This window comes from Podarcis cretensis (assembly GCF_951804945.1).
Source record: "Podarcis cretensis genome assembly, chromosome: 6".
Lineage (NCBI taxonomy): Eukaryota > Metazoa > Chordata > Lepidosauria > Squamata > Lacertidae > Podarcis > Podarcis cretensis.
In genome coordinates, this window is record NC_137175.1 from 50499315 (window position 1) to 50643493 (window position 144179).

General features: G+C 42.3%; 5 protein-coding genes across 6 annotated transcripts; 3 read left to right on the forward strand and 2 right to left on the reverse strand.

Annotated features, from left to right (window-relative positions):
- Positions 1-725: 725 nt before the first annotated feature.
- On the forward strand, positions 726-10846 carry LOC307218284 (embryonic pepsinogen-like). Its single transcript, XM_079980501.1, has 9 exons — positions 726-810; positions 1221-1377; positions 4038-4155; positions 5186-5304; positions 6034-6215; positions 7588-7701; positions 8274-8397; positions 9317-9415; positions 10475-10846. Exons 1-9 carry the CDS (start codon positions 755-757, stop codon positions 10613-10615), a joined length of 1110 nt encoding a protein of 369 aa, XP_079836627.1. The 5' UTR covers positions 726-754; the 3' UTR covers positions 10616-10846.
- Positions 10847-15696: 4850 nt separating this feature from the next.
- On the forward strand, positions 15697-29272 carry LOC307218281 (embryonic pepsinogen-like). The gene is made up of 9 exons (XM_079980496.1): positions 15697-15791; positions 17131-17290; positions 18449-18566; positions 19737-19855; positions 20811-20995; positions 22383-22493; positions 23202-23331; positions 27615-27713; positions 28905-29272. The coding sequence occupies exons 1-9, from the start codon at positions 15736-15738 to the stop codon at positions 29043-29045; spliced, it is 1119 nt and encodes a 372-aa protein (XP_079836622.1). The 5' UTR covers positions 15697-15735; the 3' UTR covers positions 29046-29272.
- Positions 29273-32265: 2993 nt separating this feature from the next.
- On the forward strand, positions 32266-41822 carry LOC307218275 (embryonic pepsinogen-like). 2 transcript variants are annotated; one of them, XM_079980486.1, is made up of 9 exons: positions 32266-32353; positions 33205-33367; positions 34079-34196; positions 34910-35028; positions 36002-36201; positions 37038-37154; positions 38051-38195; positions 40111-40209; positions 41497-41822. In XM_079980486.1, the coding sequence occupies exons 1-9, from the start codon at positions 32298-32300 to the stop codon at positions 41632-41634; spliced, it is 1155 nt and encodes a 384-aa protein (XP_079836612.1). In that variant the 5' UTR covers positions 32266-32297; the 3' UTR covers positions 41635-41822. The 2 variants fall into 2 exon arrangements, with proteins under 2 accessions (XP_079836612.1, XP_079836613.1); XM_079980487.1 differs by lacking the exon at positions 40111-40209.
- A 1794-nt stretch (positions 41823-43616) lies between these two features.
- LOC307218220 (adhesion G protein-coupled receptor E3-like) lies at positions 43617-68149 on the reverse strand. Its single transcript, XM_079980313.1, has 21 exons — positions 68104-68149; positions 67495-67554; positions 66137-66207; positions 65815-65885; positions 60046-60122; positions 58962-59021; positions 58230-58286; positions 56893-57045; positions 56028-56107; positions 54687-54794; positions 53670-53847; positions 51297-51416; positions 50546-50742; positions 50020-50190; positions 48951-49145; positions 48572-48807; positions 47895-47961; positions 47057-47148; positions 46557-46730; positions 45698-45791; positions 43617-44285 (listed from the first exon to the last, which is right to left on the reverse strand). Exons 5-21 carry the CDS (start codon positions 60074-60076, stop codon positions 44223-44225), a joined length of 2076 nt encoding a protein of 691 aa, XP_079836439.1. The 5' UTR covers positions 60077-60122; positions 65815-65885; positions 66137-66207; positions 67495-67554; positions 68104-68149; the 3' UTR covers positions 43617-44222.
- Positions 68150-80503: 12354 nt separating this feature from the next.
- Positions 80504-109529, reverse strand: KCNA10 (potassium voltage-gated channel subfamily A member 10). Its single transcript, XM_079980392.1, has 2 exons — positions 109463-109529; positions 80504-82272 (listed from the first exon to the last, which is right to left on the reverse strand). Exon 2 carries the CDS (start codon positions 82193-82195, stop codon positions 80642-80644), a length of 1554 nt encoding a protein of 517 aa, XP_079836518.1. The 5' UTR covers positions 82196-82272; positions 109463-109529; the 3' UTR covers positions 80504-80641.
- Positions 109530-144179: the final 34650 nt, after the last annotated feature.

Consider the following 144179-nt stretch of genomic DNA (forward strand, 5'->3'; position numbering starts at 1 on the left):
TTTCCTTCCTGGGCTAAGAGGAGACTAGTAGCTCCTCCAAGCAGATCTGGCCTCCACAGATCACATGGCAATAGTATGAGGAAAAGCCACAGAATTCCACTGCAAGCAAGACAACTTCACAAAGACAACAAGCATGCAAACTTTGGGTTTGTTTGGTGCTCAGTTCACCTGTATGAATTGCTCCAACATTAAAAAAAATAAATACATTATTATTACATGATTTTAATAATTATAAAAATTATTATTAAAATAATTGGTTTGCTCAGTCATTATTTGTCTGGACTGGTTGAATACCACTGGACTACACTGACTGTCATTGAGTCTCCAGGGTGTCAAACAGGAGTTGGAAATAGAATGCATGGCAACATATTCAATGGAATTGTTTATATTTACAGTGGTATACGCCAGGCATCCCCAACCTTTGGCCCTCCAGATGTTTTGGCCTACAACTCCCATGATCCCTAGCAAAGAGGACCAGTGGTCAGGGATGATGGGAATTGTAGTCCAAAACATCTGGAGGGCCAAAGGTTGGGAAGCCTGGTATATGCTGAAATCTTATGTGTGATTTCCACATATTTGCACAGAAATGTGACTGATCAGTTCTGGTTTCCTGGAATGGGCTGAACTTTCTGTGATGAAATATGACCACCTGTTCTTTAGAAAATTGTGGTTACTTCTCAAGCAGCTATAAAATAATGGAGTTTCTAGAGCAATTAGCAGAGAAACTTGTGCAGTCTCTTGATGAACTAGCAGGATGAAGTGCCTTGCAATTCTCTTCACCTTTGTTGCTCTCTCTGAATGTCTTGTTAAGTAAGTGATCATTAAGTTGCTAATATTTACTTTATTGACAGCTGTGTTTTCTGATTAAATAATAATTCAACAACATCTGGAGATCTACAGGTACTATAACCCCGAATTACACCTGTTCAAATCCTGTTGAAGTCAATGGAGAAGATGCATGAATGACTGTGTGCAAGATTGTAATCTATATTAGTCTTTATTGATACTGAGAAAGACTTTGGTCATGTTGAGTAGATGTGACCTTTAAGTTTCATTTCCGACATGCCTTAATTTTGGAAATGCTTAGACCTGGTAGTTGAGAATGTTTGGATGTGGTGATGGCATTAAACCTATTAATTATGAAAGGCTGATTTCAAAATAAGCACATTTACAGGAGCAGAAAAGAATCCAAGCATAATCATTCAATTATTTTGTACCAGGATTCCATTGCAGAGAGAGAAGACGCGAAGAGGGATGCTCAGGGAGAAAAACTTGCTAGAAGGTTTTCAGAAAACCAATCGGGACATGGATACAGAATATATCACAGCCTTTTCTAAACGTGGCCGATTTAAGAAACCACTTAAGAACCTCCAGGATGTGAGTCTGCTTTGCTTTTATCAATTTGCTGCGCCATTGAGCAAATTTTCACCAATGTTTTCCTGATGTTTGATTGAAATACCTCATATTTCTCCTGACACCCAGGGGGTGTCAACATAATCAGTTAAGCAAATCACACCCATGATTCATTCCCACTAAAAGCACGGAAAGGGGATTTAGCCATGGCTAGATCAAAGCCCCATTTATTTCTATGGGACGAGTTGCTGGATTGCACCCAGTTAAGCACTATCCAAAGTTAAGCACTTTGGAACCCCATTGAAATCGCATTGGCCAGATGCAAAAGAGATCAGAGTTCTCGCATCTGTAATATCTGTAGTGGTGTAGAATACAGTGCTTCAACAGGGGTGGTTTGTCGTCTTGCAAGCTTCTACTTGCTCAGAATCTCTTTGCTAAAGACCCTTAAAGGTTTGTCAGCCCTGCCAGCTAAATCAGGTGAGGGGAGCCGATGGGTCTGAGGCCCTTGGTGAGTTGGGAAAGCCATTTCCGAGCTTGGGAGGAGAGGGGGTTGCGGGCTACCCCCTCCCACACACGCGGGGGCTGGCCTTTTGCCCCCACGAGAACCAGGGAATCCCTGGGCGTGCCTTCGACCCTGCCCGCCAATTGGCGGACTGGGAAGACATGGCCTAGCCTATTTAAGGCCAGGCACGCCCGGTGACCGCCCTCTTTCCCCTTTCCAGCTGAGCGGTTTTTCCCATCCCACCCACCCTTTAGGCTTAGCTAGCTATGACCTTGCTATGGACTCCAGTTGGTCGCCGCAAGGGGCCTGGTAGGAATTTTTTCAATTTGGCGCACTTCCAGCCTTTTGGTTTTTTCGCCTACCTCATAGCAAACGTCACAACTTCCACGGTATTGGCGGTTAGGCATTGGCAGGGATTAATTGTTATGCAAATGAATGGGGGGGGAGGAAGCACCATCACCTTCCCCCAATGTAAAGGGTAGTCCGGTAGAGGACTCCGGGGGGTGTTGCCTTGTCCGAAACCTAGGGAGGTAAGGGCCCCCGGCACGCCCCCGAGCAGTGACACCCACGGGATCCTAGTTGGCATACTTCAACAGGACTCCCACTGCTTGTGGATAACCCTTCCCGGTCTCCATGCCGGGTAGTCGATAGGAGCCAATGCCTAAGGCCAATACCTTTCAATTCTGTAATCAATAAAGTTGTGGCCTTTTCATGCCCATTAACCTTAAATAATGTGTCCAGTGTCTTCATTTCACATGGGGGAGGGGACTTGCCACGCAACATCCTCTGCATGAAAAGACAGGCTCTGGTGGATTGAGCGGATGAGACCAATAGTGGGTGGAACTGTCAAGAAAGCGGTTTCTGTACATGCTGTAGAACAGGGGTTGTTAATCTGGTCCCTACCGTCCACTAGTGGGCGTTTCAGGATTCTGGGTGGGCGGTAGGGGGTTCTATGGCACAAGCTGAATCCTCCTTCCATTGAGCACTGATGAGCAGTAAGGAAATTTTTACCATCAAGAAAGATGCATTAGTGGGTGGTAGGTATAATAATAATAATAATAATAATAATAATAATAATAAAAAATTTTATTTATATCCCGCCCTCCCCAATCAAAATGATCCAACATTCTAAAAACATTCATTATAAAATTAATTAAAATCAAATTGATGGCAACCATTAAGCAAAATTCTGTGCAGATTGCCAGAGGAGGGGGTCAGGCTACGCCCTGACCAAAGGCCTGGTGGAACAGCTCTGTCTTGCAGGCCCTGCGGAAAGATGTCAGGTCCCGCAGGGCCCTAGTCTCTTGTGACAGAGTGTTCCACCAGATCGGAGCCACAGCCAAAAAAGCCCTGGCTCTAGTTGAGGCCAGCCTAACCTCTCTGTGGCCTGGGATCTTCAGGATGTTTTTATTTGCAGACCGTAAATTTCTCTATGGGACATACCAGGAGAGGCGGTCCCGTAGGTACAAGGGTCCTAGGCCGTATAGGGCTTTAAAGGTTAAAACCAGCACCTTGAACCTGATCCTGTACTCCACCGGGAGCCAGTGCAGCTGGTATAGCACCGGATGAATATGATCTCGCAGTGAAGACCCCATAAGGAGTCTCGCCGCGGCATTCTGCACCCGCTGGAGTTTCTGGGTCAGTCTCAAGGGCAGCCTCACGTAGAGCGAGTTACAATAATCCAGTCTGGAGGTGACCGTCACGTAGATCACAGTGGCTATGAAAAGGTTGACTACCCCTGCTGTAGAGGGAAGTGAGGGGCAGATGGTGCTTGTTAACTTGGGAATGTAGCCCATCTAGGAGAAGGAAAACTCAGAATCTAAACCTCTGCTGCCTCTGATTCTAAGTTTTTTCAAGAGAAGAAAAGGCAAAGGATTAAGTGAGATAAACGGTATTTATTGTCCATGCACAGATATACATGGGAAGGGCATGTCAGCTTTACTGCTGCATCTTTCAAGTTTCAACAATTTATACTGTTTATTTTTCATTTATTTGAACAAGGTCCTTTCCACATTACCCTATGAAAGACTGTAATTTATTTCTGCCTCTCCCCCACCCCACCTCTTAGTTAAGTACTCAGATTTACAGGATTATCTTGCATAAGTATGAGGAACTAAAATGTAAAGCCAAAAGAGAGAGTCAGGGTAGTGCTGCAATGCATATTTGTTTTATAAATCTACAGCTGACATACTATGGAACTATCTACATTGGAACCCCACCACAGCCGTTCAAGGTTCTGTTTGACACTGGATCATCCCTTCTCTGGGTGCCATCTATCTATTGCAAGGAGAAAGCATGCAGTAAGTAACTGAGAATGTCCAAGTGTTTAAGCATGTTAGCCAGGTATACAAAAGGAAGGAAACAAAGTGGCATAAAGGAAATAGTTCATTATATCGTAACCAGCCTGGTTGAGGCCTTAATTCTATTTGCCTAAAAGTAAGACTCATTGAATGCAATGAGACTACTAAATAAATATGCATAGTCTGCAATCCTATATGCTCACTTACCTGAGATAAATTAAACTCAATTATAGAAGTTACTCCTGAGTAAACACGTATTAGAGTATACAATAAATCGAGTAGATTTGGTTTTGTAAAACCCAGTTCCCATCATTGTGCACAGTCATTTTTAGTGACAGGTACAAAATGATAATGCTAAAACAATGTGGTTCTTTGAAATATATATGGTGGAAGAAGAAACAGAGCTGGCCCACCCATGAGGCAGCGTATGGTAGCTACCCCAGGCAGCAGAAGCAGAAGAGGTGGTACCCGTGGGTGTCCTGTTGGCCGGCGCCAGCAGCAGCACCAGTTTCTGGTGAGATCCCATGAGATCTCATGGAGCATGCAAGATCTGGCAAGATTTCGGAGAGATCTTGCTAAATATCACTGGAACCAGCTGTCATCAGTGCCCCCACACAACCCAGGTAAGGGTGGCAGTGGAGAAGGGGTGGGGTGGGGAGGCAGGGTAGTAGAGTGGGGCACATCCCATTATGCTTCAAGTGGCAAAAAAGGACACTCCACTGCTGGAGAGAGATAGATCTCAGTTTTCAATGATCAGGGTTGGGACATATTTCCTTAGTAAAATAATAATATGTCCTAGCTCCTGTTATCTATAATAATTTAATAATTATAATAATAATTTATTATTTATACCCCGCCCATCTGGCTGAGTTTCCCCAGCCACTCTAAATGTTTCCCTAGTGTTTTCCAATGTCCTTTTATTACAATTTTTCTCTTCAGAAAATTTATACCTTCAGTTTGTTTCTGCTATCAATCACTGATTAAAAACTGTTTTTATATTAATTAAATTCTGATTTCTTTTTACTTTTAGTAAGACACCAGAGATTTGACCCACGTAAGTCTTCTACCTTCCATGGAACAGGAAAGCGATTCCCCATTGAGTATGGGAAAGGAAGCGTGGGAGTGATCTTAGGACGTGATACAGTCAAGGTAAACTAATACAGTAGTATTTTATAGATACAGGACAAGTTGGGAATACAAACTTATAAATAATTAACTGTTCTGTGTATTTCCAAGGCCAATGCATGTCAATGTTTTTGAATCCTGGAAACTTTAAAACAGTAAAAACAGAATCAGCCTATTATATTACTTGGATATATTTATGTATATATTCATAGAATGGCTGCTCCTCAAGGAATTCCGAACACAATATGTGGTAACCAAGACGTTGATTTTAAATTGTCATTGTTAGATTCAAAGTAGCACAAATTAAAGCTGCAGTACTAAGGTTATGCAATCCTGAAGTAAATATCAATGAAATTGATGAGACCTACCTCTGAATAAACAGGTTTAAAACTAGGACCTAATTTGCTCTTGCCCACTCTCCATAGGAGCCAGTTCTTATGGGCCATGGTCCCTTCATCCCCCAAATATTATATGATGGGGGCCGCCCCTCAAAGTTAATGGGCTTTGCCATTCAAATGGTGTGCATGGACTGTGTCTTGTGATCAATTATGCAGGATGGGACTTACCTGCCACCCCCAATATTTTATTACCTGCCACTATCCATGTTTGAATATTATTGTCTGAAAAGTCAAATGAGGTTTCCTTTCATGTTAACATGCACAGGATTTTAGCCTGAATGCATCACTTGTAGCAGCCTGCTCTGTACTTTACAGCATGATACAGAAGTAAGGGAATATTTTGTTTTTCTCCTAGATATCCAGTCTTACTATTTCTGATATAGAATTTGGATTGAGCACCAGTGAGTCAGAAGACTTTAACAAAAAAAAATACGATGGGATCCTCGGCTTAGGCTCTGGGAGGACAGGTTCATTCATTGATAACCTGATGAAGAAAGGCTTGCTTGAGAAAGACGAATTTTCTGTTTATCTCAGCGGGTAAACACTATTTTGCTTTACTGCTAAGATGATTTGTTGTGTGTACTTGGAGGATTCATGGAAGGAAAATGCACCTGAGATTATTTTACAGGTTGGCTATTGCTTTGCCTGCTGTACAATTCTGTCTGCCACTGTGCTTTGTTTGCACAGAGGTTGATGGGTAGAGGGGGCTGGAACCCCCATCCTCAAATTGGTCAGAATGCCAAGCTTCTCCAGGGATGAATAAGCTATTGTAGTCAAGGCTACTTGATGATGAAGGAGAAAAGGTCCCTCTGGTTTTCTAGTACCCAGCAGTTGACTGCACCCCCCTTGCAGCTTGTCCCTTGAGAGCAGAGCAGAGCAGGAGCCAAGCTCAGGTGAGCTAAGTGTTAATGTGGGAAGAGAGGGAGGTAGACAGAGTTGAGGCAGAGAGTGAAGAGGCCAACCCCCCTGCTTCTAATTCTTGTACTATTCTGTAATGCATGGAAATACGGTACACACACACACACACACACACACACACACACACACACACCCATGTAGCTACCTTCACTTATGATTTTAATTTAATACCTCTGGAGTCTTTGCTCCAAATCAGAATCCTACCTCATGCAGAATAATTGGAGGACTGTAATGCAAAGGCAAAGACCTTTTCACCTATTTTGGGAGTAGATCAATAACGATAAATCTCTCCATCACATTAGGTGGATAATATGCAACTCATCCTGTACATGTCAGCTCTACTGTTGAGTAAGTGTGCCCAGCACTGCACACTTAGTGGTTTTGTGAAAGGAAGGTAATAAGCCTTTCTAGGGCAGAAGGCACTAAGGGAAGCAGTAGGTGGAAGTAGAGCCAGGCACAAATGAAGCCGGCCAATTCTCCCTTTCTCTGCATTCTCCACCATAATGAGACTGACTAAAGTGGAGGAATCTGACAGACAGTGACACGCCCTGGACTGGGTGCAAGCAAGTCAGCAGGCAGGTGAGGCTGGCTGAAGGTAGACTGGGGTTGGTGGAGTAGAATGGCCCCCACTGCCCCAAACTGGCTTGCTTAAAATCACAATGAAAACCAATTAGAAGAACAAAACCTATGAAGATTATGAAGGGGGAAGTCAGTGTGTGATATACAGAGCTGAACAGGAAGCATGGTGATATATAGAACAAGAAAGGAAAAGTACATGAACAGCATTCACCTATCAAAATCTTAGAGCCTTCATTGTCCAGTGTTCACCAGTAGATACTGGTGCACTGCAAAAATTCCTTTCTCTCTCTCTCTCTCCCTGTCTAATTTGGACAGAGGTATGAGAACATGGTACATTCACTCTTTTAATATGCAGTTTAGCTTATTCTGCATGAATGACTTGACAACAGCACACTATATATCTATGTTTCAGAAAAACAGATGGGAGCATGATCATTTTTGGTGGAATTGATCAATCCTATTTTACTGGTCGTATTAACTGGATTCCTGTCAAATCTAAATATCCGTGGTGGATTGCCGTGGACAGGTAAGCAGGAATTATTCTTATCAGTAGTATTAGCAACATTATTGTTAATCTTAACATATTGACTGGGTACAATAAAACTGAAAAGTTTTTCTGAATAATTTTAATGGCTAGTTAGCTAAACAGGAAGAGATGGAGTGCAATAAAATGTAAATACGAATGTGCGACTTACTCTGTGTTTTCTAGTTGTCCCTTATTAGGATGACTTATATAGAACCGTTCTTGTAAATGGCATTAACAGAGTATATGGTTGCAGGCCCTTGCCCTGAGCAGCTTACAATCTGTAGTTCATGTGTTTTGTTTTATGCCTTCTACAATTTCCAATGCAACTTCCTGAAAGTACTTATCACATCCCACTCTCCATTAAAAAACCAACAACCCATGTTTGGGGAAGGGCCCTACCTCAATGGCAGATCAATTGCTTTGCAAACAGAAGGTCACAGGTTCCATAACTGATATCTTCAGGCAGTGCTATGAGAATTCCCTATCTGAAATCCTGGAGAGCTGCTCCATAGTGTGGCTTTAAAATGTTTCATGTCAGAAACTAAAGAATATAATGATTTCCAATTTCTCAGCATTCTAGTGAATTCTAAGAAGATTGCGTGCAGAGATGGCTGTCAAGCACTTCTTGATACAGGGACGTCCTCATTGCTTGGTCCAAAATCTGAAATTAACCAAATCCAGCAAGCCATTGGCAAGGTAAGATTGACTTTTGCTGATTTTCTTCATACTGTAGCTGAAAGAGGCCCTGTATCATCCATATCACTCTAGTGTCCACACTCCTTACTCTGTTAGACGGAGCTCCAGTTTCAGAGGCGCACAACCAAAGGTGGTGAGGATTAGGCACTGGTACAAATCCGCATCCAAGGCCTTGCAGGGCCTCCCAAAGCGACATTCAGGAGAAACCGGAAGTCATGTTGGAGGTTTTGCGAGACCTCAGACATGACCCCGGAGATTGCATTGGACATCATAATGTCAACATGTCATGTTACGTCGCAAGTTCCATTGGGCACCCATAATCTGGGGCCCAAGTCGGTGCCCCTGCCTCCTGGGCTACAGCTGCTGGTACCTCAGTGTTAGCCTTCATGGTTCTTCATGATTCCTACTGCACATGCATGCAAATGTGAATGAGCATCCAAGCTACAACAATGGAAATGGCAGGAAAAGAAAATAAGCTGTGACATCCAGTAAAGGAAGGGGGAAAGAGAGAACACTGCTGTCATTTCGTACTGTAGTCTGTCTGCAAAATACATTGGCTTTGTTTCTTCCAAACAATATCTCTCAACACAGATTGTACATCAGCCTGCCATCAGCACCCATTTGCATCATCTCCATTGCTTTAGACTGTGAAGTTTAGATGTGAAGTGTTGAGATGATTTATTTGTAATATTCAGCTAGATGGCGTGCTTCTGTGCTACAGTGTTCTACATTGTGCTGCTCAAACCTGTGAGTTACACTAGATGGTTATTAAGTTCTCACTTAAAGCGGTACGTTTGCTTTCCTGAGATCAGCTCAGGGACAAATCCACGACATTTCATGAGCAAACTTGAGGTTTGCTGGTTCATTTCCTTCATGATAAGAATAATGCCCAAACTCAACTCTTCCTTATCTCTTTCAGCATTCCTTCAACTGCAGAAACCTCCACAATATGCCAGATGTTGTTTTTGTAATCAATGGAATTCAATATCCTTTGACTCCACAAGCCTATACTCATAAGGTATATGATAGAACTGGAATACTATCTACTTGCCATAATAATGCAGGTTCAAACAGTTTAGGGCAGATTAGAAGTGCAAAATATTTATGAACACATGGGCTAAAGACAGGGGGAAATGGAATACGTTTTAGGGCAGAAAGCCAATTAGATATCCTGAGACGGTCAGAAGAGCTAGACCCAAACCTGCATGTCTTATAGAAAAAAGGTCAATACAAATTCCCCACCAACATACTGGTAGTTTCATGACAGTTTAGTATAGTATCTCTGACTACAGATGATTCCCATCCCAGGAAGGTTGCCTCTGACATGTTGTATAACATGACCCCAAGAAGGACTTAAACCTTCCATCACATATAGCAACATATATACTGTATGCAGCTCTCAGGTGTGTTTGCTTGGCGTTTGCAGATATGGAAGAATTTTGAAACAAATAATGTTCTTTCTCCCCTCATTTCCTCTTGTAGTGATGACACAATCTAGAGAATTTTGAAATCTCACTCTCGGCACCATCTTAATACACCACATGTAGCCCCGAAGAAGGGCTTCTATTGGCAGAGGGACACAGTGATCCTATCCTTTATAGCTAGCAGGAGGTGGAGCGAGGAGGAGATGGGAAATAAGTCTCTTGTGATCTCCACTGACTCCATAGGGAGGGGCCATAGCTCAGTGGTAGGGGATTTGCTTTGCAAATAGAAGTTCACAGCTTAAACCTCCAACATTTCCAAGTAGGCTTGGCAAAGATTCTTTGTCTGGAACTGATTCTATCATCTTTAAGACGGCATATTCCGGGGATAAGATGACATTTCGATGCAATTATTTCTTCCAACAGAGCAGAGCAAAAAACATTTTGAATTGTGGAGACTGCCTATAATTTTAAAAATAGTTTGCTAACTTGTACAATTGGTTGTTCATTATTAAGGTATTGTGCTAATTATTATAGACTGAATACAGAATTTACAATATTGTGCACTATTACTATTGTCCTAGTGTTACATCTACAACATTTATCTCCTTTTGAGACTTAAGGATATCCTTTCCTTTCCTTTCCTTTCCTTCTAGGATGATGACCATTGCGAGAGTGGCTTTAGCTCTGGCAGCAAAGATTATGATCACTTGATACTAGGAGATATGTTCCTCAGAGAATACTACAGTATATTTGACAGGGGGAACAACCAAGTTGGACTGGCAAAGGCAGTGTAAAAAAAAATATGCATTTAAACTATGCAAGTGCTGTAGTTTCTCATTTAATCAACTAATGCCAATGTCATCCTAACTTCATAGCAATGTATTTGAACAAATACTATCACTCGGTGTCCTATTAAAAATTATATTTGTCAGATGTCTTTAAAGAAGATGCAGGTGGTAGCGTTGTTGTGGCATATATGATCTGAAAATTATGTATTTCATATTAATAAACTGTTCCATGGATAAGCTTTTGGATGTGATTCGTGTACAATACCCTACAGCTAATGTGAGTGAAGCTGAGGTGCCATTTCTGAGGTCAATGAGGAGGGAAAAGGCAAAGGAAAAGGGCCCAGTCTCAGGATAGTCAAGTTTAAGTTATGGAGAGAAAGAGAGAGTAAAAAGCCACCAATGTACATTAACAGTATTTTTACTCATTTATTTCTTTTTTATGCCCTATAAATAATACACAGCAAGTACTGTACACTAATACCACGCACAGAACTGGAGAGTTGTCAGAGACACAAGCACTCATCCTGCAGGGACAGGGAACCTGTGGGCCCCCAGATGTTGTTGAGCTGCAGTCCAGCCCCAACCTGCATGGCCAGAGTTCAGGAATGATGGAAACTGTAGGGTCAAAAGTTCGCCATGCCTGCCCTTATTGATAATCACATATTGTCCTAAACTGGGTAACAGTGAAAGGACTGTGCCCCCTCACCATCTAGTGGTTTCTTTGGAGCAACATCTGTTTTCACTGCCTCCTTTCACAATTTCACATTCTGACCAGATGAGACATCTGATTCAAGGGCCAAACTTGGCAGCCTTTTCAACATGCTAGAACCTGGGTGAGTCTTTTGGTCAAGGAGTTTTTAGGTTGCTTCACCACCCACTGACTGTATACTACAGATCAGGAAAGATACCATGAAAGCCCAAAGGATACCAGCATGGTTAAAGAGCAGAGTCAAATAAGCTACTAGAGGCGAAAGGCTTCCCTTAACAAATAAAGTCTTGTCCAAACTGAGAACAAAAATAACACAAACTTTGGTGAGGGGGGAAAGAAAAGAAAAAAGTGCAAGCAGACAGTAAGCTGGGGGGGCTGGGGGACCGTGGCCCTGGGTGTATTGCTTCGGAGGGGGTGCAACCAAGTGCCCCCATGACAGGCTCACTCAGTGGATCCTCGTGTAAGCTCCACTCCCGGGTGAAGCCTGACCCAGGGGCGGAGAGCAGGAGAGTTGGCTGCAGTGTTGCCACCTCCCTCCTCTGCTTGGCTGCGGAATGTGAGTGCGTCACATGTGCCACTTTGCAAGGCAAGCTGCAGTGGGCTTCCTCTGTGCCCCACCACCCTTGAGGGTTTGCCCCACGCACCCACCCCGGGTAATTGTATCTTACACTCCATCACTGCAAACATTGGCCAAAAAATAAATAAATGTGCAGGTACACCATAAGGGATGCTAGAAAGGAAATTGATGAACACACATAAAAAATTAAGACTAACAAGAAGAACTTCAAATATGCAGGGAGATGGCTGGGCTAAAGGGAGTCAAATGAGTGCTAAAGGAGGATGAGGGAATCATAGAGAAGCTGACTGAGTTTTCTGCTTCAGCCGTCACAACAGAATATTTTGGGCAGATCCCGGAACCATAATTTAACTTTTGTAGAATCAACTCTGAAGAACCGATGAATGCTGATAAGAAATGAAGTTCTAAGCCTAATAAACAAAATAAAAAATGGACAAATAACTGAGTCTACATGGCATCCACCCAAGAGTTCTCAGTGAATGAAAATGTGCAATCACTGATCTTCTAACAAAAACATGTTACTTGTCCCTAAGATCAGCCGCCATACCCAAGACCTGGAAAGTAGACAATGTATCAGCAATTTTTAGGAAGGGATCCAGGGGGACTCCTGGAAATAGCAGGCTGCTTGCCATAACAATTATCCAGGGAAAACTGGTGGAAAGTATTATTAAGGATAAAATGTCCAACCTTGGGGTGTCAAGTTAAATAAAATATTGGGGGAGGCAGGTAAGCCTCACACCACATAATCAGTCATAAGATGCTGTACCCGAACACCATTTGAATGGCAATGGCCATCAACTTTGGGGTCCACAGGTCCACTAAATATTTTATGGGGGGGGGACCTCAGCCCCAAGGAGTTGGCTCTTATGAACCAAGCAAGGCTCCTCCAAGGGAAAGAGTTGTCTCACAAACCCTACTAGAGTTCTGAGAAAGTGTCAACAAGCACATAGATAGAGATGATCTGGTCAACAAAGCATACTTGGACATTCAAAAACCTTCTGACAAAGTTCCTCATCAGGGACTCCTGATTAAGCTTGGCAGTCATAGGCTAAGAGGAGAGGTCCTCCTCAGCATCAGGAATTAGCTGGGAAGCCGGGAGGCAAGAGTAGGAATAAATGAACAGTTCTTCAAATGGAGATATGTAGAAAGTGACATTACAAAATGACATTACAAAAAGCAAACTACATAAGCAGAATAAAATACTTTATACAGTTAAAATAATTTTTAAAACCAGGCATTCTGTCAGATAAGAGTTTGCTCTCCTGAAGAATTTTTTCTCCTTAAAATTGCTGCTCTGAAGGCAAAACAAGCCACTTTTTCAGAGGTGACTTTTGTCCTTTCATAATTTTTAGTTTTTCTTGCACTGCCAGTTGACTAAAATTTTTCAGAAGTCTTCTTAACCCTTGTTGTGTTTGAGACAATTGAATAGCACACACTTGAAAGACATTTACCCATCAGGTTTGGACTTTAACACCTTGAAAGTAGAGCAGAATTCAGGATGTTGTGCAGAAAATCATCACAGGTCATTCAGATTAGGTGCAGATCCATGAGAAAAAATTGGTTCAGATATACCCTAAACCACTGAGCCTCTTGGGCTTGCTGATCGGAAGGTTGACAGTTCAAATTAACGTGACGGGGTGAGCTCCCGTTGCTCTGTTCCAGCTTCTGCCAACCTAACAGTTCGAAATCATACCAGTGCAAGTAGATAAATAGGTACTACTGCAGTGGAAAGGTAAACAGTGTTCTGTCACGCCAGAAGAGATTTAGTCATGCTGGCCACATGATCTGGAAAGCTGTCTCCAGACAAACTCTGGCTCCCTTAGCCTGAAAAACGAGATGAATGCTGCAACCCCATAGTCGCCTTTGACTGGACTTATGCGTTAAGACTTAACCTAACACACACGTGCAAAAGTTATTGAGAAGCTTATCTCATTCCATTTTGAGCAGCTTATCAAATTTCCATTAGAATGCTTAGTCCAATAGCAGTGTTAAATATGTACATTTGTTATTAATAAGACATCAAAGTGATTGTGTTCAAATATATGTGTTGAGGACCTCAGATAAGAGTGGTAAATTTGCTCTTTGGACATACAATGCCTGTAGGTATACCCATCAAGGGCATGAGAACACTGGCAGATAACGTAGGTGTACTAACAGCTTGGATCTGTATAAGGTAGATTTCTCTGTTCCTAAATGGCTGGTATATCACCCTTAAGGAAATGACAACCCCCCAAAATAAGATTGATTCATTTCTTTTTGTGCAATTTCAGGTCCTTCCTGGCATCCCTTTTTCTTCTTTTTTCCCCATTCATGGTGATTTGTGCTCATGGCTATTGAGGTGGTCACATGTGGTCATGATTTTAATTATGTTTGCACATGAAAAATTTCTTGAGTGTCACAGTGCTTCATTTGCAAGCAGTGCATATTCTGAGATACACGCGCGCACACACACACACACACACACACACAGTGGTACCTCGGGTTAAGTACTTAATTTGTTCCGGAGGTCCGTTCTTAACCCGAAACTGTTCTTAACCTGAAGCACCACTTTAGCTAATGGGGCCTCCTCCTGCTGCTGCTGTTCTCATCCTGAAGCAAAGTTCTTAACCTGAAGCATTATTTCTGGGTTAGCAGAGTCTGTAACCTGAAGCGTATGTAACCTGAGGTACCACTGTTTGTATATATATATGTGTGTGTTCTCTCTCTTTTGTTGGACATTCTTGCTCAGGTAGACCTTTCTAGAATAACGTGTGGCCTCCTTTTTCTTTCTTCAGTTGTTCCTCGCCTGCTCTTCGAGTTTCTTGAAGTGCTGTAATATCAATGTTAAAACATTGCAGCTCCCTTGCAGTGATGGCAGTTCTCCGCTCAGGATGCTCATGGTCTGTGTTACCCGACAAAGCCCTTATATTGCATGTTACTAAGTTCAATTGTCTTTTACGACCACTGGGTGGTGGCCCCACTGGGCATGGTAATCCAGTCAGGAGAAAAGGGAGGCAGACTATGTTTAGGGCAACTTTTCTAGCCTTCCCCTTTTCGGGGTAAACAGAGTGGATCCCATATAGAGCTGCTCTATCATGGATACAGCTGCCGAGCTGCTCAGCTGTCTCGTTCCTTGAGTCGGAGTGACTGAATCTGTATCCAACACCCATGTGCCAGTTCATGACTAGGGGCTTTCAGATTTCATTGTCCTGTCCCCATTACTATTTGCCAATGGTCATGGGACTTTGGGGGTTTGGGTTTGGGATGGGTTTTTGGAAGAAACCTGTGTGTGAATTTGTTTTATGTATGTAGATCAGTGCATGCTGACCAACACTCAGTCTTCACAGTAAGGCTCTATTTCGATGGCATGAGTACAACGACAACCGGTAGATTCTTATCTGCTGCAGCCTTCATCCACCTTCACAGCCATTGTAACATACCTTGTTATTTTCCACCTGTTCAGCTTTTGAGGACTTCTTGGATCATTCTTTGTCTAGCTCCTCCCCTTTGACCTTACCGTCTTGGGTGACTCTGCTGGGAGTACGAGACTCCTGATGGTTTTGCTCACAAGGGTCATAGGAACGTGCAAGCCCACTCACCCCGACAAGGTGAAAACCCAGCGAGTGAGTTATTTACCCTATTATATGCTGAATACATGACTTCCTCTTACCGGTAGGTATGATTTCATTGTGTTTACAAAGCAAGGTGACTGATTACTTCTCGTTTCCAAGTATGGGCTGGACTTTCTGTGATGAAATATGATCTTTAGATGATGGTGGGCACTTCTCAAGCAGCTATAAAATAACAGAGTTTCCTCAACAAGCAGCAGAAAAACTAGAGCAGACCCACTGGACAAGCAGGATGAAGTACCTTGCAGTTCTCTTCACCATTGTTGCTCTCTCCGAATGTCTTGTTAAGTAAGTTATTGTTTTGTTGCTGATATTTACTCATCTGACAGCTACACTTTCTGATTAACTAATGAAGAGGAGAGAGAGTGTGAATTATAACTTCAAATCTTATATAATTGTTCATATATATATAAACACATACACACAGCTGAGAGGAGATTAATAAATGCAAAATGGTCCTCTGGCCGCAGTTACAAGGGTAGAAGCACATAGACTCACTGAAAAAAGCATGGCTAATGTCTAATTTGAGATGGAACAATATTTTGGGGCATTTGTGTGTGTGCTTTTTTTATCCCTTGCCTTAAGTAGCGTAGTAACAGGATGACTCTCAGCACCTGAAGCTCACCACAGCATGTCCGAAGTGACAAGAGAAAGTGGAATTGTCAAACTGTTCTTTGTAATCAGCAATTGAGGGCCCAATAGCACACTTTGAAGGGCTGCTGACACTAATAGAAACAAAAGGAGTCTTTAAAAATGGGCTGCAAAGAATTCATTTTATGTCAGTCAAATATTAAACACCCTACACACCTACAGTTGTTTTTTTATTTTCAGCTATCTTCCTTAAATTAATTGAGAGATAAAGGAGATTATCATCCCTGTCATGCATTATAGCAGGAACTAGGATTCTAACACTCCATATGTTGCTGGACTTGAACCCCCACCATCCCTGACTATTTGCCGTGCTGGTTGGGGCTGATGGGACATGGAGCTCAACAACCTCCGAAGATCCACAGGCTTCATTCCCCTGCATAAAAGCTGTTCAAATCCCACCCATGTCTATGGAAAAGATGCATGAATGAATGTGTGCAAGATTATAGGCTATGTTACTATTTCTTGATCCTAAAAAAAGACTTTGATTGCATTGAGTGGGTGCGGACTTTCACTTCAATTTCCTAAGTCCCAAATTTTTGGAATAGCTTAGATCTAGTAGTTAAGAGAGTTTGGAAGGTGTGCAGGGCTGTAACTAGAGGGTGGCAAGGTGGGCCCCCACCAGGGACGCAGGCTAGGGGGGGCACAAAATTGGCTAAAATATGTCCATAAATATGTCCATAAATATGTCTATAAAATTATTGATTATTGCCTCATTAGAAAAGGTTTTAAATAGAGGGTGAATTGAAGGGGGGATGGAGGAGAGGTGGAAAGAAGAGCTAATTTGTCAGTGGCTAAGGGGCACAATCTGGACAGTTTTGCCAGGAGCGCAAGATTACCTAGCTATGGCTATGATGGGATGGTGATATTAAGCCTATTATTATGTTTGGAGTTATGGAGTGGATAGACAGGTTGCAAAATAGCAAATTTTAGGGAGGCAGAAAATCCAAACCTAGTAATTTTGTTTCTTATGTTCCAGGATTCCCTTGCAGAGAGGGACAAAAGTAAGAGACACATTCAAGGAGAAAAATCTGCTGGAAAACCTTCAGAAATACCGTTATGACATTGGTACAAAATACAACTCAGATATTTCTAATGCTGCCCAGGTGGCTGAAGAACCACTTCTGAACTCTTTTGAGGTGAGTTCAAAAGAGTTTTGCTCTTATCAATTTGCTTTGCTGCTGAACAACATTTCCTCAAAGTTTTCATGATGCTCAGTTGAGATACTTCTTCATATTTCTCCTGACACCCAGAGGTTATCAACATAATATGTTAGATGCAATTCAGCAAAACACAGCCACAACTCAATCACACAATCGGACTTAGTCATGACTATCACAAAGCCCTCTTGTTTTCAACATAAGAAGTTGCAACTTACTTTTGCTGGATAACTCCCATAGAGGAGTTATGATCCAGCCAAAGTTAATTACATTGAAATCCCACTGACACCTAGCGTAGCCAGATACAGTAGAGAACAGGGTTCTTGCACCTTTAATAGTTGTGTAGAAGAGGGAATTTCAGCAGATTGTGGCTTTTCATTCAAGTTCACAGATGCTGAGCGCCCCTTTATTACAACTATTCAAGGTATGAGAACCGTGTTCTTTTTTGCATCTAGGCATCTTATTAAAGGGCAGAGCAGGAAAATGATGAAGCCAGGGTGTTGTGTAGGCCAGAAAAATAGTACTTTAGCTTGCTTTTTGTGGTGAACATTGTGAGAGCTCTTCTATGGCAATAAATGGTACTTACTTGTTTTTTTAAAAAATAATATTTATAATTTTCAATTATAACAAAAAGGAAAACATTTCACAAATCAATCAACAGTAATTCTTACACTTTGAATCTTGTCTTCCCTCCCCCCTTTTCTGTAGTTCCTTAAAATTGTTTTCATCTTTCCCTGCATATCCCAGATTGTCTCAATCTATTCTTTTTTAAAAAATCTGTTATTATATATATTTTTAGAAACTGCAGGTTTTTACAATGGCACTTATTTCTTATGCACAGAAGTTATTTGAAGTGGGGGAAATGTCAGTTCTGCTGTATTTCTCCTGTTTGTGAGTTATGTTAAAGCACATACTGCTTTTACATTGTGTCATTTATTATTTGTTTATTTGAACAATTCCCTTTTCACATTATCCCACTTTTGACAGGAAATAAATTTCTCCTTTCTAACTATTTTTTTTTTAATGTAGCACTTAGATTTACAGTGATTACCTTGCATATCTGTGAGGAAGTAAAATGTTCAAAAGCCTAAAAAGAAGGAAAGTTTTGCAAATTGTGTTTGTTTTATGAATTAACAGACTGAATACTATGGAACAATCTACATTGGAACCCCACCACAGAAGTTCACTGTTGTGTTTGACACTGGATCATCTACTCTCTGGGTACCCTCTGTCTATTGCAGTAGTCCAGCATGCCGTAAGTAACTGACTATAAAAATGTCTTCAAGCATGTCACTCTGATATTAAAAATGACCTGGGAGGGCCTATGAAGTTGTGTAAAGGAATGGATTCATTATTTCACAATCCAGCATTGCAGACTCAGGTCATAATTCTATTTACATATGAGTAGGGTTGATTGAACTCAGTGATGCCAACGTCTAAATAAATATGTGTGGAATTTGCAATCCTATACCCATTTACCTGATGTGTCATCAGTGTCCCCACACAGCCCAAGTAAGGGGGGCAGTGGAGAGGGGGCAGCGTAGTAGAGTGGGGGCACATCCCATTATGCTTCAAGTGGCAAAACAGGGCACTCCACTGCTGGAGAGAGAGATCTTAGTTTTCAGTGATCAGGTGTAATGATCTCAGGCAGGCAAACAAGCTCCAAAAAGAAGTAATGAGTTTCTTGGAAGATTTACAGTAGTTTACAATTAATACAGAGAGAGCAGCATGAGCCTGCCATTCTCAGCTACAAGGTGCTCAATCTGAGTCCCCACCTTGTACATAGCTGTCAACTGCCAGATTTGAAAATAAGGGATCAGCAGCCTCACCTGTCCCAGTCTTTTGCTGTTTAGTCATTTAGTCGTGTCCGACTCTTTGTGACCCCATGGACCAGAGCACACCAGGCACTCCTGTCTTCCACTGCCTCCCGCAGTTTGGTCAAACTCATGCTGGTAGCTTTGAGAACATTGTCCAACCATCTGGTCCTCTGTCGTCCCCTTCTCCATCTTTCCCAACATCAGGATATTTTCCAGGGAGTCTTCTCTTCTCATAAGGTGGCCAAAGTATTGGAGCCTCAGCTTCACGATCTGTCCTTCCAGTGAGCACTCAGGGCTGATTTCCTTAAGAATGGATGTGTTTGATCTTCTTGCAGCCCATGGGACTCTCAAGAGTCTCCTCCAGCACCATAATTCAAAAGCATCAATTATTCGGCGAGATTAGTAAAAAAATTGTGTTTGGTGAGATTAGTAAAAAAAGTAATACATCCCAGCTCCTGTTATCTAAATGTTTCCCTAGTGTTTTCCAATGTCCTTTTATTACAATTATTCCCTTCAGAAAATTTATACCTTCAGTTTGTTTCTGCTATTGATCACTGATTAAAAGCTGTTTTTGTATTAATTAATTTCTGTTTGCTTTTTACCTTTAGAAACACACCATAGATTTGACCCACGTAAGTCTTCTACCTTCCAAGGAACAGGACAGCCATTCTCCATTAAGTATGGGAAAGGAAGCATGGAAGGGATCTTTGGACTTGATACAGTCAAGGTAAACTAATAGTATTTTATAGATACAGGACAAGTTGAGAATACAAGCTTATAAAAATATTGACTCTTCTGTGCATTTCCAAGGACGATACTTCTCAATGTTTTTGAATCCTGGAAAATTTAAAGCAGTAAAAACTGAATCAGCCCTTTATATTCTGTGGAGATATGCACAGTACATATACAGTGGTGCCTCGCAAGACGAAATTAATTCGTTCTGCGAGTTTTTTCATCTAGCGAATTTTTCGTCTTGCGAAGCATGGCTATTAGCGGCTTAGCGGCTATTAGCGGCTTAGCGGCAAGACGTTTTCGTCTTGTGAAGCAAGCCCATAGGGAAATTCGTCTTGCGAAGCACCTCAAAAACGGAAAACTCTTTCATCTAGCGGGTTTTTCGTCTTGCGAGGCATTCGTCTTGCGGGGCACCACTGTACATTGATGGCTGCTCCTCAAGGAATTCAGAACACAAGAAGTTTATTTTAAATTGTCGTTGTTACAATCAAAGTAGTACAAATTAAAGCTGCAGTACTAAGGTTATGCAATCCTGAAGTAAATATCAATGAAATTGATGAGACCTACCTCTGAATAAACAGGTTTAAAACTAGGACCTAATTTGCTCTTGCCCACTATCCATAGGAGCCAGTTCTTATGGGCCATGGTCCCTTCATCCCCCAAATATTATATGATGGGGGCCGCCCCTCAAAGTTAATGGACTTTGCCATTCAAATGGTGTGCATGGACTGTGTCTTGTGATCAATTATGCAGGATGGGACTTACCTGCCACCCCCAATATTTTATTACCTGCCACTATCCATGTTTGAATATTATTGTCTGAAAAGTCAAATGAGGTTTCCTTTCATGTTAACATGCACAGAATTTTAGCCTGAATGCATCACTTGTAGCAGCCTGCTCTGTACTTTACAACGTGATACAGAAGTAAGGGAAGACTGTTTTTCTCCTAGATATCTGATCTTACCATTTCTGATATGGAATTCGGCTTGAGTACCAGTGAGTCAGAAGACCCGTTTTCCAGAACTAAATATGATGGGATCCTCGGCTTAAACCCTTGGAAAAGAAGTTCATTCTTTGAGAACCTGATGAAGAAAGGCTTGCTTGAGAAAGACGAATTTTCTGTTTATCTCAGCGGGTAAACACTATTTTGCTTTACTGCTAAGAAGATTTGTTGCATGTTGATGGAGGACTCATGGAAGGAAACTGCGCCCGAGATTACTTTACAGGTTGGCTAATGCTTTGCCTGCTGAATCTTGTAGAACGGGCTGTCTGCCACTGTGCTTTGTTTGCACAGAGGTTGATGGGTAGAGGGGACTGGAACCTCCATCCCAAAATTGGTCAGAATGCTGAGCCCCTCCAGGGATGAATAAGCTATTGTAGTCAAGGCTACTTGATGATGAAGAAGAAAAGATCCCTCCAGTTTTCTAGTACCCAGCAGTCGACTGCACCATCTTGCTTGTTGTGCCTTGAGAGCAGAGAAGAGCAGGGGCCAAGCTCAGGTGAGCTAAGTGTTAATGTGGGAAGAGAGGTCAACCCCCCTGCTTCTTTTACTATTATTTAATGCATGGAAATACGGAATTAAAAAAAATATTGTATTTCATCCTTTTCATTTTAATTTAATATTGTACCAACTTGAAACCTCCCCCCAAAAAACACTTCAGAGATTTGGAGTTTTTGCTCCAATTCACTATCCTACCCCATGCAGAATAACTGGAGGATAGTATCACAAAGACCATTTCACCTGTCTATTTTGGGGGTAGATCAAGAACTGAAGGGTATAAATTGCTCCCTCCCATCGGGTGGCTAATATACAGCCCATCCTGTACATGTCAGCTCAGAAGTCAGTGCTACAGTGCCTGGCACTGCAACCTTAATGGCTTTTTGAAAGGGAGGTAGCAAGCCTTTGTAGGGCAGAAGGCAGGAAAGAAAGCAGTAGATGGAAGCAGAGTCAGCCACAAATGAAGCCAGCTGATTTTGTCCGCATTCTCCACCCAGCTGAGGATATAATGGTAGCAATTAGACTGACTAAGGAGGGGGAATCTGACAGACAGTGACACTCCCTGGACTGGGTGCAGGCAGGCAGGCTGGAAGTAGACTGAGGTTGGTGGAGTAGAAGCCATTTCCGCAGAATGGCCTCCACTGCCCCAAACTGGCTTGCTTAAAATCACAATGAAAATCAATTAGAAGAACAAAACTTATGAAGATTATGAAGGGGGAAGTCAGTGTGTGATATACAGAGCTGAATAGGAAGCATGGTGATATATAGAACAAGAAATACAGAGTTGAATAGGAAGCATGGTGATATATAGAACATTAACAGCATTCACCTTTCAAAATCTTAAAGCCTTCGTTGTCCAGTGTTCACCAGTCGATACTGGTGCACTGCAAAAGTTCCTTTCTCTCTCTCCTTTTGTCTAATTTATACAGAGGTACAAGAACATGATACATACATTTTTAAATATGCAGTCCAGCTTATTCTGAATGAATGACTTCACAACATCATATATATATCTATGTTTCAGAAAAACAGATGGGAGCATGATCATTTTTGGTGGAATTGATCAATCTTATTTCACTGGTCCTATTAACTGGATTCCTGCCACATATAGGAAATTTAAGATTGAAGTGGACAGGTAAGCAGGAATTATTCTTAGTAGTATTAGCAACATTATTGTTAATCTTACCATATTGACTGGGTACAATAAAACTGAAAAGTTTTTCTCAATAATTTTAATGGCTTCTAGTTAGCTAAACAGGAAGAGATGGAGGGCAATAAAATGCAATTGCGATTGTGCGACTTACTCTGTGTTTTCTAGTTGTCCTTTGTTAGAATGACTTATATAGGACTGTTCTTATAAATTGCATTTACAAAGTGCTCTGAGCACTTTACAATCTGTAGTTCATGAGTTTTGTTTTATGCCTTGTACTATTTCCAATGCAGCTTCCTAAAAGTACTTACCACGTCCCACTCTCCATTTAAAAAAACCAACCCATGTTTGGGGAAGGGCCCTACCTCAGCTGAGGATCATTTGCTTTGCAAGCAGAAGCCTCCAGGGACATAGCTATACAGCTGCAAAGAAAATGTTTTAAGTGTGTTTTAAGTGAAATATACAATGTGACGCTAGATGTTGATGGTGAGCCTTACGGAAAATTCGATGTATTTTTAAAATCTTTTTTTAAAAAAATAGAATTTTTTATTCCACCTAGGTTGCATAGCTGATATTTCCAGGCCGTGCTATGAGAACTCCCTCTCTGAAATCCTGGAAAGCTGCTCTATACAATGTGGGATTTTTATGTTTCATGTCAGAATCTAAAGAATCTAATGATGTCCAATTTCTCAGCATTCTAGTGTATGGTCAGGCAATCGCCTGCAGAGATGGCTGTGAAGCACTTCTTGACACGGGGACGTCCTTCTTGCTCGGCCCAGCATCTGAAATTAGACAAATTCAACAAGCCATTGGAGTTACAACAGTAAGATTGACTTTTGCTGGTTGTCTTCATACTGTAGCTGAAAGAGGCCCAGTACCATCCTTTTCACTCCAGTGTCCACACTCCATACTCTAATTGTTAGCCAGAGCTCAAGTTTCAGATGCACATAACCAAAGGTAGTGAGGATTAGGCTTGACCTAGGATATCGCCTGGACTGCAACTGCTGAAACCTCGGTGCCAGGCTTCATAGTTCTTCATGATACTGCACATGCATGCAAATGTACATGAGCATACAAACTATGACCATGGAAATGGCAGGGAAAGAAAACAATCTGGGAGGGTGACATCCCGTGAAATAAACACTTCCAGTGAGCCTGATACAAAATCCACACAATTAAATGAAGTGATGGCCTTTTTTTAATGGGCTTATTGGCTCTTGGAAGATTGTTCCCCATTGCTAGATCCTGATGCAATGAGAGTATGATCCATGGAAGCTTCTCTCTGACTGATGGTGATTTCATGTGTGACCTTGCCATTTTTATATGACATAACCTGAGAATGTCCCTTGGGTTTATTGTACTGTTGTATGTGCTTTGGCCCCCCCTTCATGGATCACTGCCTTGCTGTGGCAAAGGGGCTTGAATAACTCAGAGAAGCTATGAGCTATGCCGTGCAGGGTCCCCCCAAGATGGACAGGTCATAGTGGAGAGTTTTGACCAAACGTGATCCACCTGGAGCAGGAACCAGCAAGCCACTCCAGTATCCCTGCCAAGAAAACTCCATGGACAAAGACAACAGGCATATAAAAGTTATGACGCTGGAAGATGAGCCCCTCAGGTCGGAAGGCGTCCAGCATGCTACTGAGGAAGAGCGGAGGACAAGTACAAGTAGATTCAGAGCTGATGAAGCGGCTGGGCCAAAGCTGAAAGGACGCTCAGTTGCGGATATCCCTGGAAGCGAAAGGAAAGTCCAATGCTGTAAAGAAAAATATTGCATAGGAACCTGGAATGTAAGAACCATGAACCTGGGTAAGTTGGATGTGGTCAAAAATGAGATGGCAAGAATAAATATTGACATCCTGGGCATCAGTGAACTAAAATGGACAGAAATGGGCGAATTCAGTTCGGATGACCATCATATCTACTACTGTGGGCAAGAATCCCGTAAAAGAAATGGAGTGGCCCTCATAGTCAACAAAAGAGTGGCAAAAGCTGTACTGGGATGCAATCTCAAAAATGATAGAATGATCTCGATACAAATCCAAGGCAGACCTTTTAACATCACAGTAATCCAAGTTTATGCACCAACCACTGGTGCTGAAGAAACTGAAATTGACCAATTCTATGAAGACTTACAACATCTAATAGAAATGACACCAAAGAAGGATATTCTTCTCATTATAGGGGATTGGAATGCTAAAGTAGGGAGTCAAGAGATAAAAGGAACAACTGGCAAGTTTGGCCTTAGAGTTCAAAACGAAGCAGGGCAAAGGCTAATAGAGTTCTGCCAAGAGAACAAGCTGGTCATCACAAACACTCTTTTCCAACAACACAAGAGACGACTCTACATGTGGACATCACCAGATGGGCAGCATCGAAATCAGATTGATTATATTCTCTGCAGCCAAAGATGGAGAAGCTCTATACAGTCTGTTAAGGTGCTGTTAAGGTGCTACACTCAATATGCCAGCAAATTTGGAAAACTCAGCAGTGGCCAGAGGATTGGAGAAGATCAGTCTACATCCCAATCCCAAAGAAGGGAAGTGCCAAAGAATGCTCCAACTACCGCACAATTGCACTCATTTCACACGTTAGCAAGGTTATGCTTAAAATTCTACAAGGCAGGCTTAAGCAGTATGTGGACCGAGAACTCCCAGAAGTGCAAGCTGGATTTTGAAGGGGCAGAGGAACCAGAGACCAAATTGCAAACATGCGCTGGATTATGGAGAAAGCTAGAGAGTTCCAGAAAGACATCTACTTCTGCTTCATTGACTATGCAAAAGCCTTTGACTGTGTCGACCACAGCAAACTATGGGAAGTTCTTAAAGAAATGGGAGTGCCTGATCACCTCATCTGTCTCCTGAGAAATCTCTATGTGGGACAAGAAGCTACAGTTAGAACTGGATATGGAACAACTGATTGGTTCAAAATTGGGAAAGGAGTATGGCAAGGCTGTATATTGTCTCCCTGCTTATTTAACTTATATGCAGAATTCATCATGCGAAAGGCTGGGCTGGATGAGTCCCAAGCCGGAATTAAGATCGCCGGAAGAAATATCAACAACCTCAGATATGCAGATGACACAACCTTGATGGCAGAAAGTGAGGAGGAATTAAAGAACTTTTTTAATGAGGGTGAAAGAGGAGAGTGCAAAATATGGTCTGAAGCTCAACATCAAAAAAACGAAGATCATGGCCACTGGTCCCATCACCTCCTGGCAAATAGAAGGGGAAGAAATGGAGGCAGTGAGAGATTTTACTTTCTTGGGCTCTATGATCACTGCAGATGGTGACAGCAGTCACGAAATTAAAAGACGCCTGCTCCTTGGGAGAAAGGTGATGGCAAACCTAGACAACATCTTAAAAAGCAGAGACATCACCTTACCAACAAAGGTCCGTATAGTTAAAGCCATGGTTTTCCCAGTAGTAATGTATGGAATTGAGAGCTGGACCTTAAAGAAGGCTGTTCACTGAAGAATTGATGCTTTTGAATTATGGTGCTGGAGGAGACTCTTGAGAGTCCCACGGACTGCAAGAAGATTAAACGTATCCATTCTTAAGGAAATCAGCCCTGAGTGCTCACTGGAAGGACAGATTGTGAAGCTGAGGCTCCAATACTTTGGCCACCTCATGAGAAGAGAAGACTCCCTGGAAAAGACCCTGATGTTGGGAAAGGTTGAGGGCACAAGGAGAAGGGGACGACAGAGGACGAGATGGTTGGACAGTGTTCTTGAAACTACAAACATGAGTCTGACCAAACTGCGGGAGGCAGTAGAAGACAGGAGTGCCTGGCGTGCTCTGGTCCATGGGGTCACAAGAATTGGACACGACTAAATGACTAAACAACAACAACATGTGCTTTGGGCTATCTGGCTATCCTTTCCTATATGCAGGGTTCTGAAAAGAATCCACTATACAGTACATGAAAAGTGGTCAGATGCAAAACACAACAAAACTCTTGCACCTTTAATAGTTGTGCAGAGGAGGAACTTTCAGCAGGTATTAGTTCTGCTGAAAACCCCTCTTCTACGTCCAAGTCCCATACATGGACAGATAGAGGGTGCATTTCATCCTTATCACTCTAGTGTCCACACTCCATACTCTAATTGTTAGCCGGAGCTCAGGTTTCAGAGGCACACAACCGAAGGTGGTGAGGATTAGACTTGACTTTGGATACCTCCTGGCACTGGTACCAACTCCAGGGGGACCATGGGGTCCCAGGCACCACACACAAAATTGTGGGTGTTTGGCACCCACACTGCGGAGCCTCCGATGTGATTTAGGGTGCTTCACAAGACCCCGGAAGTCACATCCAAGGCCTTGCGGGGCCTCCCGAAGCACTTTCAGGAGAAACCGGAAGTCACATTGGAGGCTTTGAGAGACCTCAGACATGACCCCAGAGATTGCATTGGAGGCCTACCAGGCACTGCTGCAGCGTGTGCAATGTAACGTGACATTGGGCACCCATAATCTGGGGCCCAAGCCGGTGCCCCGCCCTGCCTCCTGGACTATAGCTGCTGGCACCTCAGTGTCAGGCTTCATGGTTCTTCATGATACCTACTGCACATGCATGCAAATATGCATGAGCATCCAAGCTACAACAATGGAAATGGCAGGAAAAGAAAATAAGCTGTGGGATCCAGTAAAGGAAGGGGGGAGAGAGAGAGCACTGCTGTTATTTTGTACCGTAGTCTTTTCTGCAAAATACATTGGCTTTATTTCCTCCAGACAACATCTCTCAAAACAGATTCAGTACATCAGCCTGCCATCAGCGCCCATTTTAGAATAGGGAATTTGGTCTCATAGCAGACTTTAAAAATGGATTGGATCATCTCCATTGGGTTAGATGTGAAGTGTTGAGATGATTTATTTGTAATATTCAGCTAGATGGCGTGCTTCTGTGCTACAGTGTTCTACATTGTGCTGTTCAAACCTGTGAGTTACACTAGATGGTTATTAAGTTCTTACTTAAAGCGGTATGTTTGCTTTCCTGAGACTGACTCAGGGACAAATCCATGACATTTCTTGAGCAAACTTGAGGTTTGCTGGTTCATTTCCTTCATGATAAGAATAATGCCCAAACTCAACTCTTCCTTATCTCTTTCAGCATTCCTTCAACTGCAGAAACCTCCACAATATGCCAGATGTTGTTTTTGTAATCAATGGAATTCAATATCCTTTGACTCCACAAGCCTATACTCATAAGGTATATGATAGAACTGGAATATTATCTACTTGCCATAATAATGCAGGTTCAAACAGTTTAGGGCAGATTAGAAGTGCAAAATATTTATGAACACATGGGCTAAAGACAGGGGGAAATGGAATACGTTTTGGGGCAGAAAGCCAATTAGATATCCTGAGACGGTCAGAAGAGCTGGACCCAAACTTGCATGTCTTATAGAAAAAAGGCCAATGCAAATTCCCCACCAACATACTGGTAGTTTCATGACAGTTTAGTATAGTATCTCTGACTACAGATGATTCCCATCCCAGGAAGGTTGCCTCTGACATGTTGTATAACATGACCCCAAGAAGGACTTAAACCTTCCATCACATATAGCATCATATATACTGTATGCAGATGTGTTTGTTTGACAGTTGCACAATTTTGAAGCAAATAATGTTCTTTCTCCCCTCGTTTCCTCTTTGTAGTGACAACACAGTCTAGAGAGTTTCTAAATCTCACTCTCGGCACCATCTTAATACACCACATGTAGCCCCGAAGAAGGGCTTCTATTGGCAGAGGGACACAGTGATCCTATCCTTTATAGCTAGCAGGAGAGGTGGAGCGAGGAGGAGATGGGAAATAAGTCTCTTGTGATCTCCACTGACTCCATAGGGAGGGGGCATAGCTCAATAGTAGAGGATTTGCTTTGTCAATAGAAGTTCACAGTTTAAACCTCCAACATTTCCAAGTGGGCTTGGCAAAGATTCCTTGTGTGGAACTGATTCTATCATCTTTAAGACGGCATAATTCCAGGGATAAGATGGCATTTCCATGCAATTATTTCTTCCAACAGAGCAGAGCAAAAAACATTCTGAATTGTGGAGACTGCCTATAATTTTAAAATAGTTTGCTCACTTGTACAATTTGGTTGTTCATTATTAAGGTATTATGCTAATTATTATAGACTGAATACACAATTTACAGTATTGTGCACTATTACTATTGTCCTAGTGTAACATCTACAACATTTATCTCCTTTTGAGACTTTTCTTCCAGGAAAAATCCTTCCTTCGCCTTCTTTATGTTGGAATGTTACCTTATGCTAGGGTTTAAAATATGGCAACCCTTCCTTGTGCATTTTTACCTAGATTAATTTCTTGGTTGATATGGATGTCGAATCACACACATCTTAAGGATATCCTTTCCTTTCCTTTCCTTTCCTTCTAGGATGACGACCATTGCAAGAGTGGCTTTAGCTCTGGCAGCAAAGATTATGATCACTTGATACTAGGAGATATGTTCCTCAGAGAATACTACAGTATATTTGACAGGGGGAACAACCAAGTTGGACTGGCAAAGGCAGTGTAAAAAAATTTCTGCATTTAAACTATGCAAGTGCTGTAATTGTTCATTTAATCAACTAATGCCAACGTCATCCTAACTTCATAGCAATTTGAACAAATACTATCACTCGGTGTCCTATTAAAAATTATATTTGTCAGATGTCTTTAAAGAAGATGCAGGTGGTAGCGTTGTTGTGGCATATATGATCTGAAAATTATGTATTTCATATTAATAAACTGTTCCATGGATAAGCTTTTGGATGTGATTCGTGTACAATACCCTACAGCTAATGTGAGTGAAGCTGAGGTGCCATTTCTGAGGTCAATGAGGAGGGAAAAGGCAAAGGAAAAGGGCCCAGTCTCAGGATAGTCAAGTTTAAGTTATGGAGAGAAAGAGAGAGTAAAAAGCCACCAATGTACATTAACAGTATTTTTACTCATTTATTTCTTTTTTATGCCCTATAAATAATACACAGCAAGTACTGTACACTAATACCACGCACAGAACTGGAGAGTTGTCACAGATACAAGCACTCATCCTGCAGGGACAGGGAACCTGTGGGCCCCCAGATGTTGTTGAGCTGCAGTCCAGCCCCAACCTGCATGGCCAGAGTTCAGGAATGATGGAAACTGTAGGGTCAAAAGTTCGCCATGCCTGCCCTTATTGATAATCACATATTGTCCTAAACTGGGTAGCAGTGAAAGGACTGTGCCCCCTCACCATCTAGTGGTTTCTTTGGAGCAACATCTGTTTTCACTGCCTCCTTTCACAATTTCACATTCTGACCAGATGAGACATCTGATTCAAGGGCCAAACTTGGCAGCCTTTTCAACTTGCTTGGACCTTGGGGAGTTTCTTGATCAAGCAGTTTTTAGGTTGCTTCACCACCCACTGACTGTATAGTACAGATCAGGAAAGATACCATGAAAGCCCAAAGGATACCAGCATAGTTAATGAGCAATGTCGAAGAAGCTAGTATAAGCAAGAAGGCTTCTTTAAAAGAAATAAGTCTTGTCCAAATGGAGAATAGAATGGAAACAAACCTGGAAAGTAGCCAATGTATCACCAATTTTTAAGAAGGGATCCGGGGGGCTCCTGGAACAAACAGGCTGCTTACCTTAACAATTCTCCAAGGAAGACTGGAGGATAAAAATAACTGTTAAGGATAAAATAACCAAGCTTATTGAAGAGCCAACCTGCCTTTCCTTCTTTCTGGGGCAGTTGAACTGCAGCTCTGAGCTTTGAGTTGGAACTTACAAATTTCTCCAGCATAAAGGAAATTACACCTATTTGCTGTCTTCATCCTCACAGCTGTTGATTTTGCAAAACTTCTTCTGAAGAAACGAGTGATTGTGAAAGCTATATCACCTTCCTGATGTTGCACCATTAATGATCACACCCAAATAAAAGTGATTCATCTGTTTTGGTGGAATTTAGATTAGGTCCAAGTTTCCTTGTTTTTCTTGCTACCCAATTCTTAAAACACATTAAGTTGAAAGTTCAGTCCCATGTTAGGTCTGAATCATGATAGGTGAATGAAGAACCTAAGAGGAGACTAGTAGCTCCTCCAAGTCGCTGTATGGAGGGGGGCTGCTGAGGAGGCAGCAGATCTGGTATGCAAGGAGCACATGGCAATGGCAGCAACAGCAGGCGATGCATTCCTTGGAGGTGGGATCTGCTGCCCCTGTGGATCTTGCTGCCTAAGGTGGTCATCCCACCTTGTCTCATGGATGGGCTGGCCCTGGCTCTACCTCTGTATGGAGCAGAGGTCCTTGGTTCACTTTCTAGCCTGTTTCTGTGGCCTTCTGGACTCCTCCAGGAATGGAATGATGCTGGAATGCAGAAGTGTCAGTGGGAGAGCTTGGCTGCCCATTTGCTGCCATGATGGCATCCTCTGGACCCTACCAGTTATGGATGGCAGGAATCTGGTGGTTGAAGGTGATAAGAATTGGAGGGAGCCGGAACACATGTTTATGCCAACAATACTCCCAGCAACCTGCAATAGGACTGGGTGAAGGGAAAAGTTCCTTGCTGGGCAGAGAGAAGGGATCTATTTAGAGGTCTCTCTGTTCAGTTGTCAAGTTCCTAATGCCTCAAGTGGCCCTGTTGCCATTCACCTTCATCCTGTTTCATATGTACCCTTCTCAGGGTATCTGGTCAGGTCATATGCCCATTTCACCCAGCCTCACACCAGCACTTTTATTTTTTTAATGTTCTGGTGAGCTACACATGAAGAAAGATGTGCTAAACTTTCCATGTGCATCAGAAGTAGATTTACGTGTGTGAAGAAGGGGTGGAGAGATGATTTTAGCTAGTTCTTATTGGGTCACAGGAGCATGATGGAATGGCTTTGAATGCCTATAAGAAAAGCAATAAAAGCTGGTGAAAGAAAGTAGAATAAGGTGAGAGAAAGAGAGGACTCCACTGTGTGATTAGGTAAAAAGAAGGTAGACGAAGGTGTCAACAGAGAGGGAAAGGGGACAGGCAGAGAGCTGACAAAGGGAAGAATTGTGAAAGGAAGGAAGACCTGTAAGTGGCAACAGAGAAAGGACTAAGAAAGCCCAGGAAGGAGGCTATAGTCACAGGGGGCAGGGGTGGGAGAGACAAGAATAAGACGGTGAATGTTATTAGTTAATGGCTAACATCATTGCCCCCACAATCAATCAAAGAGACTGAAGTTAAAGCAAATACAGATTTCAGCAGTAGTAGGCACTTCAGTTCAGATGCCAAGTCTGGCAGAAGCTGATTGAATTGTATAGAAAGCAATGTTGCCATACTGGCAAAATTCTCAAAGACAAACAAACAAGCAAGCTCAGCCCCAGTATTGGAAAGCCACCATATTTCTCTGTAAGCAAGACCACAAAGACAATGAACATGCAAACCATGGGCCTGTTCAGTTTGCCTAGATGAATTTCTCCACTATCTCTAGTCTTGAGTCTGGACTGGTTGAAGACTACTGGCCTACTTTGACCATCAGCACATCTTCGTGGTTTCAAATAAGATATGAAAATATAATGTGTGGCAATTTATTCACTGCATTTATTTATAACTGAAAATCTTTTATGATGAAGACACACCTTAGGGAGAATTTCAGCGTATTTACAAAGAAATATGACTGGTCAATTTTGGTTTCCTGGAATGGGAGGGGCTTTCTGTGATGAAATATCATAATTCACCCTTTCAATAACATTGAATACTTCACAAGGAGCTATAAAAGAAGAGCATTTCTGCAACAAACACTAGAGAAACTGGAGCAGCCTCTGCTGAACAAGCAGGATGAAGTGCCTTACAGTTCTCTTCACCATTATCACTCTCTCCGAATGTCTCTTTAAGTAAGTTATCGTTATATTGCTGATATTTACTTCACAGACATATGTGCTTTCTGATTAACTAATCAAGCAAGAGAGAAAAGGAAGTGTGAATTGTATCTACAAATCTATGAATATATATATATATATATATATATATATATATATATATATATATATGAGAGAGAGAGAGACAGAGTATGTGTGTGTGCGTGTGTATAATGTGTGTGTGTGTGTGCGCGTGTGTGTATACACACACACACACACACACACACACTTATATTTGTGTGTATACATAGATACACACTGCATCAAACTTATTCTTAAGTTTTGGGCTATAGAGTGGAAAGACTAATTGCAAAATAAGCACATTTCCAGGAGAGAAAAAATACAAGCATAGTCATTCAGAGTGTTGGTGCTGACCTTTAAAGCCCTAAATGGCTTTGGCCCTGCATACCTGAAGGAGTGTCTCTACCCCCATCATTTTGCCCGGACACTGAGATCCTTCTGGCAGTTCCCTCTTTGCAAGAAGTGAGGTTATGGGGAACCAGATAGAGGGCCTTTTCAGTAGTTGCACCCTCCCTGAAGGAACGAGGCAGAGGGCCTTCTCGGTAGTGGTGCCCGCCCTGTGGAATGCCCTCCCATCAGATGTCAAGGAAATAAACAACTACCTGACTTTTAGAGGGCATCTAAAGGGAGCCCTGTATATGGAAGTTTGAAATGTTTGATATCTTACTGTGTTTTAATCTGTTGTAAGCCACTCAGAGTGGCTGGGGTAACACAGTCAGACAGGTGGCATATAAATACGTTGTTGTTGTTGTTGTTGTTGTTGTTGTTGTTGTTGTTGTTATTGTTATTTGTTTCTTTTGTACCAGGATTTCTTTGGAGAGGAGGAAGAGTCTAAGAAAGATTCTTAGGGAGGAAAACTTGCTGGAAGATTTTCTTTTGAAACACTGTTATGGCTTCTTTTGTAATCAATACCTCCCTTTTACAAAAAATGGCCAGGTGTCTAAGGAACCGCTTCTGGATTTCTTGGATGTGAGTTCATGTTCATGTTCATGTTCACGATTTAGTCATGGCTAGCTTAAAGCCTTGTTGATTTCTATGGGACATGTTGAAACTTACTTTGGATGGATTGTACCCATGATCCACCCATAGTTAAGCACTTTGAAATCCCATTGACAGCTAGGGGGAGCTAGATGCAAAAGAGAACAGAGCTCTTGCACCTTTGATGTTTCCAACAGGAGTGATTTCTCATCATGCAAACTTAACACCTGCTGAAATGCCCTTTGCTAAATAACAACCCTAATTCTACACATCCATTAAAGGTCTGTGAGTCCTGACTTCCTTTGCATCTGGCCACCCTACTGAATCACATGTAGGGCAAGTTGGGGTGATGTGAGCTAGAAAAATATTATTTTACCTTACTGACTATGCACAGAAGGACACTGGGGAAAATTGGTAGCCCTACTGTTGTATCTTTGCTGATTGTAGGTTACGTTTCTGTGCATTCAGCTTGAACATTTTGATGTTTATTCTTCATTTATTTGAAAAAAAACCCTTTCTGGATGAACCAATTTTTGCCAAGAATCTGTTTCCTGCTTCCACCCTTCAGTTAGTTATGTGGCACTCAAATTTACAGTGATTAGCTTGCATATCTGTGAGGAACTAAAATTTTCAAAAGTTTAAAAAAAGAGACAAGTAGCCAAAATAAGTGTTACAAAGTGTATTTGTTTTATAAATCAACAGCTCGAATACTATGGAACAATCTACATTGGAACCCCGCCACAGAAGTTCTCTGTTGTTTTTGACACTGGGTCATCCGATCTCTGGGTACCATCTGTCATGTGCAGTAGTGAGGCATGCCGTAAGTAACTGAGTACCTCAATGTAGTCAAACATGTTAGTCAGATGTAAAAGTGGTGGTGGGGAGCTATAAGGAATGGGCTCATTATTTCACAACCAGAAATCCGGAGTCTGGTTGAGGCTATAATTCCAGTTACCTAGGACTCACTGAATGCACAGGGACTTGCTTCTGAATAAATATGCATTGGATTGACAAGTGAGCCTCCAATCCTATATACCCACTTTCCTGGAAGGAAGTGCCATCAAAGTCCATTAGAGGCATTACTTCTGAATAAACACGCATAAGAGTATACAAGAATATCAAGTGGATTTGGTTGTGTGAAACTCAATTCCCACCATCGAACACAGACATTTTTAGTTAATGGTACGAAAATGTTAGAATGAATATATGCATGTGTGTGTGGGGAGAGAGAGAGAGAGAGAGAGAGAGAGAGAGAGAGAGAGAGAGAGATGGGGGAGGGAAAGAAAGATTCAAGTTTCAATATCAGGGAATCATTTTGTATTGGGTAAAATTTATTCAGTTAAATAATAATAGCTCCCAATTTTATCTAAATATTTTCTGCAGGTAGACTAACAAGATTGCTAGTATTTTCCAAACACCCTTTACTTTAAAATTTTACAATAGTTTTATTTTATACTGTGATTTCTGCCTGATATCTATGATTAAACACTATTTTTATATCTATTTAATGCTTTCTTTCTTTTTTACTTTTAGTAAAACATCGGAGGTTTGACTCATCTAAGTCTTCTACCTTCCGCAGAACAGGAAAACACTTCCACATTAAGTATGGGACCGGAAGCATGAAAGGAATCTTGGTATTTGATACAGTTAAGGTAAACTAATAGTATTATACAGGTACAGTACAATGTTATACTCAGCTATTGGTTCTGTGCATTTCCAAGGCCAGTGAATCTCAGCCTGTTTGAATGCTGGAACTCAAACTTCAATGCAGGAAAAACAAAACAGCCCATTATTTTCTCTGGACACACACACACACACACACACACACACAAACATATATACATAAATACATATGTAGATCTACATATGTAGATTATATGCTGCAGATGGATGCATATAAAGGAACTCAAAACAAAATATATTTTAACTTAATAGCTTTGTTTTGTTTTTTGTTTAAAAAGACTTTACTGAGTAATCGAAACATTATACAATACAACAAAAAAGAACCAACTGGTGACTTACTAGGATAGTTCTGTGACACATACTTAGATATCACTTCATATCATAGAAAGGTTCAATCCAATATCAATCAAGAAAATGAGAATTATTATTATTATTGGAGGGAAGCAGAAAGGGCTACTGCCCAATAAAATAAAAAATGGTGGGAACATACCAACCCTGAGCTTGATTTTTAATATACATCAAAGCATTCCCCACATAGCAGCATAGTCCACTGATTTCTTGATTTTTAATTGCCATTGTTAGCATCAAAGTAATACAAAATTGAAGCAGAACAAAATCATGGGATCCTGAAGTAAATGTCAATGAAATTGTTGAGATTTACTTCTGAATAAAGACGTTTAAAACTGGGATGTAAGTCACTCTTACCCGCTATCCACATTTGAATATTATTCTCTGGAAAGCCAAATTCCATACATGTTTAAAAAGAAAAGCAAGACAGAACACTGCTTGATGAGGTTTCCTTTTTGTTAACATGCACAGGGCTGCACCTTCAATACATCACGTGTGTGTGTGTGTGTGTGTGTGTGTGTGTGTGAATAAGCAGATGAACATCACTAGTAGAACCCTGCTCTGTACTAAGGAGATACTTTGCTTCTCTCCTAGGTATCCAGTCTTTCCATTTCTCATCAGGGATTTGGCTTGAGTACCACTGAGCCAGGTAAAGCCTTTGTCAACATGCCATTTGATGGGATCCTGGGCTTAGCCTACCCCTCCCTTTCTGAAGAAAAAGCAACTCCGTTCTTTGATAGCCTGATGAAGGAAGGCTTGCTTGAGAAACACCAATTTTCTGTTTATCTCAGCAGGTAAATACTATTTTGCTTTACTGCTAAGTTGATTTGTTGACTGCACCATCTTGCTCTTTGCTCCTTGAGAGAAGAGCTTTGCTTTAAGAGAAGAGCCAAGTTCAGGTGAACTATGTTGATGTGGGAAGGTAGAGAGTTGAGGCTGAGAGTGAAGACGGAGAACATTCTATAATTTATGTAAATGCAGAATAGGAAATTAGATTATATCTCATCAGTATAGCTCACATCACTTTTGATTTTAATTTAATATTGGATCACCTTGAGACACTCCTACCTAAAAACACTTATGGAATCTTTGTTCCCAATTGCAATGGTACCCCATCCAGAATAATGGGAGGACAGCATTACAAAGACCTTTTCACCTGACTATTTTTAAGGTCAAGTGGTCAGCAAAATGTATTGTTATGAGTTGTGAGAGACGTAGGCTGTATGGCAAGACCCTTTTAATTCCTGGATCCAACAAGTGTTAAAATCTAATCGAGGATTCGAATTCCTGGAATAGCTAGGCTAGCTTCTTTGCTGAAGTGATAGCCTAGGTGATGAGTTATCCAGGCACTGCTTTGTGTGATGTACAAAGCAGAACAGGGAGCATGGTGATATGGAGAACAAAACAGGAAACGTATACAGTATTAACAGCATTCACCTTTCAGAATCTTAGAGCCTTCATTGTTCACAATTAGATACTGGTGCATTACGAATGTTCCTTTCTTTTTTTCCTCTTTCGGTAGTAATTTGCACAGAGGTACAAGAATATGATACATTCGTTTTTTAACATGCAGTTCAACTTATTGTGAATGAATGGCTTGGTAACAGCACACCATATATTCATGTTTCAGAAAGAAAAGAGGAAGTGAGTTCATTTTTGGTGGAATTGATCAATCTCACTATACTGGTCGTATTAATTGGATACCTGTTAATTATCAGTCAGGTTTTTGGCAGATTGCACTGGATAGGTAAGCAGAAATTATTATTAGTAGTTGATGTTGTAGCATTAAGGTATTCTTAACATATGGACTGCCACAAGGGAAAGTAGGTGCCGTCTACAATAACACTGGAAATTTTTTGTGACTAATATTCATTGGCCAAATCTATACTGGTCAGTTATAACATTAAAATGTGTTATAAAAATATGACACCAGCGCTGTGCTGCAGAGATGCAATCAGTTGGCAATGAGAAATTACATTGAGAGCTATGTAAGTTTAAAATAAAATCCTTCAATGGCGTTTTTACATATCAGTGCAGATCCAGCCCTAGTTATTGGCTAGCTAAAAATATATGGCACAAAAGGAAATGAAGAGAAGGATTTGCAATAAAATGTAAATACTAATATGTAGTTTACTTTGTATTTGCAAGATGTCAGTTGTTAGGATGAATTGTCAATGTTATTATCATTTTATTTATTTATTTGTTTATTTATTTCTTATGTTCATGGTGATCTACAGTGTATATAAGGACAGGTTCCTGCCCTGAAGACCTTACAAGCAATAGTTCATGCATTTTGCTTTACTACCGTCTACAGCTTCAAATATGTGATGTAATACTGGCTAGCACAATGGAGAACCTAAGCTGCATAGGGATGGATAGCTTCCTGAAACCACTTATCATATCCCACTATCCATTTTGTTTTAAGTCCATGTTTGGGGAAGGGTTGTATCTCAGTGGTAGGGCCTATGTTTTGCATGCAGAAGATCCCAGGTTTAATAACTGATATCTCCAAACGTGGTTAGAAGAACCCCGCATTTTAAATCCTGGAGAGCTGCTGCCATTCACCATAGACTATACTGAGCTCGATGGACCAGTGGTCTGATCCAATGAATGTTCTATGTCTAATGATTTCTCATTTCTCAGCGTTTTAGTGAATGGTACAGAGATTGCCTGCAAAGGTGGATGCCATGGAATCGTTGATACAGGGACATCCCTCTTGCTTGGCCCAAAATATGATATGATTAAAATTGAAAAAGCCATTGGAGCCACTCCAACGCACTTTGGCATGGTAAGTTTTACTTTTGGGCCATTGTCTTCACACAGTAGCTGAAAGAGACCCCATATCATTAGCTGAGCTCACATTTCAGATACATGCAGAGTAAGGTGCTTAAGATTAGCCTTGACCTCGGATTCCTGCTTGCATCCCAGTCCTAGTCTTCACAGTTCTTCATGGTATTGCTCATGGACACTAATGTGCCTGAGCATAGGGGATATGGCATGCAAGGCTTTGTGAGTATGTAGTGAGAGTGCAGGAAGGAGAGGCAATGGTAAGAGCAGGAAAAGGAAACAAACTGGAGTTCGGCTGGACCAGTGTGACATCCAATGAAAAAATGGGCCTAATGTTGAATTAACAAAGTTAGCTGAAGTGAGGACATGTTTTTCATGGGTTTATTGGCTCTTGGCAAAAGAGGACCTTTAAGAGTTATGCAGAAGAAGGAAGTTCAGCAGATGTACCTTGTCATGCAACCTTAAACTTGCGGAAGGTCCTTCTTCAGTACAAATATGAAAGGTGCACAATTCTTTTGCACTCCATCTGCAGAGAGAGGGGGGCAGGCTTTGCTATTATCTAGTACCATTGCCTCTCCTCAAAATAGTTGTATTCCCAGTTGTGATATCTTTATTTTCCCCAAACAGAATATTTCAAGAAAGAACAGACATACAGATTCAGTATGTCAGCATGGCATCAGCATCCCTTTAGAATGGGGAATTTGGTCTCAGAGCAGAATTTAGAATGGATGGTTGTATCATCTTAATTGAGAGGATATGGTTTTGGATATGAAGACTGGACTCAAAGCTTTGAGTTTATTTGTTTGCAATCTTCAGCTAGTTGCGTGTCGAGGTCCCCAATACACCCCAAAGGAAAACACAATTGACACTTAATTTTTGTTTAATTCTTTTGGCATAATTTTGGCCACAACTTTATTCAAATACAGCAATGTGAGTGGTTGCTTAGGCATTGGTAGCACTAACTGCCCCCGCACGGGGACAGCTCTGACATTCACACACCCCGCGAAGTCAGGAAGGGTAAGTCACCTGGGGAGAGAGACGGGACTGGGAACCATGCCTCACCTCTCCCCAGCATGCTCCCAGGGGCTTGCGTGGCCCTAGCCCCTTGCCAGGGGATTTCGGACAAAAGCTTGGGGGAGCCCCTGGGTTCCTTTAACGGTAAAACCCTTCAGCAGCAGCAGCATTTTGGAGGGGCAGGCACAGCCGAATCCATACCCCTCCACCAGCAGCAGCATTTTGGGGGGCAGGGACAGCCGAATCCATACCCCTCCAGCAACCAATTCCAGACCAATGCCTAACCGCAAACCTTACAAGTTGTGACGATTTGCTACGCGGTAGGCGAAAACCAAGTGGCACACACTAATCAGCCAAATGGCAAAATTCCTACCGGGCCCCTGCCCCAAAGCAGACGACCCCATGACAGGCAATAGCAAGGTCAAGCAAACAGCCTAACATTAGGGAAGGGAGGGCAGGTGATCCGAAGCATGTAGCGAAAGAGGACGTCCGTTGCTGCGTGCCTTGTATCTAACAAATAGGGCTGTCAATCACTAAATGGCAACATCTAAATTTCCCCAGGACTGCCTGCTCCCGCTTACGAGTTGGCCAAACCATCTGCCCAGAAACAGCAAGGTGTCTTAGAATCCCCAACCGCAACACGTGCTCTCCCTGATGGAGAACACGCTATGCCCTGTTTCTGTGCTACAATGCACTCACTGTTCAATTCACTGTTCATGTGTGCTACATTAGATGGTCTGAAGGGAAGTCCAGAATACTCAAGTTCTCTCTTAAGGTTCTTTCCTGAGATTGGCACTGGGACGAGTCCACTGCATTTCTTAACCAAGCTTGAAGTTTGCCAGTTCATTTCCTTCATCATCAGAACAACACAAGAACTCAGCTCTCTTCCTTATTTTTTTCAGAGTGAAATCAACTGCAGTAAACTCTCCAATATGCCAGATGTTGTTTTTGTAATCAATGGAATCCACTATCCTTTGCCTCCATCAGCCTACACTCTAAAGGTACATAATCATTCTCGAATCTCATTTACTTGCCATAAGAATGCAAATTCAAAAGGAGTTGGGGCAGATTTAAAGTGCAAAATCTTTATGGACACATGGGCTGAAAACAGAAAAAATGGAATAAATATTTAGGGGGAAATCATATTAGATATGCCGAAAATGTCAGAAATGCTGGGCTAATACATGCATGTCTGATTGGGAAAAAATCAGTCCAAATTCGGATAATGGCTCTGCTCTGCTGACCAGCATCCCGATTCCATACCAACATGATTTATTGATTGTATTGTATCTCTGACTACAGAATTGTATTATACAATACAGTACAATTGTATTGTATCTCTGACTACATATATTGTATCTCTGACCACAGAATAATTATTCCTATCCCCAGAATGTTGCCCCCATTAGTGCAAAACCTGGGTGCCCACTTATCCTCAGGACGCATATTACACCTTCCATCAAAATGTAGCAATGTATCTATGGAGCGCTCAGGTGTTCCAAGTATTTGCATGGAAGTTGCAGAGAAGACAGAAGCTGGAAGCAAACACTATTTTTCCTCCCCTCATCTCCTTCTTGTGGTGATGATACATTCTAGAGTGTTTCAAAATCCCATGGCCCAAACAGGAATGTGGATGGGCCCATGCTGTACATCTGTACCGTCACTGCCTCTTGCATTCACTTGAATGCTGCCTTTGTGGCAGGGGGCAAGGCAGGGGAGGAGATAGGAAACCATTCTCTTGTGCTCTTCATCAGCTCCACAGGGAGGAGTCATAGCTCAGTGGCAGAGCATTTGCTCTCCTGCATTTCCAAGTAGGGCTGGCTAAGATTTCTGCATGAAACTCAGTCAGTCGAACTGTAGACAATACTGTTCTAGAGGGCCAGTGGTCTGACTCAGCATAAGGCACCTCCCTGTGTTCCCATGATTCCAATGGGAGTGTTCCCCACCCCCACCCACTACCTTTGTAGGCAAAAAGCATTTTGGAATTGTGGAGGATTCCTATCACTTTTCAATACTTTGTACAATTCTCTGGTTTATATTGATTGGGAGATCATCCTGTTGATTAAGAGATCAAATACATAATGTACAGTCTTGTGCACTATTACTATTGTACTGTTGTTGTATCTACATTATTTATCTCCTTTGGAGACTTTCAGGAGAATTTCAGGAGAAATTCTTTCTTCTTTGTTCTGGAATGTTACTGTATGCATTGCTACCCAATTACTTTCTGGGATTATATTTTTGTAGAACTTCCTGCATGTGATGACTATCCCTTTCCTTCTCTCTAGGAGAAACAAGTCGGCTGCTTTAGTGGTTTCGGATACACATTTGATGGCAGTTGGAACCTAGGAGACGTGTTCATCAGAGAATACTACAGTATCTTTGACCGGGAGAACAACCAAGTTGGACTGGCAAAAGCAGTCTAAAATAATTGTGCCTTTTAACAACAGCAAGTGCCGTAATCGTTCATCTAATTGACTTACGCAGATAGCATTTTAACTTTATAGCCATGTATTTGAGCTAAAAATAGCAACTCCAATGATGTCCTTTAAAAAGTAATATTTGTCTAAAGTTTGTAAAGAATCTGCAGGTGGTAGCACTGTTGTGGCATATATGATCTGAAAATTATGAATTTCAAATTAAAAAACTGTCCAAATCTTCTTCTTTTTTAGTGATTCATGTACAAAATCATATAACTAATGTGAGTGAAGCGGGGGTGCCATTTCAGATGTCAGTGAGCAGGCGAGGGGAGGGACAAAGGCCAACTCTCAGAATCACTCAAATAGGCTCATCCACACTTCTGCTTTTCCCATGACTAGAAAGCACGAGTCCAAATGGTTTTCTGCTTGACCCATGCTTACTAGGCGTGCTTCAGAGCATTTTTTCCCCATGCCCCATTCCTTTCCCAGAGAAAACCCACTCTTTAGTGCCAAATCAGAGCAAAGATCAGCCCAGAGAAAACCCAAATTGCCGTTTGCTCCAACTGAGCACTAAACAGCAGTTTTCCCTGGGGGAAAGCAGCAGGAAAATAGGAGTCTCTGGTTCCTGTAAGCTCTAAATTCTGCAGAGATTTTGACTTGGTTATCTCTCTCTCTCTCACACACACACACACACAGAGAGAGAGAGAGAGAGAGAGAGAGAGAGAGAGAGAGAGAGAAAGAAACTTGGAGCAAAGCAAAGTACTTTCCTGTCTATTCTTTATATTTTTGTGGTTTTTTCACAATTAATCTAATACCAACAACATAGACAACTTCAAAACAGATACATATTATCTGTTTTTCTATATTCTTTTCCCATGGATAATGGATAAGCATGATAGGAGTTCCAGTCCAGTAACATCTTCAAGGCCACATCGTCTCCCTGCATTTTTCTTAATTAAACAATTTTGAGCATTGGAAGCATAATCTGAGTAAAGTGTCATAAATCCTCCTATCCCTTACTGACCCCAGTACACAAAAGGAAACCACACAGTCTTGCAAAAGAAAAGCACAGATCTTCTCAGGAAGGAGATGTTGTGGCCAAACATGGTTTCAGTTCTTAGGAAGCCTTACCTGTGAGGAAGTTGGTGTCACACTGTCATTTTCTCAGAGGGATGGTGGAAGGCTGACTCCATCACTGAGCAGTAGAAACTGTTGTGGTGATTTAAGTGATCCCAGACATATTTAAAGGTCTAATATTACTCCAAGCATGAGAAGAAAATCATTTGCTGGCCAACTAGTGGTTCCAGTCAGTTGGGAGTTAACTCAATTGTTGGTAGGATAGCTGAGATTTGTCAGTTGAGGAGAAAGGAGGTGATAAGTTATTTGTGAGGGTTTTTGGTTGGTCAGACTGTCCAAGCAGTCAGAATTCCAACCAGAGGAGCTTTGTGGTTTGAGGATGGATTGTCCCAAGTGGCTAGCCAGGGTTCTGGGAGTCTTTGGCTCAGATATAGGTTTTGGGTATTTGGACTGAGGTTTGGGTCACTCGGAGGCTCATGCTGGCAGCAGTGTCTCAAGTCTTCAAAGGCTTTCAACAAGCACCTTTGAGAATATGATAGTACATTTGACAGGGCAAACAGACAGGTTTTGGTGCCAAGGCAACCTAGAATAATTGTGCCTGTTCATGTAATCAGCTTATCCAAATTTCATTTTAACTTCATAGCAAGATATTTGAGCTAATAGTAGTGATTCCAATTGTGTTGTTTTAAAATAAGCATCTGGATGATGTATTTTAAGAACCTGCTAATATGGCATAGAGTATACAATCTGAAAATTATGAATCTCAAATTAATAAACTGTCCCAAAGCTAAGGTTTTGCTTTTTGCGATTCATGTGTGAAATCCTATAGTTAATCTGAGTTAAGATAGGGCGCCATTTCCGATGTCAACAAGGGGGGCAGGAAAGGGAAAGAAAATAAATAACAACAAACGTTTTCTGTGTTTCCTGGTGTTTTTCTCTCTCTCCACACTCAAGAATCATCGTATTTGTGTATGTATGCATATATGTATACATATTTCATCTCAAGTGACAGCAGGTGAAATTATTAGCTGAGCTTTTCTTCTGTTCCCAAATATTTGTGAGAACCTGGGTTTCGAAGGAAAATTTGCCTCAAAGGCCTCAGCCAGAATATGAATATGAATATGAATATATAGGTACAGACTTGATCAGTGCTACCTAAAGTAAGTAGTTATTGCCATTAGGGTACTGTTGCCAAGACACTATGAAGCAGTCCCAGTGACAGCCATGAGTCTTTTCCTCTGTTCAATGTCCATTGCTTTGTTAAGCTCATCATGTTCTATTACCTAAAACTTCAACGGGCAACAGGAGTGTTTGAGATCTACAGTGTATCGTAATAGCAATAGGAAATGTCTTGAAAATGAGGATTTCCATGGTTTTTTTAATCCTGGTACCTTAAAAAGCTGGAAGGCAACCAAACAAGGAATAATTGCTTGGATATGAAAAATTCCTGTAGTTCGTCCAGTTTCATTCAGTTGTATTTTGGATGCAGAAGGAAGAGACCAAAACATGGTATTTGATTATGGCTCTGCCCCCCATCCCACCATCTGTTGATTCCCTGAAGCAGTGCTTTCCTCTTTCCTCTGGAAAAGATAAGGAAAGAAGTTCCTTAGGTCACAGGCTATGATACATAAGCAAAAGAAATTCAGAATATGTGAGTCTGTCTACCTTTAACACAGAAACCTATTGGCCACTTCAGCCTTTAAGAAACCAGCATTTAACAGCAGGGAGAATTTTCTACAACACTCAACCTGCAACTCTAATAGTAAAAAGCAGTCCTTTTAAAAACTGTAATCCATAATATCTGAACACATTTCCTACGAAACATTCCATGAAATACTGGATCTATAAAATCTGTTGCATCCCAAGTTGGCTGCACTGCAATCACGCGGTGGTATTGGGACTAATTAGGGCGCAATTGCTGTGCGAGCTCCAGGCTGCACAATGAACATGTTCCTCCCACCATGTTCCTCTCTGTTAAACCCTGCAAGGCAGTGATCAGTACTAGGGTTATAAACCAAATAGTTTATTAAAAAATGAGCCTGAAATTAAGGCTGGGCTGAAATTCCCTTCCATTGGGTGTGGCCATTGGGAAGCTGCAGTAAGAGCTTTGCACCATTTCAGCAGAATGGGATTAAAATTTTAAAAAGCTTGTAAAAAAGAAAACCTTTGGCCACCTGATGAAGTTAAAGAAAGGAAACCCCTCTCAAAACTTCCAAGAAATTTCCTTTCTCCACCCCCATGATATTTTGGGAGTCTTAAATTCTCATGCAATGAATGGTTGAAAAAGAAAGTTTCAAAATGCCCAGCACAGCACAGGTCAAAGTGATGTTTTTTATTACAGGCAGAGCTCTGATTGCTCTCTAGAGTTCATCGAGGTTGCTTCAAGGTTTCACTTGACTCAGCAATTTACTGCTGAACCAGAAAGGTAGAGAAAAACTCCCAGAAATGAAGGTACAACATCATGCACAGCCTACACCAGCATTGCTCTTTCTGGCCAGGTATATAAAAATCCCACAACAGCTCAGCTATCTGTGAATAGATGGCATTTCATAGTAGGAGGAACAAATGCCCTGGAGAAGCAAATCTGTCACCTATAATGGGCAGATGTCCGAAGAATGTGAAATTCTGTGAATATTAGGGGCTGAGAGATGCAAGCTTAACCATATCACTGCTGGTTAGAGAAAATGTCTGGATCATGCATCTGTCTTACCATGGGGACACTGACAGGTACAGAAATCATAGACATCTCAGAACCTGCACCAGCATTACTCTTTCTAGCCAGGCATATGATACCCAGATGATGGCCCAGCTATCTTCTCCCAGCTACAATCTGTGGAGAGATTATGTTTCTACTAGGAGGATGGCATGTGCTGGAGAAGCATATCTGCCCCCTAAATGTGTAGATATCCAATGGAATGCCATGAATACCTGGCAGAAGCAAGGGTAACCACATTATTATTGCTAAGATATCTGGATTATGCACCTTTCTTACCATGGGATTGGTGATGGGGACAGAAGTCATTGTCATGTCAGAAGCAGGAGGCTTGACATCTTTCTTGCAAGAAATCAAACGCCAGTATGTTTCTCTCACCTGAGGATTCAAAATACAAAGCTACTAGGAAGAGATTTCTAGTCTCCCCATAAAAACACTAAATCTAATTCTGTTTCTTTGGAGTGAGTATTGCAGGGAGCAAGGAACAAAATTGTCCCTTGTTCAATGGTCCACAAACCAGGAGTCAGCCTTGAAAATTTGCACTAAGTTATATCTTGTTGTCAATTTGCATTTCTTAGTACAGAAACTATTGATCTGATGTGTAGAGATCTTTCCTATTCTACTTAGTTCAAGAGGATTCTGGAAGCTTCTCTGTGTGAAAGAAACTTCATGATGTTTGAGAAGCTGAGTACAGCTGGTTTAAACTGGTTCTGTTATCTCTTTCTGTCAAGGTCATGCCGACTATAATAGTAGGGCCAGAAGGAGCCTGCGTTTCACTTACTTTCTCTTTCTATCTCTTTTCCGTCTGGTGTGGTGTTCTGTGGGTTAGTGTTAAGTTTAAGACTTATTATAAGTATTGTAAGTTTAAGTTAAGTCTGCTGCAACTGGATTTCTTATGGACAGTGCCAATCCCGAATGTATTGGATTTGAGACCATTATGCTCATTTGCCTTCAATAGCAGTAAAGCTCTGCTGGATGAAATATTCATTGCCTCTGGTTTAAGTTTTTACTCCGCTAACTGTATGTTGGAATCTGCTCTGGATCAATATTGAGTAGAATTTAAATGACACTTGTATCCTATTGCCCACATTTTATTTGATATTGCTTGCTCTAAGTACTACCCTCTCTTGTTCCATACATTACCTTCTTGTTCAGCAAGCAATGCACCAGGAAGATGAAGAATCCCTGCACACTGTTGGTGATTGTGAACAGGTATGCCATTACCTCAGCCAGAGGGCCAAACTGAAAGAGGCCTAGACACCAAGTCACACCAAGGATGAAAACATGGGCCATTGCCTTAAATGTCAGTGACCTACAAAAGAGGAAGGCAACAGCATGGATGCCATGAAAAGGTAAGGGCAGTACTGGGAAGTTGTATTATCTGAACAAATCCCAGACAACCCTCTTTTTCTCAGTGGCTGTCCTTGAAAGTACATGTTCTTCACTCATGTTTAATAGAAGGAAACCAAAGCTTCATAAGACTTGGAAAAGTTGTGGGTAGCGATGAAAAGCAGTCAAGATTTGATATAATGTCTGAAGTGTTCCAGTAACTCAGGTGCAAATCACCAAGTCCAGTTTTTAAAATCACCACTTAAAACTAGGCAGATGGATTTTGCACTACTATGTGGTTTATCTTACCTGGTATTTCTGAGGGTAGTGATCTCAGAATTGAGAGATGCAAGTTTCTTATGCAAGATCATCAGAATAAGGCAGAAAAACATAATGTTGATCTGAGAAAAAGAAAAATAATTTGAGAAAGGATAAAAAGTGCTCCACGGGAAAATGTGAAGCATAATTCTTAGGACTGTTGCATTTTGTGAGTGGGGTTCAATTGCAAAGCAGTAAATTTATGTTGGGCAATGAAAACAAATTTGGTGCTTACATGCAATAAACCCGCTTGTAAAACATAGACACACACACACCAGACCTTTTGCAGGAAATAAAATGATGGGGCAATGTACTGGTAACTCATGTAACTGCTCCATGAACTAAGCAGAAATAATAAACTGGGTGATTGTATAACCTTCCCGCAAATATTGTGAAAACCAATCAGGATGACATTTCAATGAACAAACTCTCTGGAATTTACTTTATTCATATCCAGCTTCTAGATGAGTGATGCAGATTCACTATCAGTTTGAAAAAGTTTCTAGTGACATTGCAAAATTATTTGTAGCCCATATCAGTGTAGCAAAAAGGAGATATTGCACATTATTGATAACTAATTAAACTGAAGGCATGAGGGCAAATATAGAAGTAACTCTCAGGACTCCTTTCAAGTATTAGATGAAGCCAAAGACCTGGCCTAGATCTGGATGACAACAAGAATTATGAATTCTGCACCTCAGCCCATAAAAGATTTCCTTTCCTTTAGCAGTTATAAAGCAGGGAGATGTTCAACAAGCAGTCTGTGTTTTCTTGTGTTTTTGCCCCATTTTCCTGTTATTTTTCGAGAATGAGAGCTATTTTTACTGACCACGATTATGGCACAGACAGGTCCCAGGAAGCTCCAGATAAAACCTTTCTCATGGTTAAGCCAGCAGCTAAGGAAAAAGAAATACCATCAACATAACTTTTGGAAAACCCACAAACACCAAAACTGCAGTTACACCTGAAAACACGACTACATGTACACAACATTATATCGTCTACATTCAGTGTTCACTCAGTTTGTTTGTTTGTTTGTTTTCCCCTAACTAGTCCACACAGTCTGGAACTATTCCTCACTATATACCCCTCAAAAAAACTTTTTCATAAATGTAGTTTCATTCTGAAAATAGAAACCCAATGCAGATTGATTCTGTTTTATGTCTAATGCCCAGTATGTCCATTTGAATATAGATGGAGGAGGATCCAGCGATTGCAGGGAAGGTGGGATCCACATCTGCCCAGTGACGTTCTAACTAAGATCACAGTTACCACTTCCTTATTGTGTTGGGGTGTGTGGAAAGGGCTTGGAAAACCTTAGCTGGTCTTTGTGTCTGTTAGCCCACAAACCTGGGTCTGTAGAGTGATAATAAAATCCATCAGAAAATACATTCAAGATTGAGGTGCACTAGTTACATGGGCAATCCAATTATTTTAAACAGAGGACTTCAAAGGATGACCTTTGCGGATCTCCCTGCCTCCCTATATTCTAAAACGGACACTTACTGATAATGGGTCCCATAGGACCCGGGTGAAATTGCTGCAGAAATGCCAACTATCATGGCAGGGAGCCCATAGCCACAGAGGTACATGGATATCTTCATGCACTTGCTAGTACCGCCGTAATTTGCCACTTTCAGGTTCTTGACGATGATGAAGAGGTTCACACCTTCCAAGAACATCCACACAAAACAGGCCAGGAAGAGGTACTGCAGAGTCCCAGCTATGACCGAGCACAGGATCTGGAATGGAAATAAAAGGCACCCTTTTGTCAGTACTTAGTACTAGAATCCTGTACTGCTTTGGATCAGAGTGCATGACTGGATGGGGTAGTGAGCAGAGTTATCGAGTCTCTGCCATATCCTTCAAGGATGTGCCAAAATACCTTGTTGTGTGTTTTGTCAATTCCGATTAAGAAGATGAGGTCTGCAAAGAAGAGGCACAAACTCAGCTGCAGGTGGATGAAGGTGCTGCTGTTTTGGACGGAGCGGCAAAAGAGAAAGGTAACAATGGACAAGAAGAGGCAGATGAGCGAGATGATCAGTCCAATGTAGCTGATAATGGAGAGGATCAGAGCTCCCTGTAACACAGGACAGTGGCTCTCAGAACCAAAAACTGACTTTTGATAAACATGGTTTTTTTACACTGCATCTAGCAGATTTCGATTCCATAAAGGAACAAAATCCTCAGCTTCCACAAGCTCCAGTGATTCCATAAGGGAAATTAAAGTGATCCTGAGCATCTTGCTGAAATGTCTGTCTTTCTATCTATCTATCTATCTATCTATCTATCTATCTATCTATCATCTATCTATCTATCTATCTATCTATCTATCTATCTATCTATCATCTATCTATCTATCTATCATCTATCTATCTATCTATCTATCTATCTATCTATCTATCTATCATCTATCTATCTATCTATCTATCTATCTATCATCTATCTATCTATCTATCATCTATCTATCTCTCATCTATCTATCTATCTATCTATCTATCTATCTATCATCTATCATCTATCATCTATCATCTATCATCTATCTATCTATCTATCATCTATCATCTATCATCTATCATCTATCATCTATCATCTATCTATCTATCATCTATCTATCATCTATTAAACCTAATAGTTATGCCTTAAATACAATAAAAAGTTGGTGTGCAGCACCTCAGCCTGATTCCACCCCCTCACCAGTGTGGCACATCAGGTGTCTGAATTGCCCTTTTAACCATTAATGATAACAGAGAAACCTGCAGCAGTTTGCAGAAGTATTCTATGAACGTGTTTCTCCACCACTAACTCTGGAGTAGCCTCACACTATCTAATCCATGAAATACGGTACTATAACAAGACCCAAAACAAATGGATTAGTGGTGACTTAGGGTCTGGTCTTTCACTCTTTCCTCCAACAGGGAACTCAGACATTGTCAGGCCTAAGTCTGACTTACCTGCTTGGGAGTGGGGGCCATCAGCACAGCAAAGTTGGACAAGTACTGACAGCTGCATTCTGAATGAGTGCTGTTAGACTGGAGGAGCTGGCAGCCCTCAGGGGACCAGGCACCACTTCTGCTTGCAGAGTCCCAGTGGACACAAACCACTTTTTCCTGGGGAACTTTATTCTGTAAGAAAGGGGAAGGGTTGGAGGAAGATCCGGAGAAAGTCCACTGAAAGTTATGCGTCTTTCTGATGCAAAGAATAGGAGCCGCAAAGTAACAGGTAAAGATTACATGACAAACAGAAGGAACTATGGTATGTCTACGACAACATTTCTGATAAACTAGGATACCTGCCTGTGAATCTGAGTGTCAGGGAGCAAAGCTTGGATGTATACAGGGAGTTCAGCTGAGGGTCTTGTCCCAGCTCTACATTTTCCTTGACATTGGGGGAGGGGTCTCTCTCACGACTTAATAGATATTCACAATATGAACAGAAAAAACACTTTCCTGATCTCCTCTCCAGAATTCATTTACACACCTCAAGGTGACGAAAGGTGAGGTTGACAGGGCTGGAAATATTCCTCATCCAGCGGCTGGTGGAAGCGCTTAGCATCCTGGAGTTCATGCGGAAGACTTCTCCCAGAATTCCCCTGCTCTGCTGAGTCTCATCCAGAAGAATCCCACTCAGGAATGATCCCAGTCCACTGTATGACATAAAGGCCACAGCGACAGGACCTGCAAGAGACAGAAAGAATATCGGAGGCAGAATAGTGAAAATACATGTCACATACCAAAGATTCCCTCGGTATACACACATGTACTTTTCTTTGGTAGAATAAAGTGTTGCAGGAGTAAGAATCTGATTGTCCCTTAGGCAATTCCACACATATAAATTTCTCATGCTGCTGTCTGCACAATGCACTGTTTGTCCCTGCACAGGGACACCACATCCACAAGGGATAGGGAGTCATATTTTCTAGTTGTCCTGCCACAAGTCCCAGATTCTCATTTCCCAGCCAGGGCCAGTGGTTTGTACCTGAAGACTGGACCTCCTTCTCAAATATGTACAATTAGGTTGCACTTTTTTAATGCTGAGAAATACAGGTCAAATTGATGCTGACAGTCAATGAAACTAGTTAAAAGTACATGGTAAAGATAGTAAAAAGTTTGGTGTGTTTGAAGAAAGAGAATATTCAAGGCACTTTTCTAAGGGATTTAGAAGCACTGTGATAAGTGGCTATTTTTTTATCTTGAACAAGTGTTATCTGAGAAATGAGCAGAAAGCATACCTTGGGTGATCCTGTCAATCACTGCTCTGGGATCAATGGTCATTTGGTCTTCTTGAGCCTCTAAATGCAGAGCTTCATTTTTTGAAATAACCTCTTCACTTATTATGTGGGTTTGAATCACTACAATGAGCAAAGAAGGGACATGAGTTCTTAGATACACATCATGATGACTAACAATGTGTTTGTGGGACAATGAAAAAGCAAATCCCAGAACGGACTGCAACAGACATGAAGGCAGGAGCACACATGTCATGAAACACAAACCATGAAACACTGACTTTTCCAAACACTAACCATGAAAGTTCACAAAAAGCCTAGCTCATTCCCGATCTAGCCATTGAGAGCTCACCCATCACTATAAATGACTAGGGGTGTATGGATCAGCTTATTTCCATTTAAGTCGGTTTCACATGCATTCAATAATAAGTCTGTTCCATCCCATTTACTGCACCTTTTTTTTGAAGAAAAATGTTTGTGTGGTTTCATCCATTTTCTCCTAATATACACATTTTGTACTCATCCCCCAACCCCCTTTGTATGCAGGGGAGTTTTTAACTGTGTTCCACTCAATGTATAAGTCTGTTAATTGCAAATCATGTATGTTCTGTTTAAAGTGCAGACCAAACAGAATTCTCTTCCATCCCTATGTGCGACAAATCTCTCAAAATCTCCAAACCTTCCTTCTCAAACTTCCAATATAGTTGGTAAAAAATCCCCAATCATGGCTTTCTGTTAGCATCATAACAGAAATACAAGGAAACAGAAGGAAGGAAGGAAAGGAGAAGCAGAATTTTATCCACTGGGTTTCAGCAATATAAAATGAAGACAAACAAAACATTTCTCCTCCTCCTCCTGCTGCTGCTGCTGCTGCTGCTTTGAAAGCCCTCTTAAATCTCTGTTGTTGTTGTTTAGTTGTTTAGTCGTGTCTGACTCTTCGTGACCCCATGGACCAGAGCACGCCAGGCACTCCTGTCTTCCACTGCCTCCCGCAGCTTGATCAAACTCATGTTAGTAGCTTCAAGAACACTGTCCAACCATCTCATCCTCTCTCGTCCCCTTCTCCTTGTGCCCTCCATCTTTCCCAGCATCACAGTCTTTTCCAGGGAGTCTTCTCTTCTCATGAGGTGGCCAAAATATTGGAGCCTCAACTTTAGGATCTGTCCTTCCAGTGAGCACTCAGGGCTGATTGCCTTCACAATGGATAGGCTTGATCTTCTTGCAGTCCGTGGGACTCTCAAGAGTCTCCTCCAGCACCATAATTCAAAAGCATCAATTCTTTGGCGATCAGCCTTCTTTATAGTCCAGCTCTCACTTCCATACATCACTACTGGGAAAACCATAGCTTTAACAATGCGGACCTTTGTCGGCAAGGTGATGTCTCTGCTTTTTAAGATGCTGTCTAGTTTTCTCATTGCTTTTCTCCCAAGAAGCAGGCATCTTTTAATTTCGTGACAGCTGTCACCATATGCAGTGATCATGGAACCCAAGAAAGTAAAATCTCTCAATGCCTTCATTTCCTCCCCTTCTATTTGCCAGGAGGTGATGGGATCAGTGGCCATGAGCTTAGTTTTTTTGATGTTGAGCTTCAACATCAAAAATGTTTTTTTGATGTTGAGCTTCCATATTTTGCGCTTCCTCTTTCACCCTCATTAAAAGGTTCTTTCATTCCTCCTCACTTTCTGCCATCAAGGCTGTGTCATCTGCGTATCTGAGGTTGTTGATATTTCTTCTGGCAATCTTAATTCCGGTTTGGGATTCATCCAGTCCAGCCTTAAATAAGCAGGGAGACAATATACAGCCTTGTCGTACTCCTTTCCCAGTTTTGAACCAATCAATTGTTCCATATCCAGTTCTAACTGTAGCTTCTTGTCCCACATAGAGATTTCTCAGGAGACAGATGAGGTGATCAGGCACTCCCATTTCTTTAAGAACTTGCCATAGTTTGCTGTGGTCAACACAGTCAAAGGCTTTTGCATAGTCAATGAAGTAGATGTTTTTCTGGAACTCTCTAACTTCCTCCATAATCCAACGCATGTTTGCAATTTGGTCTCTGGTTCCTCTGCCCCTTCGAAATCCAGCTTGCAATTCTGGGAGTTCTCGGTCCACATACTGCTTAAGCCTGCCTTGTAGAATTTTAAGCATAACCTTGCTAGCATGTGAAATGAGCGCAGTTGTGTGGTAGTTGGATCACTGCCTTGTCGTGTCAAAGGGGCTTGAACAACTCAGAGAAACTATGAGCTATGCCGTGCAGGGCCACCCAAGATGGACAGGTCATAGTGGAGAGTTTTGACTAAACCTGATCCACCTGGAGCAGGAACTGACAAGCCACTCCAGTATCCCTGCCAAGAAAACGCCATGGACAATTCTCCTTACCTATTGAGTTAGTAACCACAGTCTGAGATTGGTGCTCTGGAGATGCAATAGCTTTTGCAATTGCGGCTGAGGCCAGTCCGTCCAAAACCAATGTCACAGCTGATACACGCTCCTCATGTGTTTCAATACTCTGTAGGGAACTGCTGACAAGAAGTTTGTCAACGGAGCCCACTGTGTCCTGCAGCATTACAAGAAGCAAAGAAACCACATGACAATTCAAAACCTTGCTTGCCTTCTTACAATCAGTTCTTCAAGAGAGGCAGGAGGGTAGCTAGATGAGAACAGGCCTTCTCTGCAGTGGCTCCCTGTCTGTGGAATGCTCTCCCCAGGGAAGTTCACCTGGCGCCTTAATTATACACTTTTAGGCACCAGGCAAAAACATTCCTTTTTAACCAGGCCTTTGGCTGACCTATACCCTTTAAATGTGACTCTTAGGGGAGGGGAGTGTTACTGGATTATTGTTTTTATTTTGATTTCATATATCGTGATCTTTTTTTGTGAACCGCCCTGAAACCTCCAGGTATAGGGAGGTATAAAAATTCAATAAATAAATGAATGAATTCTCAGAATGTGTACATAGCACAGCAGATTTTGTACGGCTCAATGGCTGTACATTATCCTAGAGCAAAAGAAAATATCTACCTGTCTGTCTGTTCTTTAATTGTGAAACAACAACAAAATTTACAATTTAATATCAACTACATAGACCACTTCAAGACCAAAAAATATTATCTTTCTTTCTATATTCTTCTCCCATGGATAATGGGTAGGGATGATAGGAGTTCTAGTCCAATAACACCGGCAGGGCCACATGATCTCCATATTTTTATTTGTTTGAAATGAAACAGTTTTGAACATTGAAAGCCTTGTCTGTGTAAACTGTCATAGATCCACCCACCCTTCACTGACCACAGTACACAGTAGGAAACCACACAGTCTTGCAAACAGGAAGGCATAGAACTTCTCAGGAAGGAGATGCTGTGGCCAAATGTTGCCTCAGTTCTTGGGAAGCCTTACCTGCAAGGAAGTTGGTATCACACTGCCATTTTCACAGAAGGATAAAAAAACATTGAAGGCTGGCCCTACCACTGAGCAGTAGAAACTGCTGTTATGGCTGAAGTAATTCTAAGAGAAGAGAAGAAATGCGTGTTGGCAGAGATCAGCTGACAAGGAAATACAATGAAATACCAAAAAAAAGGTAGTATACGTCAAATGGTCTGATATTGCCCCAGGCATGAGCAGAAAATATTTTGCTGGGCCAAATAGTGGTTATAATGGTTGCACTAGGATTAGAGACACCCAGATTCAAATCCCCTCTTAGCTATGACGCTGACTAGGAGAGCTTTGGCCACGTTGCTGGGCAGATCAGTTGTGCATTTAAGGCAAATTACTTCCCCCAAAGAATTCTAGGAACTGTAGTTCCCCCCTCCCAGGGCTACAATTTGCAGAATTCTGAATAAACTACAGTTCCCAGGATTTTGCGAAAGAAGTCATGTTGATTATTGTCCATTGAATATGTTGTAAATGTATGGGGTGGATCTGCCCATTATCTCTCAGCCAAACTTACTTCACAGAGATGTTGGGCAGATAAGACCTATTTCAGTTTCCTCCCTTTCCTTCCAGCAGCTCTTCACAAAAACAGTGGTTCTTTCACAACCCTCCCCCAACCCCTTTCTTAACACACCCTGTCTTTAACATCAGAGTGAGGTCTGGAACATAATAATAATAATAATTTTTATTACATTTATTAGTGACGAACATAAAAGTCTCAGAGACAGAATACAACAAAAGCATTTTACAACCAGTAAACTTTAAAACAATGAGCAATACAAAATATTATATATATATATATATATGAATATCGAGGATATATAGAGTAATTAGCTCCGCATATAGAAATCATAAGCAGGTTGCCTCCCACACATGCTTAGCACAGATTTTCATTATGTGTTCCAACAATTATTTTTCTAATCAGTTGAAAATGGTTTTCCCCACCCACCCGCCCAACTGAAGAAACAAATTTCCAGAAGATGGGAAGGAATCACTTCAACATTTTTTAAATGTCCTTTATCCATAAAGTAAAGGAGTGAGTAGAACATGAATCAAGCATTTTCCTTGTCCAATTTGCTCCTTCCCTCCAGTTTCCTCAATTTTCAACAGATTTGGAGAATGAGAGTGCGTTAGCTAACAATGAAAACATCTAATTTGCATTTAGCACTACTGTTCTAGTGGGGAGAATCACCATTTGCATTTCAAAGAAGAAACATTGACAGTGTTAGCATACCAACCAACCCAGTAAGGTTAAGCATATCAGATTTACAGAACTGTGTTAATTTCACACATATCACAAACACATACCTCTGGTTTTGTTGCATTGAAACACGCCCCTAGACCACCATTTTGTCTTACAATATCTGGTTGGCAGTGGTAGGGAATTTCTGTAAAGAAAACATAATGTACAACTAACATGCAATGCATGGGCTCCATGTAAACTTGTACGATTTGTGTGCTTGTTATGTGTGTGGAGATGACAGATTGTGCCACCATTTGTTCTGATCAAAAATTATATCTTCTAGTTATTTCTGAATGTATTGAACTGGGGTATAAAGAGTTCAGGTTTCTAAATACTAACCACTTTTAGCATGGATTGCTTTTGTATAATAATCATTTAAGCTTATATGTGTAAGAGAAGACTGCTATGTGTGAAGAATATATTGTAGCCCCCACCCCCAACCCACCAGGTTTTGCAGCAATCCTCTGCTGATATCTGTGCCTAAAGAGCTTCGGCTTCTGATCCTGACAGATGCACCATCTTTTCATCTACAGAATTAGGATTTTATTGATAATAAAGAAATACTTTCTACCCTTTGGGATGGCTAAAAACCCAGTGTTATTTATTAACTTTTATACTTCTTGCATTCCAGAATGCCTTGTAAGCAGTTTACAACTATAGAATCAATTAGGACATTCATTTGTGATTATAATACACAATAGCAATTCAATAAGAGAGGAATGAAACGTCATTTATTAAAACATACAATAAAGAAGCCAGTTGAAACAAGGACAATCAAAACCCTCCGAGAAACAGTTTAGAATTGACAGAACAATAATGGAGTATTGCCATTGGTTATGACATTAGCAATGACTGAAAATCGAATTTCCATTCATCACTGTGCAGCTCAAGTAGATGCCATATAAAGGATCTGAGAATTAACACACTTACTCTCACAACTGGTTTGACCGGTTCCCAAAGTTGTCATTTCCCTGTATCCTTCTTCACAGGCACAGCTGGATTTATTATATGAAACAGAGTTAGGACCACAGTCTACGGATGTGCCATTTTCACTGGTAATACTGTCTTCATCATCCACATAAACTAAACAGAGGAAAACATAAAAATGGTATTCCACAAGCAAGCTGTTCCCTCCTGCACTGAGGGCAAAGAAGAACTGGTTGGTCTTAGGAAGATGTGGGTAAAGGTGACCCTGACCATTAAGCCCAGTCGTGGACGACTCTGGGGTTGCGGCGCTCATCTCGCTTTACTGACCAAGGGAGCCGACGTTTGTCTGCAGACAGTTTTTCCGGGTCATGTGGCCAGCATGACTAAGCCGCTTCTGGAGAAACCAGAGCAGCGCACGGAAATGCTGTTTACCTTCCTGCTGGAGTGGTACATTTTAATCTGCTTGCACTCTGACGTGCTTTCAAACTGCTAGGTTGGCAGGAGCAGGGACCGAGCAACAGGAGCTCACCCTGTCACGGGGATTTGAACCACCGACCTTCGATCGGCAAGCCCTGGGCTCTGTGGTTTAGACCACAGCGCCACCCGAGGAAGAAGTGTACAAGGAGCAAATATTTAATCCGCAAGTATATAAGCAGTATTACTTAGCAATACTAACTAGCACAATGACAAATATATAAACAGTATGAGCTCACTGATTTTCATGCAAAATACTTTTAGAAAGAACTGCCACCAGCTGGCTATGCAATATTTTCAAACCCTCTCCATTTTATACTGGCTTGATAGTCTCTGAGAGGGTCAGGGCTCTACATCATTATACCAGTAAGAATAACATGGTGGCAGCCAAGAGCATAGCCAGGATTTATTGGGGGGGGGCAGGCTTAATGTTAGAGGGACAAGCTTAATGTTAGAGGGACAAGCTTTATGTTGGGGGAGGGGGGCAGAACCGAGTTATTTGCAACACAATTGGTCAGTTAAATCAGTCTGATCCAAGGTGAGGCAAGGCTCGCACTGCCACCCAGGTCACTATCCTTTAGCCTGTTGTATTAACTTTAAAGTTGATTCTGTCATGGTTTAATGCGTACATACTGTGACAATCAAATGCATGCCAATGGCCTACACGTTTTTGGCAAATTCTACTGTGTGATGGGGTTGCTTGTACATGCTTCGTATAACATTTACACGCTGATTCATAACAAGTGCAAATGCCGTGTTGTTCCGTGTCAGGCTCCACGGAGCAATGTGCATTGTGACCCTTTCTTTCAATTGCTCCAGCATGGGATTTACAGGTGCTAACGATGCAGACATGGTCCAAAACATACCTATATCATAAGGCTTCAAAATTTTATCTAATCGCCATTGTCGTGGACCACCTGATCCTACAAAGAAACAGCAATTGTTAACATTTTTTAAAGAAGCAGAGTCCCATGAACAAGATATGTTTACATGGAAGTACTTTCTAGTGCATTTGAGGATAGGATGTGTACATAATATAAAAGCTATGGACTATTCAGCAGATAAAGGAAAGAAAGAGGGATTAACCTTTGTCCCTGGGCTTCAACTAAGGAGCTGACTGCTGCCTATATTAATTCTCCCCATCTCACTTTCTGTCCGGATCTTTAGCTAGCCATCTTCTGAAGTGAAACCCATGCATCAGGAATTCTCCACCCTTTTATTTTCATTCCAAAGTCTGGTACAGAGGACAATGCACGTGCAGTTTGACATTACTTTCAGTTCCTATGTTATGGTTATATATTAAGTCTATATTTGACCCATAAAAATATTTTGAAACCACAGATTGAGGTCTATTATTCAGAAATTTCCTTCATCACCTTTTCCCAAAATTTGTACTCTTTTGCAAGACCATCACATGTGCTGATAGATCATTTGATTAAATACATTTCTTAAATAGATGGATACCTGGAAGGAGTAGAGGCCTAGAACATTGCCCTCTTCAACAACATTACAATAATAGTAAACAATGGTAAAAATTGAATCAATAATTGCTCCTCCCACATTTTTCCAAATATTCTCCAGGAGAAAATAATTTTTACCTCTTTCATCTTCGTGCACAACAGCAAATCCAAGACAAATCCCTTGACAAATAACAAATCCTAGGACCAATATTTAAAAAACAATATTAAAAACAGCTGTTTGCCAGGATACAAAGCCCCATACTGAGTTTTATTTTAAAAAAGAAACATTGCTGAGGCAACAAATGTCTAAAGCAGAAAGTTCCTCCTTATAAAATTCTGTACATTCATCTTTAAAATGCCAGAGACTTCTTCACATTTTGCAGAAACGGATTTCCTCTAATGCTTTTTGGTTGTTCCAGGTTTGTGTCTGTCCTTTTCCTCTCCCCGCTTCCATCTTAATCATAATTACAAAGGGTTGTATCCAGCATAGCACCAAGGACAATGTTCTGTCAAAGCAAGGGTTTCTTCCAATGCAGCAGAATGTTTCCCCCTCCCCTCCCATTCCCCCTGTGTCTTTTCTGTAGGATTCTTCAACCCTCCAAAGCAGAGTTGGGGGCAGTGTGCAGTGCATAGAGGGGTAGGAGGGGGGAGGTCCAATTGCACTAGTGTTTACCCTTGTACTAGTGCTTTTATTTAGTTGAATGCCACCCAGAACATCAGAGTCTGCCACTTGAGTTGGAAATGGGGTGTGATGGAGGCTTTGGCTAAATGGTCTTCACAGCAATTCATTCTACTGCATCACAATGAAACTTGAAAGTTCCTGCACAAGCCAGTCCTAACAGCACAACCTCCGACATTTCTCCAATGAAAGCAGGAGTCTTTCACATCACCCGCTAGTATCTTACCTGTCTAACAGTACATACATACTACCATGCATTTATAACACACTTAAAGCACATCCCCTTGCAAAAAGGGAGGGAGGGAGGGAGGGAGGGAGAAAAGAATCCTGAGAACTTTTGCTTCTTGATGGTGCTGGGAATTATAGCATAAACTACCATGCCCAGAACCATTTGGGGGCGAATGTGTTTTAAATATGCCTTTAAATATATGGGGCATATGCAGCCTGAATCAACAACTTTCTACGTGCATTGCATTTGCTCTGCCTCTGAGCTATTTCTCCTTGCTTATGTTGAATGTCTTAGCCTATCAATTTCCTACTCACCCAGAAGAAGGCAGCTGAGTGTGGTCCTCATGGTCTTGTTGGTACTGAGGTAATGAATGGTTTGTTTATGCTTGTGACTACAAGTTAAAGCAAAAAGGAACTAAGAAATGCTGAAACCACAAGTTTAGAACAGTTCCCATAAGTAGTATTCAAGTTCAGTCCCCACTTTGACCCCAAGATCTCTTTCCCGGTCAGTTGAGAGTATATGCAAAATTTCCCAAAAAATGCCCCAGGGTACATCATTTTATACTTGCTTACAATGAGCTGCATTTGCCATTTTACTGACTGTTCATCCCATCAGGAGAGAATCTTTTGGAGCTTTTCACAAAAACCACACTGAACCATTTGGTATCATCAACAACTTCACCACCTCACTCCTAACTCTATACCATTATTCATTCATTTATTATTAACAACAATAGTACAGTGGTACCTCGGGTTAAGAACTTAATTTATTCCGGAGGTCCGTTCTTAACCTGAAACTGTTCTTAACCTGAAGCACCACTTTAGCTAATGGGGCCTCCTGCTGCCGCCATGCCGCCGGAGCACAATTTCTGTTCTCATCCTGAAGCAAAGTTCTTAACCTGAAGCACTATTTCTGGGTTAGCGGAGTCTGTAACCTGAAGCGTATGTAACCCGAGGTACCACTGTAGTAATAATAACCTACCCTTTACTCTAAGGTCCCAGGGCAGGTTACAACAATTAAAACACAATCTTAAAAATAGTTTAAAACAAATTAGATTCACAGAAATAAAGTGGGTCCGAAAAATATGTCAGAGTAAAGAGGCACATCTTCAGCATTTGCCAAAAGCTATATAATGAAGGCAGCAGGCACACTTCTATGGAGAGTTCCACAACATAGGGAGAGAATGCCCTCCCCTGAGCCACCATTCACTAATCTTCTGAATAAGTTAAAAAACACAGGCCTAAATACCAAACCTGGGTGGACTCTACTTTCCACATTACTCTGTTTCTTGGTCCCAGCAGCAGTTGGCATGGGATCCAGCAGAGGGCCCCACTAGGGATGGAAGGATGTGTCAATTTCAGTTCTCTCTATTTCTCATTCTTCCAATCTTCATTTGGCTCTCCCCATTTTGCAGCAATTTGCAATTTTAAAAAATCCTTCTGAAAATTCACCAGCATTTTAGTGTGAATTTCTCTTAATAAACACATTTGTAGAGGCAGTTTTTGACTAATTTTCACCTTTTTGCAAGCAATTTTCTTAATATAATGTATTTTTCATATGATATTTTCACTAGTATCTTCATTTTCATGCACATTTTCCCCTAAATTATGCTTTTTCATGTTTTGAATTTGTTGTCCTGTGCCTTTGTTCCACAGAGGAGACTTCCTGTTCTGTGTCTTTGGTGACCTCTATATTTTAATGAGTCTTCATTTTTCTTGAGTACATATGCCTTTAAACACTGCCTTCATTATTTCCCACAGCAGACTCTGCATTATTTTCCTTAATAATTATGCATTTTTGTAAAGGTAAAAAAAAAGGGTAAAGGACATCTGGACAGTTAAGTCCAGTCGAAACCAACTATGGGGTGTGACGCTTATCTCCACTTTCAGACCGAGAGAGCCAGTGTTTGTCCACAGACAGCTTTCCGGGTCATGTGGCCAACATGACTAAAGCACTTCTGGTGCAACAGGACACTGCGATGGAAGACAGAGAGCATGGAAACACTGTTTACCTTCCCGCTACAACGATACCTATTTATCTACTCACAAACTTTCAAACTGCTAGGCTGGCAGAAACTGGAACGGGAACTCACCCCATCGGGGGGATTCGAACTGCTAACCAAGAGACTCAGTGGTGTAGACCACCGCATTCCTATTGCTATTTTTGTAAACACTGATAGGTTGCAGAACTGCGTTGCAAAATTCTGATAACAGAATTCTGAAGGATAGCTGTGCTTCAGTTTGCATATTGTTTCAGAAAGTGTAGAATTGATAGATTTGGCTACAAATGCAAACTAATTCAAGTTTCTCCCCTACCCTGACCCCTTCCCTGCCTCAAGCACCATGTTTTGGGGGGTTTATTGGCTAGTGCCAACGAGGATGCAACCTCCCCGCTCCAAAATGGGAGATTGGGGGTTTGAATTCTCCTGTCCAAGACCCTATTAACTGCAGCGAGTTAACTTGGGAGTGAGTTCCCGAGCCCCATTTCTACAATTAAGAACAACTTCCTTGTTTATCTAACTGGAGTGTGAAATGAGGAACAATTTCTGTATGTACACTGCACTGTGACCATTTTAGTTACTGATGGGTTCCCCCCCCCCCGCCTAAGAAACCAGAAGGGTTACTAGCAATTATTGTGGCAGTGAGGGTTTAAGGGGCGTATCTCTGGATGCCACACTGCCTGCCCTGTGACCCCTAAACTAGCCTGCTGCCCTCAAATATGGTGGAGGGCATTGCCCCATCACCAGTGTTGAAATAAAAGTGCTCGTCATATTGAATTATGTGCATTAAATGGGGAATAGGGTTCTTGTCTTTCACCTCAGGCAGAAAAGTGTCTTGGGCTGGCTTGGCACAGCATCATAGTGGCACTGAGCACAACTTGGCTAAATAGATAACTAAAGTCTCAGTATATTGTTTTGAGAGCTGTGTGGCATTCTGAAGTTGTCGTGCACTAAGAATTTCATCGTTGTTGTTTGGTTGGTTGGTTATAAATTTCATTTAAACCAGGAGTATGTTTTTGAGCTTCAATTCTATCAAAATTGGAATTTAATGCTTTTTTAAAAAAGTTATTTAGAGGCTCCTGGACTGGCAAAGGCACTGCCAAATAATTGTACCTTTAAGCAACAGCAACTCATTGTATTTTTCGCTCCATAAGATGCATCTGACCATAAGACGCGCCTAGTTTTTAGAGCTGGAAAACAAGAAAAAAAAAAATCTGACTCAAATGTTGTACTAAACTATTTAAAACAGCAAAGCGGGTGGCTCCTGTCCACTTTGCTGCTTTAAAGTGAACCACAGTATATAATGAAGAGAATGGAAAAAGGATAGACATTCCATTACAATGTAGCTGTTTTCATTATCACTGGGAAGTCAGTATTGGCAGCCGTCACATAAACTAAAACTTGAGCATTTTACTATTATTAATCAAGAGTGGTAATAGTCAAGGAGAGAAACCAGGGCTATGCAAATGAGAAGTGCTTGGAGTATGGAGGAACAGCAAAGAAATCAAATGATTGCGCTCCAGTTCCTAAATCTGTGAAGTTTTCTCAAAACAGGCATGGTTGTTTTGAAAGGAAGATTCAAAATGGAGTGACTGAGCAAAGAACAGAGGAGGAAAAGAGGGCAGATAAATAGCTTCCATTCAATACCAAGAGAACACAATGTTTTTGGTTTTGTATAGGTGGACTGTACTTGTAAGAATTTGTATAATGGATTATAGATTTGGAGTGGAATATCAGTGCCTCTTTTCTGCAATAAAGATTAGCTGCTAAGAACATGGTCCACACACAAACACACAGGATGTCTGGTTATAGTTGTGCAGTTTAAATTGTTCCTGAGCCAGATGCCTGCTCAGTTTTAGCTGAGCTCACTATTACTGGTTTGTGGATATGCTTTGCGTGTATTTATGACTATTTCCGCAAAACTGCTGCTTGAAGAAATCCCCAAACTTAATATTTTTAAACTTCAAATGGAGCTCAGAATCCAGTTAGGCAATCAAGCCTTTGCAGTTGAATTAGGAGGCACTGAGAGGCAGCAATTTGCTGCTCCCCCACCCCACCCCCAAAGAGCAGCCCAGGAGCACACAGCCTTCCTGCTGCTTGCAAACCTTGCTGGGGCTTCAGGGGAAAGTGGAGGCTGCCGGCAGAGCAGCGTGGCTCCTCCCCCCACCCCCAAAGAGCAGCCCAGGAGTGCAGGGCAAGGGCGATTTGGCTCCAGGGACCACACATTTGCGCCAAAAGACGCACAGACATTTCCCCTTACTTTTTAGGAGTAAAAAAGTGTGTCTTATGGAGCGAAAAATACGGTAACTCAAACTGCATTTTAAATTCATAACCATGTATTTGAGCTAAAAATAGCAGCTCCAATGTTGTCCTTTTAAAATTAGTATTTGCTTTAAAGAACCTGCAGGTCATGGCATTGCAAATATGACCTGAAAACTGTTAATTCCAAATTAATAAACTTCCCCAAGGCTAAGCTTTTAGTAGTAATCCATGTGCAAAAGCTTACAGTTATTGTGAGTGAAGTTGGGGTGCCATTTCTGAGGTCAGCAGGAAGGGCAAGGCAGGGGAGAAAAACACCAAAAGATGTTAAATTCATTTCTTGTGATTTATTTTCTTTTTCATGCTGTATTAATAATGCATAGCAACTACTGTGCAATACAGTGTGAGATACAGGTACTCCTAATGCAGGAAGGAGGAACTTGTTGCCCTCCATATGCTGTTGGACTATGGACAATAATAATATTATAATAAATTATTATTTATGCCCTGCCCACCTGGCTGGGTTTCCCCAGCCACTCTGGGCGGCTTCCAACAAAATATTAAAATACAATAGTCTGTTAAACATTAAATGCTTCCCTAAATAGGGCTGCCTTCAGATGTCTTATGAAAGTCTGGTAGTTGTTCTCTTTGACATCTGGTGGGAGGGCGTTCCACAGGGCGGGTGCCTCTACTGAAAAGGCCCTCCACCTAGTTTCCTGTAACTTGGCTTCTTGCAGCGAGGGAACCGCCAGAAGGCCCTCGGCGCTGGACCTCAGTGCAGAACGATGGGGGTGGAGACGCTCCTTCAAGTATACTGGACTGAGGCCATTTAGGGCTTTAAATGCTCAGGGATTATGGGATTTGTAGTCCAGCAACATCTGGAAGGCTACAGGTTCCCCATGCCTGCCCTCATTGGTAATCACATGTTGCCATAAACTGGCTAGAGGGGATAGGACTGTGTCTCCTTGTTCTCCCATTAGTTTCTCTTAGTTATCCTTATATTCAACTCAGAAGACGGACCAGTATGATTTGGAAAGTGGAGTATATAATTAGTTGGTGCTCCTAATAATCCATTCACATTCATTGGAATCAAAGCACATTGGAATCCTGGACTGAAAAGGGCCAGTTTCCAAGCAGATTACCCACGTGTGTACTGGTCCTGAATAACACCGAACTGGCACTGGAAAAGAGTTAGATGAATCGCTCATTAGATCAAGGGGATTGATCTCTAAAGTCCATCCATGCAAAGCCCCGATGCAGTCCAATATAGCCATTCACAGTCTTCATTTATCACACAATTCAACAACCCAAGCACACACTCAAGGATCACTACGTGTGTGTGTGTGTGAGAGAGAGAGTGAGAGAGAGAGAGAGAGAGAGAGAGAGAGAGAGAGCTGAGCAGCTCCAATAATAGTGATGTGTTCTCTCTGCTGTGTTTCTTTAATCCATTGCTTTGTTAAGAGCACACACTGTCCCATCGAAAAATAGAAAGTGCAAGAGGAATGTTAGAGATCTAAAAAAGATATTGGTTTTTTAAGTTACAGAGAGAAAATGCTAATATCAATAGGAAAGGTTTTGGAGTTCAGCATCTGCATGGTTCTGGAATCCTGGTACATCGAAAAGATGGGAGCATCTTGACTTTCTGGAGGTACTCTTGTGATGGAAGGGGGTGTCTTCTTCTATGTTACATCTATAAAAATGCAAAATAATCTTTTTTCAAAAAAAGGATAAGGCAACCAAACAAGGAATATTTGTCTGGATCTGAAACATTCCTGTAGTCTGTCCAGTTTCATTCTGTTGTAATTTGGACATGGGAGATAGATACGAAAACACAGTACTGGAATATGGCTCCTCCACCTTCTGTTGTTTTCCTGAAGCAGTGCTTTCTTCATTTTTCTGGAAAATAAAAAAAAATCCATTATTTAATGTTTGCAGCAGTTTGTGATATATAAGCAGAGCACGGGGCAAAATTCAGAACAGTAGCTTTAACATAGGATGGATCAAGACACATTAAAGAAGCGTTTCAGTCAAACTCGTTGTAAACTTCATGAAGGGAAATCACACTAATGAAAGATGGGACTCCACACCGCCATCTGGCATCACAGTGTTATACACATATACCGGTAAATCTTTTTCCTAGATACAACCCTGTATCCTTCTTCACAGACTATGCCACTGCCATTGAACTCCGTGTCTTCCTCATGCCCAGTAAAGAAACCTAGGAAAATAAAAAGTGTGTTTCAAGGGCAGAAATGGTCCCGCTTTCATCCAAATTCATCCGGAAGAGGTCTTATTGACAAGTACTTAGGAAGGTGTGGACAACCAGCAAATAGTTACGCCAAACATGCAGAAGCAGTACTAACTAGTGCAATGACTTTCATCTGAAAAGGGAACAATGATCAGCTCTATGCAATATTTTCAGACCATCTCTATTTTATACTGCCTTGGTTCCCTCTGAATAAATGTCAGCTTTTGATTAAGTCATAGTGATAGGATAGAGGGCCGTAGATGACCAAGCAATGAGCAGCAATTGAGGGGATCTGGGATCCACACAAGGCCTCACAGGGTGGTGGACTCTCCTTCACTGATTGGGTGGTCATCTGTCATGGATGCTTTAGATGAGACTCCTGCATTGTAGGGGGTTTGACAAGATGACTATTGGGGTCCCTTCCAACTCCACAATTCTATGGTGGTCCTGTCAGTTGAGTCACAGTGGCAGATGAATCGGACCGTCCTGCTTTACTCAGCATGAGCCAATGACAACGGTGGACCATGGCTGCACTCATTGCTACTAGCAAGTCAGCAGGCATGTGTCCAAATAATGTCACATGGAGTGCCTGTCAATATGGCAAGAGGCCAGGAAAAGCCTCCTCCATTTGACAGGAAAAGTAGTACAGTGGTACCTCGGGTTAAGTAATTTGTTCTGTTCTTAACCTGAAACTGTTCTTAACCTGAAGCACCACTTTAGCTAATGGGGCCTCCTACTGCTGCTGCTGCTGCTGCACCGCCGCACGATTTCTGTTCCCATCCTGAAGCAAAGTTCTTAACCCAAGGTACTATTTCTGGGTTAGCAGAGTCTGTAACCTGAAGCGTATGTAACCTGAAGCGTATGTAACCCGAGGTACCACTGTACTCACTTCATCTCAGTATCTGGCAACTTGATGACAGCTATCCTTGAGACTGAGAATCCTAATCTGGCGATCCTGTCCTGGTTTTTGTTATGATTTAATATTTAAATTTTAAATGCTGCTCAGTAAATGGATTTTTGCAGCTGGTTCTGTGGCAATCAAATTCAAGCCCATGCTCTACTAATCTACAGCAATCTACACTGTGCCATGAGGTCACTTGTATATGGTTGCACGGACTTTATATGCTGATTTATAACAGGTGCAATTGCTGTGTTGATGTCTGTTCCGTGTCAGGCACCACTCCATGGTGCTATGTGCACTATTCAGTTTATTTAGCATATGATTTGCTAATGCTGCAGATATGGTCCAAAATGTACCTTTTGATTCCAAAAGAATCCAATATGCAGCAGGGAGCTGTTGCTGTGGACCAAGTGCTCCTATTAAAAAAAGAAGAAGCATTTTTATCACTTTCTTTTTTTACTTACTTGCATATGTGTATTATACAAAATTGAAAATGGTGAAAACAGGAAGTTGCTGAACAAGGCGCCTTAAGATGGGGGGTTAGCCGCCAGCTGGAGGATTGCCACTACTGCCACTGGGAGAAGCCCTCCCTGAAAAATCACCAGCATAGTCCCCTTTTGCTGCCAACAAATAGCAAAAATGTTTTGAATGTTCCATAAAAATATGGAGTATACAAACACATTGACATAGTTGGAATTGCACTAGCCTGTCCCCGTAAGTTCAAGTGAGCTCTATGCAGCGCAGGAGAACTAGCATCCCAGACTGGGCTTTGTAAAACCTTATTTTTCAATAATTTAAAAGCTGCTGTGGTTATGGATAACTTTAGAAAAGGGACAACATGATGAAAAGCAGGCTTTCACTGCAAAGAAAATGAGCTGGCATAGATACACTGCATCACAGCCACAGTAACTTAAGTTATCACTGACCTTCCCTCCCCATCCCGCAGCAGATAAAGTAATTTCTACCTTTTGCATTTTCGAGGATGAGAAATCCGGAGATAATCCTGTGAAAAATGATCCAAACACCAAAATAAATTTGTGTTAAAAATCACCTGTTTGCTGGGATAGAAAGCCCTGTATTGATTCTTTTAACAGAACGTTGCTGAGACGGCAGATGCTTGGAAATTAAGCAAAAAGATGTCTAAAGCAGAAAGGTCTTCCTCACAAAATTGAATGCATTCATCTTTAAAATGCCAAAGGGTCCTTTGCATTTTTACTGAAATAGATATCCTTCAAATATTCCCAGGTGTGTTTTTTTCTGGAAGGGGCTGTAACTCCCTGCCGCCGCCTCCTCCTTAATCATAGAATCATAGAATTGTACAGTTGAAAGGGAGCATGAGGATTATCTAGCCCCTGCAATACAGGAAACTTTTGCCCAACATGGGGCTCAAATCTAAGACCCCAAAATCAAGAGTACCATGCTTTACCGACTGAGCTATTGGGAGAGCCTGGTGTTCAACACAGTGCCAAAGCGAACAGTCCATCATGGCAAAGATTTCTCTTTGTGTGCTGGAAAGTCCTCCCTCCTTCTCCCCTCCCCCCACATGCCCCCTAGGGCTATTCTGGGGGTTCCCTCAAACCTCCAAAGCAGATGCTGGGGGCTGTGTGGGTGCATACAGGGGGAGGAAAGGGGTGGAAGTTGAGTTACACTAGTGCTGATCCTTGCATATGTGTCTACCACTTTCGCTGAAAATAGAGTGTGCTGAAGGCTTTGGCTAAATGGTCCTCATTGCAGTTTGTTGTGTTGTGGCCCAATGAAAGTTCTTGCACATGCCAAGCTTAACAGGCACTACCTTAAAATGAGCCACACTGGTTTCTCCCAAGTGCATAGAAGCCCTGGCAGCCTTAACAGCTGGAGGTAGTTTTGCACTGCTCCCATCATGATTCCTTTCTGCCTACGGATAGATCTGTTGGAGGCCAAACTACGGCCATCTCAACATGGCATTCCAGGATCAGAAAGGATCTTTTCCCCACCCCTAATGCTCAGTGCGAACCGGATCTAGGTTTGCTTTCCTATAAGATGTTAGGAGCAATCCCAATAGGAACAAACATATTATAAGTAAGGTAAAGGTACCCCTGCCCGTATGGGCCAGTCTTGACAGGCTCTGGGGTTGTGCGCCCATCTCACTTAAGAGGCCAGGGGCCAGCGCTGTCCGGAGACACCTCCGGGTCACGTGGCCAGCGTGACATCGCTGCTCTGGCCAGAGCCAGAGCCGCACACGGAAACGCCGTTTATCTTCCCGCTGGTAAGCGGTCCCTATTTATCTACTTGCACCCAGAGGTGCTTTCGAACTGCTAGGTTGGCAGGCGCTGGGACCGAGCAGCGGGAGCGCACCCCGCCGCAGGGATTCGAACCGCCGACCTTTCGATCGGCAAGTCCTAGGCGCTGAGGCTTTAACCCACAGCGCCACCTGCGTCCCTTTAAACATATTATAAAGATGTGCAAATAATTCAGTTGCAAAACCTTCTGCAATAGATTTTTTTAAGTGTTAACTTCTACAGTCTTAGACTCAGTAGGAACAAGGCAGCCCTGTGGAACGCCCTCCCTTCAGATGTCAAGGAAATAAACAACTATCTGACTTTTAGAAGACATCTGAAGGCAGCCCTGTTCAGTGAAGTTTTTAATGGTTGATGTTTTATTGTATTTTTAATATTTTGTTGGAAGCTGCCCAGAGTGGCTGGGGAAACCCAGCCAGATGGGTGGGGTATAAATAATAAATTATTATTATTATTATTATTATTATTATTATTATTATTATTACTCAAAGAATCATAGAATCTGAAGAGACCCTGAGAATCATCTAGCCCAACTCCCTACAATGTAGGAATCCTTCCCTAGGTGGGCTCAAACCACCAACCAGCCAGGCGCACTGACTGGCATGTAGATTCCGTTTCTGTGGGTTGCTCACTTTTATCTGCCTGCATAGGAAACACCCTTAAACCAAGTCAGACTATTTGTCTGTCTGTTTGTCCACTCTGACTGACATCAGCTCTGCAGGGTATCAGGAAGAAAAGAGTTATTTCACATTGCCTGCTACTACCTGATCCTCTTAACTGCTGATGACAGGGACTGAGACTGAGTCTGCCACCTTCTATGTGCAATGCATTTGCTCTCTCTCTGAGCTATTTCTCCTTGCTTATGTTGGATTTCTTAGCCTAGCAATTTCCTACTCACCCAGAAGGGAGCTGAGTGCAGTCCTCATGGTCTTGTTTGCAGTGAGGTCATGAATGCTTTAGACTTAAAGCATATAGGAACTAGGAAATGCTGACAGCAGATGTTCTGAATGAGTCATCACGTTACTCTACACTTTACATAATGAATATTCAAGTCAAGTGTATTTGGTCTACAGACCATAAACATCAAATACACTGTAAGAGTATCAAGATAAGTGGGGTAGGGGGGAACAAAACACCTGCCCCCGCACACAAATTGTGCCCTTTTTACAAAAACATTGCAAAATCCAGAAATAGGTAAAAATACAGAAAATTTGGACTAATTTCCCCTTCAATAATTGTGATCTAGTTTTGATGGCCACAGCAAAGAAGTTGGTTGTGCGCTATGTGATCTTACAACTGGAATCTGCCATTGAAATTAAAACATAAAATTCATCGGTGTTCCCCAAGTGTAGAGAAAGTACATGAGGCTGTGTGATGTGGCTGTGGAATCAAGCCAAAGGCAGAACTAGTTCAGCATCCTTTTCTCACAGTGATCAACCAGACGTCCATCGGAATCCCACAAGCAGAATGGGAGTGCATTATCCACATTTGTGATTCCCAGTAAGTACTATTCAGAGGCATTCCTCCTCCAACATTGATGGTAGAACATAGCCATCGTGGTTGTCCGCCATTGATACCCTTGTCCTCAATGAATTTGTTCAATCCTCTTTTAAAGCCATTTGAGGAGGTGGCCACCACCATCTCTTGTAGGAACAAATTCCTATACGCTGTGAGAAGAGCTTTCTTTTGTCTGTACTGAATCTTCCAACACTCAACTTCATTGGATAGCCCCAAGTTCTAGTACTATGAGAGAGAGAGAAATACTTTTTCAGGTGAGGCGGCCAGAACTTTATGCATTATTCCAGATGCAGTCACATTGCATATTTACACAACAACAATATTGGCAGTTGAGTGCATGTTATATTTAAACCAGCAGATAAGGCTCTTATTACCTAGGATATGAAGGGCTACATTTTGGAAGCCTTTAGACAGCTGGGCAATATGAAATATTATTAATCTTATGCTAGTAATCCCACTGCATGATCAAAAAGGTCGCTATAATGTATGAAGCTCTACTTTAGGGTTACATCTCAAAAGCCACTTACAATATCCTTATGGAAATAGATGAAATAATATCCCAATTTTATCTGCTTCTTAAAATACATGTATAGTTCCTAGAAGGTGTCGGCATGCCACAGCAGCTGCTGTGATTCTCCAGAAGTTTGACTTCTCCCCTGGAGCTGCCCTCCATAGTCTCTTGAGATAGATGGATGCTAAGAACCAACTTTCTGACAGTAAGAGCTGCTTGACCTTCCCTCGGAAGGTAGTGGACTCATTGGAGGTTTTTAAGCAGAGGTTGGCTGGCCATCTGTCATGGTTGCTTTAGCATTGCATTGCAGGGGGTTGGACTAGATGACCCTTGGGTCCCTTCCAACTCTAGGATTCTAAGACCTTATGCATATGGAGTGTGTGCTCCACAACAAGGCAACCAAGAAAACAGATGAGAGAGGGAGTGGCCAACCCATAGTTCTACAATTAATAATGAATTAGCTCCCATAAATGGGGTGTCTAACTGGGATGTGAGATGAGGAACAGATGTCTGGATACTTGCTACGTTGTGATATTTTTAGTTCATGTTGGATTCCCCCTCCCTAATAAACCAACACTGTCACCAACAATTGCTGTCTTTGTCTCTCTATATATGCATAAAGACTACAGTGGCCTCTAGTGGCCAGGAACCATGACTGCAGTCCTGTATAATTGTAAGGATACTGGGGATAAAAAAGGACTTTGATGTCTCTCAACCTTTGGCCTCTGAAAATGAAAGAAAAAAACCCTAACAAATGAAAAGGTCTCAAGGACAAAGGTCAAATCAGGGGTATCTATGAAAGCAGTGTAACATGTAGAAGAGAATCAGCTTTCTTTGCACTTGCCAGAGCCATCTCCATAATGTATACTTTCCATAAGCTCACAGCTTTGGGGGCATATTGTTAAGAAACCCGCACATCAGATTTTGACACATCTGGGGAGGGGAGGGGTCATTAGCTTGACTCAAAATGGGTCTAGGAAAACTGAAAGTTAATGGTGGCAATTTAAGAGTTAAAGGTGGGGTGGAGAATCCCAAGCCCAGTGGCCAAATGCAGCCTTCTAGCCCTCTCTCTCTCTCTGGCCCTTGAGAGTCTCCCCAGGCCACACCCCCACCAGCCCTGGAAGTGCAGCTGGTAAGATGCTATGGAGAGAACCTTGAGACACTTCTGGCCAGCCACACTTTCTTGGCAGCAAAACAACGCGATGCCTTGGGAGCAAAACAATGCAATTGTTGTGGAGTTGATCCCAAGGCTTTCCAGGAAGTGCAGCCAGCAGGAAGCTGCAGAAGGAGCCTTGTGATGATGTGAGCATTGGGAACTGATTGGGAACTGATTGGGAACTGATTCATCTGACAATTTTGCCCAGAAGTGCAAATAATGACACTGAAAAAATGCTTACCTTGCTTATCTAGAGAGATAGTTCAGTGTTCATTTTGTTGATTCGTTGTTTATTTTAAGTTTTCTTTTAAAACTTAAAATATTATATATATTAAGAAAACATGAAAAATCCTGGCCACCTCTAAGGTCAAGTCAATTGGATGGCTAACCCTTCCTGGAAATTTCAGAGAAATTCCTTTCCCACCTCCCCATCATGTTGTTGTTGTTTTTTAGGAGGGTTTTGCTTTAGCCCCCACTCAAGGAATAGCTGGAAAGAAAAATTCAAAATGTTCATCCCACTCCTACATCCTCCCCGCTCACTGTGAAAATCCTTTTCCTGGCAAAAAAGCTGTATCAGTCTAACCATCTCTGTCCCAGCATAATAATATAATAATAATAATGTATACCCCGCCCATCTGGCTGGGTTTCCCCAGCCACTCTGGGCAGCTTCCAGCAAAATATTAAAATACAATAATTCATCAAATATTTAAAGCTTCCCTAAACAGGGCTGCCTTCAGATGTCTTCTAAATGTCAAATATTTGTTTATTTCTTTGACATCTGGTGGGAGGGTGTTCCACAGGGCGGGCACCACTACCGAGAAGGCCCTCTGCCTGGTTCCTTGTAACTTCGCTTCTCGCAGTGAGGGAACCACCAGACATAATAATACGAATAAGAATAAACTAGTCCAAGTTAGACTTGCCAGCCAGACTGTGCAAAGGATGACTAATGTATGAATTTTTGTTTCACTTCATTAAAGAGTTCAAGACGAGACATGTTTCTATACAGTTTAAACCACAGGCTGTGCTATTTTTAGCAAAGTGGTGAAATGAGGGGCTTTTTTGGTTTCTTATTCAACCAGATTGTTCTTCATTGAAAAACACTTTGCTCTTAAGCCAAGCAGAGGTTTCCCCAAGAGTGTGCACTACTGGTAAGGGGTAAGGAAGTCCAACTGTGCTAGTGCAAATCTTTCATGGGCTTCTGCTGGTGGGACCAGTTAGCTGAATCTGTCCCAAGCCATAGTCAGCTTCATTCAGCAGAATGAGGCAAAAGAATGCTGAGATAGTTGAATGGATGGCACTACTTCAGACTTGTAGGTAAAGAGTCGTATTCCCAAAATTTCCCATTTTATTCTGCTGCACATAGTGGCTCAGCCTATCCAAGCTAACTAAGGGACTTTTCAGGTGAGATATTTCTGTAGTTTATGTCTTTTAAAGGATGTGATGTTCAATGTCATTGTGCCACTGGGTTTGGTTTTGTTTCACACAAAGGTGGTGGGGTCTACCCTCAAGACAGGCCAAGGTAGAGAGCTTAAATATTTGCCCCTGTCTTGCTCTTATCAAAGTGGGAGGAATTTTTTTGACTTTGCTCCTTCTTTATAGATACAGATAATTTAATCTTATTTATTGCATGAAAATCATAGCAATAACTCCAAAGCCAGGGGACAAAGGTGCCACACAGTGACTCCAAATTACGAGGGGAATGCATGGCAGGGATTCTCCAGAATCTGTTACTGGGCAAAAAGGCAATACTCCAAAATGTATGGCTAAAGAGCTCCTCCAAGGCATTTGCAGAATATTTATACCTCACCATGAGCAACTGCAGCCTGTATCAACGTGTGTCACTAAGGAGGAGGAATTCCAAGGCAGCAAATCCAAGGAAAGCACCAGGGGTGGGGTAGCATCCATGCCACACCAGAGATCAGGTTTAAGATGGGGAAATGGCCCTAGCAGGACCACCAATGGTAACAGTAAAGGACAAAGGGTTCTGAGAGCTTATTGCATCATTTCTGTACTTCATCATATCAGTATCTCGTACCTGATTGTATTATCATGCTTTCACCACAGGATTGTTTCAGTCAAGGATCAAAGTCAACCTTTATCTGGTCCAGAGGCCTGCTGGATTTCTGAGGTGAGGCCCAAGGGACAGCCAGCAGCTGGATCCAGTGAGAAGTCCTCTTCCCCTTCAAAAAAAAGCAAAACCGAAAAACAAGACAACCATTCCTGTTTGAGGGAGAAAGTGTGGTCACGGTAACTTGGTGAGCAGTGCTGAACAACCTGATCTGAGACCATTCCCACTCCCCCACTTGTTTTCAAACTCTCCCTCCAGAATGAGGCTGAGGCCACCATAACTATTGCCAGCTGGAAAATATGTCAACAAACCCCGGACTGAAAGAGTGGTGTGGGACCCTTGCTTATTTTCCTCCCTCCTCTAGATCACTGTTGACTTTCCACTCCAGTTGCCCTACTATGTTTGCTTCATTCATTATTGTTAATATACCGTATTGGCCCGAATATAAGCCACACTTTTTTTTCCAAATTCCGACCATGAAAAGTCAAAGTGTAGCTTAAATTCGCGACCTTACAAAAACTGGCTTTTATGATATCGCTGCTGAAACAGACATATGGTAAAACGGAACAAAAAATGTTTTATTGCTGATTTGCAAGCTTGAGACTGTTGTGCAATTAATTCTAATGCCATTCATCACTTTTCCCGTATTTTACAGTGCAATATTGGCTTTTTTATTTGTATTTACAGTGCTATGAACAGGTGTTTAACCCACTTGCGGGTCCTCTCTAGTACCCATAGGATTTTATTCTACATTTGCCATTTACGGGTGTGAGTGCCTATGGATTTGTAGCAATTGAATAGCGATTCACGATTTTAGAGATTGTACAGCAACTTTTGCAGGCAGCTTATATTCAGCTATTGTCTTTTTTTCTTTTTCCCCTTTGAATTTTAAAGGTGCGGCTTATTTGCAGGTGCGGCTTATATTTGGGCCAATATGGTATTATTACCAGTAATTTTAGGTTTGCAATATTCAGATTAATTCTACTTCTCGGTTCTGTGTGGACTGTGACATTATCATAGACACAGGTAGTCAAACGGTCAAATAGCTGCCAACTGCCAGATCTTACTGCCTCACCTTCTTACCTCTTGGTGATGAGTTTGTGAGTAAGCACCCTGATGATGATGATGATGATGATGATGATAGCAGCAGCAGCAGCAATTACTACTACTATTACTATTAATACTGCCCACTGGCCTTTTTGAATTTGGGAGTGGGGTGGCAAGGCTGCTGTTGCTAATGATACCCTTTAGGGCATTAGAAATAAATTTCTTTGGATTAATTAATACAACGAGCTAGACTGCAGTCCTTGTGTGTATACAGCGCAAGTGCACAGTATCCTTATGGCCTGTGGTGGGATTTGATCAAGCCTTGTCCAGTCGTATAATTCTGTAATCAGCAGCTTAAATTCAAGATCCCAAAATAGTAAGCAGGGCATCGCATTTCCCAACCTTACTTTTACAGATATTCATTCAGCTTTCCGTGTTAGCCTGACCTTTGTGGATTTGCTTTCCATAGAAAGTTGGCACGCAGTCAGGAGTGAGGGTTTTTTAAACTTAAAAAAAATGGGTCGCACATTTTGTAATTTAGGAAAGGGTACAATATGCCTGAGCGTAAGTGTAAACCACTTGTGTTGTTTGAAGGAAGTTGAATTACAGAAGGCTATTATGTTTTTGCAACTGAGGGTAATCAGTTACTACAACAGCAAAGTTGTTAAAAATTGAGGAAAAGCTGTCTATCAAGCCAGGCTGTTAACCATCTGACATCTAATCCCTACATGCACATCCGTTATCTAATTGACCTTCTCATGGTTGCCATAGCAACTGAGAGAAAAAGAAGGGATTTCCAGTAAACTGGAGGAAAAAGGGTATCACATGGAGGGGAGAGGTTTTGAGGTTGAAATCAGCAATGAACAGGGGTACTGAAGAGGCAAGCCACAGCCTACACCCCCAATTCAGACCTCCATAGGAGGCAGACTGAGAGCCACAACCAGCCATATGTGGTTTTTCTTTTCTTTTTAAATAACAGCCTGGGGCATGTTAGTGCTCTGCAGCCTCCAGCTTCCAGACTCCTATTTCAGAAACCAGAAACAGAGGTATGCTCACTTCTTTAAAGAGGACTTCATATTCCTGCTACCTCCATTTTAACTCCTCTTCCCGGATCAAGTCACATTTGGCATATAGTGACCACTGAAAAGCTGTTACCTACTGGTAGGGATGGAGGAGAAACTTGACTGCGTTTGCATTTAAAGGTGAACCTACCAAATCTGTACTATCTGAAGCTATACATGAATTGAAACACAGCCATCCTTCAAAAGTCCCTGAATTTTGCAATTCTCCTTTTAGGCCAAGTAATGCATAAGAAACTGCATATACTGGGGTAATATGTGTATAAAGATGCACATATTGGTGAATATAGCATACAAAATGCATTATTTCAGGGGAAATTGCTCTTCAAAAACATGTATATTACACAGAATTGCATACATAAGTGTATATTAGGAGAAATTCACTGGTGAATTTTCATGAGGACTTAAACAAAATTCACAAACTGATGTAGAAATGCAGAGAATCTAATTTTTAATGGGGGAAAGACTGAGAGAACCTGAAACTGAGAGATTTGCATATCCCTGCCTACCGCCTTGGCTGCTTCTAGCCATCTGATTATTTGCAGCCACCATCCTGTGTCAGATTTTACTGCAGGAGTCAGGTTTGTGGTTTTGTTCTTTAAAAAGCATTTGCAGTGGTGTGCAATATTTCAGCTCCATGCATGAGCCACAGTTGTACACAGTCAGCTACCAGGTAGCCAATGATTATATGAATTGGATCTAAGTAAGAACAGATAGCATTGAAACAAAGGTGTGTGTGTGTGTGTGGTGCCAAATTTATGTATAAGCTAAACAAGCTATAGCTTAGGGCCCCACTCTCTTGGGGGCCCCAAAAAAATTTAAAGAAAAAATATGGATGTACATTTCCAAAATCTAAGATAAGATCAAAAGGGGGGGACTGGATGTACATTTCCAAAATATAAGATAAAAAACAAATAAAATTAAACCTACATACAGCAACAGTGTTTTGTGTTGCGTAGGCTCCTATGATGTAAGTGATGGGTCTCGCCAGCTAGCCTGCTCCCTAATATATCACATATTAAAATATGTTACCTTCAGTAGCTTAGGGCCTCATCAAACCTAAATCCGGCCCTGTGTGTGTGCTAATCTGAATTAAAGGTTTGTGTGAAAATGGCCAAGGAGAGGAGTTAAAACAAGGAGATAACAGGAAAGCGGAAATTCAAAAAATCCTGAAGTGCTTTTTCCTCAAAGTTTTTTTGTCAGATGAGCGCATTATCCACCTTTTTTGAGAGTGCTTCTGTCCATCACAGAAACCTCACTAGATAATAGAAGAAGTTAGAATTCTGTGATGTGCTCATTCAACTTCATCCATTTGACCTAAGAAATATTTGATGCTCATTGTAAAGAAGGAGGTATGTACTTCTCTACATCATGTGAATGGTTCGGAAAGCGGGTACCCACACTTGAAAAATCATCCACGGTTGCACAAAAGCTTGTGTTTATTTTGTGTGGTTATTTGGGCAAAAACACTCCATGCCCGCAATTCTGAGAAGAAAAGACGCATGTTTATGGAAGATACAAGAAGATTATTACAAAGATAAGGTGAGGAAAGAGAATGAAATGAAATGCGACAAGCATTGAGCAACATACCCTGGTCGAGAGGCAGGCTGCCAGTGATTGAGAGTGCAACCCTACACATATCTGCTCAGAAACAAGTCCCACTGAGTGGAAAGGGACTTGCTCTCAGGTCCAGGTGTACAGGGTTGCCACCTGAGAAAGCAGCAGCAGGCACTCACCTTTACACTGGGAGCTGAACCAGGTGAAAAGGGATAGGGATGAAAGAAGGGCAAACAGAGGAAATAGGTCTAAACAGGTGCACTTTTGGGTAAATTGCAGGCAGTAGCATGCCTAGAAATATTGGAGGGGCTCAGAAAGGAGCAGCAGAAAGAAGAATCCTGTCAGAGTGAAATACAAATGATGCTACCTGAGAACTGGATCTTTCAAGTTCTCTCATACTTAATAGTTGTAGCGTTGTTGCTAAATAAACAAGACAATCTAGAGGTTGTGTGTGTGTGTGTTTAATTACATACATAGTCAGATGCTCAGCTGGTAAAATTTGCTATATTTAATATCTGTTTGAAACCAATGCTGTGGATTTTGCCCTGTTAATCTGACCCACAGGGCAATCCTATGCACCAGAAGGATTGCAGTCGTTGTCTAGTTTTATGCAGGTTCCCTCTTTCTGCTTCTGTGGCTTTTTTTATCTTATACGCAACTTCTATTCAACAAACAGCTTTTGGTAGAAGCTGTGAGAACAGGGGAGCAATCTCAGATTTCATTGGTAAGGACAGGGGGAAAGCAGTGCTGGCGGGAAATGCATAACAAGGTTCAAAAATATATGCTCAGATATATTCTAAATAAATGCAAAAAAAGAGGTTTATTTTAATAGCACGTCTTGTGATAAAAAATGGCTCATAATAACCAGACATCCTGCCAAACAATTGCATATGGGTCAAATTGAGTGAGAAATCCATTGAGGAAAACCATAAAACAGCATTAATTTACCACAGCAGTTCATACCGCCTAATATCATGTATATAGTATGAAAACTTGAATCGATGCCATTCATACCTTTCTAACTGTAATTTGATACATGTCTACTTGCAAGAAAGGGGCTTATTTTCAAAGTTAGTGGCTATTAGATTGCAGTGAAAATTTGCATTTTTAAAAACCTACCTTAATAATATAGTACTACAGACACTGATTAATATTAGGAATGCTGATGTAATTGTTAATTTCTTAAAGCAAAAATAAAACCAAGTGTTCACGGTCAATGAACTGCCAATTATAGAGCTGAACAAAACATTTTTTGCAGCCGGATGTCTTCTCCGACGCTTCTACATGATTACCAAGTGATTCATCATGCATCATGGGATATTTATGCAAAGTTATTATACAGAAATAGTTCCTTTTATCTTCCTTTCTATTTTAAAGTTTCACTTCTTCTTTCCATCCACAGTCAAAATATTAGCACTAATCATTCTTAATGACTGACTTGAAAAAAATCTTCTTTTGGGGAAGTGGTCAGTTTTTGCCAAAGGAAACTGCATGGCATATTCATGATAGCTTCCCTGACCAGGTATAATTTAGCAGCAGGATTCAGTTCTGAAAGCTGCAATGAAATAAATAATATTTCTGAGCATATGCAGAGTGCCTTCCCTTACTACCAAGGATACCTCCAAATGTTGCAGAAAACTGTAATGAAATGGAGAATATTTCTGAGCATATACACAGTGCCTTCCCTTACTACCAAGAAAACCTCCAAATTTTGCTGAGATCAGCAATTGTGACAGGCTGACGAAAAGGGCAGCAGGAAGCTTTCCTGTTGCAAGGAGTTGCAGCAACTGCATTTTGGCACAATAGTCAAATTCCTGCTACTTCATCTAGACTAATAGCAATTAAAACAAAGATCAGTTTAAATTTTTCTTGTTGTTAATTTCCATCAATAATAACCCCATTTGTGTAGAGGAGGCACCCAGAGTATCTATGGCCAACCTAGAATTAAGGGTAAGAGCTTGTTTATAAAACAAAGCAAAACAAAAAAACCTTGATAATAAATTCTCACATTAGGGAACAAGTATTGACCTCAAAGCAAAGAAACAAATGTGAGACAGCCTAGCACTTGGTTATAAAAAGAGACAGAGGATCAAGGAAGAGAGATAAGAAATACTCTGTTTATTCGAAAAGTCACAAGAAGTCAGATAGCAAAAATGAAAGACTGAAAAACCCAAACCAAGTTGTTGTTGCTGTTTTTAAAAAAAGAGATTGAGTTACACAGTAGACATGCTTTATCAATCAGTCAGTCAGAGACCCTTAGACCCTTCAAGGCTTTTATCTTCTGTGACTGCTCAATATTTTTTTGCCTTGTCTTGAGAACAATTTTCATTTGTGTTGTTCAGGGAGTCCATACTCCCATTCCCTGTAACCACACCGGTGAGTATTCTTTCTACCTCCCTAGGTAATACTTGTCTCTCTTCATTCTCTGTCTCCCTGTGGTAGAAATAGTTAAAGTTGGAGACAATGACTGGCACAGGAAGTGCAATGGTGAGCACCCCTGCAATAGCACATAAAGTCCCCACTATCTTTCCCCCCAGGGTGATAGGACACATGTCTCCATAGCCAACAGTCGTCATGGTGACCACAGCCCACCAGAAGCCATCAGGTATGCTGGAAAAATGTGACTGTGGTTCGTCCACCTCTGCAAAGTAGATGGCACTAGAAAACAGGATGACCCCAATGAAAAGGAAAAAGATGAGCAAGCCCAGTTCCCTCATGCTGGCTTTGAGGGTCTGTCCTAAGATTTGTAGCCCCTTGGAGTGCCGGGAAAGCTTGAAGATACGGAAGACCCTCACCAGGCGAATAATCCTGAGAATGGCCAGGGACATGTTCTGTTGGCCGTTTAGCTCAGTCTGTTGAATCAGCTCCGTGGTGAGGGTCACAAAGTAAGGAATGATGGACACAATGTCTATGATGTTCATAATATTCTTGAAGAACTCAGCCTTGCTGGGACAAACAATGAATCTGACAAACAACTCAAAGGAGAACCAGACGATGCAGGCAGTTTCTATCACAAAGAAGGGGTCTGTGAAGGTATTAGGGACCACAATGGCTTTGGTTAGATTGTTAGCTTCAGCCTTGAGGTCCTTGATCTCCCTCTCATCTCTGAACTCAGGTAAGGTCTCTACACAGAAAATGATAATAGAGATGACAATAACCAGGACCGAGACCAAAGCCACCCCTCTGGCTGCACTAGAGCTTTCAGGGTACTCAAACAGCAGCCAAAACTGCCTATGAAAGTCATTGGTTGGCAGAAGAGTGACAGGGTCCTTGATGAAGCCTTCATCCTCTCTGAATTGGTCCATGGCATCTTCGCCCAGCTCATAGAAAATGATCTCGTCAGCAAAGACATCTATAGGGACGTTGGCTGGGCGCCGGATTTTTCCTCCCGATTGATAGTAGTAGAGTATCCCATCAAAGCTAGGCCTGTTTCTGTCGAAGAAGTACTCGTTCCTCATGGAATCAAAGTAGTGTATCCTCTTCTCAGGATCTCCAAGAAGGGTTTCTGGAAACTGATCAAGAGTCTTGAGCTGCGTCTCAAACCTCAGCCCAGCAATGTTTATGATGACTCTCTGGTCGCCCTCATCCATGCCCACATTCTCCAAGCCCAGGTGGTCACTGAACTCAGTAGACAATTTGGAGAATATGGTCTCATTGTTTGTGTTCTCACTGTTGATGAGAATTCTCCAGTTGGACAGGAGGCTGGTACAGCTGGGATGCCCTTTGTGCGATTGGCCAGCAGCCCTGAGGTCATTTGAAAAACAAGGCTCTTCTGCTACCTCGTCGGTGTTGTCAAAACTAACCAGTGCCACCTCCATTTCCTTCCAAGTGGACACGTCCATCATATGGGGGTAATCAGATTAGCGGCATAAATCCCGAGGTTAGATACCGGCAGCTTGCATCTTTCCCACGCTATGATGATCTGCAAGTGAACAGACAGAGAGACCGAGAGGATTTTATGTCTATGTGTCGCTTGCTCGCAAAGAATGAAATCAAACTGAGTCCAGGGTAACTCATCTTCAAACAAACAGAATTAATTACTTTTAATGCTATTAACTTAGTACTGCTGCTGTTATCCCTTCAAGGGAGGATTCGAGTAGGTGTTTCGCATGCACTCGTTATTTCTGCAACACCTCCCAGCACAGTGCTGAAGGTTATAGGGTTTTACAGGGGCAGTGTCTTGGATGGTTTCCAGAAATCCAGTGCCTCTGCTCTTTTCCCAGGCACTGTAGGTTATCCCTATAAGAGTTTCAAAGCAAAGATCCTTGGGGCAGGAAAAGAGGACCTTAATATTTAATTTATTAGCATCTTTTAAGGACCTGCTTCCCCCCTTTCCTTGTTTGGGGTAGAGCAGAGTCGGGCAAGCAACAGAACCCTCAGTGGCCAGTTTGGATGAGTTCAGTCTTAACCTGCTTACCGCAGCTCTCCCCTCCCCCCCCCCCCCGTCATGGTTTCTGCTCCCAAACATATGGGAAATGCATTGCTCTGGCTTCTTCAAAACAAGCAGAAGCTGCAAATTTTGCATGCTTCCATGTGACAAAATGCTAAGAGGACAATATGCAGATGTTCAGCTTCTTCTGGTAACAATGCCCATTTCCCATATGTCTGGGAGCAGAAACCCATGGGAGGGTTATTCCCCATGGGCTTAGAACAATCATCAAAGGCCTCAAGAAGAAGAAAATCAGTTGCCACTAGTAAAGGCCATTGTGAGCACTAGACTGGACACACAATGCAATTTTTTTCCTACTACTACTACAACAACAAAGCAATTTTATAGCAGGACCAACGCATCAAGGGCAAAATCACACAAACTTGGATTTAAACACATGGCACCCCAGAGATGCCAGTATCTGAGTGGTCCAAAAATAATCTGGAAAAGGGTTTATAGCATTACAATGAAGTATGGACACTTTTGAGAAAGGAGTTAGTGCTACTACAATTATTGAAAAGTATGGCACTCTTCTATAAAAAAGAGCAGCAAAAGTGCTGAAACAAATTTGGGAGGGGGTTGAATTTTTGTACTAGAAATGTTTTGCTCAGCTTTTCAAATTCTCTGTTGGCTTGTAGACACCCAAAGTTCTGACAATCTGACTTTGGAATCTGATTTTTAGTTCTGTGTGGTGCTTGTTTGAGAGAAGCCAAACCATTCCCTCCCATGTCTGCACCGTTTTGTGACTATTTCCCCAGCACAGACAGCACCATTGTAAATGTACTTACACAAAGTCCCATGGAGTTCAATCAGACCCACATCCAGATAAATGAATATAGGATTGTAGCCTGAACATCTTACATTTACTCTTGTGATTTTCCCTGTAGAACACAAATTATGTCATGATTGTGCTGGAGAGATATGGCTGAACTTCAGAGATAAACGTCTTAAGTATAAAATGGGATGTAGCACACCCTTGATCATGGAGGTTAATTCCTGATATTCCCAAGTGACATAGGACAAAGCTACCCTGCTCAGCACGCTATCTCTAGCTGCTGCAATCCCAAATAGGAATGGACAAATGTGTCAATTTCAGTTATCTACCTTTCCCATTTTCCCATTTTAAAATTCAGTTCTTCACACTTCTGTGCGGGGGGGGGGGGATCCTGATGAAAAATTGTATGCATTTTAATGCAAATGTCCTTCAATGAACACATTTTGATGTGCACTTTTGTCTAATATACACATTTCTGCAACCAATTTACTATAATCTAATGTGTTTAAGATGTTATTTCCATGAATACATGCATTTTTTGCACATTTCTCCCCAATATATGTATTGTTTCGTTGGAGAACTGTATTGCAAAATTCAGAATTCAGTGCAAATTGCTGTTTAAATTCATATATTGGCTGGAGAAGTGGAAATTAGGTCGTTTCTCATTAAAATGTGAACAAAATCAAATTTCCCCTCTGCCCCTAGCCCTGGAGGAGGGGTGGGGAGTAGTCAAGATCTAGCAATTGTATTTGCTCTGCATCATTTTTATTTTGGTCTAGTCAAAAATATCTGGTACACTGAGAAGGAGCACTGGAGTGGTTCTACTGGGGCTCCTGTGAAGCCCCTAATCTCACTGCCTCTTTGTTACACCTCTACACTGTTCCAGAAAATGGCAGTAACACTGGTGTTAGGAGGGCAGCGCTGGTCCATCTCTGTGACCACTCCTGAATGAGCCCAATCCCTCCTCTACAGGAATACATAGAAACAGATATGAAGAATGTACACTATTCAGAGTTGTGTGACCATAGTTCCCGCCACCCACCATATTTGGGAGCTAAATAAGAATTAAAACTGTGTGCAGTTCTTGTGGCTAAGATACTGGCTTTTTTTGCACTGGGTGTGTGGTCATGCATGTAGATGCGTGTGCATATACAGTATTTGTATATGGCTCTCTTTAATGGAAGGATAGGGATCCAGAACTGAATATCCCTCCACGAGCCACTTTGACAGGTAGTGGGGTCGCCCATCTGCCAGTCATCTGATGCCATAGGACATCAGGTGGTTCCAATTAAAACCTGTGACTACAAAGAAAGTATCAGGAGTGCTCCTGATCTTTCCTTTAAAGCTACGGCTTGAGGAAAAAAATAAAAAAATGAAGTCACAGCTGCACAGATTCTTCCTTTTCAACCCATGCCTTCAAAGGAAGAATGGCACATAGTCTCTCTAAGCAGGCTCCAAATTCTTCCTTACCAGCTTGGGAAATTCAGTGCTTTTTTAATTTGTTGCATTTTCTGTCACAATTCAAAACATTCGGAACTCAAGTAGCAAACTCCTAGTTTTCTTTTCTTTTAATTTTGCACCACATCATCTTCTGTCATACATACACCTGGCATCACAGAGCATCAGGTGGGCATAGCCTGGGCCAAATCAGAGCATGGGCAAAATGCAGGAGGTGCTGCTGGACATTGTTAGGCCCATAGAACAGAAGTTCTTGATTGCTGCTTTGATGGAATCCAAAATCTGCTGCATTACTCTGCCTTGGCAACACCAGCAACATAAAGGGGAAAGCTATTGTTACTGAAAGCAGTCACTTTGCATCCATCTGCAGATGCCACAGAGCTCTGTTACCTTCTCCCTCTTACTTCGTGAAAGCAATACTTTGATGATGGTGATGATGATGATGATGATGATGATGATGTTTCACAGCACACCAAATTAGCCACAGCTCTCCCCTTAATGGAGGAAAGCAGAGCTTGTTCAGCCTGTGTATGTACAAATGACTGATGAGTCTTATCTGTGTGTATTGGTTACAGTTTGCCGTCGCCACTATTGCTGCACTCTCTCAAGATAGTAATACAATACACCATTGTCTGAGAATGGCGAATGGCAGGTGAAGTTCTAGAACCACCAGACAACCAGACTCATGTGCCAATGAAACTGCTGATATGAAACTGTTTCCAACCCGAGTAATTGCAGCTGTGTCCATTATGTGAAATGACACTTACAAACATCTCCCCACTCATTTTCCCCAAGTATGCTCATCAGATCACCCTTTCTATACACCTGAGCAAAACGGCCTTCAAATGCTATCATCTTAAAAGGGAATATTTAGGGGGGTTCTGGGGTCCAAGGACGCAGTAGATGTGGTCTTCCTTTTGCTCATCATTCACAAGGAATTTGGCCTCCCTGGTGCACTGCTTCACTGCAAAACTGATTATGTTTTGCACATTGTAGACTATGGGCACAATATAATAAATAATAATTATTATTATTTATTTATACCCCACCCACCTGGCTGGGCTTCCCCAGCCACTCTGGGCAGCTTCCAACAAAATATGAAAATACAGTAATGCATCAAACATTAAAAGCTTCCCTAAACAGGGCTGCATTCAGATGTCTTCTAAAAGTCTGGTAGTTGTTGTTCTCTTTGACATCTGGTGGGAGGGCGTTCCACAGGGCTAGAGAAGTCTCTTGCCCAAGTCCCATTGGAATGAATGGGAGCAATATGGAGACCACAGTCATAGATTGCACTGCATGAGCCCTTTTCTCTGGAATTGCCATCCTTTGCACACTCATATTTTATGAAGAATCAAGACGTTGAGGCCCAGCCTTTGCATTCTAGTTACACACACACACACACACACACACACACACACACACAGTTTTTAATCTATATTTATCAGGCTAGTTGTTGCTCTTTTGGGGTGAGCAAAGGTGAATCTAGGGGAGCGGAACTGGTTTGGTCGCACTGGGTGCGCAACTTCTGGGGTGCTGCGGCAGGCGCCACAATTATTGACATCCAATGGAAGGTAAGAAGTAGGAGGTGGTGCCAGATTTTGGCACCACACAGGGCAGCACTGAAATTTGAGGTGTCAAGGACCACCACTGGGGGCGGGGGGAATAAAACATAGTTTCTGTGCTAGCTTGTCTGTGTGCACATGCAAAGTTCTTTTGATGCAATTGAGGGATACTGTACCTTTTAATTAAAGCTTCCTATTTGCAGCTTCTGCTCTTTTGCTATCTCTTCCTGTTCAGTGCAACATAGTTTTTTACCTTTTTACCTGCTTGGAGGGATTTAAGTACTGGTTTCCTTCCACTATTTTACTTCTTTTAAATTCCATAGCAAAATAGCAATATTTCAAATAATGCAAGGAAATCAATATTCATACTTACACTCAGGCACGAACTTATATAGCTGGAACAGAAGCTGAGCAACTAACAGGCATCACATACCCCCCGCTGCATCAAAGAGGAAGCAAGAAAATGGGAAGATGCTGCAGGGAAGAAACTTTTAATTAAGCTCCACTAAGCAGGATTAATTTCTTTAGTATGCATTATGGAAACATTATTGGCCATGTGGATTGCCGTGGCTCAATAATACAGCATAGGAGAACATCCTAACTGTTCCATTTGCACCTGCTGTTTAGATTATCGTAGGATCAACATTGATTCAGTACCATACTCTGCTCTGCCATAAATGAATGCATCAAAGGCAAACACGGGAACACCAGTAGTCATGTGGACATGCTTCTATTTTCCACTGTATTTTTCTTGTTGCTAATGTATGGAAATGCACACTTTAGCTGTAAAGCTAATTGCAAAACTTACTCATAGCTAACTGCAAAAAAAAAAACTAACAAAGGAAACCAGGGGCTGCTAGCCCTATTCATGGACTATTTAAGGGTATTAGTTGGCGTCCTTTTCAGAAAATAAAAGTACAATGTATTTGCAAAGCCGCAAGGAAACATGCAATATATAACTTAGTTTTCAGCATTGATTTCAAAATGGAAAGTTGTCTCATTTACTCCTCTCTGTAAATATCCAACAGCTGCTTCCCAGAATCTGATTAACTAATACTCTTTATCTCAAATCCTCTGCTGGAAAAAAATAAAGGTCATTTTAGGAGGTAGAGTGTTTCTCCCATCACATTCTCTTTGTAAATTAGTATGTTTATGTTGTGCTTTCTCTCCTCCCCCCCCCACCAACAAGCTCTTGCCCTTGTCCCATCCCAAAATGCAGTTACATAAAACTGGTCTTGCTTCAGAGAAGAAGGAGCTCTTGGGTTTCTTCGGTGACTAAAACTCACTGTAAATGGGGGGAAAGCAGCAAAATAGATGCAGCAATGCATCCTTTTGTCCCCACCTCACCCCAGCCCGATTGCTTAGTCAAGATGACCAGTGAGTTTTTAAAAGCAAGTAACCCTCTGTAATATACTTAGCCTCAGGACTTACCGGTACAAGAGACCCACCAAAGCTCAATGCATCTGTCACATGAAACAATTTTACAATAATATTTCAATTTTTTTTTTTAAAAAAAAAAAACTTAGAGGAGGGAAAAAAGATAATTCACATCTGCCTTTGCTAAGTTCTTCCGAATAGGATAAAAGCAGCAGGCAGGCAATGTAACTGACACTGCTCTCTTCTATTTTATTAACTTTACATCCGGATAGCTGGTACCTAAGAGGCTGCAGTAGCATATGGTGCTGTAGCCTAAAACTTTACCCCCCTGTTTTTTCATGGGAGGAAGAAGAAAAGAAAAGAAAAAGAAGACTTTCATCTTATTGTCCGGCTGGCTTCAGGAAGAGGAGCTGAGAAGTACAGTTAATGCTCGAGACACAGCAAAGTTGCCTTTGAAAGATGTTGATGAAGTAGCCAGGCTTGGTGGAAATGGCAGGTAAGATCAAATAACCTCCGGGACAATCTCATCTCTTATCCCATTCCACTCCTTCAATATGATCACCCTAAACTGCTTATAGAATCATCCCGCCTGCAATATTTGATATCCTTGTAGTCTAGACAGGAATACATTTACTCCAGCGAGCTCCCATGTGCACCACGGGAGGAAAAGCTGGAGCATTTCCCTGTCCCTCGTGAGGAGCATAATGTACTCTGCCAGGTTTCAAAACAGAAAGCGTGCATGGTTTTCCCAGACCCTCTCATAATGCGCCCTGTTACAACAAACAGGTTTGAGGAAGTTGCACATCAGTGTTGAAAGGATGTTTTGCGTTGCTTCAGTATGTGGTGTTTTGTTTCGAATATGACTTCATTCCTTTCCTGTTGTTATTTACGGCCAATCCTTATCCGGAAACTATATATTTTAAAGGTACTGAGCTAGACTAGCAGCCCACTGCACCCCCTGCCCCATTCCACAGCTGTTCATGTCATCCACCCTTCTCTTCCATGTGCTGTAGCCAGCCGGACTCCAGGCTCACGGCATGGGGGAGAAGACCAGGGCACACATGGTGAAATTATTTTATTATAATCAGTTATTTGTGTAATGGTTATTAGCATAAAGGGCATTTCAAGTACATGTGTGGCTCTCAGTCATCAGGAATTCATAAGTAAGCAGTGAATGCAAGGTTTGGTGGCATATATATATATATATATATATATATATATATATATATATCCCGCAACCACCCTGCAAGGTAGGTCAGTTAGATTATTTTCATTCAAACATGGGAAGCTGCCTTGCCCCAAATCAGGCCATTGGTCCACCTACCTCAGTATTGCTGGATAAGTCTTTAATAGTTATTGTACTTGTATTTGTTTAAAAACCAATAAAAATTTGTTAAAAAACAAAAAACACATACTGGTAGTAGCTCTCAGACAGGGGTCTTTCTTGGGCCTACCTGAAGATGCCAGGGATCAAACCTGGGAGCTTTTGCATGCAAAGGGTTGTATTCTGCCCTTACGCTATCCCCAAATGGCAGGTGAGGGGAGAGGTTAGGAGAAACAGTAGCTTGCCTATGGCTGGGGCAAGATTAGAACCAGGGACATCAAAGTTCATTGTTCACACTCCTCTTAGTTATGATGCTACACCAGCTCTTACATAGCATCATCAGTGTGCAAGGCACTTCCAATAAGCAAACGAGAGAGATCCCTGCCCCAAGGCACTTGCAATCTAAATTTCAAAGGTGAACACAACAAGTGAAGAGGAGGAAAGAGGAAGCAGAACAAATGTGAGTTGCACATACTTACTATAGAATTGTAGAGTTGGAAGGGAACATTGGGGTAATTAATAATAAATAAATAAATAAATAAATAAATAAATAAATAAATAAATAAATAAAAAATTATCCCCACTAGTCCAACGACCTGTAATGTAGGAATAATTTGGCCATTGTGGGACTTGAACCCACGAACCTGAGATTAAGAGTCTCATGATCTGCCAACTGAGCTATCCCAGGATACACTTTGGTTTATGGCAGTGAGGTGAGGAATGGTTTGGGAGACCCAGTGGCTGCATCCTGCAGTCTTGGTGCTTCAGAGTTTTAAAGGCGACATGGCAACCCTATGCACAATAACAGTGGGGAAGAGGAAAACCTCAGGAACACTTGCCACTACATGTGCATAGTCAGGAACAACAGTCAATCCCCACTTTCCATGGCAGATGTATCTGCATATTACAAGTGGCTGAATCACCTGCGTGTACTACTTGCTCAGGTGTGCATATAAAACGTTCAGCAGTTACACCCAAACACCTTAACGTGGGAAGCAGCCTTCAGAATGATCCCGGGCCTCTCTGAGGCCTTTTGCTCAGATATTGCAGCTAATCCCTGATGCTACTCGGTATTTCTCAAAGGAGAGGGTACCAGGCAGAGAGCTTGCTCACAGACTTTCTAAAGGACCCTCTAACATTTCAGCCCAGAGACCTGATCTCAACGCGAAGAACAAAAACAAAGATTAATAAACACTCAGTTAGGTGTGCCTACCTCTCGCCTGAGACCATGAGGACAGTAGGCTTCTTTAGCTAGGGTGTGCTCACACTCACTTTGAGGCAGCCGTAGCCACTCTGAATCCCACAAGCAGCTCATTTTAGTCCAGGTTCCTGCCACAGTTAGTGGTCAGTGCCTTTCAGACAGCTGTTATGACTCAAGCCATAACGCCGTGAGCGTTTATATCCTTTGCAAATAAATAAATAAAGGAAATGACTTCTATAATGAAGCTGTGGATTAAGATCACTATTTATACACTTAGCTAATATTTGCCCTCCCTTAATCCTGTTAACTTCTTTGCCTCGGTATCATACTGTTGCTGTGAGTTCCACAAGTTAGATGCGTCTCTTGGGATTTATTTATTTTTAAAGTATAGGGTTCCTATATATAAAGCTCAGTAGTTATTAGAATTCAGCAGAATAAATTAATCGTGTAATACAGAGTTACATATTTCACATGCATGGAATATGATAGCTGGTTATTAAATTGGCTATGTTACCAAAATTTATGAAACATAACAAATGATAATTCAAAGAAAGTATTGGGCATTTTAATAAGTACTGCTTCGCTAAATGCTGACTTTCATGTGCCTATATTAATCAGTATTTTCACAGCCAGAACAATTTATATGGCTTTTAAAATCCTACGTATTTTCACCTACATATCTGCTGCTGTTATTATAGGGCTGCATATTTATTTCTGACCAAACTGCAGGAGGCAGTGCAAGACAGGAGTGCCTGGCATGCTCTGGTCCATGGGGTCACGAAGAGACGGACACAACTAAACAACTACACTAATAATATTTATTTCTGCTGTTTAATGGTGCTGATTAGTTTTTATCAGTTTTTGTTGCTGTGATTCGATCGTTGTATCTGATTTTATGTTGTCAAACCTCTGGAGTCTGTATGAAGAAGAGTAGGATAGGGGTTGGGGGGTTTCCCCTTAAAGCAACAATTAATGTGTTCCCTAGGAGGAGGTGGTCTTACCCCTGAGCAGGTAGTCATAATTAATGGAGTTGTGAAGGGATCAGTGCATTATTCCTTATTTGTTAACAGTTCTTTGCTTCCGGAATTCTTGCAGCCTAACAAAAACTGGTTCCTAGTTCTGTTGGCTGCTGTTGCTGCTGCTCAGAATATAGCAGAAGAACCTTGCAGGTAGCCTGCTATGTAGGCAGCATGCTGCAGATGTAAGGAACCTTTTAAAGTATGCATGGCATGGAGCTAGGCTGGCCATGTGCCCTACTTTACAGTGGCCAAACCCTTAACTGAAGGTCTGTCTGTTCCAAGTCTAGTTCAATGAAGGAAGAGCAGGGGCTTTGAAAATGCCCATCCATGGGGAACAGCTGGATAGCAGATAGCACAGGCTCCTGGTCAGTCTCCCCCATGATGGTGTGATATACTGTATTTCTATGAAATTACAGTAACTATCTCTAAATTTGCATCTATAGTTCTAGGCCATCTAGGCTCTCGCCCCCTCTTTTTGGCCCTGTATAAGCGGCCACCCTTTGTGGAACTGTTTAGGTAAGAGCCCCTTTCTGGTCAAATGCTTGTATCCAACTCAACTTGGTCATAAAAATATCATAAAACTAAATAAAAAATATAAAATGATATAAATTAAGGATCCCTGCTTCGCAGGGGGTTGGGCTAAATGATGCTTTGAGGCCCTTCCAACTCTACAATTCTATGATTCTAATTATTATTGTTGTTGTTGTTATTATCAAAACATCCAGTATTCTTGCCATCTGTAATTTTCTGTTGGGCAGGGAGGAAGATCCAGACTTACATATACCAGACTGTGAGAGAGTGTTTGTGTGTGCGTGTATGTATGTGTTTGTCTCTTGCCAGTGCCACCATTAGCACCACTCATCAATGAGAACTATGGGTGCACTGAAGCCAATCTGAGTCTTCCTGGAGGACAAAAACAGGAAATCTTGCCCTGCCTCCAATCATGCATTCACATCTTTAACATTGGCAAAAGGCTACCAGCAGTAAAGATTCAGCACCACTTGCTCAAGCATGTCAGCTGCTATTTGGAACACTTGGTCATCATTGCCTTTAAAAGGCCTTGTCTGTGAAGTTTCTCATTCAAGAAATGCATTGGCTATTGGTCCTCATTTGAAGCATTTAGTTTTGAGTTTTGACCTCTGGTGACATCCTCCCCCCCCCCAAAAAAAAAAATGTGCTAATGAAGCAGATTATACTGGGGAGAGTTGGAGCAAGTGAGGTTTGCATCTTTTCCAGGTGATTTATGGATGGTTCTTCTGCTAATCCACACACATTTCAAAGAAGAAGAATGGTCAACAATATTTTAAATATTGCCAAGGGTTGTTGTGTAACTATATGTGCTTCTTGTAATGTGATTTCTACCTTAATTCTAAGCATTGAGAATGTGAGATGTTTTTAAAATCTGGTTTGATCTTAATCAAAAGTAATCAACATATGACATACTCATTATTATATTCATATATTTGTAACACAGTACAAGTATTACCTGCAAGCATGAAAACTAGCTTCTCTAATTCAATATTCTGCCTTAACTCACCCTTACTGAAATCCGTGAGTCCAAAAAGGACTCAACTTTGGATGATCATGCCAAATTTTAACAATTTGTTACAACTGATTTCAAGTTCTATTTCTAGCTGCAGTTTAATTTGATTATACTTTTTTTGTTTCAGGGTGGAGGCAACAGAGATGTTTCATGGGAAGCTGTGTATGTTATTCTGTCATTGAAAGAATTTATGGCACATGAAGAAGCAAAATGGACTACGCCTCATTTCTCAAAAGGACAATGAGCATCTGCCAATAAACCTATAGAGGACAGCACCAAACATGTCAACGGTTTAAAGACTATGGCTTTGTAGTTGGTTAGTTCATTTTTCTCTACATCAACAACACTACTGTGTAGTGTTTTCTTGGACAGCACAGAGGAAATACTGGATGTCTTTACAGCCACAACAAATAATAATAATAATAATAATAATAATAATAATAATAATAATAATAATAATAAATTTTATTTATATCCCGCCCTCCCCAGCCAAAGCCGGGCTCAGGGCGGCTAACAACACTAAAACAGTACAACATTATAAAACATTATAAAAATTAATTAAAATCAAAATTGATGGCAACCATAAACTAAAGTTTTGTAAAGATTGCCAAAGGAGGGAGTCAGGCTGCGCCCTGACCAAAGGCCAGGTGGAACAGCTCTGTCTTGCAGGCCCTGCGGAAAGATGTCAAGTCCTGCAGGGCCCTTGTCTCTTGTGACAGAGCGTTCCACCAGGTTGGAGCCGCAGCCGAAAAAGCCCTGGCTCTAGTTGAGGCCAGCCTAACCTCTCTGTGGCCTGGGACCTTCAAGGTGTTTTTATTTGAAGACCGTAAGTTCCTCTGTGGGGCATACCAGGAGAGGCGGTCCCGTAGGTACGAGGGCCCTAGGCCGTATAGGGCTTTGAAGGTTAAAACCAGCACCTTAAACCTGATCCTGTACTCCACCGGGAGCCAGTGCAGCTGGTATAGCACCGGATGAATGTGATCTCTAAGTGAAGACCCCGTAAGGAGTCTCACTGCGGCATTCTGCACCCGCTGGAGTTTCTGGGTCAGTCTCAAGGGCAGCCCCACGTAGAGCGAGTTACAATAATCCAGTCTGGAGGTGACCGTCGCGTGGATCACAGTGGCTAGGTCAGGGCGAGAGAGGTAAGGAGCCAACTGCTTAACTTGGCGGAGATGAAAAAATGCCGCCTTTGTTATAGCTGCAATCTGCGCCTCCATGGAGAGGGAGGTATCGAAGATTACACCCAAACTCTTCACGAACGGTGCTGGCACTAATTGCACCCCCGCAAGAGATGGGAGTTGCCCCCTCAGTCCCATGTCGTCCCGTCCCAACCAGAGGACCTCTGTCTTCGAAGGATTTAACGTCAACCGGCTCCCACGTAACCATCCAGCCACAGCCTCCAAGCATCTGATCAGTGTGTCTGGGGCCGAGTCCGGGTGGCCGTCCATCAACAGATAGAGTTGGGTGTCATCAGCATACTGATGGCAGCCCAGCCCAAAACTCCGGACAAGCTGGGCGAGGGGGCGCATAAAGATGTTAAAAAGCATCAGGGAGAGTATTGCACCCTGGGGCACACCACACACCAAGGAGTGGCGGGATGACAATTCCCCCCCAAGCGCCACCCTCTGTCCCCGACCAGAGAGAAACGAGCGCAGCCATTGAAGGACTGTGCCCTGGATCCCCACGTCAGAACAGAGAAGCCCAGCTGCATTCCTCCTGCCAAGAAATTGGCTGGTAGTGAGTTCAAGACACACAAAAGGAAGCACTTCATGCAATTCATAATTAACTCATGCAATTATTGCAAGCTGTGGTGACGGACACTAGTTCAGATAACTTTGAAGAAGCATCAGGCAACATTTATAAAGAATAGGCCCATCAACATCCATTAGCCATGATAGCTAAACATGGAACCTCTATACACAGACCAAGCTTCCCAGAGGCATCTAGCTAACCAAGAAGACATAATGTTCTGCTAGATGGAATTATTAATTTGATCCAACAGAGCATCTCTTACTATTTTCAAGATGTATCTCCACTAAAGGAATAAGTGAACCTAGACCAATTTTTAATGTGGTACGTGATTCCTAGCTTAATGACCTTCTTCCCAGCGATATGCAGTTGACCCTATCAGTGCTGATCTTCAAACAGGTTTGGAAGACTCACCTCTTCCAGCTAGCTTTTTAATTAAAATGACCTCATTAAAGTAGCTTCATTTAAAAAGTTCCTGCAGTTTTTCTGGTCATATTTCCATGATGTTATGTGCTGTTCATTATTTGTAAAATAAAACATTACCTTAAAAATGGGGGAAAGAATATTTTATTAAGGTTGTTGGGATTATAAGAGTATTAGTTTTAGTCTGCTGGCTTATGTCCTGTAAGATGACCTTAAAACCACAGTGTTCTGTGGATTTTGTTTTTGCTTATTAAAATTATGAGAACTGCAAAGAATGTCTGGTCTTTCCTATTGTGTGATTGATTCTAGAAGTTTTTAAGTTAGTTTAATGGAGTCACCGTAATGATGTGAAATAATGATGTCCCTGCAGGTACATCAGAGCAGTGGAGAAAGTGGAGATGGAAAATGCAATGGCTTTGCCCTCTTTCACTGTCTGAAACCCTTTAAAACTGGGGCAGGATCTCTGAGGATCCCTCAGTTTCATCATTCCTCCCACAGCCCATGGAAGTAGCCCCTGTGAATGGGTTGGTTTAGCCCTCTAAGGTCAGAGTCACTCAAGTAGGAAGGTAAAAGGAGGGAGTTGAAGCTGATGCTTCTTTTGCTGGTGATAAGAGTTCAGAAAGTTTTAACAGACCAGAAATATTTCTTCAACTCCGCAGCAGAAGTTTGCCTTATGTCTGTACTGGAGTTGCTTTCTGAAAATTTATAAAGATGAACATGCTCACACAGACACACACACACACACACACACACACACACACACATATGTATGTATGTATGTTTTGGTGCCAGGGCAGGGATGGATGTTTAGGACACAGTAATGACAAAAACAGCACCTGAAGCCAGATAATTTGCAGCTGTGCCAATACCACCACACCACTTGGTGTGATTTTTCACCTACATTGTAAGTGTGATGCATCCAGACACAGAGAAGTAAATGTAGACTCAAACCAGACTCAAGAGTTCTCCTTGGAGGCCCATGCTTAGAGTCCTGTCATGAAGTTCTATATAAACTTGCTTAATAAACTATTGCCAACTCTTGTGGGGAGCTGATATCAATAGTCAAGTTTCAGCACAAGAGAACATAATGGGAGCATATTTCCTGACTCACCATCAGTATTGACCTGTGTATCTGCTGTAAGACAGGGATGCTTCATATGAGCAGTACAACATCAGAAGAGGGAGCTTGAGCAAGATTGCAGCTCGTCCATGATTTGAAACATTTGACCTTTTAAGAATGGATGTACCGGCTTTTAGTCTGCTTGCACTGCCAGAATGGCATAGAAGAACTTCGCTGTGCGAATCAGATTCTCACCCAGTACTTGTGATGCCTGCCAAAACTGCTTCAACTTGAAACCTCAGGCGCAGAGGCTTGTCTTCTTGTGTGAGCAGTGACAGCCAGACTTGTTTAATCCCTTCCTCCAGTTTGCACATTTTATTCAGATTTTTGCTTAAAAATAAAAATCAGATTAACAAAGAACCTGGTACACCCAGTACACGCCATGAGACAGAGGAAATCTTTCTGATACCCAGACATTCAGCGCATATTAATCAACCGTGGATTAACCGGGTCAGCCTGTAATTTAATAACGAGAGGGATCAGAGATCAAAGCTAAAAGGCAGACTTTCCACATATAAAAAGCAGCTAAAAACCATCAGCCATTAGAGCCCGCTATCAGTTAAGTAAAACTACATGTGCTTTCACAATGACATATGAGCTTGTCCTAGAAAAACAAGAACTCTGTTTCACAGCAAGTATTTTAGTATGCTCCTCAAAGATCTTACTCAGTAATATTACAAGATGCAGAACTGTGAGCAGCCTGGTACCTGATAGGAGTTTTGATGCCCTCTCTGAAGATTTGAGATTCTCAGTCACATAGGAACCACTTTATATATTCTCCACCAATGAGAAGGAAGCACCAAGTTGGTTCTGCAGAGACTACAGCTTCTACAAAGGTATCATCTAGGTGTCAGAGTTGGTTAAGGCCTCTCCAGCTGTGGGGGTCACAGCCCTTCCTCACACTTCTGCTTTATGCACAGACAGTGGTTTTGGTGAAGATGACTAGATTTTGTGGGATGTCTCCCTGAATAGATGACAATGAAGGTCTGGCCAGAAACTGCTCTAGATCTGAGGGTGTCTTGTTCAAAGTGAACGCTGGATGGGCTCCCAGTCCTACTAGGGCTTACCTGGTGGAAACAGGCGGCAGCACTCTGAGCAATACAACAAGCAGTATTGAGTGATTGAGATTGGCCACCAGTTTAATTTCCTTTTAAAAAAAAAAAAAAAATTATTAATTTCCAAATTTTTAACATAAACAAAACAACATAAAAACAAACATAAAAAGTCATATTTTCTTAACCTTATTTCCATAACCCTCTTTTCCCGGACTTCCCCATACCTTTCCCTTTTTGCATCCTTAATTATAAGCCATTATTCAGCAACCCTTCTTAACCAAATAAATATAAATTCATTCTCTTTTTCAATTCCACCCTAAAATTAAACACAATTTCCCGCTGCAATTCTACATCTTCTTTTCCCTCAGCATTTTAGCACTCCTCAATTTTATAATAGTTCTTAAGATACATCTTAAATTTCTTCCAATCTTCTTCCACAGTCTCTTTCTCTTGGTCGCGGATTCTGCCGGTCATTTCTGCCAGTCCCATAAAGTCAATCACTTTCGCCTGCCATTCCTCCAGCGTGGGTAGCTCTTGTGTCTTCCAATACTTTGCTAGAAGAATCCTTGTTGCCATAGTAGCATACAAAAAGAAATTCTTATCCTTCTTCGGCACCAACTGGCCGACCATACCCAAGAGAAATGCCTCTGGTTTCTTGTTAAAGGTGCACTTAAGCACTTTCTTAATTTCATTATAAATCATTTCCCAGAAGGCCTTAATCTTTGGGCAGGTCCACCAAAGGTGGAAAAAGGTACCTTCAGTCTCTTTACATTTCCAACATTTGTTATTGGGCAAATGGTAAATCTTCGCAAGCTTGACTGGGGTCATGTACCACCTGTAAATCATTTTCATAATGTTTTCTCGTAAGGCATTGCATGCCGTGAATTTAATACCTGTGGTCCATAACTGCTCCCAGTCAGCAAACATAATGTCATGACCTATGTCCTGTGCCCATTTAACCATAGCAGACTTCACTGTCTCCTCTAATGTATTCCACTTCAACAGCAAGTTATACATTCTTGATAAATTCTTAGTATTGGGTTCTAACAGTTCTGTTTCTAGTTTCGATTTCTCCACCTGGAAACCAATTTTCCTGTCTTGTTTGTAGGCCTCCATTATTTGAAAATAATGGAGCCAATCTCGTACCTTGGACTTTATTTTCTCATAACTTTGTAATTTAAGTTCACCACCTTCTTGTTCTAAAATTTCAAAATATTTCGGCCAATTAGTTCTCATATTAAGTTTCTTTACCTCCTTGGCCTCCATAGGTGAAAGCCACCTGGGAGTTTTATTTTCCAATAAATCTTTGTACCGTATCCAAACATTATATAACGCTTTCCTGACAATGTGATTTTTAAAACCCTTGTACACTTTAACCTTGTCATACCAGATATATGCATGCCAACCAAAGTTATTATCAAATCCTTCCAAATCTAGAATATCTGCGTTCTCAAGAAGTAGCCAATCTTTTAACCAGCAGAAAGCTGCCGATTCATAGTACAGTCTTAAGTCCGGCAGGGCAAACCCCCCTCTTTCTTTAGAATCGGTAAGTATCTTAAACTTGATTCTGGGCTTTTTGCCCTGCCAGACAAATTTAGATATATCTTTCTGCCACTTCTTGAAACAGTCCAGTTTATCCACAATTTGTAGTGTCTGAAACAAAAATAACATTCTAGGCAATACATTCATTTTGATTACTGCAATTCGACCTAACAAGGAAAGCTTCAGGTTTGACCATATTTCTAAATCTTTCTTTATCTCAGTCCAACACTTATCATAATTATCCTTAAATAAGTTTACATTCTTAGATGTCATGTTAATCCCCAAGTATTTTACACTCTTTGCCACCACTAACCCAGTTTCCTCTTGGAATCTCTCTCTTTCAACATTTGTTAAGTTTTTTTTCCAGTACCTTGGTTTTTTGTTTGTTCAACTTAAATCCTGCGACCTGGCCGAATACTTGAATTAGTTCTAAAGCTCTTTTGGTACTAGTGTCTAGCTCTTGCAAGGTCAATACTAAGTCATCTGCAAAGGCCTTCAATTTGTAATGTCTAGCTCCGACCTGAATCCCTTTTACCAGCTGGTCCCCCCTAATCATGTTTAACAAAACTTCCAGGACCGATATAAAGAGTAATGGGGATATTGGGCACCCCTGACGTGTCCCTTTTTCTATAGGTAATTCATCCATGACCACATTATTTACAATTAACTTTGCCTTTTGCTCAGAGTAAATTGCACTTATACCATTTTCAAACCTTTGGCCTACCCCCATCCCATGGAGATTCTTTTTCATAAATTTCCAGGATATATTGTCAAAGGCTTTCTCCGCGTCCACAAAAATTAAAACTGCCTTTGTATTAATGTTCACTGTCAACATTTCTATAATGTCAATTATATTCCTTACATTGGTAGATATATGCCTACCCGGGAGAAAGCCTGCCTGATCTTTATGGATCTCCTCCACCAGCACCTTCTTTAATCTTTTTGCCAAAATGTCTGCAAAAATTTTATAATCCACATTAAGTAATGATATAGGGCGATAGTTCTTGATCTGTTTTTTATCAACCTCAGTCTTTGGTATAAGTGTGATGAAGGCTTCTTTCCACGTCTCAGGTGCCCTTTTCCCCTCTAGTATCTCATTGCAAACCTCCTTAAGCGGCTGTATTATCCAGTCTTTCAAAGCTTTGTAGTATCTGGAGGTTAATCCATCTGGCCCTGGAGATTTCCCCAATTGCATATTTTGAATGGCACCCTCAATTTCTTGTTCAGTTATTTTCTCGTTTAAAAACAACATACTTTGTTGCGAAATTTTTTGTAATCCATGTTTCTTGAGAAATTCTTCCATTTCTCTTTCGTTTTCCAGCCCTTGTGCGTAAAGTCTTCTGAAATAACTCTGAAAGCAATTGCTGATCTCATTTGGTTTAGAAATGTTCTTTCCGTCTACCTCCATACTTGTGACTGTGTTCAATTTCTGTCTCTTCTTCAATTGCCATGATAGGAGTTTTCCACAGGCGGCAGCACTCTGAGCAATACAACAAGCAGTATTGAGTGATTGAGATTGGCCACCAGTTTAATTTCCCATAATGTCCCAGAGTGGCACTACACCAGGGGGATTGTGGGACATTAATATGGCAGCTGGACGCAGCTGGGCAGGAGTGGGCCTGCTGTGCCCTGCCTTGCAGCAGGGTAAATCAACCTGCTAAGACAATACCCTAAAGGCAAAATGGAGACAAGAACTGGTGTCTGATTGGTGCAACCAGACTTTTTAAAGTGCTGGCCCTAGCAAATGCATTTAATTTCCAGTTTAGGCAAGAAAATGTATTGGGCTGGTAGTATGGGTAGGGGGGAGCCATTAGATCTACTTGAGCCCATGAGAAATCTAGTAAGCCTTGCGGGCAGGACAAGATCTTCTGAAAGATTCCTGCTGAATCAAATCAATATTACTGCTCTCTAATCTCTGCTTCTTGGGCATTTTTAGCATGGCAGAAATTTTCTGGCAAAGCAGCACCATTGCTGTAGGAAATGTTTCACTTCAGATCAGTCAGTGTATGCTTGCAGTCAGAAAACATTTAAGTGGCCATTTGTCATTTATGATCTTGCTGAGATTCCTGCATTGCAGTGGGTTGGACTAGATGATCCTTGGGGTGACCCTTCCACTTCTACAATGCTATGATTCTGTGAAGTGCCAATGGTTCTGAATATTCTATTGTTGCTCTCAAGTTATGCTCTAGAGGGGAAGTCAAGGGAGCCACCTAGTGGCACCTGAAAGCATTACAGTAAAGCAAGAACAAAACTTTTAATTAATTGCAACTGATGCTTGCAGAGCAACTTTTCGGAATGGGGGAGGGCTAGGTTCTAAGCTAGAGGCCTGCCCCTTTAAGGCTTTCCATCCCTCAAGGAAAGGGGCAGAGCTTGGAATGGGTGAAATGACCCTGGGAGCAAATTCTTCACTAGGAGATCTCCTTGGAAAAGTTGCTTTGCTGCATCACATCCCACATGGGAGCCTTGGACTGGCAAGACTAGGACTGGCAAGACTCCCATTTTTAAAGCTGGTGGTTAGTCAACACTACATCATGTGGCAGCAAATTCACTATGGTGAAGAGATGCGCTTTCCCTTCTCTGCCAGAATCTCATATTGACTTGTGTCTACAAGAGTAGCTTCTAGACGTAAGATGTGTGGCCTGTTCACTGGCTCGACATTTCTAGTGGCTATTGGCAAAGATATTTACAGTGGTACCTCGGGTTACAGATGCTTCAGGTTACAAACGCTTCAGGTTACAGACTCCGCTAACCCAGAAATAGTGCTTCAGGTTAAGAACTTTGCTTCAGGCTGAGAACAGAAATCGTGCTCCAGCAGTGCGGCAGCAGCAGGAGGCACCATTAGCTAAAGTTGTGCTTCAGGTTAAGAACAGTTTCAGGTTAAGAACAGACCCCCAGAACAAATTAAGTTCTTAACCCGGGGTACCACTGTACTTTGGTGTGGGATAAATGACAAGGCTACACATGCCTTTCAGTTTTATTTTTACTTTTTAATGTTTTCAGTGTGTTTATGCCATTGCAATTTTTTAAGCTGAAGACAATTCTTCAGCAATTTGTGGGGGTAGAGTTGAAAGCAACAGGTAATTTATTAGAAATAGGAGGGGTGTGACAACTCTTATTTTAAACAAGGTAGCCAGGGGGGTTATTTCTTTCAAATACATATACATCCTGAAAATTTCTAAGAAACTTGCCTACCCTCTCAGAAACAGCAACCCCCTTTCTTTCTTTCTTTCTTTCTTTCTTTCTTTCTTTCTCTCACACACACCGCAACACACTGCTTTTTCACTGTTTGGGGATCAGGGTTTTTATGGGGTGACATAAGTCTGAGTTGCCACAGCAGCATATCACAATTTTTTGCTTCATTTTTTAAAGTAACTTGCCTGATTTAATACACAAAGCACATAGGAGACAGTTCTTCATCACTTTTCTCAAATACAATGGTAACTCGGGTTACAAACACCTCGGGATACAAACAATTCGGGTTGCAGACTCCGCTAACCTGGAAGTAGTACCTCGGGTTAAGAACTTTACCTCAGGATGAGAACAGAAATCGTGCAGCTAAAGTAGTACCTCAGGTTAAGAATGGTTTCAGGTTAAGAACAGACCTCCAGAACGAATTAAGTACTTAACCCGAGGTAACACTGTACTTGAGATTGTGTTTTGGTGGCTGCAATTTTGGCTATTAGTCAGAAAGTATATGAATCATCTGGCACTGGTTGTTTTTCAAATCCCATGAAATAGCTATTAACAGTGTTACAGTAACATACAAAATGCAGGTCATTCAGCTCCCCTTTTCTTTTTCCCAGTTCAGGTACAAAATATAACAGTGACTCAGAGAGCAGTAAGGAAAAGGGGCAACAACCTCCACTTGCCTTGCCTCTCCTTCTAAATGGTGCAGATTGACCCCACAAGCAAATGGGAAGTAGTGATGAAGACAAAGTGGTGTTACTCAGTTAGGAAGACTCTTGAAGTTGGGTTGCTCAAGCCCTACCTCAGGGGTGGGGAACAAGATCTGGCCCATGAACCAGATTAGTCAGCCCTCGACCCTCTACAGGCCAGCTTTGACCGGTGGGCAGGACCACCCACCAGACAATCCCCTGAAATCACAATGTCAGGTGATTGACACCTGGGAAAGTTCAACGGGAATCGCTGCAAGCACTGATTGGCAAGCACTGAAAAGTGGTGTGGTTACAGCGACCACCTTTCAAGGCACACTCCCAGAGGCTTGCTCCATTAGCACAAAGCAGTTTGCATCAAAAGGGCTCGCTAAGATGTAGGGAACAAGCCCACCTCATCCCCCCTCCACAAAAACCTGGAGATGACATTGCTTTAAAAAGCTTATCACATGGTACCTTTAATTATGTCCAGAAGCACTTGTAACATGGTTAAATCCACAGGGGAGGAAACACCCCCATAGCCACTCCATTCACTTGTAGCCTCTGTGCCATAAGCTTTTAAACAGCTACCCCTAGAGAAGCAGGAGTACATCAATTGCTCTGCATGTTTAGGTGACCTGACCTGGACTAATACATCAATTGCATTAGTCATTTAGATTTTGCACTTCTCCAAATTTTACAATACAGTTCTTGTCTCAAATCAAATACCCCAATGTGTGAAAAGCTTGTCCCAACATTATTTTAGGGCAAAATGTTTAGAAATGCATACGTTAAGGTAAAAAAAGTCATATTTTGTGGTAAAATAGTATTTTAAATACTTTTTAAAATTAAAAAAAATCTGTATGAAAATCTGTTTCTTTTTAAAAACAACAAACCCAGATCAGTGCAAAAATGAGACTTACGGTACTTCTGAATGAATGCATGTGAAATTACCATGGACTGAAATTAAACTGAAGTTCACCCTTAGGGACTGTAGAGCTGCCGGTCTTGAATCACCCATACCACAGAAAACATCGAGGGAGACCACTGTCAATACTTTCCCTTATGAGGTTCAGTTCTGAGAAAGATAGAAACGGAATTTTGATGACGCGGTCAGGGCTGGGGTGCCAACCTCCCACCTGCCAGCCGGGGTGCTACGTGGGCCCAGATGCCCAGCTACAATGCCGCCCTTTCTGAGAAAGATAGAAACGGGGAAATGCTAGATCAAGAGGCCGTGGTCACAATGCTATCCCTCATTTTTAGCTGTAAATATCCTCACTTGCACACAAAGCCTGATCCAAGTCCAGTGATATCAGTTAAAGCTCTTTGGCGCTAGTGCGGTTTGCATGAACACTTCTAAGTCAACAGAACATCCCCTGCACAAGAAAAGCCTCACAGTAGATTAGCTGATTAATGTTAATGCATCCCAAGTATACTTCTAAGGTAGCACACTCTGAGCTTTTGTCATTTTCTGTTCTATGACATTTGATAGTCTAATTACTGTTCTAATTGCTGTACCACAGGACATCAGATCTAGCCAACAGAGGTGTTTTCATTTCCTTTGGAGAAACACCGGAGTTGCCACGCTGCATTTTTAGCACATCTTGTATATTCCACACATTCACTTTTGAATATGGAAACATGCTGTTCTTAAACACACACACACACACACACACACACACACCACTTTATATTACAAGAATTCATCAACAAAAGGTTTTTTAAGCAGGCACTTAGTTAGAAACAATATTCTCACTGATATAGGTGACTACCTGCAACAGGGTTAGTGATGTCACTGAACTCATATTTCAAGGGTTGCAAGTACAAGTTTCAGGACTCATCACAGCTCAACGGCAAGTGAATATTGTAACCCCTGAATTCCCCTTCCACCTTTTCCAACCGACCTCAAATCTGCTCCCTCCCACCCAAGCAGCCCACTGTCAACACATCCTGATTCCCCAAGCCTCTTGTAGGAACATAAGAAGCTGCCTGGACTACTGATCCACCTTGTACAATATTGTCTACTCTACACCACCTGGAAGCAGACCCCCCAGGGTGTCAGGAAGGAGTTTCTTGTGGCCCTACCTGGGTTTGAACCTGGGGCAGCAGATACCGTGCTCTTGAACTAGGGACTGCCTGTTGAGATTCTTACATTTGCAGGGAGTTGGACCCTCGGAATCCCTTCCAACTCTGCAATTCTTTGATTCCTCTTCCATTCTCTTCAATGCCACTATGCTCCAATGGGTGGTAGAAAGATAAAGATAGGGAGGGAAGGAGGGAAGGAGGATTCCTATCCCTCCCCATTTAGCACTGCAAAGTAGCACACCAGGCTACAACACTGGGAAATGTAATTTCCCCAAGGCAACTGACATTACAGGAGCTCTTGGGGAAATTACATCTCCCAGGGGCTACTTCAGCCTGGCTTTCGACACTCCTGTGCAGTACGCACAGCTGATTTTGGAGGAGAGAGGAGAAAGTAAGCTCCTTCCCCTCCTTCCCTCTTTCTGTGGCTTGTCGTAGTTTGCTGCTGGTGCTTAGGAACCAGACCTCCACTGCAGCTTGGGTCACATTCACACCATACATTGCAGGCACTCACAACACTTTAACAGTCATGGCTTCCCCCCCCCCCAAATCCTGGGAAGTGTCGTGTTTTAAAGGGTGCTGAAGACCCAGGCACCCTTAACAAGCTACAGTTCCCAGTACTCACCATGACTGTTAAGTGGTTTGAATGTACGTTGTGGGGGTGACCCCAGTCATTGAGGTGAGAGGATGGGTCAGTGGGTTTGATGGATGGTAGAGACTGTTTCAGTGGAAAAGAAGGGAGGTTTTTCACATTGACTGACAAATAAGCTGATTTAAAATTGACATAGTTTGGTCCATTGAGTAGTTATGGCTTTGCGTAGCTTGTTTTCCCCCTTTGCCAATAGCTAAGCACAGGGACACCACACCAGATTGGAACCACAGTATGACAGTAGAGGAGCTTTTGACCATTTTGGTCCCTTTCCTGACTGGATCCTTACAATATGCAACCACAGAGGACTGGGTACAATCTCAGTTCATAGTGTATGATGGTGAGGCCTTGAATATGTTCCAAAACCTCACCAGAGGTCCTGATGAAATGCCCTGGGATCTTTCAGGATAGAATCATCATCATCATCATCAATTTTATTTATACCCTGCTCTCCCCAGCCAAGGCTGGGCTCAGGGCGGCTAACAACTAATAATAAAAACAAGTTGAATGAATACAACTTAAAAACAAGATTAAAATGTCGGAAATCAAGCCTTTATCGGGAGGAACTGGCAACTCTCCCAGGCACCCAGCTTGGTCTCCTGTTGACCTCCCTGGCTGCATTCCCCAGCAAGATCCAGGCTAGGTCTCGATAGGCGATTTTCCCCAAACGTGGGAAGAACACACCCACTCCCTCCTGCTCCCCCGGCAGGGAAAAGGAGATAGACAGAAACGTATTTACATGCCTTTATTTCTGTCTTTGCAGCATTACAGAAAACATGTCTGTACTCTTCAAACTCCAGCAGTCAAGGGACAAAGACTTCCTGTACTTCCTGTACATACGCAAGAGGAAGAGCTCATATTACACTCTGAGCTAATTCCAGTGCATCGCCCTGTGAACTGACTGTCCCACTGTTTCCCACGGACAGTCCCAACATGCCCATCATGTTTTGTTTTCAAGCTACTAGTTTGCAGCTGCATTGCTTCTATATCGTAACATACTCCCCCATATGAATCAATGTGTGCTGCGAACAAAGCTTGGTCCAGAGAAGAAAACAAACAGTTGTTATACATATAACAATCCTCTGTTGTTTCAGTTCCTCCCTTGGAACTACCCGCCACTTGTTTCCCCAGTGTACCTCTCTGGTTGTCAGACTTCCAAGGAATGAGTGCATCTGCATTACCTTGGCTAGGGAATGTAGTGTTACGCTTAGCAACTCCTTGTTGTGACTTTGTCTCTGACTTAGACACACCTGTAACCTGTCTTGAGTTGTCAACAATAGTAACACATGCAACAGCTGAGTTAGCAAACTCTTGAGAATACCTCTTGGGTGGTACGCCCTTTGTAACCCTCTCAGACCTGCGTATGAGGTGCTGATCCTCTCTGCTGACTGGTTCATTCTCAGGACTCTTTGGAGAACCAGTTCCAATAGTAAACAGTGGTTCATCCTTAACCTGTGAAGGTCTAGCCATTGTGTGAGATTTCCTCTCAATGACTGTGTCAACTGAGCTCTTTGAGCTATCCGTGCCACTCACAGTACCACTATAATCAGCAAAATCATCATCATCATCTGAATTGTCCTCAGTGGGAAATGTGTGAACAAATACTCTCTCCTGTTCAGGAGCACTCTCTAGAAAATTTGTGAGAATCACCTGACCAGATTCAGACAAAATTACTCTGTAGAGACCCTTTTCATAACCCACAAAAATGCCTTTTGCATTCTTTACTCCACCTGGAGCATCAGACTTCGCATGAGATCCAAAAACCTTAAAATGGGCAACAGAAGGTTTTCTATGGAATAGCCTTTCAAAAGGAGAACATCCCAAACCTTTTGAAACCTTTCTCAACCAAGTGTAACAATAACACAATAAAGATTCAGCCCAATACTCATGTGGCAAATGTGAACTCAGCAATTGTGCCTTCATGCCATTTTGCAATTCTTTGTTCACTTGCACACAGACACTTTTGTTCCATGCATCTGCAGAAACAGCAACCTTGTGCTTTATCCCTTGCTTATCCAGGAAATCCTGAAAATCCTGTAAAAGAAAAACTGGCTCTTCTTCTGTGAAAAGACAATCAATGTTAGCCTCACGAACACTTTTAATCTTATCACAAAACTCCTGAAACCTTTCTAAGGCTTCTTTTGGACTCTGCAATATGTATATCCACACATAATGAGAGAAATAATCCACACACACAAGATAGTATCTTGCATTGCCTCTAGATGGTGCTAGAGGACCAATCACATCAGCATACACTCGCTGAAATGCACTGTTAACTTTCGACGCCCTCTGGGCGTTTTTCGACACACCTGCAAGAGAAATCATGTTAGACTCAGATGCAGTACAACTATTGCAATCATTTTGATCAAAAGTCAACATTAAAACATTAAAATGCAGCCTCGTAGAATTGTAGAGTTGGAAGGAACGCTGAGGATCTCCTAGTCCAACCCCCTGCAAAGCAGGAAGATGCAGCTGTCCCATATGGGGATCAAACCTGCAACCTTGGTGTTATCAGCGCCATGTTCTAATCAACTGAGCTAAATGTTCATTGCAGGTAAGGATCTGGAAAGACACCGAGAGAACGCAACTCTTTTCTTTCTTTTATAGTTGCACTGAAGGTGCAGCTATTTTCACCCCTGCATACCACACACAAGATCACACAACTAGATGTACAATGAAATTCCGAACAACTTTTAAGAATTCCTTCCTTCTTTGCCTGAGGTCACTCCATTGTGGAATGGTCTAGCCCACTGGAACGTGGGAAAGAATTCCACTACATTGAATGAAAGGTATCACAGATATCTGAGCAAATTGACATCAAAATCTCATGCAGCATAGCAGTTTAATTTCATTAAATCACATACCAAAGTCAGTCATTCATACACCTTCCATTGTCTGAAGCAAGAAGGACGGCTAGTCAGCTTGCAGGCTAGTCAGCTTGCAGGTGAGATCTGGGCCTTACTGATTACCAACTTTTAATTAAAGTGTGGCCAAAACAATGGCTTTGATCCCAGATGTCCCTTCTTCAAATGAAAGGGCTCCTTCCATTTGTAGAAGCCCTTTCAAGCCAGTGGAGGAGACCAATGGTAGGAACCAGGTGGTCTTCACCACTTCTACCTCCCACTATAGCACCACCATGCCAACCTACCCTGCACATTGTTCTTGAAGGTTCTCCAACTCAACTAAAGAAATGAAACTTCCAAAAGCTGTGTGAGATGCTGCTGCTGCTGCTGCTGCTCCTCTCTCTGTTGAGTGCAACAATCCAGGCACAACCTTAAAATTGATAGACCCCAATTTTCTTATAGAGCGTGATCCATAAGAGAGGCAGAATATACATACAGTAAAATCACCACCACTGGTCCATAAAGCAAGTAGATAACAACACATTGTGGGCATTGACATCCCTAGTCTTGAAGAACATGCTGTGATGTGAGGATAGGACTGCATAATATAGGAATAATTTAACGAATTCCCCTTAGGGCCACAATACTGCGAAGGGTGTTCTCCCAGTTTTGTTTCTTCACTTGAACAAAAACTAGTCACCATTCTGACCATTTTTTAAATACAATGCAAATTATTCAAAGCCTTGTAGAGCAAAGTCATCAATAAACATGAACAGTAGGAATATTTATATCAACACAAGGAAAACAAAAGCTATTGAAAATTCTGATTCACATGGATTTTCCTAAATTGAGGTTATTGTCTTGAGGTCCACAAATGGAGGCATTGTAAGATACTTCATTTAGAATTGTTAAGTAAACAGCTTTTGTTCCATTTTAAATAACTGAGTTGCTGCAAAAGAGATTGTTTTACTACACCCATTGTACCCTGTCTGATTGTATCTTGTTATGTTTCTATCACATCATTCCCCCTGCCCACCAAATGGGTTCTTCTTTTAAAAAACAATGCAATATAAATATTCAGCAGCTCACCTCAGATCCAATTCAGCTGGTCTTTTGAGGGGCAGGAACTTGCATGGGAAAAGCTGAGATATCTCCAATTGTCCCAGATGTGACTGGTGTCTGCTTGTTATCTCCGATACAAAGATAAGCATTAGAAAGAGTTTGCCTTGGCTAAGACTCAGATTCAGAAACACTATATGCTGGTGAAATCTTATCTCCTTGTTGTCATAGGCTTTAAAAGGAATTGTTCTCAAAAACGGGAGCAGCATCAAACAGAGACTGGGTGTTCTTGTGCGCTTAAGTGACACAGGCAATGTGATCCACAAATTACTTAAGCAAGTATAATTGCACTCAAGCCAGGTTAATCTTGCTGAAGTCACTGAGACTAAACCACTTTGGAAACAATTAAATCAATTACTTACGGATTCAGACATGGTTAGGAAATAAATTGTCCACATGGATAAGACTTCCATCAACTATGATATTGTTTGATCTATATGTATATAACGGACTCTTCACTCCAGATTTGTGCATGGATCAGAAATTGGCAAACCCTAAGTACCCATTCATATATTCTTATATTTCCTATTGGTTTCCAATAAGCTCTACAGTTAGACCATAAGCACATTTCCTTGAAAATAAATTCCACTGAATTCAACTGGGATTTCCTCCCAGGAAAGTGGGCACCAGTTTCAGTCTTACTTCCTAGTATGTATGTCACAATTGTAGCCTTAAAAGTATGAGAAGTCATCTCCATTTTATTTAATTATTTGTTACATTGATACACTGCCCATATAACTGAGTTCTCTTAGTGGGTTAGATGCAGAGAGAGATGGTTAAGTGCCACTGATTTCACTGAATCCACTTACTTCAGTCCTATATATACTGACAGCAAACTTCTTCCCTGAAGGCCAGTAGCAAAAACAACATCATCCATTCATGAAAGGGAAATACCAAAACAATCTTCAGCCAAAAAAATCTCTAAGTGGAGGATCCCAAAAACAGCCTAATGGGGACTGAGTATACTCAGTGACTAAGGAATGCTGATGGAATGAAATCTTTTAGGAAAGGGCATGACTGGCAGCGTGGAAATCTAGACAGGTGTACTGCACACTTCACCATTTTTTCGTAATTCTACTCCAAGTATGCATTCAGCTAGTTCACTCCATTCTGACTTCCTTCTAAGTAGCATGTTTAAGCTGAAAGTGTATGGTACAGGAAACAAAAACAATTGGATCTTTCTGTTACACATCAGTAGCCGCAGTCCAACAAATGTTTAAGTGCACTTAAAACCACTGATGTCAACTCTTCTCTGACTTATATGGCTAACGGTTATAATCTAAGATTATGGGTGCTTAGGTGGCCCTAATAGCTAACTGGCCCATTACTGTTTTTGTACCTCTAGGGCAGATCCAGTCCTTAACTATGCTGCAGTATGACTGAGCTCAGGCACTCAGGGAACCAAGCAGAGGGCCTTCTCAGTAGTGGCACCCGCCCTGTGGAACGCCCTCCCACCAGATGTCAAAGAGAAGAACAACTACCCGACTTTTAGAAGACATCTGAAGGCAGCCCTGTTTAGGGAAGCTTTTAATGTTTAACAGACCACTGTATTTTAATACTCTGGTGGAAGCTGCCCAGAGTGGCTGGGGAATAAATAATATGTTGTTGTTGTTGTTGTTGTTGTTGTTGTTGTTGTTGTTGTACCAAGTATCAGTCAATGATACCTGAAATGTCAGTGAACTTCCTTTCCTGGAGTTAGGTCTCCCCCCACCATTCTGTTCAAAACATCTCAAGGGGAGCCTACAAAGCCAATAGGCGTTTACTTCCATTTCTCTTTTCCTTTTGGAAGTTTTGTTCACTACCGTCAGTATTTTTCATCCTCGTGTTTTAAGTTTTGTTTCCTCATTACCAACAGCAAAGCCACCGTTAATGGAATCCAGATGGAATCCTGGTTGCGGTTGTTAACTTACAAAAGGCCACACTTACCCCAATGCCTTCTTGTGACTTTTGCCATGGGGTGATTTTAGCTGATCAACATATCAGTCATGATGAGAATTGGTTTCATCTCTTTTTGCCAGAATAATGAGGCATTGCTTTGAATCCAAACAGGGCAAAGGAGGTGAGGTGTTCATTTCTGGCAATTATAAGAAGGAAAGGACCAGAATGGAGTTGAAATAATGTATATTAGGTGTGAAGAAACACATGACAGCTTAGGTGATGCTAAGTCATTTGCCACCCAAGGTCCCTTGGGGTTTGCTAGCTGGTTTCCAGTGAGGAGATGGCCCCAGAATATCACATCACTACTCAGCATCAGGAAGGAGGGGGGAATCCCCCTGAAAAGCAAGGAGCTTGAAAGCAGAGCCCTTGGATGGAAACAAAAGCTCCCTAGGATAATGTTTTTTCTACTTACTGGCTGTGACCATGTCCTGCCTGCCATCTGGCAAAGAGCAGTCTGCAGATGCTGGTAAGAGATGGTTGCCAACAGCCTTGCATTGTGTTTCTCAGCCAGGCAGGTAGCTGCCCTCAAAGGTCACGTTAGTCAATTTGAAGGTGCTCACTGACTGCTGTGTTGGGTCACGAATAGGGGAGAGTAGTGTTGCCATTTTCTCTGCTGACCTAGTTCCAGGGGACCTGCCTCCTTCTCCCTATCTCTCAAACACACACCCAGTGAAACTTCCCTCATTCCTTTATTGCCAGTCCACTTCCTTCCTTTCTGCATGAGTAGGACCAAAAAACACTGATGTCCCCAAGCGCAAGCTGCTTGCTCCTCTTAGCACTAGATTGAATTAGTACCTTCAGATTCCGTACAAGCCCAGTAGTTCTGTACAAAGTGAAAGCCGTTTCTGATTTTCAAATTTAGCTTTGTTTTCTCGCCAAGGAAAGGTGAATTGAACTAATTACAGTGGTATCTCTGGTTAAGAACTTAATTCGTTCTGGAGATCCATCCTTAACTTGAAACTGTTCTTAACCTGAGGTAGCACTTCAGCTAATGGGGCCTCCCACTGCCGCTGCACCGCTGCCACACAATTTCTGTTCTCATCCTGAGGTAAAGTTCTTAACCCGAGGTACTACTTCCGGGTTAGCGGAGTCTGTAACTTGAAGTGTTTGTAACCCGAAGCGTTTGTAACCTGAGGTACCACTGTATTGCAGTAAATATTGGATTTAACCCTGAAAAACAGATGGGATTTTCTTCTTCTTCCATGCATACTGAAGTCCGTGGGCATTTTTATTTCCTTGCCTAGATTTCTTCTCCCTACATCATTCATCAGTGGAAGGAAAATGGGATATGTTCATTGTCTTCATTGAAATATATGCATACAAAAAAGAAAATGGCCACCAGGGGAAGCATTGCTCTGGAAGAACAGCTTGCCATTTTAATGCTTGGCATGTAGAGGCCGTGAAGGGCCTGACCTGCAGTGACGGGCTGCAATGGCAAGTCAGGCTAACAGTGTTCCTCCTTCCCTCACCAGCACCACCCCATATTACGCCTGCCAGTGTCATGATATTGGTGATAGAAACTAAAATCTGTCACTTGACCATGGACTGGGGTCAGCAATGCAAACTGATCACAGTGTAAGAATGGTCAGGGTAAGTCAGCCCCCTCTTCGGATGGAGGGATAGACTTTCAATGTTCATTTAGGTAATGGTTTCATCTTCCATGGAACAATTACCAGGGCTTAATCTGAGCTAAGCCTCAGCTTGGTTTGTAATGCTAAGGTTCAAACCTTTGAACAGCTGGAATGATGAAGAAAAGAAAAAATTCCTTGACCACTACATCTTCAGCACCAAAGTCTTGTGGCACCATATAGACTAATGCATGTATTGTGGCAGAAGTGTTCATGAACCACAGTCTGCTTCTTCAGGTGCATGAAATATCCCAAGACATGGGAATATGGCTGGGGGTAAACAGGGGTCACACCCTGCTGCTGCTGTGAACTGCAGGATGATGAGAGGCAGTGGACTGAGGCCCAGGAGAGTCACAGAGGGACAGACAGCAGGAAGAGCAAAGGAGAAGCACTTGGGAGGATCACAAAGTCCTTTCACTTCCAATATTCGTGGTGTAAAGGAGGAGAAGTGCAGAGGCCTTTCCCGCTCTCCCACTTCCAACCTTTGATGTTGCAAGTTGAAAAAGTTGATGTGGAGAATGAAGGCTGTTGCTGTCTCTACTAAGCTCATGAACCCACAAGGGATTTTGACAGGTGGTACAACCCAGCTGACAACCAGGAGACATCATAATGACTTCATTTGATTGACCGGTGGGTTGCCCCATCCACCCATCAAAGTAGGTCCAAAGTATGTGTGTGTATCTGTAACTCAGGAGAACACTTTATGCATCTGTGGCCATACAAGTTGATGATGTTATATATATATATATATATATAATAACTTTAAAAGTGCCACAGGACTCTTTATTGTTTTGGTTGCAGCAGCCTAACACAGTTAATTTCTTCTGGAAATAGTTACTTAGACTGTGTGTCTTTTCAGGACAGAAAATGTGGCATGCATGCATGAGATCCAGCTCTTTGTAATTTGGAGATTCTTCCATAGGTTCAGTTTGATTGTTTACATTGTTTACATTCAATGTTCACACATATCTGCACATAATGCGGAAACAAACTATGGATTTGCACGACTGCACAAGCATGTGAGCACCTGGGGAGGAGATCACAACCTCTTTGTTCCTCCTTGGTCCTTCAGTGCATCATGGCAGCTAAGCCATTGTTCGGTTTAATGTCATCCTCTGTGTCCTTGAAGCACGATCAGCCACAGGTGGAGTCACTTGGCCTTCTCCCCCTTCAGGCTGCTGTTCAGCAGGTGAAGCTGACTCCTGGTCCATGGAAACTTTTTTTAAAACCAAAGGAAAACCAGAACACCCAAAAATCAAGTCTGCATAATCAAGGCTAAATTTACAGGCCTCTCTTTCATATCCAAAGGTGTAAACTCTTCCAGTCAGAGAAATGCATTCTTAATTTCAATGCAATTTACTAATAACACATATGAATTAAAGAGAAATAAAACTGCATATTTGGATGTGCTGATGTGCTTAAAAGGTAAAGGTAAAGGTAAAGGACCCCTGACCATTAGGTAGTCATGGCCGACTCTGGGGTTGCGGCGCTCATCTCTCTTTATTGGCCGAGGGAGCCGGCATACAGCTTCCAGGTCATGTGGCGAACCAGAGCAGCGCACAGAAACGCCGTTTACCTTCCTGCCAGAGCGATACCTATTTATCTACTTGCACTTTGACATGCTTTTGAACTGCTAGGTTGGCAGGAGCAGGGACCGAGCAACAGGAGCTTACCCCGTCACGGGGATTTGAACCGCCGACCTTCTGATCGGCAAGTCCTAGGCTCTGTGGTTTAACCCACAGTGCCACCTGCGTCTGCTGATGTGCTTAGGAAGTATTCAATAAGACATCCCCAATTGGGATGCATAAATCCCCAATGCATAAATCTATTCTGGTTCTGTCTTTCTTTTCTTCCCATTTAATATGTTAATTATGTCAGCAAAGTGTAATCCCATAACGTATCAATCCAATCCTTTGTCAAAGGTAATGTACATGACCTCCAATTTTTTGCACAGAGAATTCTAGCTATCTGTGATCATGTAAACAGCCATGTCTGTTCATGTCTAAAGTTACATTGGTTTTAATGGCTCTGGATCATACCCAATATGTAATACAGCTGCTTCATGTAATGAAACAATGTTGTTATTTTTTTCTATTAATCAGGGAGGTGAATTATTTTACAGTATGGTCAGAATCAGAACCTTCATGCCTAGGCTTTGCTCTTTACATTAGGAGTAGGGAACTGGATCTAGTTGGTGGACCGGATCATTTTCTCCCCCTGGCCTGTGGGTCAAGTTTGACCCTACCCAGCTGTCAATCACCTAGTGTCACTATGATTTCAGGTGAGCACTGTGCATAGTATTTCTCAAGCCAGCAGATCATCAGGTCTTGCAGAGTGCTGTGCATGGAGCTTTGCAAGATCTGGACAGCTGATTGTCAGGCTTGTGAAACCCCATGCATTGCACTTTGAGAGATCTGACCATCACCTTACATGTTCCCATGTTCCAATGGTGATATGTAGCTCTTCCCCAACCCCCTCCAGCTCATGTTGCCTTTGTCCTTATTGGCCTTCATCTGAGTAGTGACAGCCAATCCCCCTGAAGGTTCGTTTCAGTTTGTAATTCTCACTGCAAAATATCTGTTATGTTATCCTTCCAGCTTGGTGTCACCAGGGAAACAAAACCTTCTCTCGTCTTCTCCATCCCCTGATTCATTTCAAAATATAGTAATTAATACTGGACCCAGCTGTGACCCCGAAGTGAAGCTATCTCTCCCCCTTCTCTTCCCAAACTGATACATTGACATTAATAATTACAGTGATCTTACTGAAGCTGTACCTCCTTTGTGTAAATTTATTGAGATCTGACTATATCCTGTACTTTTTGCCTGGAGTAGTGGCACCTCTTCTTTTTGCTGCCCATGGCAGCCAATATGTGCTGGCGCCAGGGCTGGCCCACCTATGGGGCAAGATGAGGTGACTGCCTCAGGCAGCAGGATCCATAGGGGCAGCAGATACAAATGTAGATCTTTAGTCCTCCCCTTGTTCCTGAGACAGATTTTCACTCACTCCTTTATCCTGGTAGGGAAAGAGGCACCATTTCACCGTTCATCTCAGAAGCCAGCCCTGGCTGGCACCCACGACACGTTTGTTATTATATGAATACTGCAAGCTACCTGGTGCCAGCAGAGAAAGGTTCTTGTTCTGGAGATAGGATGAAGATTAAGATTTCCAAATGATGTTATATGCTAAAAGAACCATTGTATCTGATTGTATCTTTACAGATAGTAAAGCAAAATATGGGTGACAGCCAGAACTGTGGCAAGCGGGGAGCAAGTTGCAAGTGGGCAACAGGCAGAGAACTTAGTTCAGTGTTTCCCAAAGTGAGGGGTATCACTCCGGCGGGGTGTGTGTGTGTGTGATATTGCCTATGGAGGTGGCAGAGGTGTAAATGACCATCAGACTTGAAAACATGGTACCCCTGGATCTAGTTTATCAATTTTGTTGAATTAATTAAGCTAAATAGTTTTGATTGGATTTGGAATAAATGTGCAATTAAATGTTGCTGTTTTGAACTTTAATCTTCCTTAGTGGGTCATGCAAAGTGCTGTTCTGAATAATGCATTTTATAAGGTAGGGGGATGAGTTTATGAAATCAAAGGGGCATTTTCCCACTACCACCACCTGGGAAAAACTGACGTAGCCTAACTTCCCAGCTGCAGGATCACAACTTGCACAAGCACAACTGGGCCACAGGATTGTGTGTTACTCTGTTTTGTTAGGCCATTCACCCACAGGTTAGGATGCTGGATTTAGAGTGAAGGATGCATTCTGAATGCTTCTGGAGCAGGCAGATTATGCTCAAAATTATTTTAGCATTGTGTTTAAAGCTTCCCATATGCCTGCTGAATTAGATGGGTGTGTTGTGACCCCTAGTGGCATATTTGTGGATGTGGAGAGGAATATCTGGTCTCACACTTTTTTACTCCATGCAGTTTTAAGAGAGCCGTTTCGTTCATTTTAAAACCAGCCCTGCATACATTGTCCCATGTAAATCTCTGCCACTGCATACATTTCAATTAAACGAAGCCAGCAAGGTGGACAAGGAAACAACGAATTAGCACAAGCAGATGGAGGTGGACCCCCAGTGTGTCCCAGGCCAGGAGACCATCGGAAGGGCCCAAGGGGGCAGGGTGTGGGATTTGAAGACGTGAGCCTTGTTACTTTTAAAATACAAATTCATGGAGGAGGAGACAGCTATTAATGGCTACTAGCCATGGTGGCTCTACTGTTGCCTCCACAGTTGGAGACAGCAATATTTCTGAATACCAGTTGCTGGAAACCACAGGAGAAAGGGTGCTCTTGTGATCAAATCCTGCTTGTGGGTTTCCTACAGGCATCTGGTCATCCACTGGGAGAACAGGATACTGGACTAGGGTTACCAGACATCCCCTGTTTCCAGGGACAGTCCCCGGATTTGCAAATCTGTCCCCAGGAAATGTGGCAGCAGCAGCCTCAGCAGCCCGGAGCCAGCCTGGTAGCGCAGTTGGCTCTGACTGGCTTCAGGAGCTGCTCGCTGCCATGACGCCTGCCATTTTCCCTCGCTGGAAGTACCCATATGATGTGTCTTGTGTGCAACACATCGTATGGGGACTTTTGGACTACCAACTGCACTACCAGGCTGGCTCTGGGCTGCTGACTGCTGCTGCTGCCGCCACTGCCGAAGGGGAACTGGGGATGTCCGGTGATACAGATCTCCTTCCCCTTTCCCCCTTTGTTTTGACTGATTGGGGGAGGCTCGGGAGTCGCAGGTGGGGGGGAGGCGCACCATTGCCCAGGAGGGGCGCAAGGTGCACGGTTTCTCTGCCGGGCAAGGTGCAAAGGCCTTCTTTCGCACCCTGTGAAACATAAATGTACAGAGTTCTTTTTTAAGAAACTGGGCAACGGCACACTGTCATAACAAAGGGGGAAGGGGGCAGGAGATTAGGGAAGGTGTAAAAGAAGAGCTTTGCACCTTTATACAATATGCATGTGTGCTTGGGCCCAGGGTCTTTTGCCTCACCATGCCCACTACTGACTCCCTGTTGCTACTCAGCTTCAAAAAAAATGAATCCCTGGATTCATTGGAAAAAAATCTGGTAACCATATACTGGACTAGATGGGACATTGGCCAGATCCAGAAGGTTCTTATTATGTACTTAAAATGTGCATAATATGCATATATTAGTGAAAATAACATAGAAAGATGTTGAGAAAATTCTTTGTCAAAAATGTGTATAGTAGGCAAAACTGCATGCAAAAAATGTGTGTATTAGGAAAAATTCACACTGAAATGCTGGTCAATCTTCATGAAAATCTTATTTAGAAAAGTTCACAAACTGATTGGTAAATGTGGAGAACTGAATTTGAGACTGAAAAAATGAGAAACTGGGAGAAATTGAAAACGGAGAGAGTCCATTAGATCTCTAGGTTGCGACTGACCTCACTTCAAGCACATCATTGTCATGCTCAGATGGGAATGACTGCATAGGAATCCAACCTAATTTCTCTCATCAGTTATGTCACCATCATGAATAAACAGCATACTCTTGGGTTGCTGTCATTTCAGGCAATCCCCAAGAGGTGACATTTAAAAGAATTGTGTTAAATTAATGTATCTTCCCCAAATTCAGTGCTCAAAATAAAACCAAATCTCCTGTGAATTCTCCTACTCTGGTGAATCATTGTTATGACCCATCACATCCTGATCTGTCTGATGTTCTGGTTTGTTACAAAGCTGCATGACTAATGGTGACAATTGAGAACAATGGGACCTCAGCCCAGGATGCAAGGCGGCATTTTTGTTTCATTTCATCTGTTTGGTTTCATTCTCCCACCCTGAACTATAACTGGGAGGGCCACAAATCTATAATAAATAGGTGTTAGTTGATATTGTTTATTATTATTATTATTATTAGCCTGATCTGCCTTTGGTTTCAGTTGGTATGAACAAGGGCTGCTTCAGAGTTGGCTTTAGAGAAGTGGAATGACACTCCCATTTCTTCATCTTGGTATAATCCAAAGGCTCACATATGCAGGACGAGAGCAAGCCAGCATTAAAGCATTGGCCTAGATGAGGTAGTGATCATAAGAGGGCATAAGAAAAACCTGATGGATCTGGCCAACAGCCCGTCTAGTCCAGCATCCTGTTCTCACAGTGGCCAGCCAGATGCCTCTGGGAAACCAGCAAGTACACATTTTGTACTCGGTCTTCCCATAAAACAATGTTCTTTAGACTTAGGTCAGCAGATGTTGTTAGACTACATCCTATCATCTCCAGTTAGCTTAGTCAGTGGTCATGGATGATAGGGGTTGTAGTCCACCACCATCTGGGCAGCCAAAAGTAGAAAAACATTGCTGTAAAATATGCCTTCTTCCATGCATTTATAGACTTTCCGGTGCATTTCCCCCAAAATACACATTTTGTACACCTTTTAAAATGTAAAAATAAGTAATTTTTTGTGTACACTTTGAAGGACCTAATCTGCATTGAAAAATCCAGAAAAATTTGTAACTCAACAGATAGTTGCATTCTGATCCGCAAGCAAGTTTGAGAACACTGAATTGGATTGGTTCACTGTGAAAAGTGATTTTAAAATATGGATGTTGATTTTGGAGAGGCGAATGCACAGATGTACTGAGCATTTGTGTCTGTTGCATTTCTTTCCAGATTTTGCAAAGGAAGGATGTAATCATAGTTTGACAGAGAAAAATATGTGTCACTGGATTCCAGCACTTCTGAGACATGAAGTAGTAATCATTTGACATAAGTAACAGATGCATGTGGATCTTGCAAATAAGAAAGTGATTTTGTCTATGTATAACACCAGAATATTGAGATAATTCCATCAACAGATTAATGTTTGCTCATTGTTCTTGTTGTGCTGCTATTGATTTTAACCAGCCAGCGAAAGAAACTGCAGTAAAAAAGACTTATTGTTTCATATTATCTCTTAAATGGAGTAGAGGACAGGTATGTACACAAACACCCCCCAGCCTCAACTTTTCCTTTCATTGTAGTCACTCACAATTTAGTTGTCTGAACAGGGGCAAGAACGGCAGATGCCTCAAAAAGGGTGACTCTGCCCAAATGATATTTATGGTGAGAATCCTAGGTGAACTTTGGTCAAACCAAAGTCTCAGTGAAGGTTCTTGAGAACTGTCATTTTAGCAGCACTCTCTCGTCTTGCTCTTCCTCTCTTCTCTCACCAAAAGAATAGCACAGGCAAAACAAAAGCAAATCATGAATGAAGTTGACATTTACATCATTGCAACTAGGACCTACAACAAGAAGTTGCAATGGAGGGTGCTCCTGTATAGGATATTGCATTCCATTCCCCCGCCCCATTCCTACACCTCACTGGGCTGCATTGAGCTCTGCCATCTCTTTAGGGGTTCCCCCTCTCTCCACAAATATTTGTTATACTTCTGTTAACCTTGGAAGTTCTCCAAAGCCCACTAAATCCTCCCTTGTTTGTGTGGATGCTGCTGCCGATTAAGATTGTCATGAGTTCAGTGGAACCTTGGTTCTCAAACTTAATCTGTTTGACTCCTGAAACATTCAAAAACCAAGGCGCAGCTTCTGATTGGCACAGGCACCCCAAAAACAATAGCCGACAGCTGCATTGGACATTCAGCTTCCAAAAAACGTTTGAAAACCAGAACACTTACTTTCAGCGTTCGGGGGCCGATTTGTTTGTCAACTAAGCCGTTCGAGAACCAAGGTTCCACTGTATAGTGTTACAGATGTTGCTCACCACCCCCAATCTCTGCCAAACAGTAAGCAAGATTCCAGGAGGTTCCAGGCACTTAACCAGGGTTATATTTCCATTGGGAATCCAGGCATGTAAGAGACTGTAGTGTTTTAAGATACATGGTTGATTTTACACCTATATACACCTGGGTCTAATCAGATAAAGTGAGTTCACAGCATTGCATCTCGAGAGGTGATTGTTCCTCACAACAGTGCAGCACTGAAATCCAAGGCATCCTGCCTGTTAAGTTGTGGGTGAAAATATCAGACAACACAGTGATTCTTCAAACAGCTCTTGTTTATTCACAGGCCAGAACAGAACTGAACTGAAGGGTTCAGCCAGCCTGCTTATATAGAGCTCCACTACAACACAACAGTAACAACTTTCTGTAACTATCCAATCACTGAACGTCACATTCAATTCCTTATTTGCATATGTGGACCTGAGTGAATACTATCTACAGTATCCCCCTGCTGGCCCAGGGTGAGAACATAACACTGCCCACTATTCTCCTGCCTCTGTCCCAGCCTACCAATATGGTTCTGCTCCACATGGCCTCTGCCTAGCTACTACCTGCTTCATGTTCCCAGAACACCTTGCCAAAGGGCAACAACCCCCCACCCCTTTGGTCTGCTTGCCCCCCTCCTCCTGGCTATTCCACACCTAGTTTTTAAAGGTGACCATTTTTCCTGTAACCTACATCATCGCTCCGTGTTACCTTGGCAACCTCCATTGGCCCAGACCCAAGGATTTCCCTGTGATGGGCCATCAACATCTTTTGTCAGGCTTAAAGGCTTACATTCCAGGTGAGGCCTTGGCCTGAAAAAGGAGCTTAGTCTGTATTTTTCCACTGGCCTGCATCTTAATAACAATAAATAATAATAATAATAATAATAAATTTTATTTATATCCCACCCTCCCCAGCCGAAGCCGGGCTCAGGGCGGCTAACAACACTAAAACAGTGCAACATCATAAAAACATTATAAAAATTAATTAAAATCAAAATTGATGGCAACCATAAACTAAAGTTTTGTAAAGATTGCCAAAGGAGGGAGTCAGGCTGCGCCCTGACCAAAGGCCTGGTGGAACAGCTCTGTCTTGCAGGCCCTGCGAAAAGATGTCAAGTCCTGCAGGGACCTTGTCTCTTGTGACAGAGCGTTCCACCAGGTTGGAGCCGCAGCCGAAAAAGCCCTGGCTCTAGTTGAGGCCAGCCTAACCTCTCTGTGGCCTGGGACCTTCAAGATGTTTTTATTTGAAGACCGTAAGTTCCTCTGTGGGGCATACCAGGAGAGGCTGTCCCGTAGGTATGAGGGTCCTAGGCCGTATAGGGCACTGAAGGTTAAAACCAGCACCTTAAACCTGATCCTGTACTCCACCGGGAGCCAGTGCAGCTGGTATAGCACCAGGTGAATGTGATCTTGCAGCGAAGACCCCGTAAGGAGTCTCGCTGCGGCATTCTGCACCCGCTGGAGTTTCTGGGTCAGTCTCAAGGGCAGCCCCACGTAGAGCGAGTTACAATAATCCAGTCTGGAGGTGACCGTCACGTGGATCACAGTGGCTAGGTCAGGGCGAGAGAGGTAAGGAGCCAACTGCTTAGCTTGGCGGAGATGAAAAAATGCCGCCTTTGTTATAGCTGCAATCTGCGCCTCCATGGAGAGGGAGGTATCGAAGATTATACCCAAACTCTTAATGGACGGTGCTGGCACTAATTGCACCCCTGCAAGAGATGGGAGTTGCCCCCTCAATCCCATATCGTCCCGTCCCAGCCAGAGGACCTCTGCCTTCGAAGGATTTAACTTCAACCGGCTCCCACGTAACCATCCAGCCACAGCTTCCAAGCATCTGATCAGTGTGTCTGGGGCCGAGTCAGGATGGCCATCCATCAACAGATAGAGTTGTGTGTCATCAGCATACTGATGGCAGCCCAGCCCAAAACTCCAGACAAGCTGGGCGTGGGGGCGCAAAAAGATGTTTAAAAGCATCGGGGAGAGTATCACACCCTGGGGCACTCCACACACCAAGGAGTGGCGGGATGACAATTCCCCCCCAAGCGCCACCCTCTGTCCCCGACCAGAGAGAAACGAGCGCAGCCATTGAAGGACTGTGCCCTGGATCCCCAAGTCGGCAAGGCGGTGGTCCAGGAGTTCGTGATCGACCATGTCAAAGGCTGCTGACAGGTCTAGAAGAATCAGCAGCCCCGACCCGCCTCGATCCAGCTGCCTGCGGAGATCATCTGTTAGGGCGACCAGAGCCGTCTCGGTCCCATGACCAGCGCGGAAGCCGGACTGGAATGGATCCAGAGCCGATGTTTCATCCAGAAACCTACCAAGCTGTTCAGCAACCGCTCTCTCAATCACCTTACCCAGGAATGGAAGATTCGAAACCGGGCGGTAATTGGATAGATCTAAGGGATCTAATGATGTTTTCTTTAAAAGCGGGCACACCACTGCCTCCTTCAGTTCCCCTGGGAATGTCCCCGTGCCAAGGGACAAATTGATGATATCCCCCAGGGGGGCCCACACCTCATCTGGACACGCTCTAATCAGCCAGGACGGGCACGGGTCGAGAGGACAAGTGGTGGGCTTTCCAGCTCGGAGGAGTCTGTCCACATCGGCTGGGGTATCCGGTCAAAGTGGTCCAATACTGGACCCGAGGACAGTCGAGGGGCCTCCAGTTCCTTTATGGTATCCAAATTGGCAGGGAGGTCATGGCGGAGCAACAGGACCTCCTCCGCAAAAAAGCTCGCAAATGCCTCACAGCTGTGTGTCAAATTGTTATTTAAATTTGGCTGTCTTTCGAGGGACGTTAAAGACCGAATTATACTAAATAATTGCGCCGGGCGAGAGCTAGCGGATGCAATGGAGGCCGAGAAGTAGGACTTCTTAGCGGCCTTCACTGCCATCTCGTAGGTTTTCATAAAAACCATATAAGATGTTCTTGAAGCTCCGTCACGGGCACCCCGCCATACTCGCTCTAGCCGTCTGAGGTCCCACTTCATTTTCCGGAGCTCCTCGGTAAACCAGGGAGCCCAGTTTCTGCAGGGTCGCAGAGGGCGCTTAGGTGCGATCTCATTGATGGCTGCCAGGAGCTGGGTATTCCAGCCCTCAACAAGCTCAGTCAATGAGTCGCCAGGGGGAGAAAGGTCTTGCAAGGCTTGACAGAATCTATCAGGGTCCATCAGCCTCTGCGGGCGTGCCCAAATCGGCTCGCCACCTAAGCAGGGTGGGGGTAGAACGTCAATCCAGGCTTTCAGAGTGCAGTGATCAGACCATGGCACCTTCATCGAAGGAGACATGATCACATCTATACCGATGCCAAAAATCAAATCCAGCGTGTGGCCTGCTTGATGTGTGGGGCCCGAAACAAACTGGGAGAGCCCTAGTGTCGCCATGGAAGACACCAGGTCCAGAGCTTGTGAAGAGGGAGTGGCATCAGCATGGATGTTGAAGTCCCCCAATACCAATAGGTTAGGCAACTCCAAGGCCCAGCCGACCACCGCCTCCAGCAGGCCTGACAGGGTGGCTGCTGGTGCGCTAGGTGGCCGGTACACCAGCCAGACAGCCAAGCTCACCTCGGAGCCCCACACTAGGCCAACACATTCAATGCCGGGGATCGATGGCGATGGCAGAGCCCTGAAAGAACAATCTTCCTGGATTAATAATGCCACCCCTCCCCCCCGGCCCACAGTCCACGACTGGTGGAGGACGGAGAAACCCGGGTGCGCCATCTCTCATAAGTTAACAGTATCCCCTTTGTGCACCCAGGCCAGGTCGACCCCCTGCGAGATGAAGAAATCTCGCAGGGTGGTGATTTTGTTGCCTATAGACCTGGCATTGCACAACACCAGTGACGGAGGTGAGTAATCCTTGCTCACCCTACCCTCGTCTCTCGGGATGGGGCGCAGATTGGAAGGGGTCCGAGCATATCCGTATCTCGATCCCCTTCGCCTATGACATCTGCCCCCACCGCCATACCTCCCTCGCCCCTCCACAGTAGGAATCCCAAGCCTCATACTCGCCTCCATTTACAAAATATAAAAACAAACAAAAAAAAAACAATTACACCAAAACAAAACCAATCCCCACCCCACTCAACAACCATCCCACCCCAACCCAAAATAAAATAAAACAAAATAAAAATACATGGATAAAAACCACCGTTTATGGTGGTACAACAAAGTAAAAAGTAAAAACACTTTTTAAACACTTTAAAATATATAAAAACATTTTAAACATTTGCTGCAGCAGCACCAGTGTCCTTAAAGTTGTGGCGGTGGTGAGTGTGGGCCCGCCCCCCGGGCCTGGTGGAGAATGGGCTTGCAGGGGGAAGAGCCCTCTTCACAAACTCATGGCAGAGCGGCAGCCGCAATGTCCCGAGGCCTCCTTGGAGCCTTATATGCTGAGGTGGAGTATGGGGCCCGCCCCCAGGCCCAAGGTGGAGAATGGGCTTGCAGGGGGAGTGGTCCTCCCCAAGACTCACCAGCAAAGCAGCAGCAGCAATCTTCCCTTCAATACTCTTCAAATTTGTAAAATTCAACCATTTTACTAATTTCTAACATTCACTAACTCTAGCAGTTATGTGTGCCCTTGCACCCCAAAACTATGTTACCCCAAATCTGTATTAATATTTACAACTAGGACCCTGCAATGAAATGTTGAAGTATAGAGTGCTTCTTTTTAACTTCCCAGATGCTCTGTTCCAGTTCACCACTGCCCCACTGGTTTTCTCCCCTACTTCACCCCCAGTATTCTGTGCCTACTGAGCAAGCTCAGTCCTCCTCACATTGAAAACACTGCTGCCTGATCCCAGCTACATTAAAATCTCAGATTTTCCCCATTGATTTCTATGGGCATCCCTCACTTTCATCCTTGGAGTTATCTAAAAATACTTGTGAACTGCCTTGAGACCTTCAAATGAAGGGTAGTATCCGAATAAATAAATAAAAATGGTGTCTCCCTTTAAATCATGAAATGACCTATCAAGGCACTTAGAGGTTTGGTTGGTTGGTTTTGTTTGGTTTTTTGCTAAACTAGTGATGCATGGAAGTGAGAGCTGGACCACAAAGAAGGCTGATCACCGGAGAATTGATGCTTCTGAATTATGGTGCTGGAGGAGACTCTTGAGAGTCCCATGGACTGCAAAAAGATCAAACTTCTCCACTCTAAAGGAAATCAACCCTGAGTGCTCACTGGAAGGACAGATCCTGAAGCTGAGGCTCCAATACTTTGGCCACCTCATGGGAAGAGAAGACTCTCTGGAAAAAACTCTGATGTTGGGTAAGATTGAGGGCACAAGGAGAAGAAGACGACAGAGGACAAGATGGTTGGACAGTGTTATAGAAGCGACCAACATGAATTTGACGAATCTCCAGGAGGCAGTGGAAGACAGGTGTGCCTGGCGTGCTCTGGTCCATGGGGTCACAAAGAGTTGGACATGACTAATCGACTAAACAACAACAACCCTACTTTTCTAGCATCTCCATTCCATTCCCCCTCCTACCAGGTTGTCAGGTATTTTCTGCTCAGCATTCAGTCAACATTCCATGACCCCTGAGCATGCTCAGTTCTTATTAGGATGTTTTGGGGGATTCCCCCCATTTAGGCCCACTCCTTAAAAGATTTTTTGTACTTCTGCAAGCCTCCCAGCTATCTTCAGTCTGCTGATACCTCCCACTTCTGCGGAGGAGATGCAGTTTTGGTCATGCAAACAACTGCACACAAAGTACTGAGCAGGAATTAAAATACAGTATGAGTAATTAACAGGAATACATTATTTCCAGAATCCCCAAATAGGGCTGTGGAAGATGCTAAATGAGAGGGGGGTGTCTGTGCATGACTGGCTTACACTCTATTGTGGTAGAAGTCTCCTTCCTCTCCATTCACTTACAGATTCTGTATCCGTGCCTTAGCACAGAACTATTAAAATATTTACAGCCGGGCTGGATAAAAAAGACCGAGGCTTGAATTATTCATGCTGTTCCTTTTATCTTGGCAATGGCAACTTTATTTAGTGTGGAGGATTCCTACACTAGAATCCTGGGTAATCTCCCTCAACCAGAATCACTAGATAAACTCTCCGGTGTGATTAGCACCAATTAGAAAAGGAGGTGGGGGATCAAATTGTAACTTCTCGCTGGAGACAAGAAGGTTGTCGCTTTGATGAGCTGCAAGAAGGATATATAGTCATACGTCTGATGCCTTGCAGCACAAGGAGAACAGTTGTAGGAAGAAGGGATCTCCCAAGCTTACTTCCAAGAAGCAACTGGGCACATTGCCTAACATCAGGGTGGGCTTCTGGAGGATAGGAAGCAGGCATTGCATCTCAGTCATGCTAATGATAAGGAAGCCAAAAGGTCCTAAGTTGTGGTTTAAAGAGCCCAAACCAAAGCATACCCTAGAGGAAAAGAGCCATAAAGGAAACATGAACTTGACCTAGAATGAGAGACAGGAAAGTTGAACTTTAGCTTCACATCACACTTATTGCTATTCATGGCTATGAAAGTGGTATCGTAACATTTTGTGGTGCAAATGTGACCAAGGCCTCTTCTTCTTTGGACTGCAGCTTCTTCCTTGGTGTCCAGTTACCGTATTTTTAGCAATTTCATCATTCTCATTAACAAAACATATGTGGCTCCAATTTCTTCTACACACCTAAGTTGCACTCCGAACCAGCTTTGTCCAATCGCTTTGGCTCCACACGCCCCAAAATGTCGGCCTGTGTATAAGCCTCAAGGCCCCATTATAAAGAGACTGAGGTCCAGAAGTCTGTTCATACATTGTTGCCCACTCTAAATTAGGCGGGAAGAAGTTGCGTTGGTCCAACTTGGCACTGGAAAGCCCCATGATCATATATTTTTCGTACATGGAAGAAGCCAGGAGAAGAAAATCTGTGAGGTAGTGCTGGAAAGCCGGATGGGTTCCAAAGAATTTGACTCATAATTGGCAGGAGGTCTGTTCTAGCAACGGGGAGCATCAATATAAAGCTGGCTTTCACACCACGCCAACAACGAGGAGGAAACATCCCAGACAAGATTCTCAGAAATCAATGAAAAATCGACAACACTGACACCCAGCACCAGGTGTTAATGTCTTTGAAGTTTTCATCCCTTCCTTATAAATGATGTTGGTCTCAAGAGCAGGCTCAGAGAGTCCATGCCAAAAGGAACTGAGTGCAAAACTGTTCCTTGTGTAAAAGTCCTCTGCAGATTCTTCAACAGGATGTGGTTGAGATGGTGATGGTTAATGACTGGACTGGTGTCTCCAAGGGTTTGAGGAATGGAATAAACTTTGCAAAACTACTGCAAAATCTGCACAACTGCTCAAAATGTGAGCTCAAGGCAAGTGGGGGGGGGGGTTTCTATTCCATCTCCTTGCCCTTCTCACCATTTGTATGTTCAAAGACAATGAAGGCAAGGAGGAGAAAGAACAACAGGGCAGCCCTATATAAGGATGTGGGCCTCAGCAAGTGCCCTACGCCAGTCCTGTAGGAAGGAGGTGAAATGCCATCACTGCCTATATTCCCTTGCTCCCTCTTGAATATAGTGGTCTTTGGATGTGTTGTATATGTTTAGTAGGGGAAAGGTAAACTAAGGATCCTGCTTTGGTAAAGAAAGAAAACTAGAAGGCCTCATGAAATATCACCCCGTGAAACCCAATAATTCTATCATTTGTTCAAGATTATTCATATATTGTATACCATGGGCTCAGTTCAGATTGTTGTTAGACAACTCCCATCATCCCTGCCCAGTGGTTCTGCTGGCTGGAGGTTGAAGGGAGTTGGAGTTCAAGAGAAGCTGACGGGCTGCACATACCCCATCCCTGCCTTAGTGCTATGATTTCCCCTCCCATTTAAATTAAATAATTTCAGGGAAGGTTCTTTACTGTCCCAGCTGCCAAAATGATGCACTCTTTTAATTTTCTGTTCGTATATATGTTTGCATTCATGAAATGGGTAACATTTGAAATAATAATAAAATATAAATTCAAGGGCAAACAGTCTTTTATCAGTGAATTACTCTTTATGTGTCCAGTTTTACAGTATATTTAAAGAGTCAGCATCAGCATCATAAAATCACCTACAAACATTAGGGCTGACTAGTCTGGAAGTTCACGGAGATTATCAGGATTTCAAAGGTGGAATTAGAGCTTCTTTGGGGTTTGTTTTTAAAAAGCTCAACAATTTTGGGTTCCTCCTACAAAAAGCTCAACAAGTTTACTTTTTGAAATATGGCAGCCCTAACTAACACAGGGGAAAGAAGGATGAATTAAGCCCATTATCTTGAGCAGCTCGTCAAAGCACTTAAGGCTGTTCTGGAATTCTGTTTCATTTTATTGTTACATTAAGCATTCTTCTTCTAGATTAGAAGTAGTCTCTTATATCAAGACAGCCTCAAAACGAAAGAAAAAATAAACAGGAAGGAAGAAAACTTACGATCAATTATCTGAAGGCAGCCTTTCTAAAACTGGATGCTTATCACTGCACTATATTCCCACTCATAGATGGATATTGATATGTGATACCTGGGGAAAGGAATTAAGGCCCATCCATTTTCAACCAGGAAGAGGTACGGCCAATTCACTGACACTCTCACAAAGAGGTACATCAGCTAATCCAGTTCCCAGGGTCCCCTCACATCATTAATGATGAGTCTGTTGTAGATTATATATATATATATATATATATATATATATATATATATATACACACACACACACACACACACACACACATATACCGTACATATACATATACATATACATATACATATACATATACATATACATATACATATACATATACATATACATATATGTGCACCCACATGCTATATAGCTTTTACACTCAATGCAGGAGCTACTTTGGCTTAGGCTAATGTCACAAAAGGCCAAATACCAACTTGGGTGAGTTTGACCCCAAACCCAGCTCAACTATTACAGTCTGGGCCAGGGTTTTATCCCATTTTTGAAATCTGTCTCTTCAGAGTTGTGTTCAGCTGTTGCAGTAATGTTTTCCAAGTCTTTACCTGGCTCCTCCCAACATCTCTGCACTTGAGGGGCTTCGTGTTACCGCAGAAATTAAGGTTGAATTTGAAGAGAGGAAGGAGTCTAGGAGCCCCTTTTTCTTACCTAGAGATCTGTGGGGCATATCCCAACTAGGGCTCCTGTAGGGTGAAAAAATCTCCAGAAAGGGGAGAAAGCCTTTGACAATATCTCTTGGAAGTTCATGAAGAAGAATCTCCATGGGATGGGGGTAGGCCAAAGGTTTGAAAATGGTATAAGTGCAATATATTCTGAACAAAAGGCTAAGTTAATTGTAAATAATGTGGTTACTGATGAACTATCCATAGAAAAAGGGACATGGCAGGGGTGCCCGATATCCCCATTACTTTTTATATCAGTCCTGGAGGTTTTGTTAAACATGATCAGGGGGGACCAGCTGGTAAAAGGAGTTCAGGTCGGAGCTAAACATTATAAATTGAAGGCATTTGCAGATGACTTAGTATTGACATTACAAGAGCCAGACACTAGTACAAAAAGAGTTTTAGAGTTAATTCAATTCTTTGGCCAGGTGGCAGGATTTAAGTTGAACAAACAAAAAACTAAAGTTCTGGAAAAAAAATTAACAAATGTTGAAAGAGAGAGATTCCAAAATGAAACTGGGTTAATGGTGGCAAAGAAAGTAAAATATTTGGGGATTAACATGACATCTAAAAATGTGAACTTATTTAAAGACAACTATGACAAATGCTGGACAGAGGTAAAGAAAGATCTAGAAATATGGTCGAATTTGAAGCTTTCCTTGTTAGGCCGAATTGCAGTGATTAAAATGAATGTATTACCTAGAATGTTATTTTTGTTTCAGACGTTACAAATCGTGGATAAACTGGATTGTTTCAAGAAGTGGCAGAAAGATATATCTAAATTTATCTGGCAGGGCAAAAAGCCCAGAATAAAATTTAAGATACTTACTGATGTAAAAGAAAGAGGGGGGTTTGCCCTGCCGGATTTGAGACTGTACTATGAATCGGCAGCTTTCTGCTGGTTGAAAGACTGGCTACTTCTTGGGAATGCAGACATTCTGGATTTGGAAGGATTTGACAATAGGTTTGGTTGGCATGCATATTTATGGTACGACAAGGTTAAAGTTCATAAGGGTTTTAAAAACCATATTGTTAGGAAAGCATTATATAATGTTTGGATTCGGTACAAGGATTTGTTGGAAAATAAAACTCCTAGGTGGTTATCACCTATGGAGGCTAAGGAGGTGAAGAAACTTAATATGGAATCCAAATGGCCAAAATACTCTGAAATTTTAGAACAAGAAAGCGGTGAATTTAAACTACAGAGCTTTGAGAAATTAAAGCCCAAGGTGCGAGATTGGCTTCATTATTACCAAATAATGGAAACTTTTAAACAAGACAGGAAAATTGGCTTCCAGGTGGAGAAATCGAAATTGGAAACAGAATTGCTAGAACCCAATACTAAGAATGTATCAAGAATGTACAATTTGTTGCTGAAGTGGAATACAATAGATGAGACAGTTAAATCAGCTATGATTAAATGGGCACAGGACGTTGGACATGACATTATGTTTGCTGACTGGGAACAGTTATGGACCACCGGTATTAAATTCACGGCATGTAATGCCCTAAGAGAAAATATTATGAAAATGATTTACAGGTGGTACATGACCCCAGTTAAGCTTGCGAAGATTTATCATCTGCCCAATAATAAATGTTGGAAATGTAATGAAACTGAAGGTACCTTCTTTCACCTTTGGTGGACCTGCCCAAAGATTAAAGCCTTCTGGGAAATGATTTATAATGAAATTAAGAAGGTACTTAAATGTACTTTTCACAAGAAACCAGAGGCATTCCTCTTGGGCATGGTCGGCCAATTGGTGTCAAGGAAGGATAGGACTTTTTTTATGTACGCCACTACAGCAGCAAGGATCCTTCTAGCAAAGTATTGGAAGACACAAGAACTCCCCACACTGGAAGAATGGCAGACGAAAGTGATTGACTTTATGATATTGGCAGAAATGACTGGCAGAATCCGTGACCAAGAGAAAGAGACGGTGGAGGAAGACTGGAAGAAGTTTAAAGCTTACCTTAAGAACTGTTACAATATTGATCAGTGTTAAAATGTCAAGGGGAAGGAAGATGCAGAATTACAGCTGAAAATGTTTGATGACTTAAGGTGAAATTGAGAAATTTAATAAATTTAAATTTAATTGGCTAAAAGGGTTGCTGAAAAACTGTAAAATAAGGATGCAAAAAGGGTGAGGTATGGGGAAGTCCGAGAAAGGAGGCTTATGAAAAGGAGGTTAAGAATCTATATTTGTGTGTTTGTTTGTATTGGTTGATGCTTTTATGTTGTTGTTGTTGCTTTGTTTTAAAATTGGAAAATTAATAAAAATTATTATATATAAAAAAAAAAATCTCCAGAAAGGAGGGAGCTTTGTGTTAAGGTATCCTCTTCCACAGATGACATCTCTACTCCCAGCCCTTATCCTTAACTGTGAGAAAGTCTAAATGCTTAGTGTGATTGCACTGGCACATAGTCATCCCCATATATCTTTGTTTTAGTTTTCTCCCCATCCTATCATATAATCCTCATTGCTTCCCTTCTCCAGTCTCAATATAGTCTGTGTGTCTGCTGCCAAGAAAACTTGTCTCTCCTCCCCATCCCATGCCTGCATTTAAACTGTAAGGTCTCTGGGGCAGAGATGTTCATCTTTTGCTTCTGTTGCTCTTTTGCTCTCGAAAGCACTGTGTTGGCTGATAAAGGTAAAGGTACCCCTGCCTGTACGGGCCAGTCATGTCCGACTCTAGGGTTGTGTGCCCATCTCACTTAAGAGGCCGGGGGCCAGCGCTGTCCGGAGACACTTCCGGGTCACGTGGCCAGCGTGACGAAGCTGCTCTGGCGAGCCAGCACCAGCGCAGCACACGGAAATGCCATGCCGTTTACCTTCCCGCTATAAAGCGGTACCTATTTATCTACTTGCACTTATGGGAGCTTTTGAACTGCTAGGTGGGCAGGAGCTGGGACTGAAAGACGAGAGCTCACCCCGCCGCAGGGATTCGAACCGCCGACCATGCGATCGGCAAGCCCTAGGCGCTGAGGTTTTACCCACAGTGCCACCCGCGTCCCTGCCGTGTTGGCTGATAGCATGATATAAAACCTTGTTGCTTCCTCCTCCAGCTGCCCTGCTTCCCAGCCCAAAATGTATCCCGTGTGTGCATGTGTATGTGTGCCCGCATGCTACCACAAAATTTTCCAGTGAAACCCCTCTGGGTCTGAGAAATGCAGGGGAGAAGCTGCAGCTGTGCCTTTTCCTTTCAACAACAGTTCTCATGGCAGCATCTTGACTCAGGGCTGAGTCCCAGCTGTCAGCGATTACTCCTTCCTTGGAGGAAGCTGCTGCCTTGTTCCTCCATTATTACGTTCCCTTCTCATCTCTTTCTGCAGGCTCACACGGCAAGTCGTGACACACTCACGGCCAAGGGAGGGCAGTCAGCCTTTGTCCTCCTTCCCCCATGTGATAGGAGGCTCTCAGCTGCTATTTGCACTCTCTGTGCCCTAAACAAAGGCTTCCCGTCTTTGATGCTGCCTTTCGGATAGGATGTGTTGATGCTGGATGAATCTACAGTCAGTTATATTTTCAGAAATAGGACAGCTCTTATTTAAGTAGCCCTCCGGAGAAACTTCCAGCTCAAAAAACAAAATGCAGTGTGCTTGTGAACATGCCCTCTCCTGTATTTTGGTAGACGAAGATGGGCACCACGGCTTTAGACTGTGAGGTGCTCCCCCTTCCCAAGCAAGCAAAGACACCCTTGAAGAAGCAGTTTCCTATAGAGGAGATGTATGGATAAGACTGTAGCTCAGTGGTAGAGCATTTGCCTTGCATGCAGAAGGTCGCAGGTTCAATCCCTGGCATTTCCAGGTAGGGTTTGGAAAGACTTCCTGCATGAAACCCTGAACAGACACTGCCAGTCAATGTGGGCAAGACTGAGCTAGACGGATCAATGGTCTCATTCTGTATTAGGCAGCTTCCTATGTTCCCATACCTTTCTAGTCAAGAATTTATTTGCAAATCTACTGATTGTGTAGGCAACTGCTTATGGAGAAACTAGCGGGGGGCGGGGGGTGGTAATGCCAGCTCCAAAGCAAGATCACTCCAGGATGCTGAAACACCAACCCAACTCCTCAGGTCAGCCCAAGGACAAAAGGACAAAATGGTACCCTCACTGCCATTCCATGTACAAAAGCCACCCAACTTAGCTGTTGAATTTTACTTCAGAAGAGGACTGTGTTGTCCACCACATACCTGAAGGCTGCAGGATAGCTCAGAGAGCTTAGGACAGGTTTGTGAGAAGTGAGGTTACAGAGAACCAGGCAGAGGGCCGAATTGGTTGTGGCGCCCGCCCTGTGGAATGCCCTCCCAGCAGATGTCAAGGAAATAAACAACTACCTGACTTCTAGGAGACATCTGAGGGCAGCACTGTTTAGGGAAGTGTTTAATGTTTGATGTTTTATTTATTTATATTACAGTGGTACCTCGGGTTAAGAACTTAATTCGTTCTGGAGGTTGGTCCTTAACCTGAAACTGTTCTTAACCTGAGGTACCACTTTAGCTTTAGCACTGCTGCCACGCAATTTCTGTTTTCATTCTGAATCAAAGTTTTTAACCTGAGGTACTATTTCCGGGTTAGTGGAGTCTGTAACCGGAAGCGTCTGTAACCTGAGGTACCACTGTGTTATTGTTATTGTTATTATTCTGTTGGGAGCCCCCCAGAGTGGCTGGGGAAACCAAGCCAGATCGGTGGGATATAAATATAGTATTATTATTATTATTATTATTATTATTATTATTATTATTCTACTTTTTATTTAAAAGAAAGCCCACACCACTGAGCGAATGCTACACGTCATGCAACATCTACTCTGAGTCTTCCTTTCCTATATAATGCTTCAAGTTGCCACTGGCAATCTCAATCATATATCAACCTCTGTTCTTATAGTTTATCTCAGGATTGATTACAGGCAATTTCTTCCTTTCATTCCAATGCGCGACCTCCTGATTGGTTGCTTTATTGCTCAGGACTGTGCGCTGGCATAGAGACATTTCTTGCTGAGGCCTATATTTGTTGCAACTGTTTTGGTTTTTGTTTGTTTGTGTAACATTATTTTTGGCCCTAAACTGAACAGAAGTAGCGGGAGTGTGGGGGAGAGAATGACAGCAATAGCTTTTGGATGATGATGCACTTCAAAAATTATTTGTGCTCTCTTGGATCAATGAGAAAAGGGCTCTGGAGGGCAATAATATCTCCTATGGTGCATCAGAACCTTTCCTCCTTTGTGTATCCACGCATTATGTTTACAAAAGAGAAGTTTGCCATAAACCAAATGATTTGCTCTGTCATCGGTGATTCCAGTGGAGATGTGATGGCAGAATGACTGGAGCGCAGGAGAGTGCTTAGCTTGAAAACCCAGTGAAATGCACACAGTTCTGCAGACTGCTCTTCAATTGCTTCTGTACATTTTGCAAATATTTGGCCCATATGCTTTTTGGAGCTGTCAATACTGGTGAAAGATTGGAATCAAAAAGTACCTGAAGTATGTTAGTCCATTTGTTGCCAGACCAGTTTAACAAAGATTCCCTATATGACAACATCTGGAACACCTGGTGTTGCTGGAAAATGAATGCTTAAGTTAGATTTGCATAGTCTTATCTTCTAAAATGTGACTTTCTCTGAGCTGCACTCCAAACTAAAGAGACACCCGCAGCTATTCTGCTATTGAACACCTATGGCAAGCGTGGCAGATATTGTTGGAGTAAGGCTCCATCCATCCCTGGCCATTGGCCATGCTGGCTGGGGCTGATGGAAGTTGGAGTTCAGCTACATCTGGAGGGTCACCTCTGACCTATTGAAGTTGTTCAACATCACCCAGAGCCCTATGTTAACTGAAAAAGTACATGGAGTGAGGAGTGATCTGGACTAGTCCAATCCAAATGAGATCTTATGCTTGAAGGAAACCCTTGTTCCTTACCGCCAGTAATAATAATAATAATAATAATAATAATAATAATAATAATTTGTTTATACCCCGCCCATCTGGCTGGGTTTCCCCAGCCACTCTGGGCGGCTTCCATTAAAACACTAAACACTAAAACACTAAATGGTTGTTGCATATTTGCAGGTTGTATGAGGCAAAGAAGGTTCTGATTCAGGTGGGCAGAAGAGAAAGATCTTGCCCCATCCCTCCATTGCCCCTGCCAGAGTGGCACAGCCCTCATATGGCAGCACAGTTGTGCAATGTGCAGTAATGTTAATAATAATAACATTTGTATCCCATGTAGCACTAACAGTCCCATCAGCGCAAGGATTTCCAGGCATGCAACAGGACTCCCCCATCTCATCCCCCTGCATGCACCCCCATGTGCTCCCCAAATGTGCTCCAAAGGATTGGGGGAAACCCCATAACATATTTAGGGGCACTCGGGGGGAGGAGGGGGGAGTCCCATTACACAGGCAAATATACTTGCATGGATGGAATGGTTACTTAGTGCTACAGAGTTTCCGTGCTCTCTGGCACTCGTCACAGTGTCCCGTTGAGCCAGAAGTGGTTTAGTCATGCTGGCCACATGACCCAGAAATCTGTCTGTGGACAAACACCAGCTCCCTCAGCTTGAAGTGAGATGAGCATCACACCCCATAGTCAAGATTGACTGGACTTAACCATCCTTTACCTTTTTCATATTGAATATAATCCTATGTGTCCATATTATGCCTTATGAGTGTTCATAGTGCTTGGCATTGTCCTCATAATAATTCTTACCACAAACCTGCAAGGCAGGCCTGTGTCATTACAGAGAGGAATAGATGGACTAAGACACAGTGAGGTGGGATTTTAGGAACTAAACTATTGAAGCTGCACACTTACTAGGGAGTAAGGTCACTTCCAGGTGACCTGTTTATTGAGCATTCATCCTGATTTGTTTGCAGAAATGTTAGACACCAATGCATCAAGCAAGTGTTGTCCCACACTTTCCAGTGCATTTTCCTATCACTTTCCTTACTGCAAAAATTCTGATGTGTCGTGAAACCAGGTTTGTTGCACAATAGCTCCCAATCGCCTTTAATGCAGCAACCTGAATTTGCCAGTATATCACCCAAAATTAGTGACAATCTGGAAGTGCCCTAAGTTCCATTGAAAGAAGTGGAACTTGCATCCAAGTAAAACTGCATAGGATTTTGCTGCACAAGGGTCTCTGCATTTAATGTGCGCTTAAAAAAAATATAAATAGTAGCCACTGGGAGGCTGACCTGGATGAAAATTGCTCCCCTGGAGCTGCTCAGCAAAGTTCCCACTGACAACTGTTTTAGAATATGAGATCTTTTATTCCGCACAGTTATAATTCAAAATTTTTAAAAAACTGAATAGCAGAAAGGGAAACAGACTGAGCCACATGGTGGCTCAGGTAGTGGCTGAGCCAGGGTTTGATTTGCTGGTCTCAATGTCATTTCAGTTGCCAGTCCAGGAGGAAGCTAATATTGCTCTGCAGTTGGTTAATGCACTTGGAATCTTTTTAAAAATATTATGATGTCCACCCAAAGTGGTTAAAAATGGTTATGTGAAGCAGCCACATTCAAGCTGCAGAAAAAGAGGTGAATAACAAGAATATTTGAATTGTAAATGTCAGTCAGTGTCCTATTGCATCAGCCCAGAACCCACTTCTTAAACATTCAGATGGCATGAACTAGCTATCGTGATTATATCATTACACAGGAAATAATGGCTTATTCTGGCTAAAAGGAAGCCTTTGCCACTATGCATGTGGGGAGAAATCGAGCTGACTGTTCTGTGTATTTATTCCTCTTCTTCTGAACTTGTTGTTATTCCTGTATTTGATACTCCACAGCAGAGTCTGAAAGCTGCATTGCAGACAATCAGATCTGCCTTGCCTGTTTTAGCAGGTATCAAGCTCAGAGCCACACATATTGCTTGGATTACGTCTATATCTGCTTGCTGCAGCTCAGATTCCCTTAGGACTTAATTATTTCTCCACAATGTGTTTTTTTTTAGAGGCAGGACAACTTTACCCCATCGGTTTCATGGCATCACTCATACCACATAAGCCACACTGCATTATCCACACAGCAAAAAAGAAAATTGCCATTAGGACACAGTATTGCACATAAACAGGATGCTGGCAGGATGCCTTAGTTAAAAGATTATTGAATATCTTTGTGCATTCAGGGAGACTTTGATAAGACCTTTATCACAAGGACTTGCATCCTCAAATCTTTTTTTAACGATGTTATAATCATGCGAATGGGAAAGTCCTAATGAATTAGCAGCCTGTTGCATGGACAAAAAATGATCGGTTCTCCCACAAAGCAGATTTCCACTTTATATGCAGAGACATCTTGTGTCCTCATGTGTACCCCATTGTGGATATGCACTGTGTGCCACTGTCTACGGGGTTTCCCAGTGTCTTTAGAGCAGCCTCCCCAAACCTAGTGCACTCCAGATGTTGCTACACTACAACTCCCATCATTCACTGCCATTGAACATACTTGCTAGAGCTTATGGGAAATGGAGTCCAACAATAACTAGAGGGCAACTGGTTCTGGGAAGGCTATTATTATTATTATTATTATTATTATTATTATTATTATTAACCTGCCCTCCACCAGCAGGTCCCAGGTGTGTCAGATCTGGAACTTTGGAGTGGCCCTGAACTGAACTGCGATGATCCATATAGAGCGATTTAGAGCCCTGATGACCAGATAGAGAGATTTAGCTCTCAGGCCTGAGGTTCCCCAGCCCTGGTGTATATACATGTCTCAACTGAGGACAGCACATCATGTGCGTCTGATGTAAGTGGGACACTAATCCACAAAAGCTTGTGCCATTAAAAAATGCATGAGTCTTCTAAGGTGCTACAAGGCTCCTTGGTGTCTTTGCTGCAGCAGGCAAACACAGCTGTTTCTCTGGATGCTGCACTTTTAGGAACTGCATGAAGAGGAAACTTCCACCAAATGTGGCTTTTTACATTTCAGCAGTGCACATTACATTCCAGTGCTGGGAAAAGCCAGGTATGCTGGATGTCTCCCATCTGTGCCACTCTTAAAGGTACAGGATCCGGTCACCTCCAGGGCACTTCTACATCCAAGCTTCCAGATCTCCTTGTCTTAAGGACGAGTCTTAAGGCTTAAGCACTGACACCTCTCTTATTAAAAACTGATCACTTGCCCTTTCTAAGTTTGCCTAAGATTAGCCAAGCAGGATTTGCATAGCACAAGCAAGATTTAGGAATATGATCTCCCCCTGTGCCAGAGGGAGGTTCATGTGACTGCAGAGAATTCGCCTCTGCAGGATGCAACATCTGTGTGCCCTTGCGACTGGCCTCTGCAGGGATGCAAACACCACACCCTGTGCTGGCCACTGCTCTGGTCGGTGCAATACGTACTGGAACACTGCCTTGCAGATTCTTGTGGATGTTCTCTTTTGGGATTTGTGCCCTTACCACACACATTAAATGTTGGCACATTGCTTCTGGGCTTCCCACATTCCCAGTCATCTGTTAAAATGGCATTGTGCCCAGTCTCACTTTCAAAAGTTGCAATGGAAACTCACCAAGCATACACAGTCAAGGCAACCCGGAATACACAGAAGGTTCAGTGTCTTGGAGGATTAGAAGCCTAGCATATGGAGAGCAGAAGAGCTCTTGCAACTAGAGGCAGGAAATGTTTTGTGTCAGAGCATATGATGCAGAAAGCAAGAAATGCAAGTCACCTATAGCAGTTCTAGAACCGTGTGTGAGAATAACCATTCCATCTGATGCTATTTTCAGTATCATTTCCAGTCCTTTCTTAAGAATCCCTAATATTCTGTTTGCCTTTTAATTTGACATTTTGCACAGGTGTTTTTCAGAAAGTGGTCCCTAATTATTCCCATTCAGACGTTCAGGAGCTGAAGAGGATCCCTCTCTTTCACAGGCCTCTGCCATCTCAACTTTTACATGGAGGGTTGTTTGTTTCAAGGCAGGTGCCTTACACCAGTGTTTTTCAATGCTGGGCCCACAGCGGCTGTTGGATGACAACTCCCATCACCCCAGGCAACTTAGCTAATAGGCAGGGATGATGGGACTTGTAGTCCTGGTTACTGAAGCTTGAAGGACACTGCCTTACATGACTTCCACACCTTCTGTCAGAATTTACCAGCTCACCTGAGAGAGAGCTTGAGAGCTAACCCAAATCCACAGTCACACAGGCTATAAATAAAAAGGAGCTCTCTTTCTTTTCTGTGTCCATCCCACCTCCCAAAAAAACAGAATCTTTCTGCCAGTTTTCAGAAGTCTCCTTCAGACTGACTCACAGTGATTTTGGGAGAAGTTGACCTTTTGAATTTATGTATGAAATGGCCCAATCTGCTCTTCTTGGTCTAAAATGCAGCTTTCAAGCTTCTCAAAATGTTGCTATACCGCTGTCAACATTTTAAACCCTGAAGAAAAATCTGTACCTGCTGCCTTGTGGCACATCTTCGGGAGGCTAAGGAGTAAACCCTACACAAATCCAGAGTGCCTAAGACCGTTGGGTGGCATCTTGCACACCTCCTTCTGGCTACTCCTGCAGCCAAGCTGGTGCCAAACATATTGCTCTGCTTTCCTTTGGACCACATCAGCGAGGATGAAAGTGAGGGTGGGGGAGTCTTGTTGTTTGGGCACCCCAGGACCTATATACGCAATGCCCAAAGGTCACTTCGCTGCTGCTAACACAGCAAAAAAAAACACAGGAGGCAGCAGTTATGAGTTACCAGTCTCTGCAGCTACAGCAGTTGCTGTGACTTCACCTCCAGAGGTGCACTCCATTGTTTCTTGAGACAGATGGATGCCAATGATACTGAATTTTAAAATGATGTGAACTGCTCTGGGACCTGCTCCAAAGTTCCAGATCTGACACATGCGCAGCCCTAGAAGAAGCAAAGGTAACTGTATGAAGGTAATGTTTACATTAGTTGCCCCACCCACTTTTGCCTCTGGCCCCACCCACCACTGGCATGTGGAGTCCTGGTAGATTGTCCAGAAGGGAATGAAGCCCTTGGGTTGCAAAGGGTTCCCTGCCCCGGGGGGACACACTGGTGTGGACAAGGGGGAGGGCTTTGACAACAGAGGGATCAGAATAGCAAATGCATCAGTCAGTATAGCATGTGAGAATTCATGCAGAGCTTGTTAAATGTACACAAAATAAGTGCCGTGATCATTCACAACAGCAGGAATGCGAGGAATTCTTCCTCTCTGAATTAGGTCCTTTGTTAGACATGACCCAACAAACAAGGATTGACCAAAAAGGAAAGCACCACCAATAGCTAATGGTGTAAACCATCTTGCCCAGGTTACCTCACCCCTGTTGCATCACATCGTCTTATTCAATGCACTTCTCTCTCTCTCTCTTAAAATGGGGAGAGAGTGTCTAATTTTCAAGCTGTGACTTTGCATTTTGTGCAGAGGAGGTGGCAGTATTGGTATTGATGAGAGCAAAGGGAGGAGGATTCCTGAACATCGCTGACTGCAGTGGCAGCTGCACTGCAGAGCAACACACTTAACTCCTTCAGAAAATAACAAAGGTACATGCAAACCAGGAACACTGAAACAGCAGCTGTCTGGAGCATTCACAGCTCTCCCAAATGGATTCAGAAGGTCTTGGTGTGGTTTATAGTTCAAAATTACTGTTTGTGTACAGTATGTGGACAAGAGAAAGAGAGATGCAATGAGAGGATGCAAGTAATGCAAAAGAAAGGATGCATACATGTCCTCTTTTTTATATATGGCTCAAGAGCCGGGTTTGATCCAGACCTGTTACAATCTGTTCACAGCTTTAGAAGCTTTAACAAGCAGATTCCCTGGAGGTGATTAGGCATCTAAATAAAGTATCTTTAATAGTGGTTAATATCACACAATTCTAGTCTGGTTAAAAAAAAAAATCCTGCAGTTAAAGGGATGTATGCATATCCCAAGTCATACCCCTTGCAGTTGCTGGTCAGAACAAATTTTGGTGCATTCATTTCAATGGTTCTACTCTGAGTAGAACTTAGATGGATTCCCAAGAACCTTGTGTTTCATTTTATGAACCAGTAAAATTGCCTTCTCACCCTCGTGGTATCTCTAAAATATAAGGTGCCCACTGAAATATAGGTTTTCTGTATGCTCACTGGTGACATGATCTGTGTGACCTGTACAGATGGCACAGTGGAGGCTCAGCCCCTGTTTGTCCCAAGTGTGCATGGAATCCCCTGCCATAGAGAAATAAACAGAAGTTGCTTTCAGCAATAGCAGATCAGACTCTCTCTGTCTTCAGTATGTTCCATAGTCTTCAAGATTCCAATCACCACATGGGGTGGGAGAAATCTGGATTTAATGTTCCTCCTGCCCACCACAAAGAGAAATGATGGCCCAAGGAAGGTGGTGATTGGCAGGAGCAGGATTCTGCACCAGGCTGGAAGCTCAGGCAAGGTCAAGGACTGTCTTTGCTGCTGCATTCGGAAAAAGGCAAAGAGTCTTGTGGCACCTTAAAGGCCAAACAGATATATGCCACTATAAATATGTTAGACTCCATGATTATTATTTTCCTGCAACAGACCCTGTGGAAATTTGTGCAGGTTACAATTACAATTTCAAAAGACCTTCAATCAGGGATTTTGCATTTCAGCACCATGGTCAGCTGAGTTCCACAGCCTGAAAGTGAACATCCTGTGTGGCGAGGAAACTAATATTTTAAAAGGCAATTCCATCTCTCTTTCTCTCTCTCTCTCTCTCTCTCTCTCTCTCTCTCTCTCTCACACACACACACACACACACACACACACACACATACACACACACAAAATCAATGCTTGCAGCCAATCTTGAGAACTGTTCTCAGAGGTTAAAAGGTTTAATACAGATCTCTGATGTAACCATTCTGGCCAGCCATTACAGAAATGTTAAAGTGCAAAATTCCCAGGCAGTTTGTAGGAAGAGTTTGTAGAACTTTAAAACTAAATATCAGATATTTGGCTAGCAGCAATATTTGCTGAATCAAACATAACAGTACTGATTTGATGAATTTCCTGGAAGGTCTTCTTAATTATCTGCAGTATAGTTGTGTGTGGTTTGATGTGTCTATGAGACCTGAGCATCATTGCTGTTATCACCACTATTATTCTACTTAATCTCCTCAAGACTACAGCGGTACCTCGGTTTAAGAACAGCCCTATTACGAACTATTTGGTTTAAGAACTCCACAAAACCAGAAGTAGTGTCCCGATTTGTGAACTTTACCTCAATCTAAGTATGGAAGCCGAAGGGTGGAAGGGCACCGGTGGTGGGAGGCCTCATTAGGGAAAGAGCGCCTCGTTTTAAGAACGGTTTCGGTTTAAGAACAGACTTCCGGAACAGATTAAGTTTGTAAACTGAGGTACCACTGTACCATAATTTAGCTTTATGCAAGCTGATGAAATAAAGATAAAAGTAACCACCATACGCAATGTCGTCAGCATACAAAGTGTCATACAACAAATGCAACGTACAGGCCAAATGCTACTCCAGGGAATTACAATCAACAGTTTGAGGACAGGGAAAATAACAGAAGGGGAAGAGAGATAGAAGATGAGATAAGGATAACAAGGGATGCATGTGAGTAAATCCAGTTACCTGTGTGTGGCATATTGGTTTTCCCTCAGGTGTATCCTTTGACTGCCAAAAAGATACAGTTATGATTGTATCATATCTAATATTGTGTAATAACCACAAAACCCCTTTCTCATTGCACTGTGTAACAGTACCATGAAGTAGAAGGAGATAAAATGCGGACTTATGCAAGTGATCCTATGGGGGAAAGCAATGGGAGGTCCACCCCCCTTTTAGTACTCTTGTGGTCTGGCCCTGATTTTGCAGCAGTGGTATGATCTCCAGGCAATGGGCAAGGAATGAACTGGCACCACTGGAATAGCTAAGCAGTAGGGGAAGGAAACCTATTCACATTTTTAAGAAAAATTAAATGGACGAGATGTGTGTTCTAATGCTGGGAGTGATGCTGCGTACCTATTCTACAAATAAAATATATAAGTAAAGGTTCTTCAAATGGCAGGGCATTACTTCAGGTGAAGGCACAATGCTGCATGGAAGTGCTACATAAGCATTCATGTGGCAAAGCAGATAAGCATTCACCCTTTACAAAACATATATATATATATATATATATATATATATATATATATATATAAACTTTAAAAATAGTTTTCAAAACCACACATGCAATAGATGGCAGGGAGAGGGAGACTGTGCCTGATGTCAGCAATGGCATTTATTTTTATTCATTTGAAGAATTTCTAATCTACAGT

Coding starts and splice junctions, on each gene's coding strand:
- LOC307218284 (XM_079980501.1), top strand. CDS start 755: ATGAAGTGCCTTGCAATTCTCTTCACCTTTGTTGCTCTCTCTGAATGT. Junction 7,702..8,273: donor TGGTGGATTGCCGTGGACAG/GTAAGCAGGAAT, acceptor CCAATTTCTCAG/CATTCTAGTGAATTCTAAGA. Junction 8,398..9,316: donor TCCAGCAAGCCATTGGCAAG/GTAAGATTGACT, acceptor TATCTCTTTCAG/CATTCCTTCAACTGCAGAAA.
- LOC307218281 (XM_079980496.1), top strand. CDS start 15,736: ATGAAGTACCTTGCAGTTCTCTTCACCATTGTTGCTCTCTCCGAATGT. Junction 17,291..18,448: donor CACTTCTGAACTCTTTTGAG/GTGAGTTCAAAA, acceptor ATGAATTAACAG/ACTGAATACTATGGAACAAT. Junction 19,856..20,810: donor TTGGACTTGATACAGTCAAG/GTAAACTAATAG, acceptor TTTTTCTCCTAG/ATATCTGATCTTACCATTTC.
- LOC307218275 (XM_079980486.1), top strand. CDS start 32,298: ATGAAGTGCCTTACAGTTCTCTTCACCATTATCACTCTCTCCGAATGT. Junction 32,354..33,204: donor CTCTCCGAATGTCTCTTTAA/GTAAGTTATCGT, acceptor CTTTTGTACCAG/GATTTCTTTGGAGAGGAGGA. Junction 36,202..37,037: donor TTTTCTGTTTATCTCAGCAG/GTAAATACTATT, acceptor TTCATGTTTCAG/AAAGAAAAGAGGAAGTGAGT.
- LOC307218220 (XM_079980313.1), bottom strand. CDS start 60,076: ATGAGGACCACACTCAGCTGCCTTCTTCTGG. Junction 51,417..53,669: donor TGTGGTTACTAACTCAATAG/GTAAGGAGAATT, acceptor TGCTCATTGTAG/TGATTCAAACCCACATAATA. Junction 47,149..47,894: donor CTGTCTGTGCCATAATCGTG/GTCAGTAAAAAT, acceptor TCTTTTTCTCAG/ATCAACATTATGTTTTTCTG.
- KCNA10 (XM_079980392.1), bottom strand. CDS start 82,195: ATGATGGACGTGTCCACTTGGAAGGAAATGGAGGTGGCACTGGTTAGT.